Here is a 144,179-nt window from a genome sequence, read left to right on the forward strand (position 1 = left end):
TTTTTGACGTTTAAAAATGATATCATTAGATATAATAAATTTAGTTAAATTTAACTTATAATGTAGACCACTAAGCATGAATTTGTTATTGTTTATACGTTGAGATGTTCAAGACCGGATGGACTGTATAAATTTTCTCATTTATTTGGAGAAAAGAGGAATGCAAATACATAGTTTAATTACAATATTAAAAAAAAATACTCAATTTAATTTTAATGTAAGATTCCATTAAAGTTTACTCTCCCTTTTGTTGAGAAAAAAGGGTAAAATAAATTAATATTATTATTTAATGTGAGATACCAGAATTATTTAGCCGACTTAAATACCCTTTTAGTCTTTTATCTTAATTTCAAAGTCCATATTGGTCCCTTAAAAAAAATTATATTGATCCCTTGATTAATTATGTTGGTGCAAGTTAATCGTTTATGCTAGTTTTACTTTAACAAAATCAACTTCTATTGATGTGACATCTGATGTGGAAGGGAACAAAATTTGTTGTTTTTAGATAAAATTTGAAGTAACCATATTTTTCTAAAAAGAAATTACTTTTATAATAGATGTGACTTCAAGAAAGTTGTCTTTTTAGAATTCAATGATTGACATGATTCGAACAAAGCTTTTCAAGTTGAAGATACACAAATTATTTACGGGAGGTCGTCTCATTTTTCTCAAAACTACGTTGTTTGTCTCACGGATTTACTTTCTTTCTTCAAGACGCTATAAGTACCAATATGAAAATTGAGTATCTTTTATAATCTTTTTGATGGGCGGGAGGGTGAGGTCTCATAAAATTCATTAATGGGTAAATTTGGACAATGTTTTTTTAGGCAAGAGAGTTTGGTGGGTTGAGTGTGCATATTTTGCATCTATTTAATTTTGCTTTATTAGATAACGATGTGTGGGGATAAGAACTGATGGGGGTGGGGAGAATTAAAATAAATTGCACATTGATGACAATTAATAGTGGTATAATATGCTTCTAGTAAAAAAAAAGCAATGGAAATATATAATATTGGGACTTACCACTAAAAAACAGTCTTTTTAGTGATAAATTGTTAGTAGTAAAAGAGAGTATTAACAATAGTAGTAAGAGAGAGTATTAACAATAGAAAAGAGAGTATTAACAATAGTAGTAAGAGAGAGTATTAACAATAGTAGTAAAGGAGAGTATTAACAATTTGTTGGAACATGTGTGGAAATTGAGTAAAAAAAAGACTAAACACAAATTCCCATGTCGGGTAGAACTAGTGTTGTGTGAATTGAAAAAAGTGGAAGTCCCACATCGGATGGAACACACACATTAGTAGTGTTTATATAGTGGGGGTGTACCTCTAATTAATGGGGGTACATAAGCACTATAGAAAAAAATATATATTGATATATATTTTATTATTTGGAAATGATAAATTAAATAATTAATTTAATCATTATTAGAAAGTGCTTTCTTAGTCCCCAAGTTTTGCTAAAATATTTTGGTACATAATATGATATATTTTTGTACTAAATTTAATATATTTTAGTACTCAATTAAGATATTTTTGTACTAGATCTAATATGTGAATTACTTAATCGCAAAGTAATATGTTACTTGTTCCCAAAGTTTCTCATATTACTTGTTCCCAAAGTTCCTCACTTATTAGTTGTGAATTTTCTCTATAAATAGAGAGCTCACACAGTGCATTCCACACACCGAAAAGAATTTCATTGAGTTGTCGGGAATTCTTTTCTTCTCTTCTCCCTCCGACTTGTGTTAACAAGTTTCTTCTGCTTCTACTCCTTTCTGTCCCTTTCGATTTCAAATAGAGCGGTTACGTACCGTATCGAGTGGCTTCGATCAATCGATTGAACCATATTTTAAGAGTGTTCTTAAGACCATAGTCCCTTTTTCGGTTTAATGTCCCTTCGGAATTAAGAGTGGTCTTAAGTTCATAGTCCCTTTCGATAATATATGTCCCTTCGGAATAAAGAGTACTATTAAGATCATAGTCCCTTTCGTAATAATAATGTCCCGTCGGAATTATGAATGATCTTAACAGTATATAAATTATTTAAATATTTTTCTATTTGAGGAGAAATGGTGGTATCACCATATTTTGAGTGGTCGTAGTACCATATTGAAAGTTTGGAGAACTTAAAAGTTAGAATGGTGGAAACACCATATTTGAGTGGTCTTAGCACCATATAGAATGGTAATAATACCATATTAAATTGGTTTCAGTATTAAAGAGTGGTCTTAGTACCATATTTGAAGGTGTAATTCTCGAACGGTTTTCTACGGTGCAGTAGTTAACCGCACAGTTGTAGCTGGGCTTGTTTTATCCTGGAGGCGGCGTGGTTGATAGTCTACCTTGCACAATTTTGGGTAGTGCCACGAAACGTCTTAAAGAGAGCGACCTGGTCGTGACTCAACCTAGTAACAACTTCGGTAGAAAATAGAATTTGGAAATCCAAATACAATAATTTGGAAATCCAAAAACAACAATTTTAAGACGTTTCGATCTGCTATGTCTACCGAAGAAGTTACTTATTGAGGTTAAGTTGTCCCTAAATACATTAAGGATAAATCAGGCTATAGAATTACATCTTTCGGCTGAAACAAGGAAGTGTTTGTTGTTTCAAACAATAACACTAAAATTCACTGCAAAATAATGTTGATCATATTTGACAAATAAAAGCCATGTTCGCTCTATTCAATCCGGCATGGTTGTGATGATGTTAAAGAACTTTTATGGAATTTCATAGAAGTATGAACGCTAATTTGAACATGACTTCATTCTTCACATTGAAAAGTCAACATTTGCAGGGAACCCTTCATTGGTTGTTATTAAAGATTGGATGATAATGTACTAATGATTTTTTGGATGCAATTAATTGGGATGGATTCGGTTGTTACGAATTGCTCTTGGAATAACCATGCGAAAAAAATTGTGCAAACTCTTATATTTGAGCATTGGTTAATCAGTTATTAAGAAAGAATCTAAATTTCAGATTTCTATTGAATAAGACTGAGTTGACTCAGACTTAAAGAGAGACTTGTCTACCATACATTCTTGTGCAAAAAGATTGCACCTTTGATGGTATGTTAAAAATTAAATTCTCCTTCTATTTTATTAGTTGTGTGATTTTAATATTTGACATATCAAAATTAATCACGAACAAGTGTTTAATTTTAAACTTGAGTAACTTGGACTTAATTCCAACGTTATATGACAATTTTATTTATTGCAGTCAAGATATATGAACAAAAATTCATATAAATCAGAATTTAGAGAATATGAATCTCTAAACATAATAAATTATGATATGTGTTAATTTGATGACACATAAATTAGAAATGATAAAATGATGTTTTTATCATATTGATTGATGACTGTGAACTTTGGAAAAATAAAATTGATATGCTTGAATGTTCAATTTTTTATAACGAAAATTGAAATTTATAGAGTACCCAAGTCTAAGAACAAAAATTCTAATTAAGAAATTTTTGAAGAAAAGACAATTCAACTTGTCTTATTTTTGAACTTGGGATTGTCTGAACTATATTTGGATTCTGGACCCCGAGAGTTGAACTCACTAGTAGAGCCTATGAATGTGTATTCATTGGGTATGTTATAAATAACGAAGCATATAGGTTTTATGACCTAAATGTTAAAGTGATCATAGAATTAAAAGATGTTGATTTCTATGAAGTAAGTACCCCTGTAAATTAAAGAATAGTGGGGGCACTAGTGGGGGTAAACTAAATTCCCCTTGTATATTAAGAACTAGTGGGGGCACTATATCTAATCACATTCATGTAATTAGAAATAGTTATGAAAACATCATACGAGATGTTATAGAACCTCAAGGAGGTAAGAAAGCTAAAATTGCTAAATAGTATGAACTTGGTTTATACATTGGAAGAAGATTCATTAAACCTTAAAGAAGTTATATCCTCATTGGATGCTGAATTATGGCAAAAGCAATAAACGATGAAATGAATTTTCTAGAGTCTAACAAAACATGACACTTTGTTGACTTGCCTCATAGTTGCAAAATCAATCGGTTGTATTTGGATTTTGGTAAAAGGAACTAAAACCTGATGGTACGGTTGATGAATACAAGGCTCTCCTTGTAGTCAAAGGTTTTAGACAAAGAGAAAAATATAGACTTCTTCGACATTCATTCACCAGTCACGAAAATCATATCCATAAGAGTACTAGTCCCTTTAGCCGCCGTTCATAACTCGATAGTACTTCAAATGGATGTGAAAGTTGCCTCTTTTTATGGTGAACTAGAAGAAGAAATCTATATGGAACAACCTGAAAAATTTTGTGATCCATGGACAAGAAAACAAGGTATGTAAGTTAGATAATTATTTGTATGGTCTAAAATAAACTCTTAAGGAATGACATGAAAAATTTGGCATTCTAATGCTATCGAATGAGTATAAAGTGAATGAAAGTGACAAATAATATTTGCACAATCATATGTCTCTATGAAGACGATTTGCTCATATTTGATTTAAAGATTCATGTTATGAATTATGTGAAATCATTGTTTATCAATAACATTGATAAGAAAGACCTAGACAAAGTTGAAGTAATTCTTGGTTTCAAGATTACTAGATCAGAAAAAAGAATTTTTTTTGATAAATCTCACAAAGTTGAGAAGTTCTTAAGGAAATATTATTATTTCGCCGTAAACTTGCAATCATATATTATGATCCAAGTGTAAGAACACTTGAGATGGAGTTAGAAAAACAGAATATGTGAGCATCATTGACAGTACTTAGGTATGTCACTGAATGTATTAGACCCGACATTGTCGATGTCGTAAAACTCTTGTGCAAGTTTACTAGTAGACGGATGAGAAGCATTGTCATGCTATAGAAAGAGTCATGAGGTGCCTTAAGAAGATTATGACTCTAAGATTACTTCACTAGGAGTAACCTATTGTACTTAAATGGTACAAGATATAAAATAGAACATCTTTCAGATGAATATTTAGCGACTAGTGTTTGCATATTGAGCATCACTAGAGGAGTTGTTTGTTGAAACAAATGATATTGACTCAGTCCACTATGGAATGAATCTGAGATGAGAACACTAGAGAAAACTAGTGAAGAAGCAAGTTGATAAGATACTTGCTAGTTGAAATCCCTTAGTGGATAAAATCGGTTCCAGAAGTGTTAATTTATTGTGATAGTCTGCAGCTATTACAAAAATTGAGAATCGTTAGAGACGATAATTAAGGCATGAACACATAAAGGATTAGAGAGCTAGCTACTCTCAAAAGGAACGGTTAAAAGTAGATCATGTACGTACTGATAAATAATTAGTTAATCCTTTGACGAAAGGAATTACTAGAAAGAAAGTCCTAAACACATACAATAGGATGGGACTAATGCCCAAAGGTCACAAGTGATGGTAACCCGACCTACATGACTGGAGATCCCAAGAAATAGGTTCAATGGGTAATAACAAGTCACAAGTGATAGAACATGCTATGATAAAAGTAAGAAAGCATGATTCTTGCAGCGATAGAAGAATGAGATAATAGAAACTCTTAATGAGATCTATACTCTATTTGGAGTGGAGTACATAGCTACAGGAGTACTCTTGATAGACTCACCTATATGAATGTGGAACTAAGGGCCGGTTCCTATGGGATTCGGGGCAGAATACCTAGAGCGTTCGTTAAACCGGGATACACGTGCAAGGCCATAAACGCACGGGCTTTTAGAATACACCTTATGAAAAGGTTTGTGTGTGGGTTCTATGTCTGAGATAGAGTTCAATGCTGTAAGCAACTCTTGCTAATCAGAATTTTACTCGCTATGCAAAGGTTCAAGTTGTAGGCGACACCTTTGTTTACTAGCAAATCTTATGGAGACGTTTTTGACGTTATTTATGAAACCATTTTTTAAATTCAAGTGGGGGATTGTTGGAACATGTGTGGAAATTGAGTAAAAAAAAAGACTAAACACAAATTCCCATGTCGGGTAGAACTAGTGTTGTGTGAATTGAAAAAAGTGGAAGTCCCACATCGGATGGAACACACACATTAGTAGTGTTTATATAGTGGGGGTGTACCTCTAATTAATGGGGGTACATAAGCACTATAGAAAAAAATATATATTGATATATATTTTATTATTTGGAAATGATAAATTAAATAATTAATTTAATCATTATTAGAAAGTGCTTTCTTAGTCCCCAAGTTTTGCTAAAATATTTTGGTACATAATATGATATATTTTTGTACTAAATTTAATATATTTTAGTACTCAATTAAGATATTTTTGTACTAGATCTAATATGTGAATTACTTAATCGCAAAGTAATATGTTACTTGTTCCCAAAGTTTCTCATATTATTTGTTCCCAAAGTTTGTCACTTATTAGTTGTGAATTTTCTCTATAAATAGAGAGCTCACACAGTGCATTCCACACACCGAAAAGAATTTCATTGAGTTGTCGGGAATTCTTTTCTTCTCTTCTCCCTCCGACTTGTGTTAACAAGTTTCTTCTGCTTCTACTCCTTTCTGTCCCTTTCGATTTCAAATAGAGCGGTTACGTACCGTATCGAGTGGCTTCGATCAATCGATTGAACCATATTTTAAGAGTGTTCTTAAGACCATAGTCCCTTTTTCGGTTTAATGTCCCTTCGGAATTAAGAGTGGTCTTAAGTTCATAGTCCCTTTCGATAATATATGTCCCTTCGGAATAAAGAGTACTATTAAGATCATAGTCCCTTTCGTAATAATAATGTCCCGTCGGAATTATGAATGATCTTAACAGTATATAAATTATTTAAATATTTTTCTATTTGAGGAGAAATGGTGGTATCACCATAGTTTGAGTGGTCGTAGTACCATATTGAAAGTTTGGAGAACTTAAAAGTTAGAATGGTGGAAACACCATATTTGAGTGGTCTTAGCACCATATAGAATGGTAATAATACCATATTAAATTGGTTTCAGTATTAAAGAGTGGTCTTAGTACCATATTTGAAGGTGTAATTCTCGAACGGTTTTCTACGGTGCAGTAGTTAACCGCACAGTTGTAGCTGGGCTTGTTTTATCCTGGAGGTGGCGTGGTTGATAGTCTACCTTGCACAATTTTGGGTAGTGCCACGAAACGTCTTAAAGAGAGCGACCTGGTCGTGACTCAACCTAGTAACAACTTCGATAGAAAATAGAATTTGGAAATCCAAATACAATAATTTGGAAATCCAAAAACAACACAATTGCCTCAAATGCGTGGACGTAGGTCTGTCTCTGTTATTGTGTATTATGTACCATCATACTTATAGAAAAATATACAATATTTGAAACTATGAAATGCAATGGGAGGTGAAAAATTAACAATTTATACATTTTCATCACTTCAAACTTAATGAGAAAAAAAAAGTATTTTCTTCACAAATGCACACGGTCACGGAAATGAAGATAAAATGTTAGCAAAATGATGGATTATGAACAAAGGTTAAATCACATAATCGTTCTATGTATTTTACAATTTCAAATGTTATGCATTCCTTTTGTATGTGACATGGGTGGCCAACAATACACTTACTCAACACATTGTCACAATTCATGACACTTAATAATGGACGTTCTCAAATGCATGAATCTGAAAAACTTTTAACAAAGTCTAAAACTAAATTGAAATTAAAATCTCCGGCAACCAAACCGATAACATGCTATAAAGTCGATGGCCATTTTTTTTTCTACTAACTTAGCGGCTTGAGCTCACACATTTAAATGTGGAGAAGTGGGGCGTTCGGGGTTCGAACCTCTACCCTTGCATAAATTATGCAACGTCCCTACCAATTGAGTTAAGTTTACGGAGACAGTCGATGACCATTTTAATTGTCAACAATAAACTTAACCATCACTATTAACAACGTTTAATAACGAACATCGACAGAAAGATGACCTTAAGAAACTGCAGGATAAATATAGTGATTTGCTTATAAGATAAGATAAACTTCCCTCTTTCTTTTAACAAGATAAGATGTGCTTGTCTTAATAAGGCAAATGTATTTTAACTAAAAAATGAGGTATATTCTTTCTCATATCCCCTTTTCCGTTTTTACTCCTCTAAGATGCCAACCAATAAAGCAACAAAAAAAACCTAAACTTATCACCCAAGCCATTATCAATAGGGATAGTTTCGTCACTTCACTTTACCAACAACCTTTTATATTGTCACCACCCAATGAAATTTCCTTGTCTTTTCATTTCTAAACCAAAATCACTTTTTCTTTTCCCATTCGTTCTTCAGATTCTAAATTCTTCTTATACACATACATGAAAAATCTATGATAAACCTCATAACATAATTCACATTAATAATCAAACACAAATAACAAAACAAATTTAATTAAATCATTTCATTTTTTTTTCATTGTTCAATTCATAATTCATATTTTTTGAAATTTTGATCCTTTTGACCGAATTGGATTTCGTCTCCAATTGGGTTATCAAATTTCATACAAACAAATCGTGGGTATGCAACAAAATTTGATTTTGTAGCTGTATCGTTGATTTTTTTTTGAAATTTTCATTCTAAAGAAACCTTTTTTTTTTTGGTTGAAATTTTGATTCTTTTTGAGCGAATTGGATTGTTTCTTCAATTGGGTCATCGAATTTCACACAGAAAAATCGTGGGTACACGTCAAAATTTGATTTTGTAGCTTGTGGTGTTGAATTTTGTGTGAAAATGGGGACATGGGGTGGTGAAAACGACGGTTTTGAGGTTGAAGGGATTGATATAAACGTTTGTGTCGCCGCCGACGGTGATTTGTGGGTCAGTGTTGGCTCCGCCGGCGGTCCAATCGGACAATTCAGCGTTGAAAGTGAACATGATTTGGCTAATATGGTTAGTGATTTCTTAGAGAATGCTGGAAGTTTTGGTGCTGAGTCTTGGTGTAGCAGTGATAGTGATTCTGGTTTCAATGATTTTGCTCACCTTGCTGAAAAAATTCAGGTAATTATCATTATAATTATGATTATGATGTGATGATTACCAAGCATTAAATTAATTATTTGTTAAGGAAATTATGTCAGAATTTAAAATGATAAGTTTGAAAAGCTTTTATGTGTGAAGCTAGAAGTTGCTATATAGGTTGTGTGGAGGAGTATCTCTATGGATTACTCTTGTTTAGGCACTGTCATAATTTTTGGTTTTACCTTATGTTTTAATTTTCTGGTTTCATATGTTAGCTTTATTTTGTATTCATATGGATACATATGTATATAACACAAATAGACATTGTTTGGTTCCTCATTCTCTTCTGTTTTGAATAAAGGAATTGGTTGCAAAACTTAAAGATTGTAGTTTTGTATAATAATTTTGGCTGTTCTTAATATTACATGTTATTTGAGTCATTCCTGTTTTCTTTTTATAGTGTAAATTTTCTTTATGATTTCATTTTGTAGCTGAAAATTGAAATGATATATTTTCAATCATCTGTTTTCTATTAGTTTGGTTACTTTCTATGCATTCCAACATGTTTAGTAAATATTGTCAAATATCAGCTTTATAGCGCAATAGCATAGCAGAATTTGAACGAATCATTATTGGTCTACAATACGCGATTTTTATGAAGTGTTGTCAAATAGTAGCTATATCTGTGTTATAGCCTTGTAGAGTAGCGGAATTTGAACAAACTGCTATTTTTCACAGCCCGCAATTGACAACATTAACACATGTTGGATTTATGTTCATGGTCCTATGGTCATGTTTCATGTAGACTGAGTCCTGTTGTGATAATCTTAAGCAAGGGAGGTAGTTGGGAAAATGTTCGAAAAAATCAAAAGAAATGATAAATTTTATTGAATGTTGAGTATGGAAGAAATAATTCTCATATAATGGACCCCTCTTACAGTAGTCTTTGATCCATTTATCAATGCTAACAAGTTTGATGGTCCCCTAAACTTACATTCCCTTATTGATTTATCTAACTAATATCCTCTAACTAACTAATTTCTCTCACTTCACAAATTAATTGATCTAACTTTCCTAACTACTTTTCTTTCAACTCGGCCTAACACCAATGGTGTGCTTTCCCGAGGTTTGAACCAACTATCAAGTGAGGGAGTACATACATGTCTTTAACTACCTGGCTAATCCCCTAGGGCTATGTGCTTGTTTGTATGTTGCTCACTTTTTCACTTAGTTGGCTGTGAATTTTTGTTAAGTCTACATAATTATAAGCTGAATGCATGTTCATTTTGGGGCCCTGTTTGGATTGACTTATTTTGGAGCTTATCTACTGATATAAGCACCTGCGGTACTGGTTGAGAAAAATTGTGAAAACAACATATGACATGTCAAAAATTGTGAAAACAACTTATGACATGTCCATAAGCTGTTTTTAGCTTTTTACACAAGGACTCCAAGATAGCTTATATGAAAGCATTTGACTTTATTTTATCTTTTGTTATCGAAATAGCTTATACAAAAGCATTTATAAAATAGGCACTTATGAATAAGCGCTCAACTAAGTTACATATTCAAACATGACCTTGGTCAATTGACTATTGTCTTAATTTGTATTGAAATAAATGTTGATGTTGATGGTTTGGTCCAGTAGTGGTTGTCTGTATACGATATTTCAGATTGTGAATATTGTTCGCTTCAATTCCTTTTCCGTATTTTGATTTTAGTTTTGGGTGTTCTTGAGAATTTCAACATGGGATCTCCTATTTCTAGGAGCATGATTGGAAGCATTTTCTACTCCTTTGTCAATTATTTGAATTCAAGACTTGGATTTTTACAGTAAATAAGATACAAAAAGTAGAAGGAGATTTGCCTTTCTATCGATAACTGTACAAATAAATGATTTCCTACTAATTTGTACCTTTTTATAACTTTCCTGATTATCTTTGATGTTCCATGATGCAGATCTGTAAGCGATCAATGACTCAACATGAGAGTGACTTGCTCCCAGTTGTTCATTCTCTCATACGATCGATGCAAGAGACCAACCTTGAAATGATGAATTCTGGTCCATGTTATGCAAACTGTATCAGGTTTTATTTGGCGAAGTTGATGAGACTTTCTGGCTATGATGCCGGTGTTTGTACATCTAAATGGCAGCCTACTGGCAAGATCCCTGGAGGTATGCCATATTATATTTATCTGACTTTACTGCAGATTCTACTTGGTTTACTTGCAGTTCTAAATAAAAAATTGTTTTGTCTGCATTGATTTTTTTCTTACCATGGTAAGAGAGTGAAATGGCATACTCTGGATATAGGTCTGGTTTGGATTAAATTTTTTATGAGAGCTTCTCAGTTAAATACTTAAATTAAGTTTATGATTCTTCACTTGCAAAGAAGTTCTTATGAGCTTATTATAATGTTTATGGAGATGTTAAAAGAGAGAGTGTCAAACAAATCTGAGATGCAGAATTTAATTTAAACTTGTATGAGAAATTTTGTTTAATGCATCTTTGAATTTCAATTTAAACTGTGCCGTGTGATGCTGTTATATATAGTTCATAAATTCAATACTGTGCACCAAAATTATTGCAATATATTTTTTAAATAATTATCTTGTCACAAGTGCTTGGCACAATATTAAGCTGAGTGTCAAATCAACTGCTTGTTTTATGTTCATATTATCTGCTTTTGTTTTTCAGCTAATGTTTGTGTGTAAACTTGTGCAGGTGATCACGAATATATTGATGTGCTGGTTGAGAACAACTCTGGGAAATCCGAGCGATTGATTATTGATATCGATTTTCGAAGTCACTTTGAAATAGCTAGAGCTGTTGATTCATACAACAGGATACTGAATTCGATTCCAATTGTTTACGTGGGTTCCCCCACTAGGCTGAAACAGTTACTTGGAATAATGGTAGAAGCTACTAGAACTTCTTTGCAACAAAATTCTATGCCTCTGCCTCCATGGCGATCTTTAACATACTTACAGGCCAAGTGGCTATCACCCTATGAAAGAATCACACATTCAGACAGCAACATTAATTTTGGCAACGACGACAAGTGCTTCGACCACAAGCAATGCCAGGGACATTTGAAGAAGTTGCAATCTTGTCTTCAGACTGGAATGGAAGTTGAGCGAATGTTGAAGGCTCGAAACATGGAAAGTAACCGGAGGATAAAACCTGACAGATGGAGACACTCGTTGCTTCGGCCTATTTGACATATGTACATATTTTGGCTCTAAAGTTTCAATCGAGTGAGTGAATAAATATAAAATACAAAATTTTGCGGCTTTTTTCCTTTCAATGGAAGCTTCTCATACTAATAAGAAGCCTTAGCAGCAGAATAAGGCAATTTTGATTATACATCAGTTCTTTGTTTCTTATCGATGTTTGAGGTGTCACACTTGCGGAATCTTTAGTTTTTTTGGTACCCAGAGAGTTGAGTTTATGAACTTTATGTAGCGGCGGCGTCACACGGTTTAGTATGGGTATCTGTACTACATATGATAACTTCCTTGCCTCGTATATTTATTGGGACTTGGAAATTTTGTTATATGTTATGTTATATTATTTTTTTTTTATGTATGTTATCATTAATTTTGAGTTATGAGCTGTAGTATTTTTTATTTCTTTGCTGTTTTTATATTTGGAACTGTGGTTGATGATTGTTTTGGTACATTACCTGCTGAAAAAATAATCGCAGAACTTTGAAACTTGTTTATTCAGTTACATGTTCTAGATTTCGAATTTTTATTTTTAGAATGTTGATTTTTGAACTTCCTTTCAAGGCAATGTCTAGTCTGCACAAGTTCAATAGGTTTTTCATGGTGCAAGACCTTTTTCAACCATTTCATTACAAAGTTTCATCACATTAATATACGCTCTTCAGACCAAATCTTTTCCATTTTTCTCTGTTTTCCTCGCTGACCAGCCACCTTCACTTCACGGCTTCCCACCGTAGTTGTTTACTCGCCTTTGACCATGAAAATACCACCTTTGAACTTCACTCTTCCTCCTTCAGAGGGATGGGGGGCGACCAAAGCTTGTTCAAATCTGCTTCAACTTTCCATTCACATGGGTTTATTATGATGTCAACACAAACACAATAAGCACTTTTTACTGAGTAAAAACCTTTATTTTTTTTGTCAATCTTTAAATAATCGTGTCCTTACTTGCAAGATTAAATAGACGAGCTTTAGAATTTCATTTGCATCTCTCTCATGAAATATATTATGAATAAGGTTGGTATTCTAATTTCTAGAGTTTGTATCAATGAGTCTACTAACATTGGCATTAGCGAAAGAATTGATGCATGCAATAGACACAACAAGTTTATGATCATTCTTAAGCCAAGGAGTGCTCCAAATAGATATTTCCTACCCATCACCAATTCTCCACCGATAACCTTCCTTCAAAACAATTCAAGAGGATAGGATGTCACACCAAACATAGCTAGTATTATTCTACTTTTTATGTCATAACTATAGGGAAATAGTTTAGGGTTAATTATGTTTTTGGTCCCTACAAAATTGCGACCTTGTAAGTTTAGTCCTTACTTAATTTTAATAGCATTTTTAGTCCCTACAAAAAAAAATTTACTTATAATTTTAGTCCCTGCTAAAATAAATTTTGTTTAATTATCCTTAAACTCTTAAATTTTTTAACTATTCTTTTTATACAAGTTTAGAACACTATGAAAGGTTCATTTACTAAAATCTATAATATTTTAACATGAAATAAATTAAATATGAATTTTTTAAAACGACAAAAGTTTAAGATATAAGTAACAAAAATATGGACGTAGAAATCAAATTTTTGCGATATTTTTTTCGGAGGACCTTTTAATAATGTACTTAACACGCCTGTAAAAAATTGTTGAAAAACTTAAGAGTTTAAGCATAAATTAAACAAATTTGAATTGAGTAAGGACTAATATTGAGTGCAGAAATTTTTTGTAGGGATTAAAAATGCTATTAAAATTAAGTAAGGACTAAACTTACAAGGTCGCAATTTTGTAGGGACCAAAAACATAATTAACCCAATAGTTTATTCTCATCTCTCTTAATCTCTTAATCTTACTAATTAGCATATACAAAAATAGAAATACTACATTAATGTTGATATTTTTAAAATAAATATTAGTTTTCAAAATTTAAGCACATAATGTTGATATTTTATCATATCGGTATGCATAAAATAAGATTTTTGAGATACAAACACATAAAATCTGCAACTAATGAGGTGTAAATATTTAACGATATTTTACACAAACAATACATTAATGTTGATATTTTTTCTTCAAAAAAATTAATGTTGATATTTTAAAAATAGTCACAGGTTTTCAAAATTTTATCGTATCGACTATCACATATCGTTACATAAATTTTTTATTCTGCAATGCAAATATTTAACAGTGTTTTAAATATAAAATAAAAAGTTATTCGATAAAAATACTACATTAAAATAAAAACACTGTACGTGGAATGATTCTCTACATACAATGTTTCTTTTTATAAAATATTTATTAAATGTTGTATTTACCTAGACCAGATTTCATGAATATAGCATATAATATTATTTAAAAAAATAATAACATAACATATAATATGAATTTAAATTTTTGCTATATGTTTTCTATATATAATAGTCACCATTTCTACTTTATTACTCCCTCCGACTAAATATAAAAGAAGATTTTTTTTTTCTTTAGGTTTATTAAATAAATGATGTATTTAGTTTATGTTATAGTCTAAATACATTAATTATTTAATGAAACTAAAAAAATATTATTCTCTATATTTAGGACCGGAGGGAGTATTATTCTATATATGAATATGAATTGTATTTTGTACATTAACACTATATTAATATCATTCCACATACAATATGTTTCTTATTTATTTTTTTGTTTTAAATATAAAATAAAAAGTTATATATTTTTTTTACATTAATCAATATTAATATAAAATAAAAAGTTATTCAATAAAAACACTACATGAAGTTTAATTTGAAAAGTTCTTGTCAATTTTTTTATTTTTTTTTTATTTTAAAAAGTTAAAGATTGATAAAGAGCATCTCATATTTGTAAGCAGAAGAAAAAAAGCAACATACACTTCAGAATATCATTGTTGTGCTATACAAAAGTATCACAATGTAAAAAACATCCTTTCAATAATAGAAATTAAAGAGCACAAATTGAAGAAGTTCATAACCAAATAAAATCAAAACCAACATGTTAAGAGTTTATTACACTCACTATCATTATCCCCCGCAATGATTTCAAAACTTATTAAACACCCTAAGTTTCTTTGACATAACAACAATATCCATATATCCATCAACAAGATGGAATGACTTCACGAACAAAAACAAAATATTCGGGATCATTAAGCCAAAGCTTAGCAAGATGAATAGGTGAAGTGCAAAGCCTATGAATCTCTTCAACTTTCCAAAGAGTGGCTTCAACACTGCTCCATTTTAATATAGTATCTATTGTCTTATCTCCATCTTCACTTCCACATCTTGATTGATCCCATTGCTTACAAAGCATGTAAGTAAGATAATGCAAAATGGTTGTCCATACAATAGTGTCAAGGTTTTGGCCAAGCATTGCCAGCTAACAATCACACCATATGGTATACGACTTTTTGGAATTGGAACTTTCTTCATGAAATTTTGTTGCAAGCTCCACTAAAGCATCTGTATTACAATATAAACTTAATTTCTTGCACATGAAAATAAACTATTTGTTTTCATCATACCCATGCTTGCGAGTGAAGTGAAGATAGAGGTTAATTAAATATTATATCGCAATAAGATAAATAGGTGATTCACCACAGGTAAGATATTTGTAAGAACAAATTATGAAAAATTGTTTCTTTCTTTAATTTTTTAGGGTAGTAAAATGGATTTAAGGTTATAATATTTGTGAGAACAAATTATGTGACAAATATTAAATGTGTACAATTTTTGTTAAGTATTAAAATGGACGTTATAAAACTACTGATTTTTTTTAATGAAAGGTGACATTTTTCGTTAGGTATCAAATATACCATACCTTAAAACTAGTGGACTATGTAGTGAACTTATTGTTGTAGGTATGGAGAGCTAGAGTAACGGCTTGAGTGACCTCTTCTTAGTCTATTTGATTATAAATTCTATCAAAATTAAGATATTTTACTAGATTTACAAACCCAAAACTATACTTTAGAAAACATTCTTTAGATCTAAAGAATGTTTTCTAAATTATGAGATTAAAATTCTTACTCCCTAAAACTCTTTTGTTATTGCACTTATATCTATCTATCAGACAATCTATCAATTGGATAAACTAATATATTTATACTTGAATTGCATATATAAATACACTTATCTGAATCAATATCTTTAACTGTTTTAAAATTGAAAAATAATCACCAGTAAATATTTAATAAAAACACGATATTTGGACACTGGCATGGTTATGACTCAACCTAAAGCAAGGGCTTTCTACCATTTTTATTAAAGGTTAAAATGAACTAAATTAAAACAACTTATACAATCTATTTTGTTTCGTCTTAAGGCAAGGACTTTCTATCAATTTGAAGAAGAAAAAAATTAATGTTACTTGGTCTAAAGCTTTGTGGGCTCCCCATCCTATGTAATTGAATTCTTCTCTACTTTTCAGAAATCAAAATCATTAGAAAAATATGATAGTTAAAGTGGATATAATTGTTTTGGTAACCTTGATCTGCATGTGCTTTGGGCTTCAAGTGTTCTGAAATTTCCCGAGCTGGTGAAAAGTAACCTCTTCCCCTCTCTCTTTTCCATGCGTCGAAGATTTTCCGTATTGATCATTGGTTGTTTCCCATTTCTTTTTCTTGGTTCGACGACAACAAAATTGTTAATGTCATCATCAGATTCAGTTTCAGAATCAGACATCAACATATGTCTGATGCTCAAAATGCATCGGTGTCGTAACATTTTGTATTTGCTAGCATATTAAGTTTTAGTAAAGAGTGTTGTGATTATATAATTGTTCAATTTTGATCTAGGTATAGTCTCTCTCTCAAATGTATTTGGTCTATATTTAACTAAAGTACACTTGACTTTGTTACTTATATTTAAAACCAGGGAAAATATATTAAAGCACGTCCTATAGATACATGCACAAACTTATATATATATATATATATATATATATATATATATATATATATATATATATATTCATTTATTCATACATACATACACTCCATCTGTTCCATAATAACTATTGGATTTGACAATTTCATACAAATTCAGCAAAATGACAAACGAAAGAAAAATATTTGTGATTTTACTAAATTATTCTTATTAACTATTTTTGTAGTATTTATCATTATAAATGCAAAGTGGAAATAATAACTTAAGCGTAGTGAACATAATATTAATTAGATGATACAATTATGTCCGTAAAAAATGATGATACAATCGTGAAAAGTTAATTAAAGGTACATTGAAAATTGAAAGGGAGGCTCTTTTAAAGATAATTTGTTTTGCAAATATGACAATTATTATGAGACAAAGAGTACGTTATAAAATAGGTTGTATGAAATATTGCATAAGCTCAAGATAAATATTATTAATTATAGTTTTCTTGATTAATTATTTTATTATTAGGTCCAAATTTTCATTAATATAATCTTGAAAATTTGGCTTTTAGAAAAATTCATATTTAATTCATTACATGTTTAAAAACTAAAAGATTTTATAAAAGAGTGTCTTACGATATTATGAACATGTCTGTAAAAAAACTTTCAAAAATTTAGAAGTTTAAGCATAATTAAATAAATTTTAATTTAATAGGGACTAAAAACACTAACGGAAAATTTTGTAGGGACTAAAAAATGTGAGTTGTTTTTATAGGGACTAAAAACAAAACTGCAGGTATTTATAGGGACCAAAAACTTAATTAACCCATTATTTTATGCATTTACTTTTCGATAATATTTTTCTTTTTTAAAGTGTCTAGTGATGAAAATTATACACACTAAATGTTGATAAATGAGGAATTACAAGTTCAAATTTGAGCCTCTGTGTATCAAATATCCTTAAACATTTTACATATTAGATGTACTTATCGGACCAGTATTGTCTCTTCTTACCAAACATTAAAATATAATTAACGGAAAAAAAAAAGTTGGTGATGTTTATCAAATAGTCCTTCCGTCTCGCAATAGATGACCCATTTGAAAACTTGCAATTTTGACTTAACTTACTTTGGCCATATTTTTCTACTAATATACAAAGATAAATAATATCATATAAGATGTCTTTAGATTCATATTGATGAGTATTTTCAAAATATCAAATTTTAATAATTTTTTCTAACATATTATTCAAGATATTTAAGCTCAAAATTATGCATTGGCATGCGTAATAGGGTCAACTGTGTCATGTATTATGGGACGGAGGGAGTATCACGTACAATACAATATTATTTTAAAAAATGGTATGTTATTTTGGAAAGTAATTAAATTGAACATTATTTTTAACCTTTGATGATAAGGACTCATAGAGAATTAGAGTACATAAAATAACAACAGTATTTTAATATAAATTTATAAAAAAATATTATTTAGTATAAAAAAATAAATCAATATAACTACTTTTATGTGAATTTTCAAATATTTTAGAAATTGACTTTTTTTTTTGACCAATTGAAATTGACTTTTTTAAATCTTATACAATATCATTTAAATAATAGATACATAACGGAAATTGTAGGACTTTACCCAAAATGGAAGTCCTTCTAAAAATTCTCAGAGAATTGGTCTAGAATAGGTTTAAAAATATTTTTCAACTAGGAATAACCGATCCTCAAACTCAAAGATTTATGTCATCATTACGGAGTATGGGGAATGATTTTAATATTGAATGATGAATAAGAAACGTGAAAATATAATTTAATTGATATACATTTTTTTTTTAAGGAATTTAATTGATATACATGTATACCATCAATATAGAAAATATGTTCACATATACATTCAATCATATCCTATTATTATATTAATTTTTGTTTTAGTTTTAAAAATTGGAAAAGGTGGAAATGTTATAAATATATTGACACTAATAATCACTTTATAATTGTACCAAAGAAATTTGAAGACTTAATTAATGCTTTGGTCCCTTAACTTATTTTTGGATTTAAATTTGGTCCCCTAACTTTAAGCTGTCTCAAATTGGTCCCTTAAATCTTACACCGTTTACCATTATGGTCCCCTCCGTTAGTTTTTTTCAAAATCTGTTAACCCTTTGTCCACATGTCATTTAAGATTGGTGATTAATGGCTGGATTTAGAGAGCACACAAATATACAATGGACTCACAACATATGATTATTTCTATTGAATTTCCTAAAAATTAAAATTAAAATATAAAAAAAAAAAAAAATCTTCTCTTCCCCGTGTTCCTTTCCTCCTCTTCTTTCTTTCTCCCTCTTCTCTTGTTCATTCTCTTCCCTCTTTGTTCCTTTTCTCTTCTTCCAATCTTTCATAAAAAACTCATTTTCGAATTACAATCCTTCATCATCAACATCAATCCTTTCAAATCCCAATATAAACCCATTGTTTTATGAACATTAACCCATTTTACTGTTGTTGTGTTGTTGTTGGGGAGCAGATTTGGGCCAGATTTATTGTGTTGTGTTATTGTTGTTACTGGATTTTGTTTTGATTTTTTTCTTCTGTAGAATGAGCCATAGGTTTCCCTCGTGAAACAGCTCTCAAAGAACCATGGCTTCTTTCCTCATATACCCACAATTCAATTCTTCCAATTTTGAAATTTTGCTATCCAAAGGCTTCAGCTTCTTAAATCGCGCGTTTGTTAAAGGTGAGCTTGAGAATTACAGAGTAGTTTGGAGAATAGAATAATTCTCTTTTCCTGTGGAGTTGAAACAAACTCATTTTGAACCTAAAAAATTGGGTTTAATAAATGGGTGTTAGTTTTGATTGTGAGTTAGATGATAGTGGTGATGTTAATTCTAAATTTAAGGGGATGAAGATTGACAATCTTAGATTCAAGGATGAAGATGAAGTAGAGTTTTTGTTTTGATATTTTTTTTTTACAGATTGAATGTTTTGATTTTGTTTTGCAATATTTTCTGGAATTTGCTTTGGAGTTTCTCAAAAATAGCTATGAAATTTTGTAATTTTCTGGATTTTGTTTAAGATGGATATGAATAAAGATGCAGATGAAGAAGATTGAAATGGGAAGAAGATGAAGAAAAAATTAGGTGGTTGTGGTTCATTATAAGCTACAAATGATCCAACCATTGATCATCAATCAAAACTGACATGTGGCAAATGGTTACCAGATTTTAAAAAAACTAACGGAGGGGACCAAAATGGTAAACGGTGTAAGATTTAAGGGACCAATTTGAGACAGTTTAAAGTTAGGGGACCAAATTTAAATCCAAAAATAAGTTAAGGGACCAAAGTATTAATTAAGCCAAATTTGAACTTTGTACATTGAGGTTATAAGACTAAACTCTTAGCATTGAACCAACACCCCAAGTGTTATCAATGATACATATATACATATTTTTTACACTAACCGTCTAAGGAATAAAGCATTGAAATACTCAAAGGTTAATGGTCAAATTAAAACATATTTGACCCATTTCTTTCAAAGGAGTGTGTTCAAACTCTAGTTGATGTGAGAGTATTGTTGATGCAAGTATTTATGTTAGACGGTAGCAGTACTTAAACCATCAAGCTTAGCCTTAGAGAGCTCCCGACACCCAATTTATCTAAATTTTATTTCATTAAAAAAAATGTATCAAAACACAAAATCACATGATTTTAAACAATTTTAAACCATGTCCCTCTATAGTCATAAGATTTTATAATACGAAATACAATTCAAATATAGAATAAAAATATATTATAAATGATAACACTCATAAAAACCTATTGCAGTAAATTAAATTCATATAATTTGTTATATCCATGGGAGAATGAAGGCTCAAAACCATTCCAAGTTCTTAATGGATGTATTTAGTTTGATTTGAATTGTTATATAACGATTACCTCTAAATTATTTTTCCTTTATACGTGGTGATGTTATTTTGATGGCGTTAACTTGACATTTTGAAGGGTTAGTTCATACCAATCTTTGTTATGATTTTAAATGAGACTCCGGTAAGTGAACAATGAAATTAAAGCCATCAAAATACTCATTTTTTAGGTAGGGTATCGAATTAAAATAATATTAAAAAAATGACATTTATGATAAATGATAATACATGGTTATGGAATGATTACATCCATGCATGTTATAAAGTTGAGAAAAAATATTCTTCGGTATAAAGGTTTATGGAAATGAAGTAACTTCTCATAACTTTCCTTATTCCCATGAATTTATTCTAATGTGAGAAGATGGAAATGTGCATTCCCATGAAATCCTACATAGATCTTTAAAAAAATTGTAACTTCCAAATTTTCAAGAATGTCAACTTATTTGCCAAACATTTTTTTTTTTTTTAAAAAATACCTAGGAATCAAATTTTCATATTTTTATTTCCGGGTAAATTATTCCTAGATATAATTTGTGTATCGCCGAAACAAACACCCCTTTAGTATATTAACCACCAAAATATAAGATATTAACCACTTATTTTACATAAATTTATATACTTATGTTATTTAGTAACTATGTAAAATAAATGGTTAATGACATTCATTTTTGCGGTTAATAATGTTTTGTAAGTGGTTAATGACGGGAGGAGACTATCTCTGTTTTTTTTCCTCTCATGTGTAATCCAGACCCTCCATTAAATAGATGAAATAGTGTGTTTGTAATGTTAAAAAGGGAGAGAGAGTGTAATTAAAAGTGAATAGTTAGGCATTGCAAAAAACTGGAGAGAACTCCACCGGAGAGGAACCACTCACGTTAATGACTCGTATGTGAAATAAGTGGCTAATAACATAATTTTTTTTTTTGGTCAAGTAGCCTAGTGGCTAGAGAAATTTTTTTTTTTTTTGGTCAAGTAGCCTAGTGGCTAGAGAAATAAGGTACCTTAAAGGTGAATAAGTGGGGTGTCCGGGGTTCGAACCCCGGCCCCTGCATACAAATGCATTATCCCTTACCAAATGAGCTAAGCTCATGGGGACCTAATAACATAAATTTTTGTAGTGAATACAGTAGTCAAAGTGGTTAATGACATAATCTTATGTTTGCATTAAAATAACGAGTAGTATTCACAACCAACACACACCTTATCTCTCATTCTCTTGCATTGAGCAATTAAGGTTGACATGCATCCCAAAATAATAAAAAAATGATTAATTTCATTTTTTTTTTTTTTTTAATTTGTAGTTGCACACTTAACCGGACTAGAATTTGGTGTGGACTAAAATGTGGTTAATAGTGTTCACCGTGTAAATACGGTGCTGGATCATATTTTGATGCGAAAGGTGTAACATATCTGTGCAAAATATAGAGTTGAGTGCTAATCCTCCACTAAGGTTCTTGTGGAAACCATTGAAGATTCTTATATATCAAGATCTTCTTCCTTTTAATGTGAATCAACTTTGATTTTGTCAATAGGATGTAGAAATCAACTTTTTGTAATCTTAATTGTAACTCACGCCATTTCTATGTTTCTTTTTATTTATCATCATTTGTTACTCTTGGATCTTTTATGAGTACTTCACATCATGTATTTGGAAGAATTTATATAAACAATTAATGACTTGTCATATTCACAAGTTGTTATCATCTAATTTTGATAATCATTTGTTTATGATAATAACTTACAATTTATATGAAAACAGTTTGATCGTATGACTATAAAAATAACTTAAATACAAGGTCTTATGTTTTAATCGCTTATTCTATAAGCATTTAATTTTATTTTAATCTAAATAGACCCCTGTAGGTTTTGTTTGAATAACAATTTAACTAAGTTTTTATAACATAATCACTAATCAAAAGAATCTTAATTTGATTTGTCACATTTTGGTTCTGGAGATGGAGGATTCTAATGAACATTTTACACCATACTTAGGTAAAAATCTTGCACCCTTAGACTGGGTTTTGTAGGCAACTCGATAAGGGTGCAAGATTTTTACCTATTTTTCTTAGGCAAGATTTTTACCGGGACAAACATGGTCTTCTGAATTTTAGATTCCCTTAGATCCCTCTTCTGTTGTCATTTTTTAGGGTTTTGGCTTAGTCTCCCTCTTGTATAGTTTTCCCTTTTTAATAAAATTTCAGAGCAGATGACAGAAAATGGGAGCAGCTATGGAGTGCCAACCTAGTTGGGATGTCTAACTTCTCCTTGATGTCTTCTTTACTCCCTTAATTCTTTAAAAAAAAATCATTTATCATAAAAGTATTTATGTATAAGCTATTTTTATAACAAAAAATAAAAGAAATTCAAACTTTTTATATAAACTACGAGTTGTTTTCATGAACTATCATTGAAAGTCTATAAAAATGTCATAAATTGTTTCCATAGGCATAAGCTATATCAGACAACTTCACAAGTGATAATTCTAGTAGACAAGTTGAAATAAATACAAACAAGCAGACCATGCTATTGACTTCTTGAATGCATGCATGTTCTCTTATATGAACACATGAAAATACATTATTTTCAACAAAATCTAGTCCAATGCACATCCTTCAAGTAAAGATTAAGCATTTCCTAAAAAAAAAAACAAAATAGAAGAACTGAACGTGCTTCTTTCAACTTAGCTGAGAGTTCTACGCCATGTCCATGTGATTTATGTCTCGTTTCTTGAGCTTCAGATTCATTAGTCAGATACATAGTACAATATATATATATATATATATATATATATATATATATATATATATATATATATATATATATATATATATATATATATATCCCTTCTTCTGTCTTCCTCTCTGTATCCAGTGAGTTATTCCAAACTATGTCTTTCTTTTATTATTATTCCTTTTATTCTCAACTTGTATGTGCATGTGTGAGTATTTATTTTTATTTTTAATATTGATAAATCAGCTACATTTGAATCTACCAGTAATAACTATCCTTTCTGTCACATACACACACATTTGCAACTGTTTTTTCTATAAATGAATAAAGTATTATAACATGATCTTTCCTCATATGCTAATTATTCATGTACATAAGTTGTGACAATGGATGGTGAATTTATATAGGATGTTATGCTTGATAAGATTCATCATTAGCCAAAAAAATGGGGTGCACTTATTCTGTGTATAAGAAGAAGAAATCAAGCTTTCCTGAAGTAGTTGTGTTAACTCCATCAATCAGAATTCCAGTGCAATCTGATCTTCAAAGAGCACTTAAAGGATTAGTTCCAAAGGATCTTGCTGATAAATTGTCGTCTCTTCGGAACCAGATTGTGTTGGTAGCAGAAGATACCGGTTTGTTCACTTGAAATTCTATTATTTTTAGAGTTAATAGTGTTTTTGGTCTTGTAATATGAACCAGATTGTGCTTGTAGCAGAAGATACCGGTTTGTTCATCTGAAACTCTACTACTTTTAGAGCTAATAGTGTTTTTGGTCTTGTAATATGATTCCTCCACTTTTAGTCCTCGATAGAATTTATCGATCGAAAAATGATGATGTGGCAAACTGAGTCATAATTTCTCAATGATGCATAGCAAAATTAATTGAAGATATTTTGATGGTTTAAAAATTTGAGTTCTTTGGTGGTGCAGATGGATCAGCTATAGCTGAATTGCGGCGAGCTTTGAATGAGTACTTGTCTTTTCTAATTGGACTTACTACGAAAGGTTCATAAATTTCTCCAGATAAATATGATTTATTTTCTCTATGCTTTCTTCATTTGTTAAATGAGTTATAATTTATGTATGATATGCAGAATATGGTCTTGAGGGGCTAATAGAATTCAAGTGGAAAAACTTTGAAGTTGGAAAACAAGTACGGTTACTTGCAATATCATTCTTAACTTTTTTTATTTTTCATCATTGATTTTGGAATTTTTTTTAACCATGGTAAAGTGTAATTTGGCAGGATAGTAGTATATCAAATGTGTGGTTTGAGGTGCTATCATGTGTTCACTTTATGGCTATGCTGACACTGTTTGAGGCTGATTCACTGATGATTCCAAGGGACCATTCAGACTCTGGATTCAGGGTTGTGTCTGCAGGTTTTGTGCCGATATATAAGCTTTTTAAGCATTTAAATACTCTGCTAATACTGCATATTTTGGAAAAATTCAAGTTCCACGTTGAAAAGAAATAAGGTCTTAAAATAGTTTATAAAGAGCAATGATGCACTGACATGGACACCAGACACGAAATTGACACGCTGACACCGATAATAATTTTAGAAAATAGAACAATTGAATATAATCACATGTGTCATAGAATCGGATCACTGCTTATCGCTTTCAATTGGAAGTGCGGTGTTACATAGAATCGGATCCTATTGAAGGATCCACAATATAAACAGTCAATAATCATGGTTAAACATTTTTGTACTATCAGATAGCAAGAGGGAAGCAATTGATTTGTTACTCAAAGCATCAGGATACCTAGAGTTCTGTGTTAGGCAAATTCTTCCTCAAATACCAGCTGAAACCAAGTATGTTTATATAAAATTTTATGTTTGAATTACCAACATTAAGCACCTTATTAAGGAACTAACTTTAAACAATATACAGGAAAATTTTGCCACATGACTTGCAGGAGGGTGTATTGGAAGCTATAGCTATTCAAGCACTAGGCCAGGTACTTGTTGATCAATCACTAGGCCAGGTTTTGTCAAATAATAGCATTTTATAAATGTTTTGGATTTCATATTATTGGATTATGAGGTTTATTTTCATTTCTTTTGCCTTTTTATTGAAATGTATGGAACAAAGATCCTTTTATTTAGCTTTAATTATATAGACCAAGTCCTACATTAGGTATAAGACCTCATCTTGATGACTTTTAGGGAACTGAGATTCAGCTTGGTCTAGCCGTGGACAGTCAAAAGGCAACTTTGTCTGTGAAGAGGAGGATGGCATGTGAACAGCTGATTTACTTTAGTCAGGTCTTTATTTCTTCATCCTTTCAGCTTCTACTCATCACTACTAATTTAAAGACTAAGTGCATGTTTGGAATCATGACCAGTTTTACAAAATCTCAATGGCACCATGATTATGTTGAAGCTCAAAAGTGTAGCTTTTGCCAAAATCACGTTTACACATTGATTCTGCCAAACTTAACGTCAATCAAAACATACACTTATTGCAAGATTTGATGAACAATTTATAGCTTTTATATTAAGAAAACTTGATTTTGAGTGCGGAATTCACAGTTATTTACATTTGCATATCAAAATCGATTCTACTTGACCGTCCAAACGAAATCATTTGTTCTATTTGCAAATATCATAATCTGCAAATTGATTTTTAACGTTAATTTTATTAGAACAAATTCTTTCAAAATCAATTGGATCAAAATCCAAAATAGATGGTCTTTATACCTCCAATCAATATCTTTTTTTCATTTAGTACTTAAGACTAAGAGCTGAAGAGTTTCTCACTTTTATGAGCAGGCGTATCACTGCTTATCGGAATGTGACTTCAACCAAGGGCATGGAAAGAAGCATCTCAGGTTCATCAAATGGAAATTCCTTGAATCCAAGGTTAGTAGTTATGCTATCAATATTGACTAAATACTTACCACCAAAAGATAAACCTTGAAGATATCCAATAATATGAGTGATCCAATCCTAATCACTTTCTTTTATAATATTGGCAGGCTACAGCTTACTACTACCATGGTCTGATCCTCGACAAGGGTAACGAACCGACCAGTCACATTCTTGCGGTGTCTTGTTTTCTTGCTGCAGAAGAACTTCTTCAGGAAAGCAAAAAGGCCTGCTTGAGCTTTTGTCTTGCAGCTCCAGTGACAAGGTATGTTTCCTTGCACATTCTTTTATTACAACTAGTAAGTTATCCATGCATTCTCACAAGTTGCATTGGTTTCTACACATTTTCTAAAACAACTAAGTGTATGTTTGGAATCACGGTGAATTTCACAGAATCACATGGACGCCGTGATTTTGTAGTGCTTTCAAAGTGTAGCATTTACCAAAATCACGGCAAAATGTCATGATTTAGTCAAACTCACACCGAATTCAAACATGCACGTATATATAACTAAACACGCCATGATTTAAACATATATATGGCTAAAGCAACTATTATACTAATGTCTATAATTACTTTGTTTATTTTGTTTAGGGCTCCTCCACTTTGGGGTGTCATGAAACTTCTAAATCAAAAAATTCCTGAAGTTGCATCAAAGAAGTACCAGATGTATGGATACCTTTTGGAGCAAGAAAAGTAAGGAGATCTCTCTCTCTCTCTTTTTTTTTTTAATGTTCTAAATAAATTCCTTAATTATTTCATTGAAATATAATGAGTATGTAAAATTGGAATTTTGCTAATGATGCAGAGGTCTCCATCAAGCATTGCCAGACCTACCTGAATTTCAATTATCATTACATCCAGATGAGTATGAATTGCCTGAAATTGATGCAGCATGGGATAGTAAAAATTGGGAAACATTAGGACAACCATTGAAAGAACACCTTAGAGATAGTGATGAAAATCCAACTGATTGATACACTTTATATGGTTTTCTAGTTTCTTTTCTATGTGTAGTTAAATACATGCTTGATCATTAGACTATTGTACAATTTAACATTACCATATAATTAATTCGGTTATTATTCATTCACTTTATGACTCTCAAGTTTTAATACAATAGTAAGAGACATATATTTATTTATTTAAATTAGATGATGCTTTTTAAAGGGTCTTTAATTTGGCTTTTTGATGTCTGATATAATGTAGGATAGATATTGGACAACTTATATCATAACTTTGACAAATTGAAAATCAAAAGTTTAAATGTCTAATCTTAATCAATTGTCAAGATCATTAATAAATTTGAGTTCTTACAACAAGGAATCTCTTTGAATCAAACAACTATTTGATTGAAAATATTTTTGTGGTAAATAACATATGATTGGTTCTAGCAATGTCAAAAGTTCAGTTAGTTATTTTTTGGCAGTATTTACTTTGTCATTAATCAAACATTTTCAATGCCTCAAGCTAACAATGAGTTTGTTAAAGGATTTACTTTGGTCCAAGAAAATAATTGAATTTAACTTCACTAAAGTGAATTAAGTGTATAATGAAAAAAAAAAAAATTAAAGTCGTTATTTTAACAAATTTATAATTTAATTATGTATTTGTAGTGTAAAAATAAAAAAAATCTATGATTACCCACATGCCACTCTATCCATTTAGCCATATATTATAGTCCCTCTGTGATGGCATTGAACCTCTATTTACAGAGTTCACATGTAAAATCATTACTCTTGTGGGCTACAATTAGTTATGGCTCTCTCGATTTGTTAAAACTAGGTTATAATGTTATGGACCATTTTGATGGTGCATCTGATGATTCTCAGAACATTTGATGAAGACAGAAAATTTTGAGTTCTTGATATACCCCAGAAGAAAATAAAAGCAATTCAAAGTATATTTGGTGCATTTCCTAAAAAAGAAAAATTGGTGCATGTTTGATATCTTATCATGGTGGGCAGCGACGGATCCAGAATTTTATACAGTGGGGCAATAATAATTTATGCATGTTTAGATTTTTTTCTTGAAGAGGATGATTTTTTATGCATGTTTAGATTGACCGTGAGAGTGTCAAAATTACGTCGAATGAGTAAGATTTTTGATAAAAATTATACTTTTGAACTTAAACAACGTGATTCTGACGAACTAACACTCATCCAAACATACACCGTAAAATATATATATTTATTTTAATGAACATATATAATTTCTTTCAAAGAATAAACATGTGTCATCGTAAGTTTAGCTCAGTTGGTTTGGACAATGCATAATATATGCAAGGTCCGGAGTTCAAACCCCTGCCACTATCAAATAAAAAAGAATAAACATGTAATTAGGAACGCCACTAATAAACATGATAAACATGTAATTAGGAACGCCACTATCAAATAAAAAAGAACATGTATGTAACGAATTAATACAATAAAAAAGAACATGTATGTAATTAGGAACATAAGGTCAAAATAAGAAACCCAGGTCAAAAATAAAAAAGTAATTAGGAACGCCACTATCAAATAAAAAAGAACATGTATGTAATTAGGAACATAAGGTCAAAATAAGAAACCCAGGTCAAAATAAGAAACCCTTCTATATAGTAATTTGTAATTTTAGATTGCTGAAGTATGCCCTCAATCGTAAGAGTATATGGTTGCCAAAATTTTAAAATTTAGTGAAGGCACATGCCTACATTCTCTTGCCTGTGCATCTGTCCCTGTGGTGGGTTTGTCAAAATCATGTTGAACCATCGTGATTTTGCGTTAGTGAAGGCACATGCCTACATTCTCTTGCCTGTGCATCTGTCCCTGTGGTGGGTTTGTCAAAATCATGTTGAACCATCGTGATTTTGCAAATGATACACTTTATATATTTTTATAAAGTTATGGTGGTGGTTTGGGAATTTTAATAATCTGAACTGATGCACATATATCAGTTTGTCGTCAACAAATAGAATGTTTAAACATGTGTTCTTGACAAATTAAAAAGTAAGATTTTGACGTGTTCAACCAAGAAACGTGTCAATGTATGTGTTATCACGTTGCTCATATATGTCGTGGAAATTAACAACTTGAATGTTGTCTTTGAATACCCAAACAAGGACATTATGTATGCTTTAGTGCATAAATCTTGAAATGTAAAACTTGAATGTTGTCTTTGATTACCCAAACAAATGTAAAAGTAATAATTATACAACTTTTTATACATAAATGACCACTTTTGATTGTTTAAACAATGCACTAAGGACATTTGCTAATTTTTCCCGTAAGTAAAATGCATAAATCGTAAATTAGCAGGAAAATTAAAGTGCATAAATAATAAATGACTTGAAATTTAAACAAGAAAAGATGGCGTACTTAATCATGTATGGATAATCTACGATCATTTATGTGTTGAATTCGATTTCTAAGTGCATTAGCAGCACTTATTTTAGTGCCACAAACAAGACCTTATTTAAAGCAACATATGATAACTTCCACAAGAATATATGCCTGTCATATGTCCTAGGCTAATAACCGTCTTCAATATTGCATAGTTACCCAGAGCTAACTTTATTTCAACATGTGTAAATCTAGATGGTAGTTGTTCTGGTATAACTTCTTGTATTACTTTTATGCATGTTTGGTAGTGTGATGATTTTGCCACAATCATGGGAGCAATTTGAATTTCAACATGTGTAAATTTGGATAAGTATGCAAGAGATGTTATACAAGAACAACTACCATCTAGAAAAGTAATATTGCTAGTAAAAAAAAGTATGAAAGGAATATTTTTGGCAGAAAATTAGCATAAAAGTGATTAAAAATTAAAACAGAAACTAATAAAGCATACATTCCTCGTCTCTTTGATCATAACTCAATTGACAGGGACAATATGTGGAGGATGAAGTTCGAACCCCGAACATCTTATTTATTCTTCTTATAAGGTGAATTATAGTAACTAGACTACTTGACAAAAAAAGTTCATACTCTCTTGTCACTATTATAAGCAAAAATCTACATTTTAGATTTATAGACCAGTTACATCATTTATTAAATGAATGTAAAAAAATACATTTTTGCTTACAATAATAACTAAAGGGTGTATGTTGCTTGTGATCAAAATGAGCTTAGACATGTGGACTTGGATTTGTTTTTTTTTCTTCTTGACTTAATTGCAGTTTTTGTCTATTTGTCTTTTTACCATTATACGGAATTGATCTTCTATTTTTAAAATTTGAAAGTTTGGTCTCTCCATTAAATATTTACTCTAAAATATGGTGTTGCGAAATTTCAAATGAATTTTTTAAATAAATTTTCTTACAATTTCGATATTTTTCATCAACATATCATATATCATTCAAATTATCACATCACAAATTTTTTTAATTCAAAAATATGATGAAAGGACCAAAACTACAACAAAGCCCTTTTTTATTTGCAACAAATTCACATGTTCAAATAGTCCCACGTTTGAGCATACACGTCTGTAATACTCAATTTAGTAGTTTAAATGAACCACATTCAATTTTTTATATTCTTTTACCGTTTATAATTATTCAAACAATTCAACTACATTTATAATATTCATACAACCTATCAAAAACTCAAAAATAGGTTCCACCAAACCTCACACGCGCACGCACGCGCGCGCACACACACACGCGCGCACACAGTATGTATATATCCAATAATGTATTTTGTATAGGCTAATGCGCGTGTATTATACAATGTAGTATATAATTACACATATATGGACATACCTGATAGGTTTAGTAGGCTTTTCTATAAGTTTTAGCCTGACCTATTTAAATTGGTGATTCGGTTTGCACCAATCGAAACCATAAATTTTATACATAATAGAATTATATATATATATAATTCTTACTAGATTTTTATATTTTAGTCTATGATCTAAACGAGTCGCACATACACCCTAGTACATGTTCCTCGGCGCTGAGGGCATCCCCGAAGAGCGGGAGATTTTGTTACATTTCGGATTGGCTGTCTTGTGTTTCTAATAAATTGTTTTATAGTTGGCATGGTGAGTCATACATATATAATGAGCTGGTTTAGATCAATCCTAACCGGATACAGTAATGGCATAATAATAAAGTATGATGATAATGCGGCGGTTCTCATTGATAAAGAAGGAAATCCAAAAGGAACTCGAATTTTTTCCGCAATAGCCCGAGAATTGAGACAGTTAAATTTCACTAAAATAGTTTCATTAGCACCCAAGGTATTATAATACGAGATCGTGATATAGATATATTATTTAGGACTGGAATGAATAGGAAGGAAATCTATTTGAATATATATTTGAATAGAAGTGAAATAGATTCATAAATATATTGGATCTCACATATATACCTTATATAGTTGTGTAATGATTATTCTATAATTATGAATATTTATATTAAGATTATTATATCTTATAAATATGAAAAGTATGAGCTTTTTAAAAAGCTTAAGTCTAACTTATTTAATAAAGGAGTTATGCCGATCCAAGCTTTAAATAGGCCTGGTCATAGGTCCCTGATGGACGGTGTAGCCTATTCCCACCCCTGATAGCATAGCAGTTGCATCGCCGTTAGATCAAATACAAAATGATTTTAAACTTTAATCTAATGATCATGCAAACTGCTACATTAATGTGTGAGGTGCGAAGGGTCCATCTTTTAACAGTTTTAGAGTGATTATTACTTCTAATCGGTCGTGAAAAATTCATACCCATGACATAGAACCCAATAAAAAGAGCGATTATTACTCACTTATGAATTGTTGCTCTCACCTCACCTTATACTCACACTCGTTTCCTAATTTGGTTCCTCTACTACTTAACAAGTAGGATACATATAGTAGAATTTAATTTTGAGCTTTCCCATTCATAAGAAGGGGGTTCACATGCATCAAACACCAAACATACTACCAGAAATTCCACCAAAGAAAATCTAAGTAAAATGTATGATCCAGCTAAAAATCGTATAACATTGACGACAGTTAGTTATTATTATTAATTAAAGAAGGTGAGAATAGACATGGCAACAGGACGAGTCAGGGACGGGTTTCGGCATACCCGTCCCCCGCCCCCGTTTCACAGTACCCATCCCCGCGCACCAAACCCACCGGAAATATCAAATTCACACCAAAATCTGCATCCAGCGGGGACGGGTTTCCCTAGCCCCGCCCCAACCCCCACCCGCGAAATTGTAGTAAAATAAATCAATTTTTTTTCACATCAACAAAAAATATGTTTTTTTTTAAGCGGCAAAATTTTATTATGCTAAGCCAATGAGAGGGATGTAGTGCTTGCACTTTCCTTTCTTTCTTTCTCTTTAACACATACTTTCTATGTTAAGAAGAGTATAAGAGTAATATGATTATCAAATATAAGGGTATAAAAGTAATTTAAAATAAACAGGGCGGGGGTGGGGTGGGTACGGTGTGGGTTTGGCCATCCCCCGATCCTGTCCCCGTACTAATGAAACAGATTTTCCCCGCACCCACACCCACACCCAGTTAAATCGGCTTTTTCCCGTTAAATAAAGGCGGAGGGCGGCTGGGTCTGGACGGGGCGGGTTCAAATGCCATGCCTAGGTGAGAAGCAATAAATACTCCATATAGTTTTTCCTTAAAAAAAAAAAAATACTCCATATAGTTTCTCACCTAGGTTCGTTTGGTTTTTTTTCAACGATACCAATAGTAACAATTCAGTTCAGTTGCTTGTTCAAAAAACAATTCGGTTCGGTTCGAAAAAGTTCGGAATATTTCGATTCAGTTAAAAATATAAATTATTCGGTTCAGTTCAATCATTATAAATTTAGCAAACAATTCAATTCCTTTCGATTCAGTTTTCATCCTGAACCGAACTATGTCCACTTTATAGATATAAGCTACCTGTGTAGGTCAAATATCCATACTCTCAGAAAATGTAGCTAGTTTATGCGAAACCATTCACCAAAAATTAGACAATCTGAATTCAGATTTTTTAAATTATAAAATTGCTTAAAATCTAATTGCGTGACTGACGGAGGAAAATATCAACTATACGGAGTCCAATTTCCTTTTCCCACCCATCTTTAAAGTGAAAAGAAAGTAAGAAACACTACAAAATAAAGGTCTTTTACCATTATAAAATGTCATAATCTACAAAATTAAAGCTTGCTCATAATTTGAAAAACTAACAACACATCAATTCTATTGATTATATGCTTGATCTAACAATTAATAACTCAAACTTAGATCATTTGTTACTCTACACATTGTATAGCATAGCAGTTGCATCACCGTTAGATCAAATACAAAATATGATTTTAAACTTTAATCTAATGGTCATACAAACTGCTACACTAATGTGCGGGGTGCAGAGGATCCATCTTTTAATAATTTTGGAGTATTACTTTTAATCGGTGGTGAAAAATTCATTCCCCATAACATAGAACCCAATAAAAAAAGTGATTATTACTCACTTATGAATTGTACCTCACCTCATACTCGTTTCCTAATTTGGTTCCTCTACTACTTAACAAGTAAGAGACATACAGCTTTCCTATTCATAAGAAGGAGGGGGTTCACATGCATCAAATTCCAAACATACTACCAAAATTTCCACCAAAGAAAATATAAAAATGTAAGATCCAGCTAAAAATCTCGTACAACATTGCAGGCAACTAGTTATTATTATTAATTATGGTAATTATTAATTATTAATTAAAGGTGAGAAGCCATAAATAAAGTATTATGGTCCTTATTTTTATAGGACACAAGTCATTATCAAAGCATCATTATGATTTAAATTCATTCTTCCTTAAGGTAGTTGTATATTGTACTAGCAATTTGTTTGCAATTAAAACCATACACCAAACTGAAAAAATTTCCTACTAGAAATAGATTCCATATAAGAAATTTCATATAAAACGGCACAACACAACCATGTGAATGTGATAAATTGAGAGGAGAAAATAATTAAGAGGTGAACTTGTAGGCTATTAAAATTGTGAGTCCCAAATTGGCAAAGAAGGCCAAATATGAAAGCAAAAGTGAAACCAAATTGGTTTTGCAGAACTTTTGCACATGGTCACATATTGCAGTCCATCCAACGTGTTTCTCTCCATACTGTCCCACGTATCCAACGGCTGTGGCTGCTGAACATCCAGCTATCAGCAACACCGTCATCACCTGATCAAAATTCACCAATTTTCTCATAACAAACATGCTATAGTAGAAATTTGACTCTTATTCGCTCCTAATTTTGTGGATTAGAAAGAAAGGTAAATGATGGTTTTTGTTTTGACCTATGAAGCATGAATACGGATACAAGCACCAGACATAACATAGATACTGTCACACCGACACCGCTAATAATTTAAGAAAATCACATAATTCAATATAATTATACATGTCGGTGTTGCCAGAGTAAAAGACATCTGTGAATAATTTATTTCAGTCTATGTGATCAATATGCGTTTACTTTGCTTGACTTTGACATAGATAACAAAAATATAATGTCATTCCCCTATAAAAAATATAATGTCATTGTTGCCACATATTATCAATCATATTCCATGATAAACAATGACATGTATAATTTGGTTAATTACCTCAGCACTAGGCAAACGGAGATTGACTTGACTAAAACATTAAATGGGATTATTTTAAAATATCATAAATTAACAAGATTTTTTTTATTGCTCAAAGAAGTCCGACTAACCCACTAAAATTGACACTAGTAAGAATTGAAGTCGAGACTTTGAGAGGAGTATACTCCAAGGTCTAACTCAAAACTATTCAACCAAACCAACCTAAGTAGGTTACAACTCTGCGCATATGATATCCGATTTACATAAAAAAAAATATTAAAAAGAATCTATTTTTACCGACAAAACATGTCTAAGCCAATAACATTTTAACATGGACCTGCGATTTCTGTTTTCAGACATATATCTTCTTTTTTGAGCATAAAGATTAAAAATAAAAAGATTAAACTTACCAAATCAACCAAAAATAGGAAGAAATAATAGTCTTTTCGTTGAGGTGTTTGTTGCCTCATCAAAAGATTGATTATCAGTGTCAGCACAGACATGAAACAGACCACACCATTTGCAGCAACAAAAAATCTAGTGCCAAAGACAAAAATAAATACAGAAAAAATATTAAAAAATAAAAATAAAAAAATACCCTTTTTTGTTTATACATATGAAAATGGAAAATGGGTTGTGGTGAAATTGAATCTTACTTGAAAGATGATGTGTAATAAAAATGAGCTTCAAACCGGATAGAGAAGAGCATAACAGATTGGTTGTTGGTGACAGTAACTACAATTGAAACAGCAGTTAGAACAATGACCAAGATTCTGAGGATGTTTTGAGCCATGAAGAAAGTCCTATGATGTTTTTGTGAGGATGAGGTTGTTGAAGATTTGGGTTCCATCCTGAAGGAATCTTTGGCATCAGCCATAGTTTAGAGTGAGGAATTGGGGGAAGAAAATGACACAAAAAAACAGATGGAAATTGAGGTAAAGAGTTAAGAGCTTTACTAACTTTTATAGGAGGAAAGTAAAGTGAGAAGGACAAAAGGAGAGAGAGTGAAGTTTAGAAGAAACATAACATAACATAGCTAATGTTAGCGTGAGAGTGCATTTAAGAGATGAAGTGAGTAGTATGGTGAAAAAAAAGTAAACAAAGACAACTAGGTAGCGTGGAAAAATTAATAATGAAACAAAAGTGGAATTTGAAAGAAGAAAAAACATATATATAGCTTCATGTATATTTGGTCAATTTTTGTATTTTACTTAGAATATCTTGAGGATAAGTGTAAGTTCATTATAGAATCATTAACATTGTATTTGGATGGATTTAGATCAGAACTGTTAGATTAAGATCAGACAATTCATATTTTAAACACAAATTTTATTTGTTTTCAAATTTAAAATTTGGATCGTCAGATGTTAATCGGATGGTTCAGATGTGATTGGATCCAATGCAGTTACACCTTTCTATTTGCACGCAAACTTGATCTGTGTTTCGATTGGGTAATTGAAAATTATAAGAAAATTAGAATTTTAAGCAAGTTAAGTTTAAATCCCTTCTTGCTCAAAAAAAAAAAGTTTAATTCCCTTCATTTTTAAATTAGTTTTCTAAATCCCTTCATTCTTAATCTTTATTGGGCTATTTATATGAAATTTCAAAAAGATGTTAATCTTTATTGGCTATTTCTAAATCCCTTCATTTAAGAGATGAATTGAGTAGTATGGTGAAAAAAGGATAAACAAAGACAACTAGGTAGCGTGGAAAAATTATGGTTAATTAAAGTAAATGGTCCCGGTAAATATTCAAAATTTTGTTTTTAGTCCCTATAAAATAAAATCACACTTTTTAGTCCTTATAAAATTTTCCATCAGCATTTTTAGTCCCTATAAATTTTTTCCATTAGCATTTTTAGTCCCTATAAAAAATTTCCATCAACATTTTTGGTCCCTAAAATGCTTAAGGAAAATGTCACAGGGACTAAAAAGTGTGATTTTATTTTATAGGGACTTAAAACAAAACTGTGAATATTTATTGGGACTAAAAACTTAATTAACCCAAAAATTAATAATGAAACAAAAGTGGAATTTGAAAGAAGAAAAAACATATATATAGCTTCATGTATATTTGGTCAATTTTTGTATTTTACTTAGAATATCTTGAGGATAAGTGTAAGTTCATTATAGAATCATTAACATTGTATTTGGATGGATTTAGATCTGAACGGTTAGATTAAGATCAGACAATTCATATTTTAAACACAAATTTTATTTGTTTTCAAATTTAAAATTTGGATCGTCAGATGTTAATCGGATGGTTTGAATGTGATTGGATCCAATGTAGTTACACCCTTCTATTTGCACGCAAACTTGATCTGGGTTTCAATTGGGTAATTGAAAATTCTAGGAAAATTAGAATTTTAAGCAAGTTAAATGCTTTAGTTTAAATCCCTTCATTTCTGCAACATTATTCTTCATTCTTAATCTTTATTGGGCTATTTATATGAAATTTCAAAAAGTTGAGGAGCCAATTTACAAAAATAATAAAATCTAGGGATAATTTGTAAATTTTGAGAAATAAACGGACCAATCTGTAATTTTTGAAAGTTTTTTTTTGGTTACCTGTAATTTTTGAAAGTTAAAAGGACCAATTTGGTTTTGTTTAAAATTTATATAGTTAATAAAAATAAGAATCAAATCACAAAATTTGAAAGAATTGTAAGGCTCAATTTGAGATTCACATTGTATAGAATAGGAAAGAAATTTCAAATACTAAATTTTTAGATGGTATTTGAACTTCTCTAAATTTAATTTTAACAAAATATTTTATAAAGTTCTTTCAAACAAATTTGTTTGAAGAATGTAACCAAAAAAAAATATTTTTCAAGAATGTATTTCTTGAAAAAAATATTTTTCAAGAATTTATCATCCAAACAATGAAATAGAGAACATATTTTTTTTGAAGGAAAATAGAGAACATATTTATTTTCTTCTTGATTTATCCCTCATATTTGTTAATGATCATTTTATGAGTTGCCTCGTGATATATTTAGTTGCATAAAGTGATGGAGATTTGATACCGTAGGAATCAACATACATTTGATAACAAATCTTCTCTCTCAGGTGATATCTCAAAGAGGTTATCTGTCTAAATCAATTGAAGAATTTCAGATTCTCAAAGCATTCGTTCTGGACAATCTTGCTTATGCAATCCCCTGCCTTGTACGTAGATGTGTTTGCTTAGTTAGACGTCTTTCCAAGCTTCATAAGGGAAGATTATAAAATGTTGACGAAATCTTTCTACTTATATATTTTGTTAAAACTTTATAAATTCTATGGGTTTTGTTCTCTGTCTCACATGTGTTTGTTATCAATTTTTTTTTCTTTTTCATTTTCCAATTATGTATTTGTTAGCGCAACAATGGAAGCTTGAACCCTAAGCAACTGAAACAGTTTTAGGGTTTGTTAGGGTTTCAGGTTTTGTGTTGATTTGAGAGAATGAGAGAAGAGAAAGATTATGTGATTGGAGAATAGAAAAATTGTATTATTGATACTTAATGAAAATACACAAAGGATGGGTTTATATACACACTACTTGAAGCACAAGTAAGTAACAAACTATAACCCATAGTAACAAACTTTTTCAAACCATAAATGGTAGAAAACAAACCGTAAATTGCTTAAAAGCAAACTATAACAAAGTGTAACTAATACTAAAACTTGAATTATCACTAAAACTAACATCCTCCCTTAATTCAAGTTTCCACTTCCTTCATTCCAATCAAACTTCTGAGCTTCATGAATCTGTCAACCTTCAAAGCTTTTGTGAATATGTCTGCAAGCTGCAGCTCAGTGGAGCAGTGGACAATCTGCAAAGCACCTTTGTTTACTTGCTCCCTCAGAAAATGGAACTTAGCCTCTATATGCTTGCTTCTCCCATGCAGAACTGGGTTTCTTGCCAAGCTTATAGCAGATTTGTTGTCTATGAACAATGCTATATGTCTGCTAACCTCTATCTCCATCTCTTTGAGTACATTTTCAAGCCAAACTGCCTGACATGCTGCCATACACCCTGCAATGTACTCAGATTCACAGGTTGACAATGCTACAATTGGTTGCTTCTTAGCACACCATGAAATTGGAGCATTTAAAAACTTGAATAGGTACCCTGAAGTGCTCTTCCTATCCTGCTTGTCTCCACACCATTCAACATCAGAATATGCTATCAGCTCCATAGAACTTTCATTCAAACATTTAGGAAATAGAATACCATACTCCAGTGTTCCTTTGATGTATCTCATTACCCTTTTGGCTGCTAGCAGATGAGATACTCTTGGTTCACTCATGAATCTACTGACTATACCAACTGCATATGCAATATCAGGCCTACTATTGCATAGATACCTCAATGACCCTACAATTTGTTTGAACAAAGTAGGATCCACCATTTCTTCATCTTCATTCATCACCAGCTTTACATTTGTCTCAGCAGGTGATGATGATGGATTGCAGTTTATCATATTGAACCTTTTCTAAATATTAGATGCATATTTCCTTTGATGCATCACCAGACCCTCTTCAACTTCAGTAAATTCCATGCCTAGAAAATATGTCAATTTTCCTAAATCTGACATTTCAAACTCATTCATCATCTGAGTTTTGAATGCTTCTATCTTATTCACATCACTACCAGTCACAATCAAGTCATCAACATATAGACAAATGAGTAGTTGCTTACCTTCAGTTCCTTTCTTCACATAAACACCATATTCAGACTTGCATTTGACAAATTCTTACTGCACAAGAAAACTGTCAATTCTCTTGTTCCAAGCTCTTGGTGCCTGTTTCAATCCATAGAGGGCTTTGTGTAATCTATACACCATATTTTCCTTCCCTTTGATTTTGAACCCTGGTGGCTGTGTCACATACATTTCTTCATCTAAGGGACCATTTAGAAAAGCAGATTTTACATCCAAATGATGCATTGGCCAGTTCCTGCCACAAGCTATAGCAACTATCAATCTCACAGTCTCCAGTCTTGCTACTGGAGCATACACTTCAAAGTAGTCCATACCAGCCTTCTGCATGAATCCCCTAGCCACTAGTCTTGCTTTGTGCTTGGCTACTTCACCATTTGGCTTCAGTTTTAACTTGAAAATCCACTTCACATCTATTGGTTTCTTGCTTGCAGGCAGTTCAGTCAGTTCCCATGTGTTGTTTCTGTTGATTGAATTCAACTTTTCAATCATTGCATTCTTCCACACATCTTCATTTAATGCTACTTCATAATTGATTGGTTCTGCATCTGCTAGCAGTGCAAAATGCACAAATTCCCCATCTTCATTAACTAAATTATCTAGAGTGACTTCATGTCCAGCTAATCTAGTTGAAGCAAAATCTCTGTCTAATTGAAGTTCTAATGACTGGATTTTCTTCAACTTGCACTTCAGGTTGAACTTCAGTATCAAGTTGAATTTGTTCAACTTGATCATCTTCTACAATTACTGTGGGAACTGTGTGACTGGAACTCTTCTCTTTCTTATTCCAATCCCATGCTTCATTTTCACAGATTTTAACATCTCTGCTAATCACTATTGAATGATTTAGAGGATGATATAACCTGTATGCACCTGTTTCATGATAACCAACCAATATCATAGGCTCACTCTTGTCCCCCAGCTTTCTTCTCTTTGCATCAGGGGTATGCATATAGCATAATGAACCAAACACTCTTAAGTGTTTTGCTGACTGCTTGCAACCAGTCCAGATTTCCTCAGGAATTTGATCAATTTTCTTAATGGGGCATCTGTTCAAGATGTAAGTTGCAGTTCTTACTGCTTCACCCCAAAAAGTGTTAGGCATCTTCTTCAACTTGAGCATACTTATAGTCATGTCAAGCATGCTTCTATTCCTTCTCTCAGCCAAACCATTATGTTGTGGGGTGTATGGAGTAGTGACTTCATGCACAATACCATTGTCTTCACAAAACTTCTCAAACACTTTTGAGGTATACTCTCCACCACCATCAGTTCTTAAAATCTTAATAGACTTTCCACTTTGCTTTTCTACCAAGATTTTAAACTTCTAAAACATTTCAAATGCTTCACTTTTGGCCTTGATCAGATATAACCAGAGCTTTCTGCTGAACTCATCAACAAAACTGATGAAGTATTTGTTGCCCCCTAATGAAGGAACCTCTAAAGGACCACACACATCTGAATACACAACATTGAGCATCTCCTTTGATCTACTAGCAATACTTGAACTGAATGCATTTTTAGGTTGCTTGCCCAACAAGCAAGTATCACACACTGTGTTTGGTATTTCAATTTTAGGTACACCAAGTATCATTTCTTTATCAACCAATTGATTAAGACTTCTAAAATTGAGATGACCATACCTATAATGCCAGAGCCAGCTATCTTCATATTTCACCATAGCTGATAAGCAATTCAGTTCCACAGCTTTCATATTGGTCTGAAAAGTTCTATTCTTTGCAAGAGGAGTCTTCAATACTAGCCTTTGATTTTTATCAAACAACTTAAAGATGTTGTCCTTCATAACTACTGAGTATCCTTTCTGAATGAATTGACCAACACTCAGTAAATTGCACTGCATTCCAGGGACATAAAGAACTTCTTCAATTATTGCCATTTTTCCATTCTTTCCTTCAATGGCAATATTCCCCATTCCTTCTGCAACCAAGACTCTATGATCTGCAAGCTTCACTTTTGTATTCCTTCCAGGATCCACTTGTCTTAACCATGTCTTATTACCAGTCATGTGATTAGAACAACCAGTATCTAAGAACCAACTTTCTGAATTGCAGCTCTCATTACTGGTTGTTGTAACCATCATGAATAATGACTCTGAATCTGAATCATCTTGTGCAATTTTTGCTTCCTCTTCATCATTCTTTGATTGCTTTCCTTTACCAGACCAACACTCTGAAGGATAGTGCCCAAATTTCTCACATTTGAAGCATTGAATCTTCCTCTTATCAGTTTTCTTCTTCTGATTAGAATTTCCTTCCTTTGAAGATTCACCTTTTTCAGATCCATTGTTCTTGCCTTTAGATCCATTTCCTCCCTTTGGGTTTTTCCTCCCTTTCTTGGAATTCTTTCTATCATTTTCATCCTTCTTGATAGTTTGAACTTGCAAGGCTTGTTGAATTGATCTTTCACTGTTCCTTTCTGAAACCATCAATTCATGAGCTTCTAAACAACTCTGCAACTCCTCAATCTTCAATGTCTTAACATCCTTTGATTCCTGAATTGCCACCACAATGAAATCAAATCTTGGAGATAAAGTCCTCATGATCTTCTCAACAATCTATTGATCTGTCATGGCTTCTCCACAAGCCTTCATCTGATTCACAAGATTGATGAGTTTGGAGATGTATTCAGAAATTTTCTGATCATCATCCATCTGCATCAACTCAAACTTTCTCCTCAGTGATTGAAGCTTAATCAACTTCACCTTTTCATCGCCTTCATGGTACTTTGAAAGAATATCCCATGCTTCCTTGGAACTAACCGTCTTTGAGATTCTTTCAAAGTTGGCTTCATCAAGACTTTGTTGAATCAAGAACAGAGCCTTGCAATCTTTCTTCTTCAGATCTTTGTGTGTGTTCCTTTGCACTTCTATTCCATTCGCTGCTAAATCAACTACACCATTCTGCACAATTTCAAGCAAATCTTGTGCTCCAAACAGGTTCTTCATCACTGCACTCCATCGTTCCCAATTACGTGCTTCAAGAATTGGAAGATGGGTATTGAAACTGCTGCTACCGTTCATGGCGATTCCTTCAGAGTTTCTTCCTACAAATTGCGTGATTGAAGATCTTGTTTAACCCTTAGAACGAAACCAAAAGCTCCTGATACCAATTTGTTAGCGCAACAATGGAAGCTTGAACCCTAAGCAACTGAAACAGTTTTAGGGTTTGTTAGGGTTTCAGGTTTTGTGTTGATTTGAGAGAATGAGAGAAGAGAAAGATTATGTGATTGGAGAATAGAAAAATTGTATTATTGATACTTAATGAAAATACACAAAGGATGGGTTTATATACACACTACTTGAAGCACAAGTAAGTAACAAACTATAACCCATAGTAACAAACTTTTTCAAACCATAAATGGTAGAAAACAAACCGTAAATTGCTTAAAAGCAAACTATAACAAAGTGTAACTAACACTAAAACTTGAATTATCACTAAAACTAACAGTATTTGGGGTTGATACAAACTTCATATTATTAAAAAGGAATACACTTTAAGGTTCCAAGCCAACACCATAGACTAACCCAAGTGGATTAAATTTATTTTTACCATAGATTTTTTTTGCAATATTTTTAATAATTTGAAAATAATGATAAAATTATAACAACAATTAATTCTTCTTGGATATTGTATCCAAAACTTTTCCAAATATGGTCCAATATTAGATGCTATTGAAGTAGAAGATGAGTTCATCTACCCTAAATTTGGCTTCTTCTTTATATGTATGAGACAAGATTTAGATGAGAAAATTGTGTACGTCACTCCATCTTTCACCTTGATTTTATTGCTTATGAATTGTATGTTCTTATTGTTCAATCCTCATCGAGCATAATATTATTCAGCTTGACTTGTACGGAAAACAGTGGAGTTTGATCCTCTAGCAAGGAATTTGATTTTGTTTTGGTATACTTCATACGATGATAAGAGATATTGTTCAAGAAGGATGTTTGTTTTGTTTTCACATGTTAGTTGTTGGTCTCTAAACTTTGTGAGTAATTTCTAAAACAATGGAATCAATTTGAACACATTGGATAACTTGAAGATCAAGTATACTAATCACAAAAAACGCAGAAAAATGGACGTTGGGCAATGGCTAGGCCTGCACGCAGAAGTTGGGCACTAGGTGATAGACCTGGATTTGATTAAGATGTGTTGTTTCATGATTATTACTTGACGGTAAGTGAACTCTTAATTAGGGATTGATTTGAGGTAAAGAAAGATTCTGCATTCAAACTCAAACAAAAAAAAATGTAATAATTAATTACTAGCATTTGTGATTTATCATTAAAAAAAAACAACTCTTAATTCAAAAACTTGATCATGTATGGATATAACTTTTGACGAAATGTGTTTTTCATTAAAGCGTTGTCTCTTTCTTTGTAAATAGTTTATCATAATTTTCAACTTTTTTTTTCTACCATTTTATCCTCAAAATCATAATTTCCTTTCCAAATGTACTAGTAGAGTGTTGAAAACGTATTTATGTAAACTACTATTTAAATATGTTTTTCTTGTTGTGTAAATCACATATTTTACGAAACACTCTGAAGTAGAACAACAATTATCTACTTGTACCCGATATTCATAGATTGGTGGAGGCAATCGCGTCTAAAGGTTAGTGTGGTGTGTGGATAGACACACTTCAAATTTTTACATGCAACACTAACAATTATTATCTTCATCGTGATCATTTGCTTTCAATTCTAGTTTGGTGCAGCATCCCCAAAACATACATTATAACAATATTTAGGTTTGATTATTGTTTTATTTGTGTGCAATGGTTGCGTCATTGAAGAAGATGACTTTAACTGTGTAAAGAGTGGAGCAGATCTGAACTCAAGGGAAACTATCAGAAGATTATTTTCCTTATGCTTCACATAAAGAGTGGACTCATATAATCTTTTCGCAAAGCTTATACTCAATAGAGTGGACTCATTTATCCTTCCTTATGGCCATAAAGGGCCTTTTAGAGTAGATAAACTTTACCTTGTACCACAAATCCTTGTGGCTTCTCAACATATATTTTTTTTCTTGTAAAACTCCATTTAAAAATGTTGATTTGACATCTAACTGGAATACTTTCCATCCATTATGACTAACAACCACCAACACCAATCTAATTGTATCTAATCTTGAAAGATGTAAAAGCGTCAGAATGATCAACACCAAAAATTTGTGCATACCCTTTATCTATAAGCCTGGCCTTGTATTTATTGACTGAGCAATCTACATTTAGTTTTGTTCTAAAACCCCATTTAACTACAATGATTTTCCTATCTTCAGGCTTGTCAACTAGTTCCCATGTTTTTTTTTAATCATTGACATCTCCTTCTCCATTGCATTTTTCCACTTTCGATCTTTTAATGCTTCCTCACAACAAGCAGGTTCACATATTGCTACATTGCACCTTTTATAGATGTCGGATAACAACCTTGTGTCTCTAATGGGAGGATCATCTTCTAATTCATTCTCACATAGCTCTGTTGTTTGCTTTCCAAGATGATCACTTTCAATATTGTTGAAAGATCCAATTGTTCTTTGAGGATTCTTCCGGTCTCATTGTTGATCTTCATTCAAACGCACATCTCTAGAGACTATCATCTTTCCACTTTGAGGGTGATACACTTTATAGGCTTTTGAAACTGAAATGTAGCCACAAAGATGCCCGAAATTGCTTGCTCGTCAAGTTTGTCACGCTTAACCTGTGGAACATGTGCAAAACAAACACAACCAAAAACTTTAAGAAAGGATAGTGAAGGTTTATACCCATACCAAGCTTCAAAAGGAGTTTTATCTTTCAAAGCCTTCGAAGGAAGTCAGTTTTTAAGAAAGACTGCAGTGTTTTCGACTTCTATCAAAAAATGTTTAGGCATATCCTTCTCATGTAGCATACATCTAGTCATCTCCATTACATATCTATTTCTCTTTTCACTAACTCCATTTTGTTATGGAGTTGTGAGTTGATGTTCAATTTCAGGTTCTTCACATGACAAATTAAATTATGTTGTTGTATACTCCTTGCCATTATCAGACCTCAGAAATTGGATCTTGCAGCCACTTTGATTTTCCATCATTTTCTTGAACTTTACAAATACTCCAGCCACTTCATGATTGAATTTCAAGAAGAAAAAAAAATCCAGCACATTCTTGTAAAATCATATATGAAAAGAATAAAGTATTTGTCAAAAAAAAAAATGACAAGAATAAAGTAGAGATTACCTTGTAATGATGGTGTTCTTTGAGGTCCTTCCACATCAGTGTGAATCAGTTGCAACTTTTGAGAGGCTCTCCAAGTTGTTTTGGGAAATGGCAATCTATTTTGTTTACCAAATTGACAAGCATTACAAGTTGGCAAATGATTGGACAGTACAAATAGACCTATCGTCATGTCTTTCTTGTTCATGTTCAACATTCTCTAAATATGACACTGACTAAGTCGCTCGTGCCAAAGTTTTGTCGAACTAACTTGGGTGAAATAAGCTGTTTGCTCCTCCGTGGTTTGATCAAATGAGAATATTTTAAGCCTCGTTTTAACCTTTAAAATCTACTGACTAGTTGTGTCAAAAATAGCACAATGTTGATCTTCAAAAGACACTTTAAATCCTTTTTCTATCAACTAACCCACATTAAGCAAGTTTTGGTCAATATCAGGTACATAAAGAACATCTAAAATTGCTTTTATACTTGAAGTTGTTGAAATTAGGATGGTTCCTTTTCCTTTTGCAGCAATATAATTACCATTCCCAATTCTGACCTTTGAAACTTTAGTAGGCTTGATATCCTTGAAAAGAGTTTTATCATATGTCATATGCTTTGTACAACCACTATCAATCAACCAACCTTTTGAGATGCTCCTCATTGGATAACAAGATGTTGTAAACATTTGATCTTCTTCATCTGCTCTACAACTTTGATATTGACTTCATTTTGTTGAGACTTGCCTTTGCATATCACCGCTTTGTGTCCAGTTTGATTGCACTTGTTGCAATTTGAATCTAGTCTTTTCCAACATCTGAATAGCAAATGACCCAATTTTCCACAGTGCTCACAAGGTGGACTATTTTTTTCCTTTTTCTCTTTATCATTGCTTTGGTTGCTTGTAGTCTTCGAACTACATGATGCTTAGCTGTTAAAACACCTTTAACCACATGATCTTGCCTACGAGCCTTTGTTGCTCTCGAGCCTGCAAGGCAAGTAACACTGCTGCTAAGGTGATCTTAGACAAATTTTTTGTGTTCTTCAAGGTGGTTATTTATGCTTCATATCTCTCAAGCAATGTACCAATTTTGTTTTCAACAATTATGGAATCAACGAACCGAGTGTCGAGTAACCTAACCTTGTTTGCAATTGAAATCAATCTACTAGAGTAATATTTGATTGTCCTAGACTCTTTCATTTCCAGCATCTCAAATTCCCTCATCAAATCCAGCACTTGCATGCCTTGAATCCTCTCCCACCCCCCCCCCCCCCCCCCCCCCCCCCCCCCCCCCCCCCAATTTGGAGAGTCATAATTATGGTGAAAATTGTTTGTGAAAAACAAAAAGAAAAAAAGAACTTATTTTGCCTTTGTTTTCCAAGTTTTTAGCTCCTTGTGATATTTTAAGCGAGCCATGGTAGGATTATTCGCCTGTGGAGGAACATCATAATCCTTTTCAATGGCTTCCCAAACATCCAAAACCTCAGGGTAAGACTCCATTCTTACTATCCAAATGTCATTGTTCTCCCCATCAAAGATTGGAGGAGCAATGTGTGAGAAACTTGTTTCAGTTTCCATTTTCAGAGGTCCCGTAAAATGATAACTCTATACCAATTTGTTGGTTTTATGACTGAATGATAAAATTGTAGAAGTATAGTAAAGGAATACTTTGCAGGTTGAGAAGGAATATAAAATTCAGTTTTTCATTCAAGCAATACACTTAAGTAATTTAAAAAATAAAAATAGAAAATCACACGTCCCAACACTTCAGCAAATAACACCTACTTGCTCCTAAAATGAAGGAACCACTAATTGAGTAAAACACTTAACTTAAACAAAATAAAATAAGGATAAATAGAAGTTCCGGTAATGCAATTCAAAAACAGAAACATTATAAAATCTTACCCTATATAGACACTAAAGCTACTAGAACTTTTACCCGTGCTACCGCTCGGGTCATAAAAAATGGAGAAGCTAATATATTGTGATATGATCCATTACATAGATAATAAAAGAATTAAGAACATACAATGGTTGTTCACACATTTTGGAAAATTTCCTTATACACTACATTTGAAGTGGTGTTAATACAGTCCTCATTGTCATCTGTTAATAATATTTTTAGGACAATATAAATGTAGTAGACAAAAGCAAAATTTTATAGTATAATCCCAGCTTATAATTTTAATGTCATAATTTTAAATAGAACTATAAAAGCAGATTGTGCAATTGATTCAAAATATTTTTAGCGACATTGAGCAGCAATCCATAATTTTTTAACGAAAGAGATTTTGGCAAAAACACCACACAAATTATAAATTACTGAAACAAAACAAATGTATTTTGATTCCTATCAGTTCTATATGTAAGTTTAAAATATCTGTCATGATTCTATATTTATGTCATTTATATTGTGCACTTAGTTTTAATGATAATTTTCCATGTAAATTATCATACGTCAACTATCCTACTGTAAATCATCCTACCACTGCTTGTTATAGTAATATGTTTAACTCCCAAAACAACTAACATAATTATGGCCGAATAAATTAGATTGATGCTAAGTTGAATAACTTATACATAAACTATATAAGAATAGAAGAACGAAAACATCCAAAACAATTAGATATGACAGAAACAAATTTGCATAAATTGTAAATCCCTTCCTAGTAGTAAAATTTGTTGCTTGTTAAAATATTTGAGGGATGTAACAAAACGTAAAAATAACAAAACCTAAAAAAATTAGGGTTAGTATTAGGAGGGAAAATATTAGGTTTAGTTGTTGCAGACTTAACAAAACTAGATAGCCGACCCGTGCGCCGCACGGGTCTTATACGCTATTATATTTCATACATTGATGCCCATGAGGTAAACTGAAGGTTGAAAAAATAAATATAATTGACAATGCAGTGTATCAGTTATGAAATAAAATAGTACATACGACACTAATTGGTTTTTGAGAATTTTATAACAACAATAATGATATGCATCCATATTAAATATTTCGAAATACTTCTTCATAGACTATGTTAGATGTCTCATTCGTATCTTCACCGTCTTCGTCGGTTATAAGTATCTTAAGCGCTTCTCTTGATGTAACTCTCGACACAACCACATACAATTGTCCATGTGAAAAGACGGGCGTTGGTAGATATACACCGACGTGTGCCAGTGATTGCCCTTGGCTTTTGTTGATAGTCATCGCAAATGAGACGGCTATAGGAAATTGCCTTCTCTGAAACTTGAAAGGAATACGAATATCTGAAGGTGATATCGATAATCGGGGTATAAATACTTTGTCTCCAACATTACTTCCAGATATAACCTTACCCTCCAACACAATTTTACCCATCCTAGTTATAATCAATATGGTTCGGTTACATAACCCATACTGTTGGTCTAAATTCCTTAATAGCATAACCGGCACGCCAACTTTTAATCTTAACTCGTGATTTGGAAGTCCTGAAGCAACAATAGTGTTTAAAAATTTAGGTGTATAGACGTCCTCAATCGCATCTCCGTTGTTGTCTTGCTTGATTGTTGAATCATAACTGAGATAAACCTTCTCTTCACCTGGAATCATATTCAACATGTGTTCGTTGATCTTCTCAACGATAGTTTTTAGTTGTTAATATAGCTCTATTTTGGAAGTAGGTGATGTCATCCAAGTTTTCCAAAATATTGGGATAAGTGCTATCTACAATAGAAGCAAGAGGGTCACCTAAGCTAGGAAGGAGAAAAAAAATTGAAGGATTACTAATATTCTTTATCATTATATTTCTACAATCAGTTATCAATTAACACTGTAAATGTGTATGTTAGATTTTGGTGCTGCCAACTTTTATTCCCATGCATAGAGTGTATACACTAAATTATTTTAACAGTGTTGTTTAAAATAAATAGAATTATTTTTTTTGAGCAAACAATAAATAGAATTATCAAAGTTTAGACGTGCCAATATAACAACTTTGAATTAGTCACTTTATTCACATTGTTATTAATCACGTAAAATGCAGGAATCTTAATATCCATTATCATTGTATTAAGGCAAATAAGTTAGCCTTAGTTTCTTTTGGTTTTAAATGAGAACTGTATGTTCTTTCTAAAAATACAAACTTAAACAAATAGTGGAAAAATCTGACTATTTTGGATACACTAAATAGAAGATCACTTTCTTATTAATCAAGTGTAAGCTAGGGCTTATTGTTAACTCTTTAAAAATTCTGACAATTAAATTTTGCTATATCATGCATAAGTTTTATTTTATTTTAACTGATGTAAAATTCTGCTTATTAAGTCTCAACGCAAATGCGTATGATTGCTCAATCAAGGGCTGATGGTTATATTATGCTTGTTTGCAGAAAATCACAAAAGCAATTTAGACAATAGTGTATAAATAAAGCACGTACTCATTGAATACTTAAAAAACTGAAACGTCACTTATTGATAAAGGATTTTTCTTCCCCATCATACAACAAAACAAACTGCAGAGACTAAACAAAATTTTTGCCAAACGCTACCATTGTTGATTGATTACACCGATAATAGTTGCTAACATTGAAGCATTAAGGCAAAGACATCACAAAAGGACATCATAAAACGATGCCATGACTCTAAAAACGACAACATCAATAAAAAAAAAACAAAAAGACACTTGAAAACCAAAATACTAAAAAGCATAATCCATGACTCCAACTTCTGCCTAATTCACGATTACTTTAACATAGAGAGTGCTGTTGTTTCCAACCACCGGAGCACAAAACATCATCCTCACACCTTCAAAAATCCTTCGAGCATCAACGAAACGCTTCCACATCCCACCAATCTTGCAGTGCTCATACGGAGCTGACCCCAAACATCAAAACACAGTCCCAAGCATTTCCACAGTCATCCACCAGTTTCACGGTTGTGGCAGCCCTGTCAATAATCTGTCTCACAGCGTCCTTCATATTTCAGCATCTATGAAAAGAAAAAAACAACAAAACAACGCGGATTAGTCACTTAACACACCAATATTTGTATGCTGAAACAATTAAGATAAAAATATTCATACCAAAAACCCTTTATGAACATCATCTTCAGTCAATTTTTTCACAAAATCAATTTGCAAGTTGTTCGCAACGTGGCAATAAGCAAGAGCAGCGGTCAGGGGAGGTAGAGCATCAAAGTTGGCTGAACAGAAGTCTTGTCGATAGTAAACTTCATAGGAGGTTCAAATAGGGGGCACCTTACGTTCTTTCCAAACCTATCCAAAATATTGATAGCAAATTGTCCTGGTCCAACAAAAACCAATGTGATCCATGCACCTAAGCCAATCCGTAAAAATCTTTCAGCGCCTTCCATCCTTTGGAGAAAAAAAACGAACCATTGGTTCTCTCAACACAAACTTCAAACTGATTGTTCTTTGGGTCCGTAATCTGCTCCAAACATGTTGGGCAACATCACAACACCCTACAATAACAAATATTGGACGGTAAGTACAAATGTTCAACATAACAGACATGAATGGAACATAAATGGAAAGACAACCCACATCCTCCGAGTCATACTCCACAGTGTAGGTTCTGTACTTCAGTTTCATCCTATTGATGACTTTGTCAATCTCAGAAACAGGATTAATTATCAAAGGACTTGTAAAATGAAAGAAGCAAAACATGTCACGCACAAATTAACAGTCTACAAATAAACTAACATGGAATAGTTATGTTATACACCAGTCGATAATTTGTGAAACTTGGTTTGTCCTTTTTGGCATAAAGCTGAAGAGGTACTCAAGAAGTTTTGCAAAACAGTTCATAGAATTTTTTTCCTGACATGCACTAAATCACAACCAAAATAGAACCTAGAAATAATTCACTAAATCTTACTAAAAACCCAAAAACGAAATTGAAATTATGAACAAAAATCAGAAATCAGAAATGAAAAGCACCCAAAATCTATGTAAATTACATATACCATGATGGGTTGAAGGGACTCTCCTGAGTACACCGCAGAACACCAGCCACCGTAAAAACTCCATCAAAACTTCAATCCTTCTGATTGCATCTGTTTTAGTGTACTCTCTAGCACGAGCACAACCACCAGGATAACAATTAGAAGCCGATAGAGCTTGGAGTCCAGCAGAAGGAAGCTTCGTTTATAAACCCAGCAAAGAAGTGATGGTAGAGATTATATGACTACTTATTTGAGATCAGCTTTGAAGAACCGAAAGAGAAGATTGAAGATGGTTTATGGGAAAATTTGAGAGAGACATTGATTTTGTTTTGCTTGGAAAGAAACTAAACCATCTGATTTTGATACTATAATCTGATTTTTAAATAGCCTTGCGTTGGAAACTGATATATTTAATCAGATGGCCACTTATTTTTGCATGGGGTATACCAAAGTTTTAAATTGATAGCAGCCATATGGATTTTTTGGTATTGAAATAGACTTGCATTAATTCTGCAACGCATTAGAGCATGTGCAGGAAATACAACCATCAAAAGTTTGAAATTCAAATTGGGTGTTGGAAATATTGGAAAGAGGCAGATAAAATTTGGGCATTGGAAAGAGGAAGATAAAATTTTCGAAATTCAAATAGGTTAGTAGAAGAGGAGGGAAAAAAATTAGGGTTGCTTCTTTTAGTAATTAATGCAGGATTAGTGAGGGAAATATTAGGTTAAGTGATAAGCTAGACCTAATAAGCTTTAAGAGTAAGTGATAGGATATTGTCTCCTTATCCATTAACCGGCCCTACGTTTATCTTCGATTCGATCTATGCCCACATATCATTACTCAATAGAGGCACTAATTTTGTCATTAACTCCCAAAAAACACTTTAAACATTTTTTTTATTATCAAAAACAAAAAATCAAAGAAAGAAAACAGCACATTACGACACAAACAGTAGTTGTAGTCACCGGAGACTCGTACACAACTCAAACACACAAGCGCAGCCATAAGAAGTAGTACATACGTTTTTTCATGTCGGCATAATTTATTTATTACGTACTATTTCGTTCACCTTCATATAATTGAGATTCATTGTCCTTATGTTAATTATTTTCACAACCATGGTTGCCGCTGGAGCTTGTTTCTTCCCCAGCGTTTTCTCCCTGCTCGCCCACCGTGAGCCAACATCTCAGGTCTTGAAACTAAAGTCACGTAGGAATATACGTAGGAATATGAGCATAGCCCCACTGTTTGCCATGTCCGTTGAACATGTACCGGCGAGGGAGGAGGAGAAGCAGAGACAGAGCGGTTGGAAGGAATACTTTAAGCAAGCGAAAGAGTTGATTGAAGCAGACGGTGGACCTCCACGGTGGTTTTCGCCGTTGGAGTGCAGTTCACAGTGGGATAATTCTCCTCTCATGCTCTTCTTGCCTGGTTAGTCCTTCTTTCTTACTAGCGGTTAAACAAATTTAAACAAAATATTATGTTTAAACACATGTGGATAATAATTACTCAACAACTTATTAAAATTTACTAAATGAAATTTAAAGAGGTAAATTTTCAGCAACAAGCAAGAATATTTACTAAATGAGCAGCCTCACCCACCCTCCAAAAAGAAAAATGTAAATGGATAAATTTCAATTAGAGTAAAAATTAGTTTATAATATCACTTGCAAATTTATGTAATTAATATTTTCTCCTTCAAAAAAATGTAATTAATATTTTCTGGTTTTTGACAAAAATATAATCGTTAAAAGACTCACATAAAATATATTACGTGTCAGAACAATGTGGAACTGTCGGATTTGTTTGGTCCAAACTTAGCCAAATTTAGCGACTATGATGTGAAGGACGTGGCAATATTTTTCTATTTTTGGTAAGAAACATATTTTATGTAGATGGTACTTCAAAAAACAAAAAAGGTTATGTGGATGGAAATTCCGAAAAATTGCAATACTTTATGGAATGACGACCCTTCAAATTATACAAGGAGATTTTATATATCATTTATTATATGACTATAAATTTAGAGCAATGATATTTGTACAACTATTTTTTACAACTTTTAAAACAATATTTTTGTTCTCTTTTTATTAGTCAAAAACAATAGAGAGAAAAAAAATTAAAGAGAAAAATAATACAATGTGAATATGAGAGAAAAAATTGTTCAAAAGTTGTACTAAACTGATTGTACAAATATCATTTCTCATAAATGTAAGATAACATGTCTCGGTAAACATATTCTTCTTCTTCTTCTTCTTAAAAAAAAATGTCTCGGTAAACATAATCAATTAGTATGACATTACAATATATTAAGACCGTGTTTCGAAATTAGAATTTCTCACTTACTATCTATTTTAAAAGTGAAATTATGACCATTAAGTTTCTTAACAAAAAAATATAATTAACAAAACATTGGTTAAACTTCCCCAAAAAAAGCATTGAATCAACTTGTATGAAGTTAGGTTGGTAGGAGGAGCTAGGTTGGGAGAGTAATCTTTGACTAGGAGTGTGATTGTAAAAAAGCTTAATGATGTGTTTCGTCCTTGCAATTAGACGTCATTTAAAAATTCGTCCATGTAATAGTTAATCTTGGCAATTTACCCTTACATTGTTTAATCATTTAAAAATTCGTCCTTGACCCATTTAATTACTGCCACATCACTAATCTGATGAGGTGGCACTGCTGATTGATTCATATGCACGTGAATGGACAAAAATACCCCTAAAAGACCAAAATACCCCTGGCTTTATCTCCTTCGTTTCACAGATCATGCATTCCATTCAATCCTTCTTCGTTTCACTTCTTCTTCTTCTTCAGTTTTTGTTTGTTTTAATTAAATATAAATAATCATTTTTTAATTAAAATTTCAAACAACATTCATCTTCATCCAACAGCTTCGTCGTCGTCAACAAATCCAACAGCTTCGTCGCTGTCGTGATGCTATTAACCACCAAATCAAACGAACGAACCCGGAAACACGCTGTGGCCGGAAAACCCAACGAACCCAGAAATGAAAACGATTGAGAACGGCAGCGTTGTTGCCGTCGCCGGTGATGGCCGTCCCCACCACACCATATCGCAAACCCAGAATCAACAACCTTCTTCATGCACGCCAGAAAACGAACCGGTGAGTTTATTGAAGCTCAAATCGATTATGTGAAGGTTTGTGAGAGAATTCAAAGAGTTTGGGAGAGAAGGTATAAGAAGGTATTCAAATCAGAGTTTGAGTGTGGTTATGGATGGAGGGATTGAACCAGAGAAGGTATTGGATCAGAGAGTTAAGGTTGAAAAGCAACGTACATACAAAACCAACCAATACCGAATCGTGAATTGAACTTTGATTAGCTTTGATTTGTGTTCAATGTTTTGCTGTCTCACCTGAACAACCATAACTCACCAAACCCAAAACGAAAGTTTGAAAAGAAGCTTTGAAGGAGTGAAGAAGATGAATTTGAGGGTATTTTTGTCCATTTCCATGACATTTTGCTAATTTGATGATGCGGCAGTCATTAAGTGAGTCAAGTGACGAAATTTTAAATGATTAAACATTGTAAGGGAAAATTGCCAGGATTAGCGATTACAGGGACGAATTTTTAAATAACGCCTAATTGCAAGGACGAAACACATCATTAAGCCTTGTAAAAATGAAGGTGTGAGCCACCATCGTAAAGATAGCATAGATTCAATGTGAAACTCTAGCGTACTTGTTTTAATATGTTCTGTAAGATGTTTCAATGTTTGTAATGTTCCGTTCAATGTTCCAACATCACGAAATAAACAGAAATAAAAATAAGAAAATAAACGACAAGAAAGTAAAGAACACAGTGAGTTTGTTGACCCAGTTCGGTGACAAACACATCTACTATAGGGGCTACCAAGTCAGGAAGGAAATCCACTAGTGTAGTCCTTATTCTATAGCTCTCAGCAATCTCCTCGTTTACACTAAAGACCTAGGACCTACCCGTATAGACTTCAACCTAGGAACTCCTAGATCTGAGATCCCATCTCACTATCCTATGGTCAGTCACAGCCCTTGTGACCTATCAGACCTAAGCACAAACTCAAACGATGAAGTTACCTTCAAACACAACAACTAACACCTTGCTTACAAACTTTGGTGTAGTACACAAGAGTATCAAACTTAACACACAATCCTAAACAAGTATCACAAACGATACAAGGAAGGCTCACAATAAAGGTTCAAAACTTGCATCAACATGATACAAGAGTAGAGCACATGTAGACTCAAAACCCTAAAAATCTAAACTTTTTAGAATGACGGCTTGAATGATCAATTAGGTCTTGAAGTCTTGTTTATATACTGAAGCAGCTTGGGCCAAATACTTTAGTTGGGCTTCTGAACAAAGCAGATCCTAATATGCAAAACAGAAATCAGAAACTAATATGGAAAGTCCTAAAATGTCGGAACATATCATCCAAAACAAATACAAATATTTCCTAAAATATAAATACTACTTTAGGAATATTCCACAACTGATTCTGTAAAGATATGCGAGTTGCTTAGTCAATAAGAGAAGGAAATATTGTTTCCTTAAACAATAAAGGGAGCGCGTACAAATAGGCATGAACCCAGGCACACTGAACCGTGCCAGGATGTTGGAACATCGTATCCAACGTCTTACAGAGATGCCTAAACTCATGTTGGAACATTGGTTCCAACAACACAAACAAGCATATTTGTTTTAGCAGCAATGCAGCTAATACAAATACCCAACACAATGTTTTTTTTTTTTGACATGATATATTCAATGTTTGTTGTTTAATTGATACTAAATTCTATATTGTTTTAAAAAGAAAAAATTATATCAATAAAACTAGTCTACAAGATACTCTAAATGGAAAATGATTCTTAGATAAGTAAACTTCCTTCAATCTTGCACTAAAGAGAGAAAATAAAAAGATTGAATGGATAGATGTAAGAGCATTGCTATTTAAAGGGAAAGAAATTGTCCCGAATCATCAAGAATAAAGTATAGACTAATTAAAATGCTTCATTTTCCACAATACACAGAGGTGAGAGAAATTGAGAGATTGGAATACACGCTCGGGACAAATTCGTGATACTCCTATTTGTGAGATCTAGCATTACGTTAGATGTAATAGGAAGAGAGATAAACAAAATAAATTATTAATTGAGTATAGAAAAAAAATAAGGATGTGGTATAGAAAAAATAAGGATGTGCATAATGCTCAAATAATGCATCCATACAATGCATGTTCCATCCAAAACCAGGATTGTGATTTCTGATAAACCCCTATTCTCAAATAGCAAAGAGACACACATCTGTGTTACTGCCTCGCCAACAAAATCAGACAATTGCACCGTCACATTCCTTTTTTTCTGAGAGGTATACCGACACATTTGTTAACAACATAATTCCATAATTATATTAGATTGTATTAGCATATAGATATGTTTGATTTATATTTTTTAAAAGTTGGCAGGGGCCAAGGCACTAGAGCCAACAAAGTGGCTTAGCTGCTGAGTTCAACTTTTGCTGTTGATGATGACGGATTTTGAGTTGTTTTTTTTGGTGTCAAAATTTTATGGAATATATTAAACTATTTCAAAAAATAGTCAAAAATATTAAGTGGTCTGATGGTTTGATTTGTTTAATGAAAATGCTAAAGAGTGTCCTAGGGCATTGGTTAAGAAGATACAATTGGAAATATTGCATTGGAAAATAGTGAAAATTGATGAATTTGACTTTTTAAAAGGTAAATATTGTTGAATCTCATCCAAACTTGCTACTTTTGGTTTCTTTAACAAGTGTTCTTAGGCCACTTGCTACCAGGGACTGATGCATGATGTAGAGTTTGTGGGCTTGAGCCCACACAAAGTTTTTAGAAACAATTTTTTTGGTAGTATAATGTATCAATAGTTGACATTTTGATCACATAAACTACACTTATCACCAATTATTTTTCTTTTGGCCCACACTTATCATCATATATCTCAAACTATATTAAGAATTGGATACGAAATCAAGTTGGGGATGACTGGTTAAATGATTGTTTAGTTATTTATACAGAGAAATGTTTTTTATTGATATTGAAAATGAGAAAATCATTCAAAGTTTCCATAATATGAATAATCGTAGAGGACAATTACTAATGTTACAAATTTTTATATATAGTGCCCCCACTATTCAAAAATCCTGGATCCGTCACTGCTTGCTACCATAACCCTCCATGAGACTAATGAACTGATATACCGATATTAAGTCTCATTTTGATATATACACATACACACACACACACATATATATACACACACACACACATATATATATATATATATATATATATATATATATATATATATATATATATATATATATATATATATATATATAACATAACATTTTAGGGAAATTGACTGTACTTATATCACATTTCGATTGAAGTTCTTAAAAAATAATAATTCAATTGAAGTTTATAGGAGAAATTACATATCTTAACTTATTTCGTGGTTTTCCTTTGATTTCATAATTGTTAACAGTTACTCGCAAAAAAAAGTTCAATTGAAGTTTATAGGATAAACAACAGTATTTGTTTATTGATATAATGTAATGCTATGCTATCATCAATCAACAAGCTTACTATTTACTAATAAATTTATTATTACTTGTATTCCAAACTTTACAGGGATTGATGGAGTGGGACTGGCACTTATTTCTCATCATCACAAACTTGGAAGGTTTGTCTTCATTTCACTGCTTTGTCATATATATGAGTAATATTGCACCTTCTATTTGACATGTTTCTTCTAACTAGATGATTCTATTTGCACCTTACATAATCATTAACTCATATATGTAATTAAGAAATACTCTTTTTGTTCTTTTTTCTTCATTCAAGGATTTTTGATTTGTGGTGCTTGCATATTCCTGTCGCGGATCGAACACCATTTACAGGTTTTTTTTTTCCCGTACCTCATTTTATTACGGTAAATTCTTAAATATCTTGGAGTTTGGTTGGATACCGGCGGTAAGGTGCCTGTAGATAAAATTTATTTCAAAATAAGTTAATGTAAAAATATGACATGACATGAATGATTGGATAAAGGATACACACCCTACCAAACTCCGAGGTATCAGAGTGTTCACCATTTATCATTTACTGCTCATGTTGAACTCTGACAAATCCATTTTTGCTAAGGGTCCCACATTGAGTAGATAAAAGCGTCCTTGAGACTGTTACACCGAATATACTAGTCTTTTGAGTTGGCCTCTATGCATGCATGTGCTTTAAGTCCTAATAATTGATGCTTTAGTTGAAAGTTGGGCCACAAAAATGGCTATCTATAGACTGGATTGAAGTGCTCCACCGAATACTGATAGGTGAACGCGCCCGAAAAAAAAGAAATGGCTATCATCGGGTTATTGCCAGTAGAGCGAAAGCCACCATGAGTGTCGACTCTTAAAGGGCGTGGCAATGTTAGAAGTCTCATATTGAGTAGATAAAAGTACTCAAGGTGGTAGTTGGCCATGAGACTCTCCCACCTAATGAACTAGTATATCGGGTTCAACTCTCCTATGTGCTTAAGTCCTGACGATGTCTTTTCGCTCCACTTACAGATACCTGTTTTATTTACAGAATTTATAGATATAATGTGTATTCGAGCATAATTTACTGTTCTGTTTATTTCGCTGTTGCAGATCTTGTGAAATTAGTTGAGAAAACAGTTAGGTCAGAATATGAACGTTCACCAAATAGGCCCATATATCTTGTTGGAGAATCTTTAGGAGGGTGCCTCGCGCTGGCAGTTGCGGCTCGTAACCGTGATATTGATCTTGTACTAATCTTGGCAAACCCAGGTACCTTTATTGTGATGTATATACATGATTTAATAGCTCTCATTTTACTGTTAAGATTAGCTAAATAAAGGAAATTCAGCACCATAAGCATTGCTAAAGTGAGAGATTAATTTTACAGAATCTGCACTAGCCTAGCCATATTGAGTTACTTATTTAGTGTTGTACTTGTATGCGTACACCCTGATCGGTAAAATTCCGCAATCACTATTCTAACAAAGCGGTGTTGTGAATCCGTGAGTGTTACAACAAAAATTTGGGGTTAACTTATCGATATGTTAATGACAAGTTTGATAATTAACACAGCCAAGCTTGAGCCTAGACAAAGATGTCTGTTGTTGCCTATGAACATGGTTGAGGTTAGTGTTTTCAGAATGATGTCATTCATTAGAAATGGTGCAGCGAACATATGTTTCTTACCTAGAGCTTTGAGTGAAAATTCCTGAATGATATTGAAGTTGATTTTGCTGTAACAGCAATTCAGTTAAAGAATCGCATATGCCTGGTCTGATCATGCCCATCCTATTATGCAGCTACTTCTTTCAGCAGGTCCCAGATGCAACTTCTAACACCATTGTTGGACGCTTTGCCCGGCTCACTCTCTCCTGCCCTGCCTAGCATTCTCAGTTTGACAGCAGGTTTGTTCATCCTGCTTTGCCGTCTTTTTAGTACGAACTATTTTCTCAGGATCCATGTCTGGTATGTTTAGTCCAATCCAATTTCCATCTTTATATCTTGAAAATTTTGAATGTCATGCAGAGAACAAGAAATGCATTAGGTCGTTTGCCTTAAAACTTGAATCGTGATAATTTGTTTAGAAACGGGACTATTCTTGAAACAGTGAAAGGTTCCATTTGTTCGTTGTTCACATTACCAGATAGTTGTCTCAATAATTATCAACTTGAACTTAGTCAATGGATTATATTTTATTTAATATAATTGTCATATTATATCTATGCATTCATAGTTTCATAGGATTTACTCATCATAGTTTACGTTGTATGGAATTGTTGTGGATGTTTTCTCCCTTTACCCTATAAATGTTTCATGCCTTTGCTCGTTCTTGTCTTTGATTCTTTTTCGTCATTTTTCCCTTCTGCATTCCTTTCAATTCAATGTTTAAATTGGAACCAGTATATATGTTTCCCTACGTCACTAGGAACTTATGCTAAATTTCCACTCCGATATCCTTAAGGACATAATTTTTAGGTCCATTTTATTTATCATAGTGGAGAACTTGTATTTTGTCTTTATCTTTCACTAAAGAAAATGATACCTTCCGCCATTTATGCTTTCGTCTTTTCTTTTAACATTAGGCAACTCTCTGAGGATGGTGTTGGATAACACTGTGAAAGGACTTCCTCTACTCAATGCAGCAAAAGAGCCAATAGAGGATTTTACTACTTTGTCATCATCTCTTCCCGTAAGGTTCTATTATTGTTTTTATTCTAAAAATAAAGAATTTCGATTAGAAGAGCATTGTGTGACTTTATTTATGCATTGAATATGTGAAACATGTTGTGTAGGAATAATGAGTTAATGACATTGACAGTGTTTGAAACATATTTCAAAAGAAATCTTAAGTGAAAATTGAATAGCTTATTCTCTTTCCTTTCTTGTAACTAAAACTTAGTTAAAGTGGAATATGCTAGAATTTTGAAGAATATGGTTGCATATATCACTGCATTTTCTTTGCTCTGGCTTGTTGCCGCTCATTTCAGCTTTCACTTCATTTACTATCAATATTGAAAATCTATTATTGATTGCATTCTCAGGTGCTTGCAGACATATTACCGAAAGAAACACTTCTGTGGAAACTAAAGATGTTTAAGTCAGCTTCTGAATATGCCAATTCACGTCTTTATGCTATCAAAGCTCAGACTTTGATACTTTGCAGGTTCATTCTCCTTGGGATTGTACATCTTAATTTAGTCATTATATGGAGGCATATGTACTTGGTTAAATTTTTCATCACTATTGCCTTCACTTAGCTGAAATAGTGAAATGCTAGTAAAAAAAGAAATTGATAAAACAAGTGCCAAGTGTGAACAACCAATTTAATGAAAATTTATTACCTCTAAACCTTTATGTCAGTATGCATACCATGTTTTCCTTTTCACATACACAGGATGCTTTCTTTTTCAAGTATATGACTCTTTCTGGAAGATGAAACTGAGTTATTTCATTTGTACTTTTAGTGGAAATGATCGGTTACTACCTAGCCAACAGGAAGGTGAAAGACTACGTCAGTTACTGCCTAACTGTGAGCTCCGTAAATTTGATGACAGTGGCCATTTCCTATTCCTGGTATCATTTTCTCCCTTTCTATTTTTCTTCTCGCATGTTTCTCCTTGTGTTTCCATTCAAGAATGCATCGTGATATTATTCATCTGATAGAAATGGTATCAAACCAGTGGAAGGTATCTGACCCTACGTTTGCGGCATTTGCAGGAAGGCAGCATTGATCTGGTAACGGTAATCAAAGGAACTTCTTACTACCGGCGTGGCAAGTATCATGACTACGCTTTGGATTTCATACCTCCTACACCATATGAAGTCAAAAAAATAATTGAATCATTCAGGTAAAATTAACTGAATAAATTTGACCATTTAAGACATTAAAACTAATTGAATTGATATGTACTCAAACTGATACCATTTAACACCTTTCAATTATGATACTTCCAGTTTGTTTAACATCATCACTGGCTCTGTAATGCTTTCAACTTTGGAGGATGGCAATATTGTAAAGGGCCTTGCTGGAATTCCTTCAGAGGGACCAGTTTTGTTAGTTGGGAACCACATGCTGCTAGCATTGGACGTAGCTCCCTTTCTTATTAGATTTTTTACAGAACGAGATATTGTTGTTCGAGGAACGGCACATCCCTTGTTTTTTAAGAGACAGAAAAGTGGAAGATTTCCAGAAGTATCTTCTTTTGACTCATTAAGAGTTATGGGTGGTTATCTTGTAGGAGCATCTAATCTCTTCAATCTGTTAGCTTCGAAGTCACATGTCCTATTATATCCTGGAGGATTACGCGAGGCTTTTCATAGGAAGGTAAATCCAATAAGTTGGATCTTTGTTATGAATTTATCTTTTCTCATGGAATCCAGATTTACTCATAGGAAGGTTTTTGACTTGTCTTGGACAGTTGGAACTAAAGGCAGTCAACTGGTTAGGAATTTTAGAAAGAGCTTGTGATTTATATGAAGGAAAAAAGAAAATACTTGAATTGTCATAGGATTTTGGATATTACTTTCCAGCATAATCATAAAATTGCATCAGATGCTTGGTATTTAATACCACATGTTACATCTGAAAAAAATAAATAATTAATACCACATGTTGGAAGTTAATGCTCCATTTTCTTGCTTGCGTACTGTCTGGTGCCCGTAGCACGTGCATCTGACTTATGACAAATATGTAATCTGGGGTAGAACACCGACTGCGGACATGTAAATGTGTATTATTTAATTATCACATTTAATTAATGTTGGAATTCCAGCGCTTATTTTTCCGGATGCGCTATGTCTCTGTCTATATATTCATGATTTAAATGTACTAAGATTCTTCATCATTGTGTGATAATCATCAGGGTGAAGAGTATAAGTTATTCTGGCCTGAACAATCTGAGTTTGTCAGGATGGCTGCCAGATTTGGAGCCAAAATCATACCTTTTGGTGTTGTTGGAGAAGATGATCTTGGCCAAGTAAGTTTCAGTCATTACTCAGCCAATGGATTTCCTTTACGAAGTAATTCTTTTTCTCAAAATGTTGGCATTGAAGGCATACCGTTACCAACTTGTATGGAAAGCATAATTCTACTAGAGTTTATAGTTTGATGTTCTTGTAAATGTAGACTATCGTCCAGAATTTTCAATTGCGTTATGACACCATCTTTTATCAATCACAGTTTTCCCTCTATCTTGCGTGAATCTATCTGGCATTATGAACATTTTGTGTACTGTAGCATTCACCTTTTCTACCATCCATATTTGAATTTATGTGGATGCCTTGAACCTAGATTTGAATATCACATCGTTCTTTTCAGGTTGTGATTGATTATGATGACTTGGTGAAGATTCCTTACTTTAGGTCTGAAATAGAAAGCCTTACAAATGAGGCTCCAAAGTTGAGGTATCTAAATTTGCATTTTGTTGATTCATACTAAACATATGTATTTTTTGAATATTTTTCCTTCTTTTCCATCATTTCTGTTGATTCATACTGAACATAAGTTATACATTGTGAAACTAGGGCTGGTGTTGACGGTGAGGTGGCAAATCAACAAGTGTATCTGCCTGGTATTTTGCCCAAAGTTCCGGGCCGGTTCTACTATTATTTTGGAAAACCAATTGAAACGGAAGGTATGTCCAATGCATATTTCTCAACATGAAATAGCTGTGAAATGCAACGGTAAAATTTGAGCTATTGTTTGACAGGAAGGAAACAGGAACTTAAGGACAAGAAGAAGTCTCAAGAATTATATTTTGAAGTGAAAGCCGAGGTTGAGAGATGTATTGCTTATTTGAAGGAGAAACGAGAAAGCGACCCCTACAGAAGCATATTGTCTCGGTTATTATACCAAGCTACACATGGTCCTACGTCCGACATTCCAACATTTGAATTATGATTGTTCTGTACATAACATGACAAGTTCTAATTTATCCAGAAAATTTAGATAATAGAGGCAAACCATGTAAATTTTCAATAGTTTCAGGCATTGTTTTCTGGCCAGAAGAAATGATAGCTCATAGAAGGTTGGACCATTGTGCAATTCTTCCTATATTTTAAATAAAAGATGCGTTTGATGATTTGAACAACTTGGTTTATAATTGAAAGTTAAACTTGCAAATCGAAACTGAAATAGAGAAGATGTGTGTGATAATTGTACAACTTGATTTATATAAAGGCAAGTTTGTTCAAAAGCTCACAACAGAATCTAATAACAAACTTATGCCAGCTATGCCTTGTAGAAGCAGTTCACTAATAAAAATGTAGAATTAACTCAAACTATCAATTATTTACTTACGGGTCATGCTACAAGATAAAGAGCTAAAAAAAGGAATTATAACATAAATTTTGTTTTGTAAATATAAATTTTTAAACTTTTAAGACATTGAATGCACGATTTCTAAGATTGTTTTTCTATATTCGGATTCTTAACTTGTGCCCTTATGGGCACAAGTGTAGGACTGGTGCCCCGTCAAGATTAGGACACAACTTCAGCTGAGAGACATGAAACTCGTTATGAATTTCCACAGAGGGGGGAAACTCCAATTGATGTGCAACCTTCCTAATCTTATCCATAACCTTGAAAGGTCCATAAAACTTAGGCATTAACTTGTGAAATTCTTGGCTACGTACGCTGAGAAAATTGTCGATAAGGCTGGCAGTTTGAGGTAAACAAAGTCCTGGTTGAGTATCATCAAGCATGTTGATGTTTTTAAAACCAGGATCCACAAACAAAATCTACCTATGGGGTTATTCGTTATAACTTTTAAAAAAATATAACTTTAAAAACATTATTCTCTTTGTTATTGTTATTTTTAAAACCAGGATCCACAAACAAAATCTAAAAACAATTTCAAATATAAAGATATTAAGATTATGTTTTCAATGGGAGGGGGGAGAAAATAGGTATCAAAATATGAAAGTAATTTTGTAACGAAAAATCATTTTTTTTGAGGAAAAAAATCAATTTTATATAGTTGTATCAAATTAAACTAATTTTTTTTTAAAGAAGTGATTGTTATTCTGATAAATAAACACAAATCATTTTGACCTTCTTTTGTTGAAAAATGATTGTCCACTAACCTCCATCATCTACGGAGTGGAAGCTATACAAGAGCGAAGAGGCGGGAACATGGGAGGATGAATTTTTGAATCAACACAATCGTTTCCGAACACTCTTGGAGATTGAGAAAGGAGAGAGACCGGTTTCACCCAAAAAAGATTCAAATCAACACAATCCTATTTTTTGTGACACTCCGGTTAAAGCAAATGAAGAATTTGAAGATATTGAGGAACGTTTAGATGATTTAATTTCATTAGATGAAATATGACACTTTGTTCGTCCTTTTTTTGATCGATATGCACCGACATATTTTTTGGGATATATAATGTAATGACCATTTTTTTGTGGCCAAGATGTAACTAACCTTTCATGAATTATATATATATATTTGAGTTCCGCTTTTATTATAAATTAATGTACTTTTAGTGTAATGTGTTGCATAATGTGGACAATTTGACGAATTTCAAAAAATTGTGTAACGTTAACGTATTATCGTATTTGTGTAATGTTACCAAATCATTGATCAATTATGAAATGTTGTTGCTTGTAATTGCTGGATGTTGTTGTATCGGTTTGATTTCATGAGGAATTGTCGTTTGAAATTACAGGTAAAACATGCTGAAAATGGCTGGAAATTGAAGTGCAGTAAGCACAGGTTTTTTTCACTGGTGTGAACGGTAGTTAACTACCGCTGGGCTCAACGGTAGTTAACTGTTGCCGGTTTGACCAACGGTAGTTAAGTACCGCTGAGGGTATTTTGGAATTTTCCATATGTTATTAGGATATTTTTGAAGTCAGAACAACAATTTCCTTCAACTGAACCCCCTCAATTTTGTAAACTCTACCCATATTTCTATACTACTCATATGTTGAATCCCCTCAAGTTTAATACTTGCACCTCCTATAAACCAATTAGCTCTTCATAATTAAACAACCTGCACTATCTCCTCTCTCCAAATCACACTATCTCCAAATTTAATGCACATCCACTCTTCTCTAGAAGAATTTAAAATGCACGTCCACTCTTCTCTGGAAGAATTTAAAGCCAACGTGAATTAAATAAAACTAAAATAATACTCCCTACGTTCCGGATTAACTGAGTCATTTGCTCATTTCACACATATTAAGAAAAATGTATAAATAAAGGAGAGAGAAAAATGGTTTTAAGTGCTCTTGTTAAGTATTGGTGCATTTTCCACTATCATAAATGCAAAGTGGAATATATTGAATTGGGAGTGATGAAAGTAGTATTAATCATATTTATAAAAGGAAAAAAGTAATTAATATTGTATTGAAAAATGAAATGACTCAATTATTTTGGGACATTTTTTTGTGTGCAAATGACTCAGTTATTATGGTACAGAGGGAGTACAAAACATTCAACGAAAATGGATATTGTGGGAATCGAGCTTAAGCTTAAGAAAGTAATTTAATTATATGATTAAGTTTTGTTCAGATATACATATTTAATAGTGAAAAACATATACTCCCTCCGTTTCAAAATACATGTGGCAGTTGTACACATGTCAATATAAAACTTTGACTATTAATATCTTTAATTATATATAATAAAAAATATAAAAATTTGATATTTTGAAAATATTCATCAAGACAAATCAAACATCTTACATGCTAACATTTGTATTTATATATTAGTTAAAACATATAGTCAAAATAAGTATATGAATAGTGCACATTGTAAAATTGCAACATGTATTTTGAAACGGATGAAGTAGTATATAGTTAACATGATTTTCACAAGTTATAATAAATACCGTAAGATAAGTAAATTATAACTAATATATTTAAATTATACTTCATCTTGTCATTGCTATAAGTAAAAAAAAAAAATCATTTTTTAGGTTCATTGAATAACTTAAGTGTCTGATCGATAATATATAAATTTTTTTATACATATAATAATAATAATAATAATAATAATAATAATAATAATAATAATAATAATAATAATAATAATAATAATAATAATAATAATAATAATAATAATAATAATAAGCAAAAGTATTATAAGCAAAAAATCACTTTTTATGTTCATTGAATAACTTATGTATCTGATCTATGATATTAAAAATTTGTATAATTTTTTCAATATGCATATAAAATAATAATAAATATTAGAGATTTTTTTTCAAAATGACAACATTAACAATGAGCCGATTATTCAACGATTTCAAGAAATGAAACCACACACACACACACACACACACACACACACACATATATATATATATATATATATATATATATATATATATCACCTTAATATTGAGATTCATTGTCATTCATTATGTGAATTATTATCATTGAATTACAAAACATTTTCACAACCATTGAATTCCAGTCTGCTTCAGCTTCAAATCTGACTTACCAACAACCATGGTTGCCGCTGGAGCTTGTTTCTTCCCCACCGTTTCCTCCCATCTCTTCCACCACGTGAAACCGTATAAAGTCTTGAAAATGAAGTCCGGTGGAATTATGAGCATAGTTCCGTCGTTCGCCATGTCCACTGAACGAGTTCCAATGATGGAGGAGAAGCAGAGACGGAGCGGTTGGAAGGAATACTTTGAGCAAGCAAAAGAGTTGATCGAAGCAGACGGTGGACCTCCGCGGTGGTTTTCGCCGTTGGAGTGCAGTTCACAGTGGGATAATTCTCCTCTCATGCTCTTCTTGCCTGGTCAGTCCTTCTTTTGTTAATAGCGGTTAAACAAATTCAAACAAAATATTATGTTTAAACACATGTGGATACTCAACAACTAATAAAAATTTACTAAATGAAATTTAAAGAGATGAATTTTTAACCATCAGACTACTTTGATTAAATAAATAGCCTCATCCACCCTTCAAAAAGAAAAAACTAAATAGATAAATTTCAATTAAAGTAAAAATTAGCTTGTGAATATCACTAGAAAACTTATGTAACTATTATTTTTTAGTATTTATTGTTTGACAAAAATATAATCGTTAAATGATTCAAATAAAAAGTATTACGTGTCAAAATAAGTGTGGAACTATCGGATTTGTTTGGTCCAAACTTAGCCGGTACATGCGACTATGACTTGAAGGACGTGGCAATATATTTCCTTTTTGGTAAGAAACATAGTTTATGTTGTTGATGGTATTTCGAAAAAGGAAAAAGTTTATGTAGATAGAAATTCCAAAAAGTTGCAATACTTTATCGAATGGTGGTGACCCTTCAAATTATACAAGAAAATTTAACACAATATGTCACAATGAGCATAATTCAATTAATATAACAACATTACAATATATTAAGATTGTGATTCAAATTCAATTTTTTTTACTTATTTATCTTAATTTATATTAACAATAAAGTTATGATTCTTAAATACTCAAACTCCAATCTAACACTAAAGAGTGAATGGATAGATGTGATAGGAGAAAGATAAAGAGAAAATAAAATATCTATGTGTGTAGGAAAAATAAGGATGTACATAATGGTCAAATTGAATGCATCCATATAATGCATGTACCATCCAAAACCAAGATTGTGATTTATGGTAAACCCTAAACTTCAATTGCAAATAAACAGATATGTTACTCCTCGCCAACCGAATCAGACAATTGCACCGACACATATTTTTTTTGTTGAGAGGTGCACCAACACATTTTGTTGACAATATAATTCCATAATTATATTAGCATATAGGTATGTATGATTTTTTTTAAAAGTCGGTAGGGCCAATGCACTAGACTCTGTCCCAGAATTCAATTTTTGTATGATATATATATATATATATATATATATATATATATATATATATATATATATATATATATATAGATCCGAATTGAATCAAGAACTTGGCTCTATGGAAGGTCGAACAACGCTTGATCATGCATTGATGAGGGTGGTATATGCAAACATTTTAATGCTCAAATAAGTACAAAAAGTGAAAGTGAGATTAAAATAGTGTACCTATACGGTTTCCCAATGCGATTTGCGATTTGCGATTCAAGATTTGCTCCAAGATTGCGATTCAAGATTCAGATTAGATTGTTCCAAGTTTACGGTTCATGAGTCATCATGATTCACTTTCATCCTCTTTTGGATTGTCGGTTGTTTGTAGTTGTTATCTCCCTTAGTGGATGTCACCAATCTCCTTTCTGATTATCCTGGGTCCGTTTTGTTCTAGCGTTCCTCCTCCTCCATTCTCTATCCAGTATTTTTCATAAATTCATCTCCTTTACCTTCCCTTTCTTTTTGTCTTCTGCAATTTCTTCCTGTGCATCTGCCTTATTCCCCCCTCTACTCTCTCCTCCACTGGTTTCTTTCCACCATCAATTTTAACTTTTCTTTCTCTATTCCATGGCAAACCCCAATATGACTCACAATCAAATCTTTGTGATTGATCCATCACCCAGTAACCATAGCCAACAGAACCATTCTTCCGCTCTGAATCTTGGCTTTTCTCCAGTTCGTTTAGCCCTCCCTGCACAGAATCATGAAACACAAGATCAGAATCACACAACATCATCATACTCTACGCAACAAACTACACCTCACCCCAAAACAGGCTTCTTTGTCTACCCTGATGCCATAATTCATGAGGGAATAAAAGCTTGCTCTAGAAGCATCCTAGGGAAATTCATTACAGATAAACCTATCCATATCAATTCCATCCAAACTGGTTTAAGCAATATATGGGGAAATCCCCCTGGCCTACAAATTCAAGAAATTGAAGGCAAGATCCTTCAATTTTTCATGGATAGCAAGTTTGACCAGGACCGGATACTACTGAGCAATCCATGGATCTTCAGAAATTCCTGGCTTGTTATCAAACCGTGGGACAGGGAAACAGCTGTCCAAAGTCTTGACTTTGACCATGTTCCTATCTGGGTCCAACTATGGGGTCTACCTAATCATTGTAAAACTAAGCAAATGGGAGAAAGCCTTGGGGCCCTGCTGGGTAACGTGGAAGCAGTGGAATTCTATGAGTATCCTGGGAAGAACAGAATCCTGAAGATCAAAGTTGCTATCAATGTTCATCACCCTATTCAAACGGGCATTCATGTGGGAAACCCTACTGATGGCACCACATGGATAGACTTTAGATATGAAAAACTACCTCAGATATGCTATAACTGTGGACATATTGGTCATGCTGAAAATCTATGTCACAACCCTACCTTGGAGCCAGGAAATGCTATACCTTTGGGACCCTGGATCAGATCAACACAGTATGGAAGAAGAGTTCTAGAAGCCAAGGATAAACAATACTACAGTAACCCCTCTCAAGCTAGGAACTATGGTAGAAACAGCCCTCCTGCGCCTGAGGCTCTCATTCAACAACTGGCTGACATGAGGATCAACCAGGCTACTCATATGGATGCTACTAAGGGTCACCAACAAACTGTGTTTCAAACAAACAGTAGGAATCACTTTATTCCAAAAGCTATCCAAGGGGTGTCCATGCAAATAACCACAGTTCAGACTAATTTCCAAGGAAGTTCCAGCTCATCATCTAAAAGACAAAGGACAGAGGACTCAGCTCCACTCCAATCTGAAAAGGCAGGCCCTGCCCAGCAGGCCAGCCAACAATCATGAAGCTCCTTTCTTGGAACTGTCAAGGGCTTGGTAACCCCTTGACAGTCAGAGCTTTCAGAAAGCTTATCTCCCTTCACCATCCTGATTTTATCTTCCTTATGGAAACTAAGAAATTACGTAATAAATGTTCCTTTTTGAATTACTTAGGTGATCAGTATGAGTCTTTTATTGTTGATTGTTCCACTTCTGGTGGAGGTAAATCTGGTGGTCTTATTTTTCTTTGGAACCCTGTTTTCAATGTGGAAATAAAGATGTATGATTTGTTCTATATTGATGCTGTTATTTCCTCTTCCACTGATAAATCTTGTTGGAGATGCACTGGCATTTATGGTTACCCCCAACACCATAACAAGTTCCTTACTTGTGATACCATAACTAATCTATCTTCTAATAATTGGAATCCTAATTGGCTTATTTTTGGTGATTTTAATATGATTCTTAATAGTAATGAAAAACTGGGAGGTAACCCCCCTGATTTAAATATGCTTCAGATGTTCCGTGATACTATTAATGTTTGTAACTTAGATGATCTGGGCTTTACTGGTGACATTTTTACTTGGGCTAATAACCATGATCATGATAATTCCCATATTAAGTGTAGACTTGATAGATTTCTGGCCACTCAAGAGTGGATTTCTTTATTTCCTAGCTATTCTAACACCCACTTGATTAAATTTGGATCTGACCATAACCCTTTATTACTTGAGTTTTCCAAGTTTAACCATGACAGATCTAAATACCACAAGGTTCAGAGGTTTGAACAAATTTGGCTCAGCAATGAGGGGCATACAGGAGTTGTTCAACAGGCTTGGGCAAACTCTCATATTCCTATAGCTCAACGTCTCTCTCTTACCTTAACCAACCTGTCCAAATGGGGAAAGGAGACTTTTGGCAATATTCAGAAAAGAATTGGAACCACTCAGGTGGCTCTCCAGGATCTCTACAACATTAGTGAACAACAAGGCATAATGACCCAGATCAAGAACAAAGAGAAGGAGCTTGATGAGCTCTTAATCCAAGATGAAGCCTGGTGGCAACAAAGGTCCAGAGCCCTTTGGTTACAAAAGGGGGACAGAAATACTAAATTCTTCCATATGAAAGCCAACCAACGCAGCAGAAGAAATAATATTGCCAGGATTCAAGACAATGCAGGACATACTCATTATGATCCTAATAGAATTGAAGATGTGTTTGTGGACTACTTCAAGCATCTGTTCTCTAGTCAGAAACCCACTAATGTGGAGTCCACCACCCAAATTGTCAAGGATAAACTTAATGAGGATATGAAAAGGGCCCTCAGCACCCCCTTCACTAGTGAGGACATCCTTAATACTGTTCATGGCATGAAAAGCTTGGCTGCCCCTGGCCCTGATGGCCTCCCTGCTAAATTCTACCAACAATACTGGCCTACTATAGGATCTGACATTACAGCCATATGCCTCGACATCCTCAATAATGGTGGTGACCCTAGTCAATATAACCACACCAACATTTGCCTTATCCCCAAAAACAAAACTCCTACCTCTCCTAAAGACTTTAGACCCATCTCTCTCTGCAATGTCATTCTCAAACTCATCACTAAAACCATAGCAAACAAGATCAAACCCCTACTACCTAATATCATTTCTGATAACCAAAGTGCCTTTATACCAGGAAGACTCATTACAGATAATACTCTCATTGCTTTTGACATATTCCACTATCTCAAACATACTAATAGGAAGAATGGCTTTGTGGCCATTAAAACGGATATGGCTAAGGCATATGACAGATTGGAATGGCCCTTCATTAAGTCTACCATGCTCAATATGGGATTCCCTCAGCATCTGGTATCTCTTATTATGAGATGTGTCTCTACGGTGTCCTACAGCATTCTTATTAATGGCAGACCCTCTGCTAGATTCAGACCTCAGAGAGGAATTAGACAGGGAGATCCCTTGTCACCCTACCTCTTTATAATCTGTGCTAATGTTTTTTCCAATCTCATTTCAAAAGCTCAGCTGAATAATAAGATTCATGGAGTCAAAATAGCTCCAGAAGCTCCTGAAATAAGTCACCTATTTTTTGCTGATGATAGCTTAATTTTTTGTAGAGCAAACAAATCTGAAGCCACTCAGCTGAAACAGATTATAACTACTTACCAGGAGGCATCTGGCCAACTTGTCAACTTAGATAAATCTGAGATCCTCTTCAGCAAGAAGGTTGATATTCACAACAAAAATGAGGTGCTTAACTGCCTCCCTATGCAGCTGGTTACAACTTTCTCAAAATACCTGGGCATGCCAACCAACATTGGAAGGTCAAAGAGACAAATATTTGACTATGTGCAAGAAAGAATTTGGAAAAAGCTGAAGGGGTGGAAGGAGAAGCACCTGTCTTTTGCAGGCAGAAGCACTCTCATTCAGGCTGTTGCTCAAGCAATCCCCACCTACGTCATGAGCTGCTTCCATCTTCCAAAAACCTTCTGTCAATATATTGAAAAGATGATTTGTAGATTCTGGTGGGGTAGTTCTATGGACAAAAGGAAAATTCACTGGATTAAGTGGAGTACTCTTTGTAAAAACAAAAAACAAGGAGGACTAGGCTTCAGAGATCTCAGCCACTTTAATGAAGCCCTGCTGGCCAAACAGGGCTGGAGACTTATAACCAATAGCAACTCCCTTCTGGCCAGAATGTATAAAGCTAAGTACCACCCTAATTGCTCCTTCCTAGAAGCTAAACAAATTCACAACACCAGTTTCACATGGAGAAGTCTTCTAAAAGCCAAAAGCCTTATTCAGAAAGGCAGTTATTGGGTAGTGGGAAATGGCAGCAAAATTAACATCTGGAAGGATCCTTGGTTGCCTAACCAGAATGGCTTCAAAGTCTGGACCCCAAAACCGTCCACATCCCATCTCAACCTAGTTCAGGATCTTATTGACCAAAATAGTCTGACTTGGAAAGCTGACATCATAAAGGGTCTCTTTCATCCGTTTGAAGCTGATCAAATCCTCCAATTGCCTCTAACCCATCAGGCACAAGAGGATGAACTAGTTTGGTTGGGAACTAATGATGGAAATTACTCTGTGCGCTCTGGATATTACACTAGTATCCTCTGGGACCAAAGTCACACAAATGAACCAAACAATTCTCAGTCTAAGGACAATAAGCAATGGGACACATTATGGAGAATGAAGATTCCCCCCAAGTACACTCACCTAATCTGGCGTATTCTACATAAAGGGTTACCTGTTAAAAACAATCTTTTCAACAAAGGAGTGCTCAGTGATCCACTCTGTCCTAGATGTGCAGACTCTATAGAAGACATTAATCACACTTTCATGGGCTGTATATGGGTCAAACAGGTTTGGTTTGCGTCCCAATTCACCATCAATATGGACAACATCAACTTAAACTTCACAGATTGGTTAGAACAGATTATACAGGCTATGGACAAAGAGAGTTTATGCAACATTTTTACCATTATCTACCAGATTTGGCAAGCTAGAAATAATCTTATCTTCCATAACAAAAGTGTACCTGTCTTTGAAATCATCTCCAAAGCTGCAAATCTCGCTGAAGAGCTCAAATTCCTTCATCAACAATCTTCATCTATAGCTCCATCTGGCAACCTTAGTGCGCAGCGCTGCAACATCAGCTGGAGTCCTCCTTCAAAGGGTTACCTCAAAATCAACGTGGATGCTCACCGTATAGGTGATGGCCGTTGGGGTTTGGGGTTAATTCTGCGACGGGAGGATGGGGGCACGGTTGTGGTGGCCACTAGGGAAGCTTGGAGCGGCGAAGATGTGAAGCTGGCAGAAGCGCTTGGAGTTCTCGAAGCTCTTCAGTTTATCAAGCAAAACGGGTTGAGCTCAGTTATTGTTGAAACGGATTCTCAGGTTTGTGTCAAAGCAATTGCCTCTAGATGTTGGTCTAGATCTTACTGGGGAAAAACGATAGAGGCTTGTGTTTTGTTATGTGATTCTCTGGATAAGATAGAGATCAAGTGGACCAATAGGAATAGTAATCATGTTGCACATGAGATAGCTTGTTGGGCTGCAAAAGAGCCAGATAGGTATTGGACTTCTAGATTTCCTAAGCCCATCTTTGCTCATATCCAAAAAGATATGAGTTTGTAATCTCTTCTTTTTTAATGCAAGTTTATATTCAAAAAAAAAAAAAAAAAATATGCTTGAAGATGGGTATTTATAGCAAGCTTAGACCCAATCTAAAACATACCTCTTTAAGCCTTGCCTTAATCCCGATGAGCTTGAAAACGAACTCATCTAAATTTAGTGATGAAAAAAATTATGATTATAACCATTAGGATAATCGGCAATGCTTCAAATTTCGTAAAGGAAAAAAAAAATACTAGAGCAGTAAAAAACATCCTAAAAAAAAATATAAATAAAGAAAACACAATAAACAATGTATCGATTAAAGTGGCAAGAGATTAGTACCTCTTAAACAAGTGGTAAGAGATTCGATCTCCAACTTTTGTGTATAATGAAAATTTTGATGGGAGAGGAGAATCTACTTGTATGTTAGCATATTTTTGTCACTTTACAAGATCTAAACCTAGACCTTTTGCTCCTTAACTCATTTAATCCCTTAACTCAACCAAATGAGCTATCCATTACTTATTTTGAACTAATATATGTCGTGAAACATAATACATTGTTGATTTTTAAAAGTTATGGTTCAAGCTAAAAATAAGTCAATGAGACTAATGATCGTTTTTTTTTTTTTTTGTGGTGGCCGGGGTTTGAACCCCGAATCTTGCATATATTATGAATCGTCCCTACCAATTGAGCTAAGTTCACGAAGACAATGAGACTAATGATCTAATATACCAAGATTAAGTCCCATTTTGATATATAACATAATATTTTAGGAAAACTGACTATATTTAATATCATTTTTCGATTGAAGTTCTTAAAAAAAAATCAATTAAAGTTTATAGGCTAAATTACATACATATATGATCTTTTAACTTTTTTTGAGGAAAATACGATATTTTAACTTATTTCGTGGTTTCACTTTGATTTCATAATTGTCGGGTGCAGATCCTCTCCATTTCCTTAGAAACTTGAGATCTCAAGTTTGTTGCATATGAGTTTGACATGTGGCACATTAAAAAAAGAAATGGCTGAGATTTATTTTAAGCCAAAATCATTTAAAAATTAAAAAAATAAAAGCTCTGAAAATTAGAAAGAGAATAAGAAACCGTTTCACTTCCTTGGCTTCCTTCATCGTTTCAGTATCCGCTCGAAGTTCCACTTCACTTTCTTTCTGAAGTGTTTGTCCTACCTTTATCATGGAAAAGCAACATAAATGGAGAGGATCTGCACCCGTTTTCGTTCCTTCATTTTACTTTGGTCGGTCGTATTAGTTCTTTTCATTTGTTTTTAGGCTAAATGGTAACTCTAGCCTAACTGTCATAAACAACAACAATAACACACAATTCATGTTAAATGATAAACAACAACGCATAACTCATGTTAACTCATTTTAAGTCATAACAACATCATAGTTCATTCAAATTGGATTGATTCATAAACATTATGTTGATTAATTCAAATTATTAGCTTGTTGACATGAATTGTGTTGTTGTTGATTTTAACATGTTGGTTGGAGTCAATGTTTCGGCTTAAATACAAATCAAAATGATTAATAAAGCATAACTGAAGTAAATTTAAATACAAAAAATAGATATGAGACTAAAGTGAAGCCAAAAAATAAGTTAAGGCACCAAATGTTTAATTTAGTATAGTTTATAGTAATATATTCAAATATGAAAAAATAATGTAGATTAATAAACTTGAATTAGTGAAAATATTGTGTGTAGCAGTGTAGGAGTTAGCTACCTCATTTGCAATTACATTGCTAGTTCTTCTCTATATTAGTTGTGTACCATAGAGACCACATTATTTGTTTATTGATGTAATATAATGCTATCATCAAGCAACAAGCTTACTATTTACTAATAAATTTATTATTATTTGTATTCCAAACTTTACAGGGATTGATGGAGTGGGACTGACACTTATTTCTCATCATCACAAACTTGGAAGGTTTGTCTTCATTTCACTGCTTTCTTTCTCATATGAGTAATATTGCACCTTCTATTTGACATGTTTCTTCTAGCTAGATGATTCTATTTGCACCTTACATAATCATTAACTCATATATGTAATTAAGAAATACTCTTTTTGTTCTTTTTTCTTCATTCAAGGATTTTTGATTTGTGGTGCTTGCATATTCCTGTTGCGGATCGAACACCATTTACAGGTTTTTTCCCTGCACCTCATTTTATTACGGTAAATTCTTAAATGCCTTAGAGTTCGGTTGAATACCGGCGGTACGGTACCTATAGATATAAAATTTATTTTAAAATAAGTTAATGTAAGAATATGACATGACATGGATGATTGAATGATATATACCCCACCAAACTATGGGGTAGCAGAGTGTTCACCATATGAAAATGCTAACTAGTGTCCTCGAGGCACTAATTAAGAAAACCAATATAGAATGATTGTATTGGAAATTGTGGAAAAATGAGTATTTAACTTTTTGAAAGTAAAAAACTTGTTGTTTTCAATGAAATATTTCTATTTTTAACTTTCTTAAATAGTGTCCAGGGGCACAAGTTAGCACGACCCTTTATTATTTAGTGCTCACGTTGAAATCTCTTTAACAATCCATTTCTGTTAGGGGTACCATATTGAGTAGATAAAAGTGTCCATGAGACCGTCACACATAATAGACTAGTCTTTTGGATTGGCCTTTCTGCATGCATGTGCTTAAGTCCTAACAATTGATGCTTTCATTGAGAGCTGGGTCACAGAAAGGACTATCTATAGGTTGGATTGAGGTGCTCAACCGATACTGATAGGTGAATGCACCCTCAAAAAAGAAAACGGCTATCATCGGGTCAGTGCCGGTAGAGCGAAAGCCACCGTGAGCGTCAACTATTAAAGGGCGTGACAATGTTAGAAATCTCATATTGTGTAGATAAAAATGCTCATGGTGGTAGTTGGCCATGAGACTCTCCCACCTAATGAACTAGTAGTATCTCGGGTTCGACTCTCCTATGTGCTCAAGTCTGACAATTTCTTTTCGCTCCACTTACATATACCTGTTTTATTTACAGAATTTATAGATATGATGCGTATTCCAGCATAATTTATTCTTCTGTTTATTTCCCTGTTGCAGACCTTGTGAAATTAGTTGAGAAAACAGTTAGGTCAGAATATGAACGTTCACCAAATAGGCCCATATATCTTGTTGGAGAATCTTTAGGAGGGTGTCTCGCGCTGGCTGTCGCGGCTCGTAATCGTGATATTGATCTTGTACTAATCTTGGCAAACCCAGGTACCTTTGTTGTGATGTATATACATGATTTAATAGCTCTCATTTTACTGTTAACTTAAGATTAGCTGAATAAAGAAAATTCAGCACCATAAGCATTGCTAAAATGAGAGATTAATTTTATAGAATCTGCAGTAGCCTAGCCATATTGAATTACTTGTTTAGCATTGTACTTGTATGCGTACACCCTGATCGGTAAAACTCCGCAATCACTATTCTAACAAAGCAGAGTTGTGAATCCGTGAGTGACAAGTTAGATAATTAACACAGCCAAGCTTGAGCCTAGACAAAGATGTCTGTTGTTGCCTATGAACATGGGGGAGGTTAGTCTTTTCAGAATGATGTCATTCATTAGAAATGGTGTAGTGAATATATGTTTCATAGCTAGAGCTTTGAGTGAAAATTCCTGAATGATATTCAAGATGATTTTTCTGTAACAGAACATCAGTTAAAGATGCACAAAGCACCTGAACTGACCATGACTATCTAATTTGGCAGCTACGTCATTCAGCAGGTCCCAGGTGCAACTTCTAACACCATTGTTGGACGCTTTGCCTGACTCACTCTCTCCTGCCCTGCCTAATATTCTCAGTTTGTCAGCAGGTTTGTTCATCTTTCTTTGCCGTATTTTTAATAGGAACTATTTTCTCAATATTCATGTCTGGTGTGTTTTGTACTATCTATCCAATTTTCATCTTTATTGCTCTTTATATCTTGAAAATGTTGAATGTTACGCAGCAAACAAGAAAAGCATTAGCTCGTTTACCTAAAAACTGAATGGTTGTAATTTGTTTAGAAATGGGACTATTCCTGAAACATGTAACTTGATGCCGGGGACCTAGTGAAAGGCTCCATTTGTTGGTTGTTCGCATTACCAGATAGTTGTGTCAATAATTAGCGACTTAAACTACGTCAGTTGTAGGTTTCTGGTTCTTTTTTATGCTTCAAATGAGGGACATAATCCCCCGTGTTCTTTACTTCATTCTGTTAACAGGAAACGTGAATGGATTATATGTTATTCAATATAAATGTCATATTATACCCGTGTGTTCATACTTTCATAGGATTTACTCATCATGGTTTACGCCGTTTGGGATTGTTGCAGATGTTTTCTTCCTTCACCATATAAATGTTTCATTCCTGTGCTCGTTCTTCTCTTTGATTCTTTTCGTCATATTTTTCCCTTCTGCATTCCTTTCAATACAATGTTTTAATTTGAACTAGTTAAACAATATTTTCCTGCGACTAAAAAAAAAAATGTTTCCCTACTTTTGTTGCTTCCGCTAATATTTAATTCATTCATGAATCATAGTTTTCTAGTTAATTAAATTCGCAAGTACTTAACTTCTACGTCACTAGGAACTTATGCTAAATATCCACTCCAATATCCTTAAGGACCTAACTTTGAGGTCAAGTTCATTTATCATAATGGAGAACTTGTACTCTGTCTTTATCTTTTACTAAAGAAAATGATACCTTCCTCCATTTATGCCTTCAACTTTTCTTTTAACATTAGGCGACCCTCTGAGAATGGTGTTGGATAACGCTGTGAAAGGACTTCCTTTACTAAATGCAGCAGGAGAACCGATAGAGGATTTTACTACTTTCTCATCATCTCTTCCTGTAAGGTTCTATTATTGTTTTTATTCAAAAAGTAACGAATTTCATTTAGAAGAGCATTGTGTGACTTTTTCTTTATGCTTTGAATATGTGAAGCATGTTGTGTGAGTAATAATGAGTTAATGACATTGACAGTGGTTAAAGCATATTTCAGAATAAATTTAAGCACATATGACTGCATTTTCTTTGCTCTGGCTTGTTGTTGCTCATTTGAGCTTTCACTTCATTTACTTTCAATATTGAAAATCTATTGCTGATTGAATTCTCAGGTTCTTGCAGACATATTACCAAAAGAAACACTGTTGTGGAAACTAAAGATGGTTAAATCTGCTTCAGCGTATGCTAACTCACGCCTATATGCTATCAAAGCTCAGACTTTGATACTTTGCAGGTTCTTTCTTCTTGGGATTGTACATCTTACATTAGTCATTATATTGAATCATATGTACTTCGTTAACTTTTTTATCACAATTGCCTTCACTTAGCAGAAATACTATTAAAAAAAGAAATTGATAAAAAAGACTGTTAAGTGTGAACAACCAATTGTTTATACTTCATATAAGTACCATATGTCCATTTCATATACACAGGATGCTTTCCTTCTCAAGTGTATGACTTTTTCTGGAAGATGAAACTGAGTTATTTCATTTTTCCTTTTAGTGGAAATGATCAGTTACTACCTAGCCAACAGGAAGGTGAACGACTACGTCAGTTAATTCCTAACTGTGAACTCCGTAAATTTGATAACAGTGGCCATCTCTTATTCCTGGTATCATTTTCTCCATCTCTATTTTTTTGCTGGCTTGCTTCTCTATTCATCTGAGAAAAATGATATCAAACCAGTTGGAATCTAACTGAACCTAACTTTGGGACATTCACAGGAAGGAAGTATTGACCTAGTAACGGTAATCAAGGGAACTTCTTACTACCGGCGTGGCAAGTATCATGATTATGCTTTGGATTTCATACCGCCGACACCAGATGAAGCCAAGAAAATAATAGAATCATACTGGTAAAATTAATCGAATAAATTAGATCATTTAAGCCATTAACACAAAGCACGAGAATTCACATTCGTATTATATATGCATTGAAGATAGCTAGGAAAGCTTAACCTACCGCTACCAAGATGATGTTATATGACTGTCAATTCATCTTTGTACATTCTTGTTAATTGATGTAATCTTTAATCAACTAATAATATTTAACATCTTTCAATTATAATGCTTTCAGTTTATTTAACTTCGTCACTGGCTCTGTAATGCTTTCAACTTTGGAGGATGGCCAGATTGTAAAGGGCCTTAGTGGAATTCCCTCAGAGGGGCCAGTTTTGTTAGTTGGGAACCACATGCTTCTAGCATTGGATGTAGCTCCCTTTCTTATTAGATTGTTTACAGAACGAGATATCATTGTTCGAGGAACGGCACATCCCTTGTTTTTCAAGAGACAGAAAAGTGGAAGATTGCCAGAAGTATCTTCTTTTGACTCATTAAGAATTATGGGTGCTTATCCTGTAGGAGCATCTAACCTCTTCAATCTTTTAGCTTCGAAGTCACATGTCCTACTATATCCTGGAGGATTACGCGAGGGTTTTCATAGGAAGGTAAATCCAATAAGTGGGCTCTTTGTTATGAGTTTTATCTTTTCAGCGCTATATTTTTTCAGATGCACTATGTCTCTGTCTTTATATTCATGATTTAAATGTACTAAGATTGTTTGAATTCTTCATCATTGTGTAATAATCATCAGGGTGAAGAGTACAAGTTATTCTGGCCTGAACAATCTGAGTTTGTCAGGATGGCTGCCAGATTTGGAGCCAAAATCGTACCTTTTGGTTCTGTTGGAGAAGATGATCTTGGCCAAGTAAGATTCAGTTATTATTCAGTCAATGGATTTCCATTACGAAGAAATTCGTTTTCTCAAAATGCTGGTATTAAAGGCAAACCGTTACCAACTTGTATGGAAAGTATAATTCTACTAGAGTTTCTTAGTTTGATGTTCTTGTATATGTAGAATGTCGTCCAGAATTTTCAATTGCGTTATGATACCATCTTTTATCAACTCTTAAAAAAAAATCACAGTTTTCCCTCTATCTTGTGAGAATCTATCTGGCATTATGAATATTTTGTGTACTGTAACATTCACCTTTTCTACCAATGTAAGAGATTAGCTATGACTGTAATAGAAACAGATAACACAATATATGCAAATTTCATATTTGAATTTATGACCTAGATTTGAATATAACATCGTTCTTTTCAGGTTGTGATTGATTATGATGACTTGGTGAAGATTCCTTACTTTAGGTCTGAAATAGAAAGCCTTACAAATGAGGCTCCACAGTTGAGGTATCTAAATTTGCTTTTTGTTGATTCATACTAAACATAAGTATATTTTGAATATTTTTCCTTCTTTTCCATAATTTTTGCTGATTCATACTAACATAAGTTATACATCGTGAAACTAGGGCTGGTGTTGACGGTGAGGTGGCAAATCAACAAGTGTATCTGCCTGGTATTTTGCCCAAAGTTCCGGGCCGGTTCTACTATTATTTTGGAAAACCAATTGAAACGGAAGGTATGTCCAATGCATATTTCTCAACATGAAATAGCTGTGAAATGCAACGGTAAAATTTGAACTATTGTTTGACAGGAAGGAAACAGGAACTTAAGGACAAGAAGAAGTCTCAAGAATTATATTTTGAAGTGAAAGCCGAGGTTGAGAGATGTATTGCTTATTTGAAGGAGAAACGAGAAAATGACCCCTACAGAAGCATATTGTCTCGGTTATTATACCAAGCTACACATGGTCCTACGTCCGACATTCCAACATTTGAATTATGATTGTTCTGTACATAACATGGCAAGTTCTAATTTTTCCAGAAAATTTAGATAATAGAGGCAAACCATGTAAATTTTCAATAGTTTCAGGCATTGTTTTCTGGCCAGAAGGCATGATTTCTCTTAGAATGTTGGAACACTGTGCAATTTTGTCTGGTTTAAATCAATAAAGTGGCAAAAGCATATAAAAGTGATTAGGAAAAAACAAAACTACCCTACTTGTATGTATATTGTCATCTGTGACTCTAGGATCATGGCATCTTGAACAATGTACAATGGGAGGGAGGTATCAATGTATCATTCTAAATAGCACTTTGCCTCCTCATGTGTTGAGGCATAAAATAATAGATTCAAGATTGAGCACTGTTGATTCTTGTCTAATTTTACATGGTTGGAATAGTTTCATTTTTTTTCTTTCTTTCTATTTTTCCTTCTTTGAGAGATTCTTTCTTGTATATATAAATTTGCACAATCTCATTGATATATAAAAAGATTTTGTAATAAAACACAAATCATTCATTCTAAATTATTCAAGTTGATTCCAGAGAAAGGTTCCAATATTTCAGCTTGACCTAGAACAATCCTCAGAGCTAATGCCGGAGAAACCATCAGTCACACAAGTACAACCATCGGAAAAAGACATTGCCGATCTGCCACCTGCAAGAGCGTTGCTGATCTGCCACCTCTGTCAGTTGCAATCACTTGAGAAAGCAGTAATTGTTATATTAGTATTTTTTTTCATTTGCCAGGATTCAAATCCTGTACATTAAACTCCTTTAATCTTTTAACTCAACTAAGTGAGTTGTTGATCCTTGAAATATACTATGGTCTATGTAAGTTATAATCTATGCATAATATTTTTGCTAATGAAATTTTGCATTTAGATATTTAGACAATATCAACTTTTCAAAAAAATTGGACTTAACATGACTTGAATCCCTTGATGATAGTTTCACTTATTAATAACCATTCTCGTGATCACAATTAATTAGCATTGACTGCCTGATTTTGCAAAACTTGTGGAGAAGTTGATGGAACTCACTATAGAACCAATTTTACTCCAAGAAAAATAGCAATAGGTAGCAGTCAAATTCATTAAAAAAAAAAAAAAAAGAAGAAAATCATAGTAGAATCAGACGGTAATTATGTATTTTTAATTTTTTAATCAAGTCAATTTGTATCAATAGTAAACATGAGGGTTTTTTTATCAATTTTTTTTGGCCAGGCCGGCCCTGAGAATACATAAAAAAATAAAAATAGAATGATGTATGTTTATCTACACATTTATATTTCTAAAAACAACTGTAGACTTATTATTTTTAATTGTTCTACAGATCTCCGAACTATTTGAAAGTTTTTAAATATGTCTCTAAACTTAACAAAAAGTTATTGTTGTCGAATTATAAATTTAATCGAGATATCATGACTGATAAACTTCAATTGTGATTTCCTTTCTTCAAGCGATTATGTTGAGGAAAGAACTATGTCCCTCAACTATGGTTTAATTAAATGCTTTAGTAGAGCGTTAAATACAATGTTTTTGGGGTTTTAGCTATTGAACTATGCAACACATATAATAAAGATAAAAGCAGAAAAGTAAAGAGATACAATTGCGTAGATAGTTTGAGTTTGATTGACTATGTATGTAATGCATTGTACAAGATGAACATTTACAGGCAAAACTATTCATACTTACCAATAGACATGGTCTACAATGTTAGGCTTGTTCGACTATTTGCACAGGTAGTGCGTAAGTATTCCTTCGTTGAGGGGGGTGCATGATGCTCCACGTTCGACTGACATATTTCCACTTAACGACATGATCCGTTGACAAAGGTCAATGTGCGCAATAACCCTTGAAATGGCGTTCTTGCCCATCGCTCCTTACGATTATTGGCGCTTTAAACATGGAACGGATTCAGTGCCTCATTGTCCAGTTCTACTAAGTTTTGACTAATTAGTCTAATGTCTTCAAAACTCGTGTACTTTTCAGTAGACTTGTGAAAGAATCAAATGATGCTTGCCCGACTAGAATATTTTTCGCCTAACCTTCTATCGATCGAGGGAAAACTCGTCTATTCTTAAATCACCTGTTTGCCAATTTTGACAAACAATATAATTATTTCTAGATGTAAACTGTTATAATCAGTCATTATACTACTATGTTTTTGGTAATTACATCATTATGTTACAATGTTGCTAGTCAACTTCAACGAAAAAACGTACTTAGAAATAAATAAATAAATAAATAAATAAAGACCTTTTTTTTTTGAAGAGGCTAAAATGAAATTGTATTACCACATCAAAAAGGCCTTCCTAGCACAAGATGTGCCAAGGAAGAAACACCAGAGTTCAAACAAAGTCCAAAAAATATTTACAAGGCAAAGCCAAACCGCTAAACGGACAAAAACATAAAAAAACAACAACTAGCCAATGCCTAAAATGGTTAACGGACTAAGCCACCAACAATGGTAATTGAGGGGAAGATTAGCATGTTTCCCCTTCAACCACCTGAACGTTAACGACTTAATCTTGTCAACCACCTGAGGAATAGAGCATTTTTTATCATTGAAGACCCTGTTATTTCTTTCTTTCCAAATTTCCCACACTGTCGCAAACCAAATCACCTGTAAAGAACTCTTTGACTTGGCAGCACCACCAAGAAAGCTGAAATGGATAAAGTGACTTGATACATCATAAGGCATAACATAGTAAATGCCGAGCCACCTAAAAACAGAGCACCAAACAGACCCAAAAAAATCACAATGTAATAACAAATGAGAGGATGTTTCTATTTCCCCACAGTCACCAACGCAAAGCTGAGAATCAACGTCAACAACCTGACGACGGAAAAGGTTGTCCTTGGTAGGAAGCCTATCACGAAACAGACGCCAAGCAAATAACACCACCTTCAAAGGAACATCCTTATGCCACAAAAAAGATGCGGGCACCGTAATATCAACAGAAGAATTATTATTCAGAAAATTATAAGCACTTCTAACTGTATACACGGAAGATGTTTCCAACCTCCATAGCATCTTATCAGTTCTATCAACCTGCAAAGAGACATTTTGAAGTAAAATCCTAAACTCCCCCACTAACTCCTCTTCCCACGCAAATAACCTCCGCCTCCACCTCCAAGCATCTCCCTCAACACCCCACCCTAACGCATGCATGCCAAAAATAGACTCCCCCTTAAGTAATGACAACTCAAAAAGTCTAGGAAATCTATCTCTAAAAGACTTTCCTCCTAACCACGTATCTGTCCAAAAAAGAGTATTTTTACCATCTCCAACAAACCGACTGACATTATCATGAAACCACGGCTGTGATCGTAAGTCGGTTATATCCCTCCACCAACTAGAAGTCGCACGACGACCCTCACAAACCTGACCGTCCTCCACCCCGTAACGAGCCGCCAACACCCTAAACCACAAACTATCCCTCTCCACCAACAATCTCCAACACCACTTCCCTAATAAAGCACTATTAAAATCCCTAATTCTCCTTACCCCCAAGCCACCAACCTCCTGACTCCGGCAAATAGATTGCCAATCTATCCAAGTTATCTTCCTATGGTATGCACTCCCCCCCCAAAAAAAAATTATTAAAAATAGATTCAATAGAGGAAACGATACCTGACGGAGCTTTGAAAAAAGAAAGAGCATAAACAGGCACCGATGACAGGACAGACTTCAGCAAAATCAACCGACCCGCCAAAGACAAGTATCTCGAACTCCAACCCGACAGTCTAGAGTGTATACGACGAACAAGAGGATCCCAAAAAGCCAACCGACGAGCGTTTCCACCAATAGGCAACCCAAGATACATAAACGGAATTGAGCCAACCTTACAATTTAAAACCATAGCTGCCTCGGCCAGCCACGAACCAGGGACATTCACCCCAACTAAAAGACTCTTTATAAAATTCACCTTTAGTCCAGACATCTGTTGAAATAAAATAAGAACAGCTCGCAAAGCACGGATATTGGCCCACGATTTTTCACCCAAAATTAACGTATCATCCGCAAATTGAAGATGAGAAACCATAACTGGATCACTGTTGCCTACTTTGTAACCAGTAAATAAACTGTTTACAGACAAAGCATTCATCAACACATCAAAACCCTCGGCGGCCAAAAGAAACAAAAAAGGCGAAAGGGGATCACCTTGCCTCAAACCCCTTCCTAGAGAGAACTCTTCTGTAGGAGACCCGTTCACCAATACCGAGGCTGTAGCTGTCCCAATACACTCTTTAATCCACTTACGCCAGAGAGTGGGGAAACCCATTTTCAACATAACCTCATCTAAGTAGCTCCAATCAACTGAGTCGTATGCTTTTTCAAAATCAACCTTAAAAAGAATCAATTCCTTCTTACTCTTTCTGGCTTCATCTACTATCTCATTAGCCACCAAAATCCCATCAAGAATTTGACGACCTTTAATAAAAGCCGACTGATTACCGGAAATTACCGAACCAATCACCTGTCGAAGCCTATTTGCAAGAACCTTTGCCAAAATTTTGTACATACTCCCCACTAAAGAAATAGGGCGAAAATCATTAAGGCGTTGCGGGCTATCAACCTTAGGAATAAGCGCAATGAACGTGCTATTTATTCCTTTAGTCAATTTTCCGTTCCTATGAAATTCCGACAAGAACCGCATGACGTCATCCTTCAACACATCCCAGAAATCCTTCACAAAACCAAAAGTAATACCATCAGGCCCTGGACATTTGAAACTATCACAATCCCACACTGCCGCCTTAACTTCCTCGATCGAAAAAGGCTTAATTAGACCCACCTCTTCACGACAAGATAAAGACCGAAATTGCAAGGCTTCCATACTAGGACGACTAGACCTTAGAGCTTGGAAATGTGATGAAAAATGTGAAAACACCACTGATCTGACATTATCCACCCCTTCAGCTAACACACCATCCACCATAAAAAACTGAATAGAATTCCTGCGCCTCCTGCTTGACATGATACTATGAAAAAACTTAGTGTTTGCATCTCCGTCACGTAACCAATGCATCCGCGCCTGTTGCCAACAAATACTAGAATTAATCCGAGATAATGAAAATAACTCTTCAGAATGGCCATGAAGTTCGAGCATTTCCTCTTCAGACAAGGACACTGATTCAGCCTTCACCTCAATATCTGTAATACGATCCTTCAAATCTACAATCTTAGCTGGTAAATTCTGAGAGTGACGTTGATGCCAATCTTTTAAAGCTAATTTAATTAACTTTAGTTTTTCTTTCAAAACAAAACCACCCCAACCATCTATTTGAAAACTCTTCCACTTGTCACGGACAAAATCATTGTAACCTGAAAAGTTTTCCCAACATTTTAACATACGTAAAGGTTTAGGACCCCAATTCTCTACATCTATACTCAACTGAATAGGACAATGATCTGAAAGGCCACGAGCTGACGCCAATTGAAAACAATTCGGCCACGTCAAGCACCATTTTCCGGATAGCAAAAAACGATCAATCCGACTCATAGACTTCCCATCTCCCCGATACCACGTAAAATTTCGACCCCGGAGTGGTAAGTCAATCAAACAATTACCATCAATAAACTGATTGAGATAGGCGCTTCCTGTATGACAACCTGAATTTCCCACGCTTCTCCGTTCCTCAATACACCGAACAGCATTAAAATCCCCACACACACATACATTAGCGTCAGAAAAAGATGCAATCCTCAGAGAAAGATTATGCCAGAGAGTTTGTTGACGAATAATATCACAAGGAGCATAAATATTCAACAGAAAAAATTCTTCCCCAGACTTCACAAACCGACCATGAATCCCTAACACATGTTCAAGCTGAAAAGATGACCAAACCTCAACCTCTGTAACATCCCACAGCGTAATCAAACCACCAGATGCTCCCCTCGAAGATTGAAAAGAAAAATCAACATTTACATCACCCCATATAGATTGACAAGTTGATCCATCGAAACTAGATAATTTTGATTCTTGTATACAAAGAATAAAAGGTTTCTTCTCCCTCACCAATTGACTCACCTCCCTTCTTTTTTCAAAACCTCCTAACCCCCTAACATTCCATGAAATAATCTTCATCACAAAAAAACACACACCCACCACCACCACACACCACCCACTACTCCTATCCCTCCTTCCCAGTTCCATCTGATTTTTTTCGACCCACCCCTGACAACACATCATACTTATTATTTTTATCCCCCGTAAAGTTCAACCCCACCTTCTTTCCAATCCCCTTAACATCATCCGCCCTCTCCTTATCATTACTATGCAATGCCAACCAATGCGTCCAATCATTATTATTAACTGAAGCCTGAGAGCCACTAAGTGAAGAGTTATCATTACCTGTTAACTTATCATTAGTTGCCACAGATATCCCTTTCCGACGCCTTTGAGTCCTTTGTAAAGCACGAAGCACCTCCTTACGATCTTTAACGGAAAGTCTCGCAATTCGCTTCAAATTAGATGCACAATGTCGGAGATACCCATTTCCTCTCTTTTTTGATACTCTAGGCACCCCGGTAGAATTAGCTTTGCTGCGGTTGTGATGTTGTGACTTGTCTGTTTCGTTGATGTTTCTCTTGCACCTATTAACCCATTCGACACTCCAAGGGCCCGCTGTTACAGAATGGACACGTCCAGGAGGACATGAAGCTGTGCGGTTTGCTGGTCGCCGATCTGCACTTGTAACAAACTGCTGAACACCAGCGCTAACAGCCTGCTGTTTGGAAGTTTGAAAACCAACCTGCTTGCTCCCTGCACCCACTTCTGGCCTACCTTCTTGTATGTTTGCTGAACCAGTTTTTTGTAACGCAGAAGTAGCGTTTGAAATTGTTCTATCCTCTAAAGAAGCATCCTGCTTCACTACTGATGGTGGATTCACCGATTCCATCTCTAGGCAATCAGCTGACTTACTATTACAATCAACCGACCCTTCTTTTTGCCAATCCTCAGAAAGATGATTCAACAATGCTTCCACATCTCCACTTGCTGCCATATCTTCCTGTGCACCTTCCGAATTGACTTCCGCATCTGCTTGTGTTTCAACATTGTCATCTAAGCAAGCATCCTCACCTAATGCAAACCCCCATTCCTCTATAATTTTAAATTCAAAGATTTCGCCGTCCACCAAAACTTTTGCACCCTTGTTTACTACTTCCAATGAAGAAGTTGAGATAAGAACGCGTGCATAATCAAACCGAGCCTTTTCTAACGTCAAATCATCCACTCTCAAAAGTCGACCACAATCATAAACACATAATTTAAAAAATTCTTGGTTCCATGCATGCAACGGAACCCCATAGATTCTAACCCAAGCGCCTCTTTCTCGAACCACCAACTCCTTCTTCCAATTGACAGGATTAACAAAGAAATTATTAAAAAATTCTGCTGCTCCCGTGAAAACACTACGGACATCACTATCATCTTCCATCCGTAACAACACCTTATCCGCCCCCAAAGGAATAATATCTAGCTTCTCAAAACCGGCATCGTAAATTCTGCGTTGTAACACCGGTATAGCTTCACCATTTATAACAGTTACCACCAAACCCCTACGAGCCCATAACACATCATGTTCCTTTGCTGTATACTTAGGAACCATCACGTTACCCGCAATCTCCTTCTCCGACATCACATTTCCACTACCACCACCACTAACCACTTGAGCATATCCTACATCTTTTCTTTTTTCTCCCTCTATGACAGTAATTTTATCTCCCTCCGAACTTCTCCCACCAACATCCTTTCTTTTTGCTCCCTCAATAAATAAAGACCTATTTAAAAATCTTTAAATAATTTTGGGATCTACATAGTATTTATACTTTTTTTTTTGTAAAGCAGTAATTAAACTCACTAAGAATATTATAGAGAATTAGTTTTTTTGTAAAGCAGTAATTAAACTCACTAAGAATATTATAGAGAATTAGTTCGTGTGATCCTACAAATTAAAAAAGGACGAAATCTATGTGTACCTTAGGTATTTTTCGTAATTTTTTTACTTGAAATATTTATAATCACATTTTCAGGTTTTTTGTTCAAGAGGTGTCGGCTTAATGATAAGAGTTTAAATTGATATTCTTAATTTAAGGAAGAAAATTCAAATTTCATATGAGACTCCTCTCTAATTTTATATATTTTTTTTTTTTAAAAAAAAACTACCGATAATTTTCATAGAGTTTATTAAACCGAAAACAAATACATTTTAAGTAAAAATTAACACAAAAAACACCTAGAAATATACTAGTGCGTATGCTTTGTCCTTTTAAAAATTGTATTTGTACATTTTAAAAAAAAATGTATATTTTACGTCATTCTCACACTCTGAAATAAAAATAAGCAAAAAAAGAAGGAATTTGTCTAATATGAACATCTTAAAAAGGATTTAAAGGTGAATCCTTAGCTTTTTTAGTAAAAAATTGAATTTAATAATAATAATGGAAGATGAAGAAATATAATATTTTATTAAAATTTATTAAAAATAGTCAAGGTTAAGACCTTTTTTTAGTGGTTCATAATATTAGATGAATCAATAAAACAATATTTATACAGTGTACAGAAAAACAACATATATAAAGAAAGTTGGAAATAATTTCAAAAATGTCATTGCATCATTTGTTAAGTTAGGTGGGATGTTAAGGACTTAAAAACCTCTATTAAAATTAAATGTGTTTTTTATACTAATGAAAAGAAAGAAAGAATACAACATGAGCGTACGACACGTCTTAGAAGAAAAAAAAACATGAGCACGACAATTTGGTACTAGTTCCGTAGTTCATCGAATAGTACTCACATCCTCCAGACTCCTCCTACATTACTCAAACAGGCAATACAAACGCATTCATCATGTGTGTGTAAAATAAGTTACTTAAATTATAGGAATATCCCTCCATTCCTTTTCTTTTGATGTTTTAGGTGATTGCATAAATATTAAGGAATCATTAAATTATAGGAATAATTGTATGGTTTATACTAAAATACCCTTACTTACTCCTTAATTTTTTTTTCTCAAAATTCTAATCTCCTTAATTATTGAAACTCACCACACAAATTGCATTTATTATTTAAACTTCCAATTTTCAAAGTGTGTTTTTCAACAAGGGTAAAATTGGATAACAAGTAGTATTAAAAATTCTAAAACATCAAAAGTTTTGGAATAAAGTTTAAGCTCTAAAACATCTAAAGAAAAGGAATGGAGGAAATACTATATACAAACACATTCATTGAATAGTACCGACATGAAAACACATTATTAAAAATGTATGTGTAAAATAATTATATATTGATAGAGTATATTAACTTAACTCTTTATTTGTTACGTACATGTTATTGCATAATACTATATTTATATATATATATATATATATATGAGTTAGGATCCGTTGACACCAGGTGTCAACGGATTCGTTGACACCAAATCTTAACCGTTGATTTCTTTTGATCCAAAGACTTATATTTATTCATTTAGAATATCATGTGAATCACTCTCACCTGATTATCCTTCTATTGTTTTCTGTCTCTTCACAAAATATGAAGGCAGTGCTTAATTATGTGCCTTTCTGATCCATGAATGCCATGAATATATGCAATTCCATTTTCTGGCCATTTACAAAAAATATAACGGCCTTGTTATGCAAAATTGATTTTCGCTCGCAAAGCTTATCTCCCTTCCAAAAGTAACAATCCGTCGTTGGAATGGAACATCAAATCCGGCACATATTCGACGGATCCATTATCTGTTTCATTCAATTTCACGTTTTCCAAATAGCAATAATCCTATTTTCTCTCATTGCATTGCAGTTTTTTTTACGCCTAGGAATACAAAGTTGGAACTTGGCACCACAATAACATTAGATTGAATTTATATTACAAAATTTGAACCATGAATTTTAGGTCAGATGGTATCGTTTCAGAGAAGAAGGGGTAGAATGAAAGAACAAAAAATTTGAGATCTCGTTTCGAGAAAGACAGAAGAATAATCCTGTGATAGTGCTTCATATGATATTCTAAACGAACAAATATAAGCCTTCAGATAAAAAAAATCAACGGTTAAGATTTGGTGTCAACGAATTCGTTGACACCCGGTGTCAACGGATCCTAACTCTATATATATATATATATATATATATATATATATATATATATTGTGGTTATAATTCTGTTAATTAATCATTAAATTCCAAAACATTTTCACAACCATTAATTATATCCGGTTTGTGTCTTGGATCTTGCACTAATAGCTAGCTAGTGATAACTAAGAACGCAAGTTACGCAACACTTCAGAGTTTCCAACAGCCATGGTTGCCGCTAGAACTTGTTTCTTCCCTACTGTATTCTCTCCACTATTCCGCCGTGAGCCCCCGTCTCAGGTGTTGAAACTGAAGTCTAGCAGTATCATGAGCATTTCCCCTGCTCGCTTCGCCATGTTTGTTGATCGAGTTTCGGTAAAGGGTGAAAATAAGGAGGTGGAGAAGGAGGAGGAGGAGAAGGAGAGATGGAGCGGTTGGAAGAAATACTTTGAGCAAGCGAAAGAGTTGATCGAAGCAGACGATGAACCTCCGCGATGGTTTTCGCCGTTGGAGTGTGGTTCATATTCACGGTTAAAAAACTCTCCTCTCATGCTCTTCTTGCCGGGTCTGTCCTTCTTTCATTATTATAGAAATGTTCACTTACATTTTTTTTTTTTAAAGAAGCTTAATTCAAATGCTAAAATATTGGAACATTCTTCATTCACATTTTAAGATGGTCATCGATGAATATTCAAAACCAACAAATAATAAATTAATGCAGTACCTCGTACTAATAAAACAAAATTATATATGTTATTTGTCAAAAAAAAAAAAATTATATATGTTATTTTTTCAGTTGAACCAAGACATGCAATCAAAAAAATGAATTGACCAACTCAGCTATGTTGACGCCACCAACTCTTTCATATATCCCTAAAAAAAATGTTAAATTTGTTAGGTCAGACGCTTAATCGGAATTTAAACACCAACCTTTACATTTATTTATGTAAAAAGAAACAAACAAATAAATTGGGCCATGGACCCTCTTTTGCACAGAAAAACAAAAATCGGAAGTAGGAACAAACAAATAAAAAAAAAATCAGACGTGTTTGTATTTTTCCTTCAAATTTTGCAAGGATATTCCAGTTTTAATTGTTATTATATTTTAATTTTAATAATTGAATTTTGGGAATATCAAAGGTTTACAGGATTCACATGTGTTTCTTCATTTTATTTGATCAATTTCTCAACTGTGCAAAGCATATAAAAATAATTGTACCAAAAAAAAAACATATAAAAATAAATGGTTGGTTGTGGCTTCTGTAATATACGTAATATACATGAGGCCAAAAAAATGATTATGTAAAATAAACACCATCACTTATTTTATCTGTATTTGTGAGTCTTCTTATTTTTTGATCTTCTATTTTTTTAGACATAAATTCTATAAAAGTAACCTAAAGAATGAATGTTTTCACATCTTTTTATGGACATGTTTAAGATGTTAAAATATGATTTTTTCACAAAAAATTAAAATTTTCTAACAAAAAACAAATTAATTATAAATTTTTAAAACGCAAAAAAAATCAAAAAAACAAAACAATGGAAATCTCGATCTAAAATTTCCTCTATAAAAATACATAAAGAGGATATGTAAAGTTTCTTAGCATTCTAACTAAACTCTATCTATTTTGATTTTTGAACCAAAATGTGCAAAATTGCAATTTTGTCGCATGTCATATTTCGTTCCCTAGTTTTGCTATAACATCAAAGAACCTTCACCACAAATTTGAAGTTTTTACAAGGGATAAGTTAACTATGAATTATTTAATAATTTCATAATTATGGGACAAAAATTCATAATTAATTTTTTAGGAAAAGCTAACTTGTGCCCTTAAAGCATAAGTTAATAAATCAAATATAATAACTTTTTATTGTAATCTCTGCATTAAATTTAAGTTTTAAATTTGTAATAAATTGAATGTACAAAACTTGAGATAATATTTCTACTTTTGATTTTCTTAACATTTGCCTTAAAGAACAAGTTAGCATGACCCTTAACCATAGAGTTTCATTTGACCAGAGTATTTTTTGATGCAATGCAATGATATCAAGCAAGAAGCTTACTAATAATTTAATTTGCATGATAAATTATTATATCTAATCTAAATTTTACAGGGATTGATGGTGTTGGATTGGGACTTATTTCACATCATCACAAACTGGGAAGGTTTGTATTCATTTCATTTCACCAAATGTCTTCTATTTGACAAGTTTCTTCTAGCTAGATGATTCTCTTATATAAACATTAACTACTCATAGATATATGTAATTATGAAATCCTCTTTTTCTTCATTGAAGGATTTTTGATTTGTGGTGCTTGCATATTCCAGTCGCGGATCGAACACCATTTACAGGTTCTTTTTATCTGTACATGTTTATATTATTTAGTGCTCATTAACTCGTTATGTTTCTGTTTTGTTAGTGTATGCCAGCATGATTTATTGTTCTGTTTATTTCCCTATTGCAGACCTTGTGAAATTAGTTGAGAAAACAGTTAGGTCAGAATATGAACGTTCACCAAATAGGCCCATATATCTTGTTGGAGAATCTTTAGGAGGGTGTCTCGCGCTGGCTGTCGCGGCTCGTAATCGTGATATTGATCTTGTACTAATCTTGGCAAACCCAGGTAACATTTTAGTTTTTAGTGATGTAATTGAGATAAGATTTTATAGCTTTTACCTTTTTGTTGAAGAATAAATAAATTAAGGAAATTCAGCACCATGGAAATGGAGTAGTAAACATGTGTTTCATAGCTACAGCTTCCAGTTAAAATTCCTAAACAGTATTCAAGTTGATCTTTCTGTAACAATAAATCAGTTAAAGAATCACGAAGTACCTGATCTGACTTCTGACCATGACCGTCCCATTTGGCAGCTACTTCTTACAGCGGGTCCCAGGTGCAACTTCTAACACCATTGTTGGACGCTTTGCCTGGCTCACTCTCTCCTGCCCTGCCTAACATTCTCAGTTTAACAGCAGGTTTGTTCATCTTGCTCTGTCGTTATTTTTTAATATGAACTATATTCTCAAGATCCATGTCAGGTGTGCTTAGTCCAATTTCCATCTTTATAACTCTTTATATCTTTAAAATGTTGAATATTACGCAAACAAGGTATGCCGTTTACTAAAACTGAAAGGTGGTAATTTGTTTAGAAAAGGGACTACTCTTGAAACATGTAACTTGATGCTGCCTGAGTTCCAAGGGAAAGGTTTTATTTGTATTGCCAGAGATTTTTCTTGAAACATGTTCGTTACTTCAGTATGTTAATGGGAAACATCAATGGATTATATCTTGTTAAATATAAATTTCATATTATGTCTTGATCTGTTACAAAGAAAACACTTGTGCCTTCAACTTTTCTTTTAACATTAGGTGGCCCTCTGAGGATCGTGTTGGATAACGCTGTGAAAGGACTTCCTCTACTAAATGCAGCAAGAGAGACAATAGAGGTCAGAGGATTTTACTACTTTCTCATCATCTCTTCCTGTAAAGTTTTATTATTATTTTTATTCAAAAAACAAAATTTCAATTGGAAGAGCTGTGTGTGACTTTTTTCTTTATGCATTGAATATGTGAAGCATGTTGTGTGCACAATAATGAGTTAATGCAACATATTTCAGAAGATATCTTAAGCGAAAGTTGGCTAGCTTATTTTCTTTCCGTTATTGTAACTAAAACTTGGTAAGAGTTGAATATGCTGGACTTTTGAAGAACATGGTTGGACATGATTGCATTTTCTTTCTATAGCTTGTTGTAGCTCAGTTGAGCTTTTGCTTCTTTTACTTTAAATATTGAAATATCTATTTTTTATTGAATTCTCAGGTTCTTGCAGACATATTACCGAAAGAAACACTTCTCTGGAAACTAAAGATGCTCAAGTCTGCTTCAGCATATGCTAATTCACGCCTATATGCTATCAAAGCTCAGACTTTGATACTTTGCAGGTTCTTTCTCCTTGGGATTGTACACCTTACATCAGTCATTATATGGAATCATGTGTACATTGCTAACTTTTCGATGCCTATTCCTTTCACTTTACAGAAGTGCTATTAAAAAATGAAATTGATAGAAAGAAGGCTAAGTGCGAACAACCAATTTCATGAAAATTTATTACTTCTAAGCCTTTATCTTCATATACATACCATGTTTTCCTTTTCAAGTGTATGACTCTTTCTGGAAGATGAAACTGAGTTATTTAATTTTTCTTTTAGTGGAAATGATCAGTTACTACCTAGCCGACAGGAAGGAGAAAACATCAGTTACTGCCTAACTTTGAGCTCCGTAAATTTGATGACAGCGGCCATTTCCTATTCCTGGTATTATTTTCTCCCTTTCTATTCTTCTTCCGGCATGATTTTTCTTGTGTTTCCATTCAAGAGTGCATCGTGATCATATTCATCTGATATAAATGATATCAAACCAGTTGGAAGTTAACTGAACCTAACATTGGGGCCTTTGCAGGAAGACAGCATTGACCTGGTAATGGTAATCAAGGGAACTTCTTACTATCGCCGTGGCAATTATCATGACTATGCTTCAGATTTCATACCACCTACACCAGATGAAGCCAAGAAAGTAATAGAATCATACAGGTAAAATTAACTCAATAAATTTGATCATTTAAGCCATTAACACAAAGCAAGAAGATTGTGAAAAATATGGAGAAGAAATTTTCTGAATGTGGTTGAGTGAGTACAGCACTCAGCAACCATGATAGTTGTATACATTCCATAATTAATTACATGTTAAGTTTATAAGGAGAAATAATACAAATCCAACTCCCTAAATACATGAATCTAAACATACATGAACCGAAGACCTAAGTGCTCCTATGAATCATACTATTTCAAACAAGAGTTCATATTATATAAACAATGAAGAGTGCAGGGAAAGCATAACCTACAGCTACCATGATGAGTTGAGTGATATTGATGTCTTGATTGCATTATATATACTTGTTAATTGAGTGGATTTGTAATCAGACTAATAACATTTAACACCTCTCAAATATAATGCTTCCAGTTTGATTAACATCATCGCTAGCTCGATAATGCTTTCAACTTTGGAGGATGGAAAGATTGTAAGGGGCCTTGCTGGAATTCCTTCCGAGGGGCCTGTTCTGTTAGTTGGGAACCACATGCTGCTAGCATTGGACTCAGTTCCTTTCGTTTCTCGGTTTTTTAATGAACAAGATATCCTTGTTCGAGCAATGGGACATCCCTTGTTTTTTAAGAGACAGAAAATTGGAAGACTGCCAGAAATATCTTCTTTTGACTCATTTAGAATGATGGGTGTTTTTCCTGTAGCTGCATCTAACCTATTCAAGCTTTTATCTTCCAAATCACATGTGCTATTATTTCCTGGAGGGTTACGCGAGGCTTTTCATAGGAAGGTAAGTCCTATGAGTAGGCTCTTTATTATGAATTTTATCTTTCTAATGGAATCCTGATTTGCTCCTTTGATTCCTTATAAGGTCTTTGACTGGTTCTTGGACATTTGAAACTAAAATCATAAAGCTGGTTAGGATTTTTGAAAGAGTTTTTTTTATTTTAATTATCACATTTAATGTGGCGCTTATTTTTATGAGGTGCTGTCTCTGTCTTCATATTTATGATTTAAAATGTACTAGGTTTGTTTGAATTCTTCATCATTGTGTGATAATTATCAGGGTGAAGAATACAAGTTATTCTGGCCTGAACAGTCAGAGTTTGTCAGGATGGCTGCCAGATTTGGAGCCAAAATCGTACCTTTTGGTGCTGTTGGAGAAGATGATCTTGGCCAAGTAAGTTTCACCCTTTACTCAGCCAATCCTTTTCCTCTACTTAGTTATTCTTTCTGAAAATACTTCCATTGAAGGCAAAATGTGAAAATGTTTATCTTTGAATTTCATTTTCACAAGATATGCGGATGCCTTGAACCTGGATTTGAATACCATAATAACAGCATATCACATTGATTTTTCAGGTTGTGATTGATTATGATGACTTGGTGAAGATTCCTTACTTTAGGTCTGAAATAGAAAGCCTTACAGATGAGGCTGTGCAGTTGAGGTATGTAAATTTGCTTTTTGTTGTTTCATACTAAACAGAACATTTTGTATAACATTATTTTCCCATCTTTTATATATGTGATATATACATATGCATCATTTTTGTCTCTTATACATTGCGAAACTAGGGCTGGTGTTGACGGTGAGGTAGCAAATCAACAAGTGTATTTGCCTGGAATTTTGCCTAAAGTTCCAGGGCGGCTCTACTATTATTTTGGGAAACCAATTGAAACGGAAGGTATGACCAATGCATATTTCTCAACTTGAAATAGCCATGAAATCTGACGGTAAAATTTGAGATATTGTTTGACAGGAAGGAAACGGGAACTTAAGGATAGGGAGAAGTCTCGAGTTATATTTTGAAGTGAAAGCTGAGGTTGAAAGATGTATCGCTTATTTGAAGGAGAAACGAGAAAGTGACCCCTACAGAAGTATACTGTCTCGGTTATTATACCAAGCTACACATGGTCCTGCATCTGACATTCCAACATTTGAAATATGATTGCACAGAAAATGGTAATTCTAATTCATCCTGAAAATTGTGGTTAGAGAGGCAAACCATGTTAATTGTCAATAGAGTTTCAGTCACAAGCATTTTTTTTTTTTGCTAGAAGGCATGATTTCTCTAAGAATGCTGGACCATTATGCAATTTTTCCAAGTTAAATCAATAAGTTGAAAAAGAAAATAAAAGTGATTAGGAAAAAACAAAACTACCCTAGTTGTATGTATATTATCATTTGTGACTCATGGATCATGCCATCTTGAATGTACAGTGGGAGGAGGGACGTATCAGTGTATCATTCAAAATGACATGTTGCTTCATCATGTGTTAAGGCATTACATAAGAGATTCAAGATTGAGCGTCATTAATTTTTGTCTATTTATTATGGTTGATGGTTGATATAGTATACGTTTTTTCTATTTTTCTTTTTTGTGAGATTCTCTCTTGTATAACCTCATTGTGAAGTACAAATCATTCATTCTAAATTATCTAAGTTGTTACCGGTGCAGGATTCTGATATTCTATAGCTCTAAGTCTTTAGGGTTAACAGAATCAAGGCTAGCAATAATATTTTAGATTTGGTTACTGTTCGACCTAGAACAATCACAAGAGCAGTAGCCGGAGCTACTGCCAGAGCAACCATCAGTTATCCGATCGCGACCATTGGAGACAGACCAGTGGCAGATCTTGAGTAAAAATTTAGGGGGAGCCAAAACTTTGTAACATATATATATAATTTGTTTCATTGAATAAGCAAAGGTTCTTATATGGTGCAACGGTTTGCAAGGCTTGTCGAACCAATGACCTATTGTTTCAAAACACGGTCACTTTCCACTGCGACGCTTGCAAAATACTTGAAACATAATGCCTAATATAGTATTTATACTAAATCTGGGGGGAGCCATGGCTCCCATGGGCTCTTGAGAAGATTCGCCACTGAAACAGACACCGCTGATCTGCCACCTTTGTCGGTCACAATCACTTGACGAATAAGCTCTTTGTAATAAATAAATCCCATAACTTCTATAATTCACAATCAAAAGCTATCTTGTCCCTCATATTCCAAACAAGTAAATGACGCATGATATGTCAACTCTGTTGAGTTAACATCAATAACTTCAAGCAGTGGTTGCTTGTATCTATTGATTTTGTATGAACTATCCATGATCAATACAATATGAAACACATTCAACAACTTGATCTAATATGGTCATCAATATGGATGAGTCCAAAATATCGCTCACATCAAAGTCTTCATTCTTCTATTCTAAGACAATGTACTTCTCACTTTCTATTAACATCATTAGATGTTGCATCTCGTTTCTAGGGCCTCTCAAAGTTGGTCGACGCATACTTAATTACTTTTAAATTTGGGTGAGAGTGGTCAGGTTGATCTCGTTTTGATTTTGCAACGAGAGTATTGTGTCTCTAGGTGTAACGTGGTGCGTTGTCATGTCGCGATCATGTTAACGATCTTCTGCACTTAATCATTCCAGAAATGAACAACCCTTCAAAGTATCAGCTAACACATAGTTATGAAGTTCAAAACTTACTTTAACTATCCATCCCTGACTATGCTTCAATGATCATGCCCTAAGTTTGAACCGTTAACCACTCTTTTTAGTAACAGTTATTGTTGAACTATTAGCTATATCTTATACCATAGTGAAATTATACGTCTCTTGTTTCAACACATATACACCAGAAGTGTTTGGAATTCATTCTTATAAGACTTCCTATGGTTGGTTTAAAGTATGGATGATTGCCATCTAACTGATATAGAAAATCATCGTGGAATCTATTGGACTACTGAAGGCTGAGGAGACACCTTAGGAACTAATTTGTGTGGGAGTTTCAATATTAAAAATTGAATCACCTACAAAATTTTATTACCAGTGTTTTCCACAATTCTAATTTTAATTATTAAGAAGCACTCAATCATTTGATCTCAAAATGTTTATAAAAAACAAATCACTAACAAATGGATTAAGTAAATTATATTATGCCGCAAGCATAATTATTAATTAAGTTGCTGACTTATTGAAAATTGATTGGGAGATTATGAAGAGTGCGTAGCATATTCAAGAAGTAAGTCGCAACTTCAATTGATAATATATGTAATAGCATTACCATTAAATTTTTTTAATAATTCAAATTCGAATAGAAGAAATGTCTAATGGACAGTATATAACACGTCTCTACAGGAAAAAAGTGGCAACGCATAGACATTGGGCAACGCACAACATAACAGCGGTAGATACTGGATACACGCATCCCGAATACTCTCCTCCACCAACCACATTTTTCTACATTTTTATGTTTGGGTTTTGATAGAAGACACTTCTATGAAGGTGTCTTTTATCAAGTTATTCTATGAATATTTGTTAAAAGACACCAACTATTTTTTATGAAGGTGTCTTTTAGCAAAGTTATAACTAAAAAAAGAAAATCACACCTTGAGGTGTGACTTGATAAAAGACACCTTCAAAGGGTGGCTTGTAACAAAACTCTTTATGTTTCATCATTCAAAATTATCATCATCTCCTATAATACTTTATTTTTTTGGTACAATATTTTTCTTCTTAAGAACATTCTTTACTAGCACACATTTTCTCACTCAAAAAGTATACACATTTTCATTTTATTAATCATTAAACCAAAGTCCAAAACATTTACTACATTTACACTTCATTTATTGCTAGCTATTGGGACGATACGATCACTTTTCAGTTCAGATTCGAATCTTTGTCACCCGCCATGGCGTCCGCCGGCGCTTCTTTTTTCACCGGCGTTTCCTCCCCTCTCTTCCGCCGCGAGCCGCCACAGCTGCTCAGGAAATCAAATTCACCTCGGATTCAGAGAATGGCCCCACGCTTCGCCATATCCGTCGACCGAGTTCCGGCATCAATCGTAACGGAGGAGAAAAGAAGTACGACGGAGGCAAAACGAGAAGAAGAGGATAGAAGAAATACGGTGGAGACAGAGAAGCGTTGGGAAGAGAAGGAGGAGAGAGAGAGACGGAGCGGTTGGAAGGAATATTTGGAGCAAGCGAAGGAGTTGATCGGAGCTGCTGACGGTGGACCTCCGCGGTGGTTTTCGCCGTTGGAGTGTGGTTCGCGGTTGGATAATTCTCCTCTTATGCTCTTCTTACCGGGTTAGTTCTGTTTTACTACCAATGGAAGTTTTTATTGCACCCATTTCGTTTTCATTATTTACATTTTGTTGTTGAATGTTGACCGTTATTCACACACGCGTTTTGTATTATAAACATTTACATTTTATTTTATTTTATTTTATGTTCTTGTAAAAATTATTGTTATTTGACCTTGAAATAAAAATGGTAGTTTAAAATTTTATTAAAAACAAATAACAAACGTTCTCATTTTAATGAAATGTGAAGTTTTTTTTTGATAGAAATTTAAATACATTCATATTATTGGTACACAATTCTCATCTTCGTTTACTGTAATCAAACTCTTAACCACTTAATTAAAGAGTGAAAATTTCTTACCACTTGAATCAATGAAACATTTTGAAAAACTGGATCAATATAAATTGATCACGCTGATTAAAGTCAAATACCAAAATTGATATAATATAATTCAGATTTACAGTAAGGCTTTTTTGAATTATTGAATTAACCTAGTTCGGTAAATATATCACTGACAATATGCAAAGTGACACCGCGTATGTGGCCCGTAAGTTATGAACTGGAGAAATTTAAGCTGAACTGCCACTTTATTTGTTTTTTTTCCTTTAAAACTACTTCCCTTTAAAACCACTTTATTGCACATGATTAAGACGACTACAAAAAGAGATGATGAAGAAAACACATCAAGGACCAACACATATAATATGGGATTTCATAAAAATAAATTCTATTGTATTATTTGTCCCCTTTAAAATATAGTAAAGGTTACCCTTTGTCTTTGTAGAAATGTGGAAAGGTTACTTTGATCATCATTATTTTGATTTTAACTCTTGTATTTTGTTTCATGGAGTTAATCCGTGTATTACTAATCTGTGTTGAAATTAGTCCTTATATAATCCTTGTTCAAAGTACTAAAATCAACAATGTTTCAAAAACTATTTCCAGGGTTCAAAATAAAGACAACGAATATCAAAACTTTTGATATGTATTAGGGACTAAAATGGCTAATGAACTAAGAACTTAAATCATAGAAGATATATATTCTTATGACTAAAAAATAAGTGAAATATATGGTTATCAGCTTTGAAATATTGCTCTGTAAAGAAAAATAAACTTTGAAATATTGCTCCAAATTCCTTTTAAAGTTTATGAAAGAAAATCGGTGTTTTTCAGTAACCCATAGGTTCCTCCACAATAGGTAATCCTATTCGAGACGGGTCGGGCCTTTAGAAAATCAGTTTTAATCTAAAGTGTAAATGTTACAAAAGTAGTTTGATTCTTTATATATATATATTTGTTTTCCGCTGCAGAGTTATGCTCCAGCTGAGTCGTTGCCATCTTGATATTATGCAACGCTAAAAATTATGTTCTAAGACCTTCCTTTACTGATAGGAGCCAAATCTAAAAAATAGAGTATCTATTGGTGTCATGGTATAAAGCAACAAGATTACTAATATTATTTTTTTTTTTGTATGAATTGCTTGCATTCCAAACTTTACAGGGATTGATGGCTTGGGACTGGGACTTATTTCACATCATCAGAAACTGGGAAGGTTTGTGTTTATTTCATTTTATTTTAAGGCCTAACTGCACTCACCAATTTGACATTTGATTTGACGAATATTGAACCTTCTATTTGACAAGTTTCTTCTAGCTAGACCATTCTCTTATTTGATCATTATTAACTCATGTAATTAAGAATGACTTTTTTGTTCCCTTTTCTTGATTGTAGGATTTTTGATTTGTGGTGCTTGCATATTCCAGTTGCGGATCGAACATCATTTACAGGTCCTTTTTTTTTTTTTTTTCCATTAGCTCAATATAATATTTAGTGCTCATGTTGAACTCCTTCACACAGGAGCGGATTCTCTCCAGCCAAATCCTAGCCTTCAAAATAAAAAAAATAAAAAACAGAGAAGAATTTTAATGGTTGTGATTAAAACTGGATGAAAAACCAGTGAAAAGTACACTGGAAGGAATCCATTTCCCCTTCACACTATCTTCCTTGCATTTTCAAAAATTTGATTTCCTGTTTCAGTTGTGTATTCCAGCATAATTTATTGTTCTGTCTATTTCCCTGTTGCAGACCTTGTGAAATTAGTTGAGAAAACAGTTAGGTCAGAATATGAACGTTCACCAAATAGGCCCATATATCTTGTTGGAGAATCTTTAGGAGGGTGCCTCGCACTGGCTGTTGCAGCTCGTAACCGTGATATTGATCTTGTACTAATTTTGGCAAACCCAGGTAACTTTTTAGTTTTTAGTGATGTAGATAAGATTGACTGGTTCCGAAACTGATTATATTGTACAAGGTTTTTAAACAAAGGAAATTCACCACCATAAAAATGAATGAAGTTAGTTGAACTTCAATGAATCGGCTGCAGCCATATTGTATTACTTATTCACTGCTGTATCTTGTATGTAGAGACACTGATTTATGAAATTCAGCAATGACAGGTTAAAGTAATAGAGTTTTGTTGTCCACGTGTGAGTGAGTATATGTTGAAGAAATAAGTAGCAGCATATTGAATACAAATTAAATATTAATAATATCTTCGTATTTTGTTTGTCACTGACTTGGGAGTTTAAAGTTTAGAGTTTTTATCATGTTGGTAACACCCAACTGTATCATCCTTCTCACACTTTCCAACGATGAAAAAAATGTGTTAACTTATTGATATGTTAATAATAACAAATCTTGTAATTAATTAAACCAAAGCTTTAGCCTGCACAAAGATGCCTGTTGTTGCTTAAGAATATGGTGGAGTTTAGTGTTTTCAGAATGATACTGTTCATTGGAAATGGTGTAGTGAACAAGTGTTCCTTCACTAGAGCTTTTTGAGTGGAAGTTCCTAAATAGTATTCAAGTTAATTTGCTATAACAGCGCTTCATTTGAAGTCTTAAAAGATGCACAAAGTACGTGATCTGACCATGACTATCTAATTTGGCAGCTACTTCATTCAGCAGGTCCCAGTTACAACTCGTAACACCATTGTTGGAAACTTTGCCTGACTCGCTCTCTCCTGCTTTGCCTAACATTCTCAGTCTGACAGCAGGTTTGTTTATATTGCTTTTCAGTTTTTATTTATTTATATGAACTATTTTTCATGATCTGTGTCATGTGTGTTTGGGTGTAGTTTCCATCTTAAAAAAATGTTTAGTATTATTTAGAAAACAACAAATGCATTAGATCGTTTACGTAAAACGGAAAAGTAGCAATTAGTTTAGAAAAGGGACTGCTCTTGAAACAAACAAGCTGATGCTGGGGACCTTGTGAAACGCTCCATTTGTAGGTTGTTTCTATGACCAGACAGTTGTCTTAATAGTGAGCAACTTTTGCTTAGTCAATTGTAGGTTTCTGGTTGTTTTCAATGCTTGAAATGATAGGCATAACCTCTTGAGCTCTTTACTTCTCTGTTAATAAGACATGTCAATGGATTATATGTTATTTACATATAGTTCTATTACTATGTGCATGCATCCCTACTTTCATGGAATTCATCCATCATGGTTTAAGTCTTATGAGATTGTTTTGGATCTAATTTTCTTCCGTTACCAATATATGTTTCACGCCTTTTGCCTGTCTCTGGTTCTTTTTTGTCATTTTCCCTTTCTGCATTCTTTCCTATACAATATTTAAGTGACCACTAGTGAAACAAAACTTCCTTACTTTTGTTGCTTCTGCTAATATTTAATTTGTTCATGAAACATAGTTTTTAAGTTCATTAAATTAGCAAGTATTTCATTTTCTTTAGGGACTTATGCTAAACTTTCCACTCCAGTATCCTCAAGCACTTGATAATATTCAGTTAGAGTTTATTTATCATATTCGAGAGCATGCATTCTGTCCTTTCTCATTTATGCCTTCAACTATTCTTGTTACATTAGGAGGGCCTCTGAGGCTGGTTTTGGATAACTTCGTGAAAGGACTTCCTCTACAAAATACAGCAAGAGAGCTAATTGGAGACTTTACTACTATCTCATCATCTCTTCCTGTAAGTTTCAGAGTGGTGTGTGACTGTTAACTGTTTTTTATGCTTTGCGTATGTGAATCATGTTAACTGGACTTTTGAAGAACATGGTTGGACATGACTGCATTTGCTTTTCTCTGGCTTATTGGTGCTTATTTGAACTTTCACTTCATTTATTTTCAATATTGAAAATCAGTTGATTGAATTCACAGGTTCTTGCAGACATATTACCAAAAGAAACACTTTTGTGGAAACTAAAGATGTCTAAGTCAGCTTCTGAATATGCCAATTCACGTCTTTATGCTATCAAAGCTCAAACTTTGATACTCAGCAGGTTCATTCTCTTTGAAATTGTACATGTTACATCAGTCATAATATGCATTCATATGTATTTTGTTAACTTTTTGATGTCTATGCTTAGTTAGCAGAAATGCTTGTAGATGAAATGGAAAGAAAGATTGCTAAGTGCCAACAAACAATTTATTATAACTGCATTACTTCTATGCCATGATCTTTATGATGGAAACCATTTAATCATAAGTAAGGAATGGGAAATTCTACTTGGTTTGTCATAATCTTGAAAGTGGCGGAATCAGTTTGCTGAAGAAACAAAACTACATTATGATGAACCAAGTAGAATTTCCCATTCCTTACTGCAATTGCTTTTACGCAGTGTTTTAAAAACTGGACTGACCGGTCCAACCGGGAACCGGACCTATTACTGGTTCGGTCAGTATATTAGACCCTCCATGCATTTAAACCGACCAATATCTGGTTAGACCGGCCAGAATCATGCCAGTTTGGTTCAACTTATTATTTGCACTATATTGTAAATATGGTGGGTGCATGGTTCAAACCCGCATCCCACAGATTCTGTGAATAGGCTTTCGCCACTAGGCTACGGTTTTTTTTGTGATTTGCATGCCTTTAAATAAATATATTTGTTCAAGTTTTGATTTTTGAACACAACTTCACAGTTTTTTTTAATAATAACCAATCACGTCTGTTTTTTTCTTTCCTGTAAACCCTCGTGTCATTTTGGATGTAATAAACCTTGAACTCGTATATATACAAATTGAATATTGAATAGTAGGATGAATTTAAGAAGAAAAAACCTTCTGTTAGTTTTTTTTTTTTGTTTTTGTGTTCTTTTAATTGATGAATGATGAAGTCATAAATAATATTTTTTCCTAAAATTTTGTCTTACACAAACTTTTTATTTCTTTTATATCTAATTTGTTTCTTTTGTCGTACTATTTTATTTTGTGTTGACTATATTTAGAATTTGAAGAATGAACTTGCGAATTATAATGATTTGAATAATACTTTTGACATTTTTTAGGTGTCATAATTTTTTTAGAATTTTTTAAAGACTGGGTCATCCAGTTCAACCCAGTTTAATACATATACAATTTTGTTATACAGACCGGGTTATGAGACCGAGTCATCCTGTTCAACCAGTGATCCCGTAGTTCGACCAATGACCCCATGACCTTCCCGGGTCAATGACCGGTCCGGTTTTTAAAACATTGCTTTTACGTAACCTAAATTTATTCATTAACTTAATTTGAATGATGGAACTCCGTGATGGATAGTCTATTAGTCTTGCCTACTATCACATGTACACAACATGTTTTCTTTTTCAATTGTATGATTCCTGAAAAATAAATTTGTCTTATCATATGTCTTTCAGTGGAAATGACCAATTACTACCTAGCCAACAGGAAGGTGAAAGACTACATACATTACTGCCTAATTGCGAGCTCCGTAAATTTGATGACAGTGGACATTTCCTACTACTGGTATTGTTTTCTCCATTTCTATTTAAATGCAGGCACGTTTGTCTGTGTTAGCGTTCCGGCATGAATCACCATCTGATGAAAAATTGATATCAAATATCAGTTGCACGTTTTAACAGACCCTAACATGACGCCTTGCTCACTGCTTGCAGGAAGGCAGCATTGACCTGGTAACCATCCTCAAGGGAGCTTCTTACTACCGCCGTGGCAAGTATCATGACTATGTTTCTGATTTCATACCGCCTACACCTTATGAAGCCAAAGAAGTAATAGAATCAAACAGGTAGAAAAATAAGCTAAACCTTATCATGATGAGTTGCATGATATATTGATGACATAAAATATCTTTCAATTCATCTTTGTTTATTCTAAGTTAATTGAATTGTACTCTAATCAAACTAATAATTTACATTTTCCACCTTTAACTTGAAATACTCCAGATTGATTAATGCGGTCACAAGCGCTGTAATGCTTTCAACCTTGGAGGATGGAACGATTGTAAAGGGACTTGCTGGAATTCCTTCAGAGGGTCCTGTTTTGTTTGTTGGGTACCACATGTTGCTAGGATTGGAATTAGTTCCCTTGGTTTCTCGAATTTATAATGAAAGAAATATCCTTGTTAGAGGAATAGCACATCCTATGATGTTCAAGAGACAGAAAAATGGGAGTTTGCCAGAAATATCTTCTTTTGACACATTCAGAATTATGGGTGCTGTTCCTGTAGCACCAACTAACCTCTTTAAGCTTTTATCTTCCAAGTCACATGTCCTGTTATATCCTGGAGGGATGCGTGAGGCTCTTCATAGGAAGGTAAATTCCAATAAGTATGCTCTTTATTATGATTTTCGTATTTCTCATGGAACCCAAATTCGCTCAGTTGACTTCTATATTCTGAGACTTGTCTTGGACATATGCACCTAAATGTAGTCAGCTGGGTAAGGAATTTTTGAATGATCGTGTGAAATTTATATGAATTTGGCGGGTTATCAGTTATAACTATTGATTTTATAATTCATTTAGGACAAAATAAGAAATGGCATAAAATGTCAAAGGTCTTGGAAATGCTGGAGAGCAAGAATATTCTTTCCAGCATAATCGTAAAACTAAACAAATTAGTTGACTGAGAAGGTATTTAGTATATTGGAATTATCATGCTGAGTCTTTTAAGATTTCTGCATCAAAGGCTTGGAATTTAATAGCATAATGTTGGAAGTTAGAGCACTTTTTTCGGGCAGTGTCTGATGGATCTGGATTATGACATATCTGTGGTTTGGGGTGACATATAAGATACCGGGAATATCTCTGGTTTTAAAAAAGAAAGTGAGGCATAAAAAATGAAAGCAGATGACATTGTTTAGTTAACACATTTAGTGTGGGCATTTTAATACTTGGTTATTTTTAAGGTGCACATTATCTTTATCTATATTTTAAATGTACTACCAGGGTCATTTAACATCTCGACCGTCATAATAATTTTCAGGGTGAAGAATACAAATTATTCTGGCCTGAACAATCTGAGTTTATCAGGATGGCAGCAAGATTTGGAGCCAAAATCGTACCTTTTGGTGCTGTTGGAGAAGATGATCTTGGCCAAGTAATTTTCACCCTTTACTCAGCCAATCCTTTTCCTCTACTTAGTTATTCTTTCTGAAAATACTTCCATTGAAGGCAAAATGTTAAAATGTTCATCTTTGAATTTCATTTTCACAAGATCTGCGGATGCCTTGAACCTGGATTTGAATACCATAATAACAGCATATCACATTGATTTTTCAGGTTGTGATTGATTATGATGACTTGGTGAAGATTCCTTACTTTAAGTCTGAAATAGAAAAACTTACAAACGAGGCTATGCAGTTGAGGTATCTAAATTTTCTTTTGTTGATTCATACCATTTATTTTTATAACTTGTTAATTCATACAAAATTGTCAATGCAACCAAAATTACCAAATCATGAAACAATTGTTTCGTATATATTTTTTTTGAAATGGCATAACGTTTTGTATATACGTTTCTACTTTTCTTGTTTTCCATTTTGTTAATGTGTCATGCTCCATACACATGCTTTATTTTTTTCCCGTGTATATTGTGAAATCTAGGGCTGGTGCTAGTGGTGAGGTGGCAAATCAACAAGTGCATATGCCTGGAATTTTGCCTAAAGTTCCAGGGCGATTCTACTATTATTTTGGAAAACCAATTGAAACAACAGGTATGTCCTTGTCCGTGCTTATATATTTCACTGCTAGGAATACTCATGAAATGTGGTTGTAAAGTTTGTTTTGCCAACAACAATTTATTGGGATATTGTTTAACAGGAAGGAAACAGGAACTTAAAGACAGAGAGAACTCTCAAGAATTATATCTTGAAGTGCAATCTGAGGTTGAGAGATGTATTGCTTATTTAAAAGAGAAACGAGAAAGCGATCCTTACAGAAGTATAGTGTCTCGGTTATTCTACCAAGCTACACATGGTTTTACATCTGATATTCCAACATTTGAAATTTGATTGGTTTGTACAAAAATTGGTAATTTCATAATTTTGACAAAGAAAATTACCTAGGTTAGAAAGGCAGACTTTGTAATTTGCCTGTAGTTTTTAGGCATTGGTTTTGCCCTGAAGGCATGATAGCTCATAGAAGGTTGGATCATTGTGCAGTTCTTCCTATAGGTTAAATTAAAAAGCAGCAAATGCAAAAAAATTAACGATTGGAAAGGAACATAACTACTGAAGTTGTATGTAAATTTGTCATTTTTTATTCTTGGACCATGGAATCTTGAAGCGTGTAAAGTTGGAGGGAGGTATCGGTGTATCATTCCCTAATACTATAGTGAAACTATATATGTCTCTAGTCTCTTAATACATATACACCAGAAGTATTTGGAAATAATTCAAGACTTCCTATGATTGGTTTTTAGTCTGGATGATTAATGTTTAAGTTGAAAAGCTTGAAACTCTCAAAGGAACCTATATGGAAACTAGTCTTCTTAAGCTTCATTTAAATTCAATTCTCGTTTGAATTCATGGATTTTTTTAATTTTTAAGAAATCGTTGAAAACTCAGTCCATAATGATTTTGCAAAACTTTTGGTCACTCTTTCTAGTATTATTTATCTTTGTATAAAATTAGTTCCAGACTGCTAGATGATTCTGAAAGCAGACATCTGGGGAATCATTTTGCTAAAATAATTGGCTAAACAATAAAATTCAAACTTTACCTGCATGTGATGCTTTGTGATTCTGTTGTAAACTAATCATTGCTTGTATGAAACATAATTTATGACCTAAAACTAGAATGAGACAACTGTTTCTGAAAGCAGACAAACATAGCTTGTTGAGTGATCATTTAGATCATTTGGATTTCATTTGGTCATTCAACATAGTAGAATGAGACAACCATTGTAACGTACATTCATTTAGAGTATAATTGCAACATACATTATATGTATTTGGGTTTGAGTAACCAATGTATTTTTAAATAAATAAATTGGACATTGTACTAAAATGGCACATCTTTTTTACTGTTAATAGGATGTACTTTTTTCAAAAAAAGCCAAAGAAAATATTACTATCAACAACGATATTTCTATTGTCAAAAAAAACGATCTTCAAAGCACATGGTGTGTTGGAAAAAACATATATAATTACAACAAAAAAATTGTCAAAACTAAGAAAAATCAAAATACCAACCAACATCAAACTATGTAAAAGCAAAACTGGCGTAGATGTCCTCAAAAAACACAACCACTAAAAAGAGACAAAGCCTTAAACCTTCAAGTGTATGATATCACCACTGATTCAAATTATAATGACAATCTTTATCGTGATTCTTTAATCACCACCATGATAAAAAATTGAATTGTTCAAACAAATGAGTATCATTACCATCCTAAACATCAAGTTATTATGAGCCTTTTAAATGGACCAACACATGAATAAGGGCTCAAATTTAAAATTCCTCACAGGACGAGATTACTCCATGAATAGTTTGCTTAAGTTTTAATTTTTGTACTAAGATAAATAATACTACTAGAAAGAGTGACCAATTTTAATAACCATATGAATTTTAAATTTTCTATTTGATATATATTTTTTTAAATCGTGCTTAAGTTTTTTTTTTTTTTTTAGTCTTAACAATTCGATTCTTGGGAGAAGGGCATAATTCAATTTATTAATGAAATAATTTGTTTCGACAGAACAAAATTTCTTTTCATATCACTGGTTTATTGGTTTTCTTTTTTTTTTTTTGAGAGACGGTTTATTGGTTTTCTATAGATGCATTATAGTGCATTTTCTTTCGCGTGTGTGCACATGAATTATATTTTTTTTTTTTTTTGAAAGGATATATCAATGAATGTTAAAAACCACTTATATTAAAAACGTTTAGTAATTAGTAAAATTAACTGGCAAGTGTATTAAAAGTTATATATCATAGAAGTGTTATTCTTCTTTATATGAAGAAGTTGTAGAGATTAAATATTTTTAGGATATTGAGGTTTGTACATATAACATGTAACTTGTTTGATAGCAAGGATCAAGCTGGAATAAAGTCGAGTCCTAAAGAAAAGCCAGAATATGTCGTTTCGAAATGTATTCATAACATTGTTATCTAGCTATTTATAGTATCTTCCCCATTGCACAAAAATGATATACGTTGAGAAGGTCCTTCTTTAGGCTTCAACAATAACAAAACTAAAATAAATATAGCATAAAGATCAAAACACCAAAGGTCTCATCACATTCACTTTCTGAGTAGGAAACCACTTGAATATGATTTGAAACCGTGGGCTTCATCTTGTCATCATTTCATCATGTGTTTTATATTAAAACTAAAATAAATATGATTTGAATATGATTTTAATTTTATATTAAAATTAAAATTTGATTACCAATTTAAATTTTTATGCCAAAATGGAAATTAATTACTATAGGTTGAGTGAATATTCATTGATTAACTCAACTTGAGTCTATCCCATCAAAATCAATCAACCAAAAAAATGGATGGACGTTCAACATTTGTTTTTATGATTACAGTGATTGATGGTTCATGTGAAATGAGAATAATTGACACTATAGTACGATTCCATATCAAATGGAGTACATGTAATAAATGCAAAATTTCTTTTAACTACTAACAAAATGGTCACACAAAAAGTTATTTACCTCTTTACCATTAACAAAACAGTACCAACAAAATTTCTCATAATGAATACTAGAGATAAAATTATTCAAGAAAATGGTATGTTAACAAGGTTCTTGTGTTTAAATGCATCAACATAACTAATAATTAACTTAACGTGGTGGAAGTAAACAAACATGAACAACAAAGAAAGATAAAACAAAATGACGTTAACATGAACAGAAAATTAAGGTTAAAACAAAATCTAGTAACATATAGGATAAGGTTTGAACCAAACAGCTTAAAACTTAAAGAACAAAATTAAACCCTAAGATTCACTTCATCGTAATCCATAACAGAAAAGAGAGAGAGAGAGAGAGAGAGAAAACCCTCTCTATTACCAACAAGTTTCTCATAGTACTAACCACTAAAAATTTCAAAATTATACCCCAAAACCTAAAATTAATAAAGACCCATAAAACCAACATAACAGAAAAGGATAATGTTTTTTTTTTGTAACAAAAAAAAAAAACCAAAAGACAAAAACCTTAAAAAAAAATGAAAACTTTCTTCAGAGATGAAGAGTGAGGTCAAGATTGACATGGTCAGAAGCATCAACAAACTGAGGAGTAGTAGAAGCAGAAGCAGAAGCAGCATTGTTGGTGAAAACATAGTGAGGAGTTGAAGATGAAGCACCAAAACCAGAAGCATAACCATAACCATTGCAAGGAAGCATAGGATGAAAAGTGTTTGTTGCTTCAACATGTTGATGTTGTGGTGTTTGAAACTGTATAGGTTCCATTTGTTGCCAATAAGGGTAATGATGATGAAAGAAACCACCTTGTTCATGTTGTTCAGAAACATGTGACTGTGGTGGTGGTGATGAAAAAGGAACAACATTGTTGGTGGTTGTGTTGAGGTTGATTGTTTTTGATCTAGCAGCAGCTCTTTCAAGTTTGTGAGCATTTTGGTGACCACCAAGAGCTTGAGAAGTGTAGAACTTACGGTGACAATATTGACACTGAAAAGTTCTTGTTGTTGAAGCTGCAGGTTGTTGCTGTGATGATCTTCTGCTAGTTGTTCTTGGTGGTGATGATGAAGTTTGTTGTTGTTTCATGAGGAACTCGTAGATGGCTGAAGGGTCTGCCATGTTCAGAGAATGGAGAGAGTGTTTCTGTTTCTGAGTTTGTGTAGTGTAAAGAAAGAAACAAAGGGTTTTTTTTCTCTGAGCAAATACAGAAGAATGAGCAGAGAGTAGTGGTAACGTTTTGTTTGTTATATAGTACTTCATGTGATATATGATTAGGTTTTATGGAAAATTACCGATTTGCCTACCCTTTTTGGATATACATCAATTCTTAATATTGTCCCTTTTTTCTCGGACAGAATCTTTTTTGAAATGGTGATAACACAATTCTTTTGTTTTATTGTGGGAAAATAACTTCATTAATTGCAACATGTACTATTACTACACTATATAGAGCTTAATTGGTTGATTTATTAAGTTGAGATATAGGAATATAATATAAAGCTATTGAAATAATAAAATGAGGTCTTTACTTTGCCCTTTTTGTTTTGTTTTGTTTTGTTTGTAGAAAGATATATCATGATTAATAAAAAAATGGGAAAAATATTTTAGCCCCAAAAATTCGTTTAGTGGAAAAGTTGTTAACATTGTTAAATTTATTACTCTCAAGGTTAATGGACAAAGGCTTAAAATTTCCATTTTGACATTTATAGTTAAGAATCTATTCACAAAGAGAAAAAAAAACTACATGAAACTAATTAATTATTTTAAGAGGATTGGTTTTGCACTTTTGCTATGTAGAAAATGTTAACGCGTAACTTGTTGTTTGTTCGTGTTTTATTCATGTGTAATTTTCTATGATTAAATCCTTTCATGTTAAAAAAATAATTGATGTCACCACTATATTTGCTAAGACCATTAACCAAAGTTTCCAACTAACTACATTTCGTTCATTCTTGATGTTAAAGACAAGAAATGTTGGCGAATTAATGTTCAAATTTAAATACCAATTATTATGTAGTTGCCAACATAAAAAATAGATACTGAAAAGTAAAAAAATGTTTGAAGTAGCTATAGCTTTAGTGAAGTGGTAGTACATTACTGAACAACACAGATGAAGTGTTCGTTTAAAGAACAAGTGAAACTAATTAATGTATAGTTCAAAATATAAATTGATGAGTTGAATGAATTAAACAATCTGAAGCTACAAACTATGTTGTATGAACTAAACTAGAACTAAAGTATGGATTATGTGGGAAGTGAAACATAGTATAGGTGGAGGGCAGAATGGGAATAATAATAATAAAATAGAAAAGGAATAGAAGTACGTGACGTGAGTGAAAATGTGAAATGAAGAATGAATAGGACAAGAAGAAGTGGGAGCACTCACACTCAATGGCATAGTACAACAACAAACACTCTCCCTACCCTAATACTACGTTGCATTTGCATATTGTGCCTCTCTGAATCTGCACCACAAATGAGCACACACAACACTGCCAACTCATATTTTCTTTAGTTTTTTTTTTTTTTTATCTTTTGTCTTATTCTCTCATTGTGTGACAACAAATCAAAACGGTTAAGGTTAAGGTTAAGGCATATAGATATGTACGTTACTTGCTAGTTGCTATTCTCTCTATGTAAGGTTAGGGCCCACGTAATATTATTTATCAGACACATTGTTTGTTACATATCCAATGTATGTGACGAGAAACACTTGTGTGGACCAGGACCAAGAATTTTGGTTTGGTCATATACAAAGAGAGAAGAGAGAAGAGAGAGAAGAGAGAAGAGAGAGAAAATGGAGAAGAGAGAAGAGAAGAGAGAGAAGGCAAATTTTTGTGTGTGTGACCAAATCAAAATTCTTGGTCCTGATCCACACAAGATCTTCTCTATATATGACTATCAATTATCCTCTTTGTTTTCAGCTCAAAAGGTTATGGAACCAAATGGATAAAGGGATTTTTTTTGAGTAATGATAGGTATACCACCATAGGTGGCAATACCACTCTACACCCTTCCTGTTGGCAACTTTTTATTAATAAAAAATTTGGCCAAATCCATGTCATTAAAAAAAAAGAGTAATGATAAATAAAAAAAGCAAACAACTGTAGCAAGAATCGGCTCATCTCTTTCTCACTCATGCCATTTCCTTTTCTCCCTTTTCTCATTCTTCTTCTATCTTCTTCAATCTTCATCCTTCATTATGGCTTCAAGAAAACAACAACATCAACAACAATGGAGGAGAGAAAAAAGAAGAAAACAACAACAGTGGAGGAGATAAGAACAACAATGGAGGAGAGAAGATTAAGAAGAAAGTTGAACTCATTTCACCCCTTCCCAAGAAGGATAACAACAAGAAGGAAAATGAACCAAACAAAAAATCTGATGAGAAGAAAAATGAAGACAAAAAAGAGGTTATGTTTTTTTCTCTTTTTTTGTTCTTGTATTTTTCTAATTTGTTTCATTTTTATTTTAATTTTTTGGTTTTTAATATAATTTTTGTTTAATGTAACAGTCAATTACTAATTCTGTTTTGAAATTGGTACTACACTGTCAAGGATGTATTAATAAGATTGGGAAAATTGTTATGAAAACCAAAGGTGGGTTTTTATTTTTCAATATTTAAAATAAAAATGATTTAATTTATTTTTCTATGATTTTGATATGAAGAATATGATTTTGATGTGTGTAGGAGTGCTTGAAATGAAAGTTGATAAAGAGAAAGATAATGTGATTGTGAAGGGTACAATGGATGTGAAAAAGCTAGTTGAGAATTTATCACAGAAACTTAAGAGGAAGGTTGAGGTAGTTCAACCAAAGAAAGACAAGGAAGGTGGTGGTGGTGGTGAGAAGGAAGGAAATGAAGGAGGAGGTGGGGGATCCTTTTCTGCTTGAAGGGTGTGTTGTATGTGACCCTTGCCGTGCTGGTTATGGGTGTGGAATAGAGAACATGATAACCACTCTTTTTGAGATAATGGAGTATCAGATCTGATCTGGTTTCACAAATTACTGTAATCTATGTGGATCAGGATCGCGCAAATGAAGTGTGTGATGTGAAGCTAATAAACAGTCCTGAGCGTAGTTGTAGCGAAAGAGCACCTGGGCGTGACCAAGCACTGCACGCGTTACTCTCACCCGTTACAACGGCATTGCCTCCAATGACAGGTTTGCCAATGCTATGTTGTACATGGCAGAGGAGGTTGCTTCTGGCTGTGCTGAGGTCCTCAAGCAAATGCAGGAATTGGATGAAGAGAATTAATTAATTAATTCCTAGTTTATTTACTTTGGATTTGGGTTTCCTATTGTCTATTTGATTCAATCTTGATGATGGAGTGTTAACTCAACTGTCAGTTTATATATATGCTTATATGTGTTATTGGACCATATGCTTAATTATATTGTTTATTGAGGATCATGTGTCTTGGAGTAGAAGATTAGTCTCAGTTCTGTTGTTGTGGTATAAGTACTATGTTTTTATATCAATGAATTAGCCTAAAACGAAATTATTTACATCTGGGAAATATAAACTAGCCAAATATATGGTCTGTATGACCACATTTTTACAAATATGTGACCACTATTTTTTCATAAATTAGAATTTGTCCGTCCTTAGGCGTGATAAACTTGCCGATTGTAAAACAGGTTATTTATGGTTGGAAATGCTCTTAGTGCAGTGATCAAATGAGATCATGCGTTCGATTCGCCTAAAACGATATTATTTACACCTGGTAAATATAAACTAGCCAAATATATGGTATGTGTGACCACTGTAACACCCCGTTCTCCCAACAAATTAATATTAATAAATAAAATCAGAGTAATCACACAACGGAGTGTCACACTACTTTTCAAAATTTCATAATAGAAAATTGTCTATTTATTTAAAAACCGACATTTAAATTATCTTACAAACTGCAGCGGAATAATTCTTTAAAATATAAATTCAACCAAATTCAACATCAATAAAAGTCTTGGCATAAGGTCACAACATAATTCAACTTTATTCTAATAGCAAGTCTTTTCCAAAATATGTGATACATAAAAGAAATGAGAAGACACTCGCGACGATCCCCATCCTAATATGTATCAGAGCCCTAGACACTTGAGCCAATCAACCTACAAGCCATCATTACCTGCACATTACCCACGGTCGAGGCAACATATACGCAGAAGGGGTGAGAAACTTATCCAATAATGATAATATATAATTCATCAAATTAATGAAAATAGCAATATATCACAACATGCATCATTAATAATGTATATAAAGAATACATATAACAACAACATAATCATTTTCAGCAACAAGGTACAACAACAACAACAACAACATTATCCACAACGACACCGATAACTCGACAATTCGACAACGACAACAACTCGACAATTCGACAACGACAACAACTCGACAATTCGACAACGACAACAACTCGACAATGCTACCACGACAACAACAACTAATGCATCATGCAGGTGGTACCAATCTACGCGCGTTGAATGCTAAGCATTCCAGGGCATAAGCCCCCAACAATTTGGATGGTTAAAGCATCCCAGGGCATAAGCCCCCAACAGGTGAATGATAAACATTCCAGGGCATAAGCCCCCAACGGGTTGAATGATGAACATTCCAGGGCATAAGCCCCCAACAATTGTGAGTATGCAAATGGACTCAACTTGTGTATATCAACATACAACTTCTACAGCGACTGCAACAACAACATATGTGCCTAAAACAATTATGACACACTCCCCAACTTCGACATCAGATGATACAACGACATCAACAACGGAAATCAACAACATAACATATATATAAATCAATTACATTCATCTCAAAGTCTAAAACATCCCCCAAAAGCAATTAAGTTTTGATCAATAGAACATAAGTCAAATATCCATAAACACCTCAACTAAATCCCTAACACTTAAGTTTGAAGTTGGGAAACCAACCATAAGTTTTTGGACTAACTAGAGATTAATTATGCTAAGTTTTCTTAAAATTTTCTGAAGACCCACTTGGACTATTTTCATCATAACTCTAAATCTACAAATAATTTTCTAGTCACTCCAAAGCCATTAGAAAGCTAACTCAATTATCTACAACTTTTATGTTTACACCTAAAGCTAATTCAAAATAGAAACGGGTGAAAAAGACACAAGAACGCGAAACAGAAAATGCTGTCACTGGACAATTTCGCTAATAGCGAAAATTGAGCTAATAGCGTACTTGTTCCAGAGGGTTACGCTAATAGCGAATTTCTGGCGAGTTTTTCATCTACTGTTACGATTTTAACACCATTTTCACCCCAAAAACCCATTTTCTGATCCCCTAATCACCCAAAATGAATTAGAACAATGTTTACAGGTTCTATATGCAACATAGTAACTAAAACAACATAGAAACATGCATCAAACAACAGCATTCATCATATTTTCTTCAATTAACATAAAACTTCTAACCCTAAAACCAAGAACAACAATTCATCAAATTTCAGAATTATATACCATGATTATTGAAAGGAATCCCACCCTTACCTTAATTCAGCAACACCAAACGTCAAGCTACCGCAATCGATTCCTTCCTAGCTCTCTCTTGGCCTCTTCTAGGTTTTCTCTCCAAAACCAGTTTTCTTCTAATGTTTTTACGTGAAAATGTTTCTCTCCCTTTTTTTTCCTTTTACTTCAAAAATATCTCTCTTTTCTTTTCTCACCCAACTCCCTTAATTTCTATTAATTTCCACTTAATTCCCCTTAACCAAAAATAAATACTATTTCCATAATATTTCTATTTCTCATATTATTTCTATCCAATAATAACAACATTCATTTAAATAATACACAACCCCAATATTCATATAATAAATAGCATCATAACATATTTCATATAAAAATCATATAAAACATATATTTCACATAAAATCATATATATATAGCAATTAAAGTCATATAAAAATATTCACACATCTACTAAAATATTAGAATAAAAATGGGGCGTTACAACCACATTTTTTAATATGCGTGACCACTATTTTTTCAGAAATTAGAATTTGTCCGTCTTTAAGCGTGATAAACTCGTAAATTGTAAAATAAGTTATTTATTGTTGAAATTGCTTTTAGTGTAGTGATCAAATTAGATTATGTGTTTGATTAGCATAAAACAAGATTATTTATACATGGGAAATATAAACTAGCCAAATATATGTTTTGTGTGACCACATATTTTAAGGTGCGTGACCACTATTTTTTCAGAAATTAGAACTTGTCCGTCTTTAGGCGTGATAAACTTGCAGATTGTAAAAGAAGTTATTTATCGTTTGAAAGTCTTTTAATGCAGTGATCAAATGAGATTATGCGTTTGATTCGCCTAAAACGAAATTATTTACATCTGTGAAATATAAACTAGCCAAATATATGGTCTGTATGACCACATTTTTACAAATACGTGACCACTATTTTATCATAAATTAGAACTTGTCTGTCTTTAGGCGTGATCACTGCACTAAAAGCATTTTCAACCATAAATAACATGTTTTGCAATCGGCGAGTATATCACGCCTAAAGACGGATAAGTTCTAATTTCTGAAAAAATAGTGGTCACGTATTTGTAAAAATGTGGTCATACAGACCATATATTTGGCTAGTTTATATTTCCCAGATGTAAATAACTTCGTTTTAGGCGAATCGAACGCATAATCTCATTTGATCACTGCATTAAAAGCCTTTCAAACGATACCATATATTTGGCTAGTTTATATTAATCAGAGAAATATCATGAGTTTTCCCCTTTTATGTATCTTGTACTGTTATGAGGTGATATCAAAGGTGTAACCATAATGTTTCTTGGAGTCTAAAATGCGTCTTTGATTTCATCAGAGGTTTGCGTGCGTAAAGATGAACACTTTGAAAACCTGAATAGTGCTAACTTTGTATATCTCAATGACAATTTGGCTCAAATAGATATTGTTTACACATTGATAGATGTGCACATTGTAACAATTTGGCTCGAATAGATATTTTTTTTATTACCAATTTCTCTCTTTCTTTATATTTATCTACATGATTTGAATGAAAGGAATATATTATGGTCACACTTGTGATGTTTGACAGACTTCATAGAAACTAACCAAATATGTGTTCTACTTAACCAATTTTTAACAAAGGTGTAACCACATTTTTTTCATTACCAATTTGTCACTATCTAACTATTTCTCCATGTGATATAAGTGAAAAGAATATGGCAGGAGCACACTTAAGAATTTTACTGATGATAATAAAGAGAGAAGTGAATTATTTTCTGTTTCACAGGCTTTGGACACACTTGAGAGTAGACTGATGTTAATAGAGTGAGAGGTGCAATATCTTGTAAGTTTAGCGGACTTTACAAATACTAACCAAATCGAGGAAGCATTTAACCAATATTTATCAAATGTGTAACTACCTACTATTAGTTTTCAACAAAAACTTAATTTTGTGCATACAAATAGGGAATCGTAAAACTTATGGGCCCTTAATGTTTCTTGGAGTCTAACATTACAAGACACACCCTTCAAAAAAAAAACATTACAAGACACATAAAGGGGCACAATCATGGTATTTCTCTCATAAGTTTTGAGAAATTTGACATGAACTTGTGACAATCATGGTATTTCTCTGTCCCGACACTGTAAATGTGCAAATCTAATATTTAAACGTTGCTCTCCTATCCACCAATCCTTCCAAAATAATGTATTATTTCTGCTACCAAGCGCTCTTTGAATTACCAGTGAAATCCAATTTGATTCCACATCAAATTCCCTTCCAATCGAACACAAATCACTCCACCATACCAAATCCAGTCTTCCACCTATCATTCCTTCCGGCCTTCCACCTATTTCATTGATAAGTTGAACAATTTATATAATGGAGACATTAGACAACTTTACAATTATAATACCTATCAGTCAAATTCATGGAAATATTAGTAAAATCACATATACATTAAATGATAAGCAAAATAAACTGAGAGAAACACTAACCTGCAATGGATAAAGTATTAGCAAAACTTATACTATAGTATTGGAAAGCTCAGGGACATAGACCATTTTCAATGAGTTGAGCCACCTTCATTAAAAATGCTTTTTCAATCTAAAAATATCACTTTTTTTCACCATTTATATACAAATAGATGAAACTAAAAATGGGGCATGATATTGTGTTCCCTCTGATACCTACCCATACCAAACACAAATTCAATGACCATGAATGTTTTGATATAAAGCATAAATATGTTCCAAGACATCCCTTATACACTTCACCATTTCAAAGAATAACATTACCATAATTATGACTACTCGCTCGCCTATAAGATCAACACACCTTAACTGCTCCCAGAGCTGCAGTCTTACTGCCATTATAGTATAGCAGATACGGGTAGGTTATTCACATCGTAACCATGATAGAGGTCGGTACATCTAGCCTCCCTTTATATTAGCTCCTTCCACAACTCCAAATAAATAATGAGCACACAAATTTAAACACTCAAGACATTAACAGTAACAACATCCATCATCCAAGAAACTCTAAAAAGAACAACAAATAAATTAAGATAATAACACGCTATTATTCTAGAGAATTCAAATTCACGAAATCATTTATGTTATACTCGACATCATCAGCAAAACTCAAAACATTATATATCATTATGATCATGGTCATCATTCCATATAATGATATAACAACTACAATCTAAACTTTAAACAAACAAAAAGAATATTTTTTCAACTCCTATCAATATCCTTATCAATCATCATCCAGAATTAAAAGTCGAGTTGACATAGCAAGAAGTCAAGATTAACAATGTTGGTGAAAAGGGAAAATGCTAGCCACAGGCTGAAATGCTACAAAGGAATAGCAAAAAGCTTACCTTGACGATTTTAACAAATAAACGAAATTCAACAATTAACAAAAAGGTTAAAAAACCAAAGGCACTTCATACACCCTTTGAAAGAAAGAAAAATTATTATGCAAGGAGGTCTTTGCAAGGATAGAAGACAAATCTTGAAAAGTCAATCAACATTGAGTTAAATAATTACTAATAATGCTTCAAAGCTTTCTAGAGTTAAAAATGAAAGAATGGGTGCAAGTGATATATAATAACTAAGTTAACAACACGTGAACAACCCCATGGTCAATAATCGTGGTCACACATATCATGAATCGTAGTATGTACATCAAAACTTATTTTTGAAATACTACTGAATATGGTTATGTTTCATAATTTTAGACTGACTCAACTTTAAATATTACACATATATTTGTCGGTCATGAGCATAAGTTGAATCGATAACAATTTGCATCTGAGAACGAAGCCAAATAAATCTTTGTAAATAAAATCTCTATGTAATTCAGAATAATCATGCAATGTGTATACCAAAACTTAAATCATGTTTTGCATCTGAGAACGAAGCCAAATAAATCTTTGTAACAATTTTTCGCGCAAGACTTTAGAGGAAAAAGGCTTATCCCCTCGAGTCAACACTAATCTACCATGGAGGTAATTACTACATTTACCAAGAACAATCTGATAAACATCTTCAGAGATTTTAATTGAAAGAGAATTACCTTTCAAACAAGGTTTAGGGAGTTGATTCAACGAAACATCAACTTTGTAGAGGAGAGCCTGCGCAAAACTGCGGTTTTTGACCGAGGTAGAAGGAGCCACAACAGGTTTTGGAGGATCCGAGACCAAGCAAGGCCAAGGACAGACGAAGGGAGTAGACATGGCTGTAGATCTTAGAAACCAAAATAACAGTCTGAGAGCAAACCTAAAACTGGGAACCCACAAGACTGGCAGCGGCAACAGCAAAGATTCAAAATTAGGCAAATCTGAACTCGAAAATCAAACCCAAAGCAGCTCAATCTTGAATCTACAGAAGCACACAACCGCAAACAGAAAAACACTCTTAAACCAGATGGTGAACAGTGCACACGAACTGAGAATCAGGAACGCGCGGATGATCCGGACGATAACAACAAAAAGGATAATCAAGGGAGACTATGGTGCTACCGTGAAGAGGTGTAAGTCACTTTAACAACCTGCGACGAACAAACCCATTACGGGTTACTGTTCATAGGAATCGCCAGAGCAATTTTGGTCGGTTCGTCTTTCAAGTGAGAGAGAGAGGCTGTGTGAGGTTTGATCTGTATTTTGTTTTTTAAATAAAAAATAATTTAATTTCCACCCAGGCAAAGGATGCCACATCACCGGTGGTACCAAAGGGTGTACAGACTAAAGGGTGTACATGAATCTTTTTCCATTTTTTTTTTTGTTACAATATATTATATTTACTTTTTTGAAAGAAAACATCATGAACTTAAACTAACTATTAAAATAGTCATGAATCAAGATAAACCCTAGCTTGAAAATGTAATGTTGACATGAAGTAAAATAAGATTTTCTCTATAGATGAAATCAAAAGAAGGAATGATGAACAAAACAATGAAGATGTAGGTAGAACAAAAATTTGATTAAATAAAAATTCAAAATGTTTAGCTTACCTTTATCTGCCAACTGGCTGCTCTCTCTTACACAGTACACACATAGGAATGGAAAGTTCCATTTTCAAAAAACCATGTCACAGGTTGGGAATTAAGGAATGGGTTGTTGTGAATTATTGTAGTACAAAAAATGGGCAAAATTTATGTTAATCCCTACAAAAATTTATTCATATATTTAGTCTCTTATAAGAATATTTTTAATGGAAGAACTCATTTTTATTTTTAGGTGTTTGAATGGATTTTATGTGTGCAGATACCACTCATTTATATAGAAAAAATATATGTTAAGAGTCATGCTAACAAGCGTCGACATTTTTCCTTAAAAAAAAAGTGTCAACATTTTGTTAGCATCTTCCAAAATATAATTATAGTATGTAATAAACATTTAATCGTTCTAAACCTCGACACTTTCAATTATGTGTGTGAGTTTATAATGACTTTGTCGTTTTGTCTATATACAAAAGAAAAACAATTGTATATTATCTATAGATAACTATATTATCATTAAATTTTAATATGGTGAAAATGTGTGGGATCTGCCGAGATAGAAAACATTTAATTTGAATAGTAAAGAATATCTTCTCTTTGCTACTTTAATTTCCTCCACAATAGAGTACTGAAAACATTTATTTGGCATCATGTCTTACCAAGTATTTTTGAACAAAATCATGTCTTACCAAGTTAAAACTCGCCTTTGGAGATGATCTAATGGTATAAGTGTTTCTGTTATAAAAAAAAAAAAAAATACAGAAATTGTGTATTCAGACACAAATTAAAAAAAAAATAATATTGTGTCCATTATATGATAATATATTGATGAGGAAATAAAAAAACACCTATTTATTTTTTTGAGCAAGAAAAAACACCTATTTATATTAAACATAACATTAGAATTGAATAAAATATTTATTGTGTCAAAATTTAATTTTACCGATTGTACAATGACTCCTCAAAAGAAAAACGTTTGTACCACTCTACATTTCCATTTATGCAAATGTGACTGTGACATGAAAAAAAGGAGAGATGAAAACTTACTAAGTAAATATGAAAAAAGGTGGCTGAGGTGAGTGTGTTGTGTTGCCTTCAATTCACTCACTCACTCACATTTTCAAGTGTCTTAGAATTTACCTCAAACTAATTGAAGTGGTTTGAGTTAGTATATAATAATATAGTGAATATATAATATGATTGAGAAGATTTTAGGGTCAAGCAAAATGAGTTTGGCGTCACATTCATTTCATTCCACAAGATTGGAAATTAGATAATAGCTCAATATGTCGTCATCAACTGGGTCCTAACTTCATGTTCTATCCTTACCTTAATGGGTTTGTTCTATGAAGTTATGCTATGCCTCCAATTTTCACTCTCTTCTTATTCTCTCTTTGCATTGCAGCCCCTCTATCAAGTCACATGATGCTAAAGGCATCACGCAGTCTTTTATGGTCATGTGATTATGTGGCCTTCACGTCATATTTAACAATTGCCAGGAGAAAAGACAGATAGGACGTAGTATTTATTATCTTACATATTTATTCAACAATGATATATTTAAACATTTATTATTTATTATTTTCATATACATTCTTTCAAAAAAATATATATTTTCATATACGTATTTAACATATCATTTTGTTTTTATCTCCTAATCACATCAACAATGTAACATCCCCGACGATTTTAAGTATTGTCGACTTACCATACAAACCAACACGAGTATTTTCAGCGTGATTTGTCCTCACTCGCACGCTCACTGGAAAGGTCTCCCATCCAAAGACTATTTCAAGTCAAGCACGCTTAACTGTGTAGTTTTTCTGGAATGAGCTAACAAAAAAAATGATACATCTTGTTGATATTGGTAGTACCAAACAATTCTTACAAGTCTTTTGTCAACCATGCAGTCTCATACCTGCACGGCCTCGGGATCCCTCTCATTCCAGTGTTATTTGGTTCATCTAGAAGCTATCGGGAGTCGTTCATTGTCGTGTCTTGTACACCGACAACCACTCCCCACCCTCATCAGCCTTGGATGTTACAAACAACATGTTACATATGTCATATCACACACGATCTATTTGTTTCTCTTTTAAGGTGTCGATTGAAAGGTGATGGATGTACATCAAACATTTTATATATTTATTTTCTAGGATAGACATGGAAGAAAAAAAAGACATATATATTGTGCATGCCTGTTGTGGAATCGATTCCTCTCGGTATCGGGAAATGAGAGATGTCCATTTCAAAGGTATTTCAAAAGGTTTTTCTAATATAAGTAACTAGTTAAAATTTTAATTTTGGTTTTACTACTTTTCAATTTTTTAACTAGTAGTAAAATTTTAATTGAAAACTACCTCTTTTTACTACTTGTGACTGCTTTTCAATTTTTCCAAATTTTTTTAATTTTGGAAAACTACCTCTTTGACTCTTTTGGGTTGGATTTTTCCTTCCAAATTGCCCTTAATTTTTAATACAAATAACACATGTAACAAATAATAAATTTAAATATTAAAAAATGTAACAAACACGATATGAATATATGTGTCTGTTTTTTTCCTTTATCTTTTAAAAAGTGTAACAAACTAGATGAGTATATTTATACTTACCTTTTTATTATTCCAATTATACCCTTAAACAAATTTTTCTATAATAAAGATCGTTCTTGGTGTCATTAAAAAAAAATTAGATTATATTTTTTTTGTTATAGTGTTGGTGTCATTGAAATAAATAATCGTGATTAGTTTGGTTTGTTATAGCTTGAAAGCAACAATAATTTTAATCCAAATCAAAATTTCATAAAAAAAACACGGTTAATGATTTTCAAACGTTAACGCAATAAAAAGAACAGAATGACAGGCATGTGAGTGCCCGTCTTTTCGCTAGTTTACATAAGGTAAATGATGCTAAAAAAAATTATTATAAAGGTCAATGTTATTGCAACAAAAAAAAATAACACCTGTACACGCTTCAATAAGTCAAACATCATCAGACTTATAGTTCTTATTTTGGTACCTAAAATATTGTTGTAAAGGGTCTAAATATATTCCTAAACCAAAAAATACAAATATATAGACATAAAATCACAAAGTAAGAAATAGTAAAACACACATCACATAAAAGTTAAAAGCCAAAAAAAAAGTTAAAAGCCAAATACAAATACGTTAAATAAAAGTTAAAACTTTATACATATGATGCATGGGATGCAACTACACCATTATTCGATATCGTTTCAATTAGAATAATAATTTTTGTCGCCCTATTTGATACCAACAAAAAATCATCTCATTTAGGACTTAATAATAAATTACTCAATAACCCTAGTTCACACAAAAATAAATCACCGTGTGTAAATTGTCTATTGTCTCATTTAACATCGATGACACTATTATATGTCGGGCTATGTACGTTATGTACTCTCCTTTTTTTTTTTTTTTCCCCCTAAATCGTCACTATTTTAACTAAATCGGTTAAAAATTCAATATTTCTTTCAGAATTTTCATAAAAACCTATTTTTCTTAAATAACAGGCTAATTAAAACTAATATCATGATATGCCACAAAATATGAGATTTTTTCACACATCACATGAAATGTAATAGAAATTATTTCCTCTTTTCTTATTTGTTCTAAAGTTTTCATCTTTTAATAGGACAAGGACTCTACTACAAACATATACTATGATGTTATGACCTTATATGAATGCTTTTGATGCTTGCAGGAATTGAAGATGATGTGTAGAGTGGTTTACGAGACTTTCAAGATGATGAATATGCTTCAAGAAAGTGTGGAAGGAAAGGCAATGAAATAGTCCTTACCTCAAGACTTGCACTAGGAGTCTGATAAGTAATTCAAGTGAGTTGTTTCATTTTTTAGGAGGGAGGGAGAAGTACCATATTCAAGTATTTTACATATTTATTCAAATATAAATATCAAGAAATCTTAGTATAGGAAGTTAATAAGAATAATGGTTCTCGCGTTGTTTGTCAGACATGAAAATGTACGAAACACAGACATGTGAAAATATAACTGAAATAAGTGATTATATAATCGATCAAGGAAGAAAATTAGATGATTGGTTAACAAAACTTAATCCCGACAATATTATCGTTTTGTTTCTGTTTTGTTATTTAACTGCAAAGACCAATTTATGTACAGATAATTCATATACTCAAATCAATATTAGTTGTTGAAAGACTTTAGTATCACACGAGTCTATGTGGATACAATAACTTTAAATACTTATTTTTTATATCACGGAATAAGCTGAATTTTACTGTTATACAAATTTTTTGAGACCTTTTATATTATTTTAAAAAATCAATTAACAAGGGTTGGTGCGTTTAGCCTGCAGTTCGTATAAGGCCGGACTTGGGTTGTATTTTAGAGCCCGTATTTAATCAAGGATTTTTAGCTCGACTCTACGAAACCTGGAGTCGGTCATGTAGCCCATTTCTACAATTTTATTTATATGGTCTAGATTGCACTGAAACTTGTATAAATCTACGTCTTTGAGTCATTATATTTCATAAAGCTCATTTTTTTTAGGGATCACGAAGCTCATTGTTGAAATGAATTATAACTAGTTGTAGTATACTAAATTAGTGGCAAACCAAATTTATTTTTGGATCAGTGATAATGTTAGACCATTATTTCAAGAGCCACCAATTGAATGGTCTTCTCAAATGTGGTATGCCAGAAGGGATGTTTGTATTGAGTATTGTCGTCTATGAACATCTCAGAGGGACGTGTTCGATTCAACAAAATGAAACTTCTAAATGACGATGTGAGAACGATGTTTTTTTATATTCATTCAATATCATTCCAATGGACCGATCAAATTAGACATTATGTTGGTCAGATCCGTTCATGCTATTGAGTCTAGTTTGATTTATCCTAAAACAATCGATGAATTTATAGGGTGCATGATTGAACTTGGTGTAGAGACCATAAACATCTAACAAGAGTGCTACTAGCTTGATTCATCCATGAAACCATTTTTAACTTATGTCTTCAATTTTAGTCGTCCAATTTCATGTGTTCGATTACTACTGGCATAAATTATGTGGTTGTGAATCTCATGATACCTGAAATAATAATGTTTTGTTGTTTTTTATTATCGGTGCATCCAGACTGCACAATCAAGATATGATGTATTTTAACAATCTTGATCATGATATTTCAAAATATGACTTCGACCAGCAAACTCACGTCCGGATAGTACAATCCGGACAAATGCCATTCGGATTGTGCCGTATGTATCCTAATACATGATTCTCATGTCACCTCCATTTTTTTAGTCGCTCTACTTGTTTAAAAAAAATTGTGTGAACTATGTATCCTCTGTATGCAACTGCGAAGACTAATCCTTCAAACCTTGTAGAACCTAAATAGGGGACAATCTCTCCCTAAGAGTTTTAACGTTGCTACATGTCCAAGGATGAATTTGAAACACATGACCTTGATTAAGCAAGAAGAGACTCGTGTAATGTCATCTAAACGTTCTTAGGTTACTTGCTAAAATTTACTTTTACATACATATATACATTTTGAATGATTATAAGATTCAGAAGTGATTCTATTACTTAAAGACACGAGGTAAGGCTATATATGTTTTTCGATATAAATGCATTAAAATTCAAACTATAAAAGCTTGATTATAGAAACCTTTTAAAAAATCTTGCCATTACATTCTTTTAAAATCTAAAACACTTTTTTATGCCAATATAATCTTTTAAAATTATAATGCACATCTTACAATGCTGGTTCCGCCTAGAAAATAATTCAAAGGGTGCAATAATCAAGTTCCACAAAGCATTTCAACATCACTTTTCATGCTAAGTGATAAATTATTTAAGCAATTGACAATAGTTAACCCATTAAATTATTGACATTGTTGAAGTATTTACAGGAGGAAGAGGGTCAGTGCTATTTTTCAAGGACAATGGCCTCAAGTAAAGGCCAATAGCATGTAACTATATACAAGAGGGTCAGAAAAAGCATCATGCTTTTGAAGAGGGGGGGTAAAGTAGAATTTTCAGTTGATGTCGAAGTATCTTGGATCTTCAGGGAAATGGTATTCCACATTCATCTGCCAAATAGACCACAACAAAACCTTGTGAGACACTACAGGCAGACCAAACAATGCACACTAATATATTCACACAACAGACACAAAACAACAGATCAATTATCCTATCATGTCCAACATTCTGTTCAAATATAGAGAAGAAAACTTTTATCCAACAATACTAAAAAATACACTTGTTAGTCCTGATAATTTCGGCCAACATTGATTGAATAACTTTTTAGTCCCTGTAATATACACTAGTTATTTTAGCCCCTGAAATATAAAGGTTGTTTCTAGTCCTCAATCTTCGGTTCAACTACCAGTGATATTCATGTCATCTTCTAAAGACTAAAACCAATATGGTTTATGTATTACAGGGACTACCAAATGTTATATCATAAATCATATTATCCAAATCATTGACCTCAGTCTTCCTTAATAGTTTTGCCTATAGTTCCACGGCTTTCCACTGCCTCGAGCAATAGAGCTGCTCGACATCTGATCTACTCTCTATACTATGGAATCTGCATACATGCTCAAACCACTGTTCTCACTCTAATCATGGGCCCCTCAAACTATCATGGATATCCTTAACAGCTCAAATATAGGCAATCAAATCATCTTTCTTTACTAGAGCTTAACATAAAACCTATGTTGGGGCCCTATCGTATGCCTTCTCCAAATCAATGAAAGACATGTGCAAGTCTTTTTTATCCGAGTAGCAAGTAAATTGCTTCATGATCAACCTCCCAGGCATAAAACCAAATTATTTTTCAATCATTTTGGTTTATTTTCTTAGTCTCTTCTTCTCAATCACCCTTCCCCATAATTTTAGTATAGCTCCTAAGTTTAATTCTCCTATGCTCTGTACAATTGTCTATATCTCCATTGTTCTTATAAATCAGAATTGAAGTGCTTCCCCTCTATTCACTCGACATTTTATCTGACCTCATAATCTCGTTAAAACCTGTGAGCCAACTAATGTCTCTATCTCCTAGATTCTTTCATACCTCAAGAGGTACATTGTCTGGTCAACCTGTCTTGCCACAATCCATTATACTTGGTATTCATTGCTTATGAATACTACAAGAAAACGTATAATTTTGGTCATATGCAACATGCTTCGAAAATATGACTACTCATGAATAAGCAAGAGTGGTAATCAAGTAGTCGTTGATCAACAAAGAAAAAAAGAAAAAACTTATTGCTCCTTGGGACAGGAATGATCACGCGTTAAGGATAGGAATGATCACGTGTTTATACTCCTTGGGTAGCAGAAGGTTTGTTTTAGCTTTTGAGATTGCATCAAATGAAATTTCAAAGGAAGCAAGAACAAAACTAGCTTTGGTAAAAAGTACATTGAGAAACACTTTTTTCTGTTTACTTCCACTGGAATCGAAAACAAACAGTTTATAATGGAGAAAGTGTGAAACTAAGAGAACATTAAACCAAAACTGAAAAGGATCAAGTAAATTAATAGTTTCACATATGCAGAGATAAGCCATAATGCTTTCAATAGTTTTAGCAGGACAAAGAAAAATATGTAAAACTTTGGCAAAGCCACAATATAAGCATATGCATACCTTTCCCTCGTCGGCATCTGAATGACGCTGAGGAAACACAACCTTTAAATCATTACACAAGTAGAATCTCCGTTCCCCTTCCATGTCCAATCCAGCCTTTTCTGGAAGAGAACTTAATTTGCATTTTTGAGCCGATCTACTGGTCTTTTTAGGAAAAGGGCAGATAAAGCGAAGGTGGAGAGCATAACGAAGTGGGCCAACACTGTTAGAACTCTTTGAGCAGGAATTTAATGATTTCCCTGATTCATCACATGTTTTCTCCCAAGACTCCTTTCTTTCATTCCTCTCACATTCATCAGTTAAACTTCCATGATCTGGTGAGTGCTTGGAAGAATCCTCTTTGTTTAGAAAATTCTCCAAGCTAGAAACCTTTGTGTTTCTCTGATTTGTAGATTTTGTTTTAATTACAACATCAACTGCATCGGTGTGCATTACTTCCCCACTACACGGGTTGTCATGATTCTTTTGTACTGTTGGAATCCCTTTGTCATTTCCACTGTCCAAACCGGTTGAACTATTTTTTGACTGAGGGGAAGTTGAGCTGGAAGACTCGAGAGTAATTTTCTGGCGCAAGAATGTCTGCTCATTTATAATCAAAAAGTCATAAAACGATATACAACCAAGTAAATGCAATATGACTTTAAATAAGAGAAATGAACTCAGTTCCAAACAAATCTAATCGACTGGGATAACTACACTGCATCATGTGTTAAATAAGACATTAATCATAATAAGCAATACAAGAATTATTGATGATGTCCATGAAGTCTATAATCTTCATTTTCAACGGGGAAAAAAATTCTGGAAAGAAACCAGCAATTCTAAAGCCATTTTTCTTTTGTACAGCATAATTGGTAAACAGCATAATCAGATGTTCTAACACTGATAAACAGAGGGTCAATACTTTGGAGTTCAAAAATGGACATTTTCTCTCGAGAAATCTAATGTGATCTTATATCATTAATTCAGTTCAATAATTTGTAAAATGCGACATAAATGTCTACTTCAAAATAAATAAAAACATTGTATAAACCACAGACAGGTATCAATCCCCAGCTAAAAAGTAGAACTAGCATTTTCATAATCCTCTGAACCTCACTTTTTCAAGTTGTCCTCCTATCTACTAAATAATTAGTATATTCCTACATTTTTATATTATCGACAGTACATGGCAACCAGATCTACAAAAGCATTCAGAAATCTCTCAGCCCCTGGATGTGGCAGTACATGCTATGCATCTCTAAGTTGCAAGCTTTGCTTCATTACCACTCTTATCAGACCCTCATTAACACTCATATGAGAGGCCAAAGTAAAAAAAACAAAGTGGATCTTGATATCTCTCTGATCCTGACAATAATAAATAATTATAATTATAGGTGAATAAATGTTTTGCTAATAATATTGCCATTTATTTATTCTGCAAATCAAACCTGCCAAAGATATTTTTCTTTATAGGAAATGAAGCCTTAGTTTCATCCACCCTCTCACCACCAAAAGAAATAGCAGTAGAACACCCCTTGTCATTACATTTACAGTCACATTATATTTCTTTTTTCGTGAGAGGAAGTCTTATTATGTTCTGTTATGTAACTTATGTCTTGTTATTACTTTATTTTTTATGACATGATTTCCATTTGGCTGTGCAACAATACTTCATTCAAGTACGTCAATGACGCTAAGGATTGATTAAATATTAAATCTTATTATGGGGTTCTACATTTTTGGCATGTCAGAACATTTATGGCATTCTGAATTAAAATGTCCATATCAATTTAGTCAGAGATTCATCCATATTGCCAAATCTTACTTTGGTACCAATTGGCATGTCACTCAAATCATAGTTGCAAAAGAATGTGTGAAGAGGAGTCTTTTCTGGATTGCTTAGCACCTGCAGAGAGCAATCAAAGGAAAGAGTAAGGAACTCAAGAATCGAAGTTGTAAAAAATACTACAAAATGACAAGATAAGATCAAGAATAATTGAAGCACCACTAATATGTTTGGAAGACGGGATTTTGTGAAGAAAAAAAAAGAGGAGAGCATTGAGAGTGCGCATGGAAGCTTAGTCCCAATTACATCAAACCTTTCCTTTCTCTTTCCTCCCAAACTTTCTCACTAAACATAGGACAATGAAGACATGCATACATACATACATATATATAAGAAAATGAAAGCAAGCAGTGCATTCTAATCAACTGAGCTAACTAAAAGTTCATTCTCTTGGCACTGCAAATCAAAATAGTTCTTTCACCAAAAAAATATCTAAGGATAGTAGTACTCCTTACTTTGTGTAAATGTTAAGGGTACTGCATATCCATACAGATATAAGACGAAGGCTCTAACAGGTTCATTTGAAGACATTCATGTCAGATACAAGGGCTAAAATTGAAACAGTGAAACAAGTATATCAATACCAGCTGAATTCTTCCTTTCATTGGTATACGGAAACGGCTTTTGACCATTTGTGAATCATCTTTTCTAAGCCCTCGTTTCAGAAGTTGGCCTCCAAACCTGTTTGATAAAGAATTTCCCGCAAGATCTATGGATGCATAATACAATAGATAGCAATCTCCATCGACACTAGTAACAGAAAATGGAAGCTTCTGTGATTTAGGAGAGAAGTTTCCCCCAGAAATACTTAACACGGCAAGAAAACCATCGATTTTCTACAGATATACGAGAAAAGAAACAAGTATCCGTAGGTCAGATTCGGTCAAAATTATCAGTCAACCAAAGTAAAGAATCATGCACAAGATCATTTACAGTACAGTAATAGCTTGTCAGCATAGATACAAACCTTAGTATGGTTTCCAGAAACAAACCGGCCAGATAAAAGAGACTCCTCAAATGAACCAACCAAAGACCTTCTGACTGAAAGTCCACTCAAACTTCTAGTGAACCTTGCAGAATTAGAAATGGGTGTTGATTCTAGAGAACGTGGACAATTCATGTAAGAAATGTCGTCCAGAGAAGATGGACAGAAATCTTTGAAGGAGAATTCAACATCTTCAAAAGATTTACGTGAAAATTTTAAATCATCATCTTTATGACCTAAAATATCACATGAATTAGAATTCTCTAGTGATTCTTCTATACTGCTTAAAGTTATATTGCAATTCTTTATCTCTTCGGTGACACTCCTGCATCCTGTGGCCATTTTCATTCTTTCAGGAAATCTAGGACCGAGGGGTGACAACGAAAGAGGAGAGCTCACAGGTGATACAGATATTACGCCACTTTGAGGTCTGACCACAACACTTGATTCCCTTAAGTGTTCAATTTTAATAGTTGGTGAACTACCCTGGGATATGAAGCCTCTATTTTCAAGCAAAGGACCATCAGTTTGAAAAATGGATTCTCTACTCTGTGCCATGTTTTTCTGCTCAAAGCAATTTGATAAGGACCAAGAAGGCATTGTATAACTGCTTTTACATCCAATATTTGCCTTCTTATTATCTTGTGCAGTGGACTTTCTAACATTATCATTCTTAACAAGGGAGAAAGCCTCATTATTTCTGCATCCTATGTCAAGAGAATCGCCTTTGAAATGACTCGGGGAGAGCATACTGCTCAGTGGAGATAAAAGTCGCTTCCTGACCAATGAAGTGGCAGATTCGGTGTCATTGGCTGAGATACTACCAAAAGAAGAATGGAGATTTGCTACTGGAACTTCAGCGATTCCATCAGTTAAAGAACTTGTTCTGCCTGATTCAAAACCAACAACCCTGGAAGCAGGAGTAAGAACCCTCCGTTCAGTTTTGGAAGCAGAAAGATTACTTCTATCTGTTGAATTGATCTTCAAACTGTGGACATTGGAAGTGACTTCCATCGCTCCTCCATAAAATGTCTTATCAGAAACATTTGGCATTTCTAATGAGGCATTCTTGGGGAAATTTTCAAATGAGGATCCAAGGGTACATGCAGCACACCCATGAGTGTTTACACTATTCATGCTGCTTATAGAAGAGGGGTTTGCATCCGAAAACTGAGGCGAGCCGCTTGAAACCACACCCAAAAGTTCGACATTTTCATCAGCTTCACTTGATGGTATTTGTGGCAAACCCATCTCTAATACTTAAGTCACTAATACTGAAGTTGATATTCCTAAAACGATAAAAAAAGAAGAGAAAAAAACAAAAAACTTGCTTGAAACTATCAATGTGATCCCTCAGCAAGGTCATACATGTTCATTTCATTATTTTTCCTTTCACCAGATGATCACGGTAAGACCTACAACATCAGCTAACAACTAATTCTAACTGACACGCTTACTAGTTTCGGTATTCAACTATTTGTGCTACCTATTAACAACTACAATTGGAATGCTATCATACCAATCAAATGATTCCAAACCTATAAGAACTTCATACTATGTTATGTTTATATCAGAGGAATCCATGTTTGAGACATTGCAATAATCATTTCTTTTGCAGGGCATGATGATATATATCCAAGAACTGCAACTGGAACAAATCTCTCGATCTCCATACTCGCAGCAGATGAAGCCCAAACAATCCATAGTGGATGATCAGTTCATGGCCTAAAAGTGAAACAAAAGTTCAATTAATACATCAGTAATCCGAGATCACAAATTCAGAAGAAAAAAACACATCAAAACACATACATAGCTCACAGTTTTATCATAATCAACATTTCACAAATCATATATAGAATCATATTTTCAACAAACAAAAGATCATAAGATTTTTCAAAGTTCAAAAAACATTTAACTTCATATTCATTAAACTTGGAATAGAATCAAATTCAAAGCAATCAACAATCAAATTGAAGAAAATGTGGAGCAATGAAAATAATATACATCAATCAAGTACCTGAAAAAGAAATATAGAAAAACAAAAGTTGAAAAAAATGATCATCTATCTTAATTCTTAAGAGAAAGTTCTCAAGCTGAAGTAAGAACAATAAATGCCATTAAACAAAAGGTTTCTTTAGAAACAACCAAACATAAAGAAAAAATTAAAACGTTGATCATAAGAAAATGAAAACCCCTCAAACTGTAGCTATCATCTACTACAAGCAACGTTGTTAATTTATTTATTTTAATTAATTAACCAAAAAACTTATAAACCCTCTTTATGCAATAACAAGAAAAAATTAATTATAAAAAAAAAATCATTTTTTCGATGACCCTTTAAACCCTGAAAGAACAAAATCAATGAAAAATCAAACTTAGTCCATTAAGATTCAATATGATCAAAAAAACGCACCGATGAAAGGTGGAAACAGAAGAATCAGGGAGATAGATCATATAAGCAACCCTTCTGCAATTCAACCTTGGGATCAAATAATTAACGACCCAACAAAGAAAAGATCAAATTAAACAAAAGGGTGTTGGAAAAATCAATTTTTTTGTTGTGGGTTGATGAAATTGCAGAAGGTGAAGATGAAAATGAAGAAGATGAGATAAGGGTTAAGGGTGTGATTGTGAAGTTGAAGAATGAGAATGCATGTGTTTATGTGTGCCCACAACAACATTAACATCTGTCCAATGTTTATGTTTAAAAAAACTAAAATACACAAATTTTAGCATTAGCCTCATCATTCCCACCGCACACATAGCCACTTGCTTTGCCATCAATTTTTTCATTTTCATGTAATTATAATGTAATTAAAATCACTAATTACTAATGTTTATTTTTATTTTTATTTATTACTAGTATTTTATTTAAGCTTTTTATATAAGCATTATCTAAAACCTTTAACATAATCGGCATTACCGTGAGTTTGAATTCGATTGAAGATGTTTACCATAACAATAATATGTGTTCAAATCAATTCAATTGCGATATTTTGAGTTTGAATCCGATTAAAAATGTCCACTTCAACAATATTGATATTATTGAATTTATAGATTATTTTAACTCTTTTTAAAATGATAATTAAAAAAAATTTAAAGAAGCTTTTTTCCTTATCTCTATGTCATTCACTGTATGTGTGGTACATTTTGTCTATTCTTTCGTCTTTATCTTTTCTTTTAACTGATACCTTCTGCTGCCTTTTTTATTTTTTGTATTTGGGGTACCATCATGACTTAACATTCCAATGTGAGGTTATTGCTTATTCAAAGGGGAGTTTTCGTACTACTATTTGTAATTCAAGCGTTTGACATTTTATATATTGTGCAGTCCAAATATATATAATTGAATAGAATCAGACTGTTCTTTAAAAAAATATGAAGGTTAAACCAGTCTGACCCAATCCCAAACTGCTATCTAATTCTAAACTAAGTTTTAAGAGACGATATACCGGCTTTGTTAACTGAATTGGCCTACAATGCGTGTTTGAGTTGTACTTTTCTTCTGCTGCATTTGTCGCTCACAAGTTTCAAACTTTCTTTTTAGGATATTGTTGCTGGTCATGCTTTTTTTTTAATCAATAAATTGCTGGTCATGCTTTGGTATAATAAGATAAGATGCATCGCATTCTAAAGGCTAAAATATGGTATTGGTCCCTGCAAAATGGGCCAGTTTTGGTTTTAGTCCCTGCAATTTTTTTTTATAGTTTTTGGTCCCTGCAAAAATAGGCCGGTTTTGGTTTTAGTCCCTGCAAATATTTTTTATAGTTTTTGGTCCCTGCAAAAATAGGTCAGCTTTGGTTTTAGTCCCTGCAATTTTTTTTTATAGTTTTTGGTCCCTGCAAAAAATTTTGTTTTTGGAAATAGTCCCTGACCCCAATTATGTGATGATTTGTCACTTTTGTGTATATGTAGCATGTGTTTACTTAATAAAAAGAATATTATTTTTTTATAATTTATATAACAATAATTATTATTTAATTAAAAAATAATAATAAAACAGATACAATAATTATTTTTTTATTTATAAAAGTGACAAATTATCAGATAACTGGGGTCAGGGACTATTTCCAAAAACTAAATTTTTTGCAGGGACCAAAAACTATAAAATAAATTTGCAGGGACTAAAACCAAAACTGACCTATTTTTTCAGGGACCAAAAACTAAAAAAAAAAATTTGCACGGACCAAAACCAAAACTGACCTATTTTACAGGGACCAATACCATATTTTAGCCCATTCTAAATATCCAATAGAGCCCATGAAGATCTACTCTTTATCATGCTACAATAATACAACGATTATATTTAGTCAAAACAAATAATACAATTATAGTATACTCCTATATTTTTTTTTTTACAACAGACATGTTCATTAAAATTGTATAATAACAATAATGTTAATTACAATGAGATTTTCTGTAGAAAACAATATCGTTTTAATTTACACACATCAAATGATGCATTCCCACGTCATTTATTTTGAGAGAATTATCAAGTGATATAATAACACAAGATTAAATATATGGCAGGCCTAAGGTGTTTTTTTTTTTTTTTATCTATATAAATAAGCTTCTAAAATGACTTAACCTTGATAATTTTAAAACAAGTATGGCATGACTTAAACCTAACAAAGGCCATGTCCTGACAAATTTTCATCCATACGTAAAATGTTAGTTAGACAGCCATAGCATAAATCGAAGGATCGTCCCTACTCAAATATTTGTTCACATGTCTCCACCAAACAATGCAGTTAAAAAATGGCAAGAAAATCCATTATATTACTGGGAAACAATACAAGGGAAATGGATAAAGTTTGTAGAAACTATTTCCCACTGTTGGGCGTTTCTCTATTAAAAATACAACAGTACCCACATCAAGGGCTGATGAGTTGATCAATGTGAAAATTCAAGTGTTACCTGCCACCCATCGACTGTCGAAGGAGAGAGAAGCAATCTATAGGGGGGAGTGTTACCTGCCACCCATTGACTATCAAAGACGAGAGAAGCAATCGATACAGGGAGGGGTATCTGGTTCTAGATTTAGTTTCATCCTCAAAAAAGTTGAAGGGGTTTAAGGTGGTTTTACTGGGGGATGTGAACAAAACTTTCCATCCGGAATATATACACAAACACATCATAAAGACAATCATGTAGAGTTTAGTTCCCACCAAGACTAGTTATTACAGTAAAAATAATAGATACAAATTGAGATGAGAAGCTAAACAATACATAACATATTTACATATACTTCCCAGAACCTTCTGTTGGGGAAAACCGTAGAACTCCATGCGAGTGATTTAGCTTGGACAAGCATAGAATAAAAATGCTTAAAATCATTCACCAGAACTCGGCATCGTGCATGAAATTTAGTTCCCACCTGCATCCACTGAAAAACCTCATACTCACGATTCCCACCAACATGAAGGTGACAAAGTAAAACAGGATGAGAGTAACTAAGAAAAATATTGATGCTGAACTCAAATTGGTCTAGATCACATGATTGTCAAAGTAAACATTTAAATTCAATGGAAACCCTATTCCTCAATTACGTAAACTTTTCAGAAACGAAGGAGCAATCAGAAAGAACCTTGACTACATGAAAATCAATGACAACTACAACATAATTTAAAACAGTTCACAAGATTATCAATTTACAGAATGAGGAAACAGTCGAAAATATCCAGCACCATGATATTCCAATGCAATCATTTCCCAAGAATGGCAATAAAATCGTGATAACCAACTTGGATCCTTACTCCAATGCATTACTACTATTTTAAAATGTATATATATAGATTTCACGATTTCATTGTGTCACTTGTGAGATTCATGTTTAACTGGATCTAGAGAGCACGGTGAGAATTAAGCTATTTAACAGGTCATATTCAACGGCGCTAATACCACAGGAAGCTATTAACAGCATCTTTTCGAACATCACTAAGTGCTCTCGACAATGTAACCATAGAGTGGAAGAAATACAATGCATCACTTTGGCAGGATTCACAAGACTTTAGTCCAGAGGAAGGTGCAACACTAAATACATGAAATAAACATAATTTCTTCTTCAACATTCAACTACGGCTATAAACATGAGTTTGATGAAGGGTTACGAATTGCTCACCACTATTTTCTAATGAAACTTTTTTTTAGGACATGAGTTTATTGAACTGATTTTTGATGCCACAAATGCACTAATGTGAGTTGCAGCTTTATATTGCATTAAGATGTTATTGCATTAAGATGTTCCCTGACATGTCCTAATCCATATTTCTCAGAATAATAATGTTATGCTAACAAACTAAGGCAATTTGCATTACTTCATAAGTTGATTCTGGCACTCAATATATATGAAAACAAGTAGCTAAATTTCGGATAGTCCCAATTTTATACAAAATTCAAGATAAATAAATAGTACTTTACCTTGGATTTCACTAGAGCGAGACGCTAAATCAGATAGAGCTGATGCTCTCTGGGATAAAGGTGTTAGTGGAGGTGATGCAGCTTCTTCAACCTTTTCTGGAATTTGGTGAGTATGCAAATACTTATTAGCAACATTTATTACCACAGCTCTCTGACTACTTGAGGGTATGGAAAAACTCCGAGAGACGGTGATGGGTGGAGTTGGAAGTGGAGATGCTGAACTTGATACAACCGGAGGAAATTTATTAGTTGTAGGATGCTCTGGATTCCTTAATCCTAAAGGAGCAGAGTGACCTACTCGAGAAGATTTTGTTGCCTTGCTGGTTTGATTAGCAGGGGGTCTAGGAAGCTCATGTAGTTCACTTATCCTAGGTGAAGAAACAAGGGGAGGAGAAGCACCAGGAGATGCTTTTGGAGAGGAAGGTTGGGGTATCGGCAACCGTGAAAAACCCCCAGAGACAGGTTTTACAGACAATGGCTTATTAGTCAATGGACCTGAAAATGCATGCCTTTTTATTTTCTTAGGATCAGAAGCATTAAAAATATCAACGTGTGGAAGTGAGTGTCCCTCTGTCGACGGACGTGGTAACTGGGCTGATGAAGTGTCACTGTTGCTTTCTTTGAGAATAGAGACTCTAGGGATGGCTGGTTCTGACAGTTTACCATCAGCAAAATCTTTCCCGTTCTTTTTTTCATCCAAAGGAGATGAATGCCACAAATCATGTGAAGATGCACTTGCACTTAAGCGTGGTGCAGTTTTTGTTTCTTTGATGTTGACAGGTAAAGGAAGTACATAAGCATTAGGCTTTGCTGCAGATGATGACAACAGTTGTCTTACTTTCTCGGCTGGGTCAAATTTCTTTTCTGCAAATATTGGAGCTGAATAGCTGCTGACTCTTGGTGGATCTCTATTTGATACTTTAAAATCTACATGGCTCTTGTCTAAACTTGTCTACCAAAAGGCAAATTAATAAAAGTATTAGAGGATGACCCAAGTCAAATTAGAGATACTTTTTCAGTTGATGACCAGCTAGACCAAGCCAATTATGAGAATTACATAGTCATTATTATAATGCTAGACCAATATCCATAAATTAGGTGTCAAATAATCTCAGTACTTTGTCAAAAAAAAAAAAAAATTCAGTACTTATCCTAAATATAGAGATTTTGTTTTGAAATATTGTAGTCCTAAGGGAGTTGAGGAGCTTATTTACCTGGATTTTACTTTACAATTAATTTAAGATTTAAATGGGAGTTTCAAATTGGATAATCAAAACTTTAAAGAATACCTCTGCAGTTTCTGTGGTTGAAGCTCGAATGTTTGAACGGTCTGATTCTTCCACCTGCTAATACATAAGCAATGATCATAACAAGTTGAATCATTAACTCGGTTTTTGAAGAAAGAAAAAGTGATAGTAAGCTTTTGTGTTGGAGTAAGATAGCATCTATAGTTGTAAACAGGTCTAAAATAACCACAGTGAAATGCTTCTGTGAAATTCCTTTTTAAAAGGTAAGCAATAAGCATTAAACAAATTCAATATGCACCTGGGCATTAAAAACCATACAATTATGAGTAATATTGAGTTTCTACCTCTGCTGAGTTTGGCGATGTGGGGACATCCTTGTTTGATCTGTAGTTAAAACTCAACTCGCCGCCTTCGGTGGCCTCGTACTCATACTCATTCCCATCATATTCAAAACTGCCTTCACCATCATCATCTTCAAGGCCACTGAATTGGTAATCAATATGTTGCAACTCGGCAACCATCCTAACATGTGGCTCAACAGCCTCCAGTGATTTAAGTCCCTTCCGGAAGAAATTCAACTATATTTGACGTAAAACAAGATGAAAAGAAGTACATCAAGACTAGACCGAAAAAAGGATCTCAAAGATTTGAATGAGAAAGTTCAAAAGTTTAACAAAACCTGAGCAGCATGGTGGCGAGCGGCTTGTGTTAGGAGACTACGTGACTGGCCTTGTTTCAGGGATTTTAACCGAAAAGCACAGAGTGTTGCTTC

At 33.3% G+C, this 144,179-nt stretch overlaps 11 protein-coding genes, 3 long non-coding RNA genes and 1 pseudogene across 28 annotated transcripts in view; 7 read left to right on the forward strand and 8 right to left on the reverse strand.

Annotated features, from left to right (window-relative positions):
* Positions 1-8,216: 8,216 nt before the first annotated feature.
* On the forward strand, positions 8,217-12,563 carry LOC146909124 (cruciferin (DUF506)). The gene is made up of 3 exons (XM_085726925.1): positions 8,217-8,974; positions 10,895-11,111; positions 11,661-12,563. Exons 1-3 carry the CDS (start codon positions 8,708-8,710, stop codon positions 12,155-12,157), a joined length of 981 nt encoding a protein of 326 aa, XP_085583051.1. The 5' UTR covers positions 8,217-8,707; the 3' UTR covers positions 12,158-12,563.
* Positions 12,564-23,838: 11,275 nt separating this feature from the next.
* Positions 23,839-27,680, forward strand: LOC146909125 (Endosomal targeting BRO1-like domain-containing protein). 2 transcript variants are annotated; one of them, XM_085725799.1, is made up of 12 exons: positions 23,839-23,916; positions 24,116-24,343; positions 24,642-24,716; positions 24,806-24,864; positions 24,958-25,093; positions 25,434-25,530; positions 25,610-25,676; positions 25,885-25,983; positions 26,491-26,580; positions 26,697-26,851; positions 27,182-27,283; positions 27,396-27,680. In XM_085725799.1, exons 2-12 carry the CDS (start codon positions 24,154-24,156, stop codon positions 27,562-27,564), a joined length of 1,239 nt encoding a protein of 412 aa, XP_085581925.1. In that variant the 5' UTR covers positions 23,839-23,916; positions 24,116-24,153; the 3' UTR covers positions 27,565-27,680. The 2 variants fall into 2 exon arrangements, with proteins under 2 accessions (XP_085581925.1, XP_085581926.1); XM_085725800.1 differs by lacking the exons at positions 23,839-23,916; positions 24,116-24,343 and adding an exon at positions 24,387-24,435.
* A 6,658-nt stretch (positions 27,681-34,338) lies between these two features.
* Positions 34,339-36,292, reverse strand: LOC146909126 (CASP-like protein 1F2). Its single transcript, XM_085726926.1, has 3 exons — positions 35,804-36,292; positions 35,558-35,684; positions 34,339-34,746 (listed from the first exon to the last, which is right to left on the reverse strand). The coding sequence occupies exons 1-3, from the start codon at positions 36,022-36,024 to the stop codon at positions 34,534-34,536; spliced, it is 561 nt and encodes a 186-aa protein (XP_085583052.1). The 5' UTR covers positions 36,025-36,292; the 3' UTR covers positions 34,339-34,533.
* A 12,768-nt stretch (positions 36,293-49,060) lies between these two features.
* On the reverse strand, positions 49,061-49,657 carry LOC146909127 (uncharacterized). Its single transcript, XM_085729327.1, has one exon. The coding sequence runs from the start codon at positions 49,655-49,657 to the stop codon at positions 49,061-49,063; it is 597 nt and encodes a 198-aa protein (XP_085585453.1).
* Positions 49,658-50,454: 797 nt separating this feature from the next.
* LOC146909128 (uncharacterized) lies at positions 50,455-52,354 on the reverse strand. Its single transcript, XR_015019234.1, has 3 exons — positions 52,021-52,354; positions 51,119-51,516; positions 50,455-51,024 (listed from the first exon to the last, which is right to left on the reverse strand). It is a non-coding gene; the product is annotated as an uncharacterized LOC146909128 (long non-coding RNA).
* Positions 52,355-52,933: 579 nt separating this feature from the next.
* LOC146909129 (phytyl ester synthase 2, chloroplastic-like) lies at positions 52,934-64,664 on the forward strand. Of its 3 annotated transcripts, XM_085726928.1 has the most exons (14): positions 52,934-53,433; positions 58,673-58,724; positions 58,886-58,941; positions 59,686-59,844; positions 60,375-60,479; positions 61,158-61,264; positions 61,617-61,738; positions 62,040-62,148; positions 62,293-62,423; positions 62,530-62,899; positions 63,438-63,551; positions 63,893-63,978; positions 64,099-64,208; positions 64,284-64,664. In XM_085726928.1, the coding sequence occupies exons 1-14, from the start codon at positions 53,100-53,102 to the stop codon at positions 64,472-64,474; spliced, it is 2,046 nt and encodes a 681-aa protein (XP_085583054.1). In that variant the 5' UTR covers positions 52,934-53,099; the 3' UTR covers positions 64,475-64,664. The 3 variants fall into 3 exon arrangements, with proteins under 3 accessions (XP_085583054.1, XP_085583055.1, XP_085583056.1); XM_085726929.1 differs by lacking the exon at positions 58,886-58,941; XM_085726930.1 differs by lacking the exons at positions 52,934-53,433; positions 58,886-58,941 and adding an exon at positions 55,479-57,742.
* Positions 64,665-67,940: 3,276 nt separating this feature from the next.
* Positions 67,941-83,402, forward strand: LOC146909130 (phytyl ester synthase 2, chloroplastic-like). Its single transcript, XM_085726932.1, has 14 exons — positions 67,941-68,333; positions 77,227-77,278; positions 77,440-77,495; positions 78,423-78,581; positions 79,077-79,181; positions 80,095-80,201; positions 80,468-80,589; positions 80,859-80,967; positions 81,080-81,210; positions 81,432-81,801; positions 81,948-82,061; positions 82,461-82,546; positions 82,666-82,775; positions 82,851-83,402. Exons 1-14 carry the CDS (start codon positions 68,036-68,038, stop codon positions 83,039-83,041), a joined length of 2,010 nt encoding a protein of 669 aa, XP_085583058.1. The 5' UTR covers positions 67,941-68,035; the 3' UTR covers positions 83,042-83,402.
* A 5,778-nt stretch (positions 83,403-89,180) lies between these two features.
* On the reverse strand, positions 89,181-90,689 carry LOC146909131 (uncharacterized). Its single transcript, XM_085729329.1, has one exon. The coding sequence runs from the start codon at positions 90,687-90,689 to the stop codon at positions 89,181-89,183; it is 1,509 nt and encodes a 502-aa protein (XP_085585455.1).
* A 2,538-nt stretch (positions 90,690-93,227) lies between these two features.
* Positions 93,228-100,043, forward strand: LOC146909132 (phytyl ester synthase 2, chloroplastic-like; annotated as a pseudogene). Its single transcript, XR_015019233.1, has 15 exons — positions 93,228-93,688; positions 95,242-95,293; positions 95,425-95,480; positions 95,594-95,752; positions 96,001-96,105; positions 96,500-96,576; positions 96,950-97,071; positions 97,339-97,443; positions 97,589-97,719; positions 98,150-98,519; positions 98,796-98,909; positions 99,092-99,177; positions 99,305-99,414; positions 99,490-99,692; positions 99,951-100,043. The product of XR_015019233.1 is annotated as a phytyl ester synthase 2, chloroplastic-like (transcript).
* A 2,286-nt stretch (positions 100,044-102,329) lies between these two features.
* LOC146909133 (phytyl ester synthase 2, chloroplastic-like) lies at positions 102,330-111,490 on the forward strand. Its single transcript, XM_085726927.1, has 14 exons — positions 102,330-102,833; positions 104,332-104,383; positions 104,563-104,618; positions 104,917-105,075; positions 105,783-105,887; positions 106,720-106,826; positions 107,015-107,136; positions 108,496-108,604; positions 108,754-108,884; positions 109,042-109,411; positions 110,082-110,195; positions 110,378-110,463; positions 110,702-110,811; positions 110,918-111,490. Exons 1-14 carry the CDS (start codon positions 102,437-102,439, stop codon positions 111,106-111,108), a joined length of 2,109 nt encoding a protein of 702 aa, XP_085583053.1. The 5' UTR covers positions 102,330-102,436; the 3' UTR covers positions 111,109-111,490.
* Positions 111,491-114,234: 2,744 nt separating this feature from the next.
* On the reverse strand, positions 114,235-114,947 carry LOC146909134 (uncharacterized). Its single transcript, XM_085726933.1, has one exon. It carries the CDS (start codon positions 114,866-114,868, stop codon positions 114,290-114,292), a length of 579 nt encoding a protein of 192 aa, XP_085583059.1. The 5' UTR covers positions 114,869-114,947; the 3' UTR covers positions 114,235-114,289.
* Positions 114,948-116,713: 1,766 nt separating this feature from the next.
* LOC146909135 (uncharacterized) lies at positions 116,714-118,163 on the forward strand. Of its 2 annotated transcripts, XR_015019582.1 has the most exons (3): positions 116,714-117,162; positions 117,264-117,348; positions 117,441-118,163. It is a non-coding gene; the product is annotated as an uncharacterized LOC146909135 (long non-coding RNA). The 2 variants fall into 2 exon arrangements; XR_015019581.1 differs by having other exon boundaries at positions 116,714-117,348.
* A 406-nt stretch (positions 118,164-118,569) lies between these two features.
* Positions 118,570-120,412, reverse strand: LOC146909136 (uncharacterized). Its single transcript, XR_015019583.1, has 2 exons — positions 120,284-120,412; positions 118,570-118,881 (listed from the first exon to the last, which is right to left on the reverse strand). It is a non-coding gene; the product is annotated as an uncharacterized LOC146909136 (long non-coding RNA).
* A 10,461-nt stretch (positions 120,413-130,873) lies between these two features.
* On the reverse strand, positions 130,874-138,429 carry LOC146909137 (uncharacterized). Of its 2 annotated transcripts, none has more exons than XM_085726934.1 (6): positions 138,154-138,429; positions 135,723-137,465; positions 135,340-135,591; positions 134,735-134,815; positions 132,928-133,506; positions 130,874-131,365 (listed from the first exon to the last, which is right to left on the reverse strand). In XM_085726934.1, the coding sequence occupies exons 2-6, from the start codon at positions 136,989-136,991 to the stop codon at positions 131,312-131,314; spliced, it is 2,235 nt and encodes a 744-aa protein (XP_085583060.1). In that variant the 5' UTR covers positions 136,992-137,465; positions 138,154-138,429; the 3' UTR covers positions 130,874-131,311. The 2 variants fall into 2 exon arrangements, with proteins under 2 accessions (XP_085583060.1, XP_085583061.1); XM_085726935.1 differs by lacking the exon at positions 138,154-138,429 and adding an exon at positions 137,758-137,991.
* A 2,062-nt stretch (positions 138,430-140,491) lies between these two features.
* LOC146909138 (uncharacterized protein At2g33490-like) overlaps positions 140,492-144,179 on the reverse strand; it is an 8,008-nt gene continuing 4,320 nt past the window's right edge. For 3 of the 9 annotated variants that reach the window (XM_085730249.1, XM_085730248.1, XM_085730254.1), the window contains 5 exons: positions 144,087-144,179; positions 143,752-143,985; positions 143,450-143,506; positions 142,161-143,112; positions 140,492-141,126 (listed from right to left, as the gene is read on the reverse strand). The exon at positions 144,087-144,179 is cut by the window's right edge and continues 115 nt beyond it. In XM_085730249.1, the coding sequence (XP_085586375.1) occupies positions 141,107-141,126; positions 142,161-143,112; positions 143,450-143,506; positions 143,752-143,985; positions 144,087-144,179 (1,356 nt within the window). In that variant the 3' untranslated portion in view covers positions 140,492-141,106. The remainder of the gene's footprint in view (positions 141,127-142,160; positions 143,113-143,449; positions 143,507-143,751; positions 143,986-144,086) is intronic. The other 6 variants (XM_085730253.1, XM_085730257.1, XM_085730250.1 and 3 more) reach the window with 3 other exon arrangements.

Source organism: Medicago sativa, chromosome 7, assembly GCF_051527215.1.
Source record: "Medicago sativa cultivar Bolivia chromosome 7, Bolivia_mono, whole genome shotgun sequence".
Lineage (NCBI taxonomy): Eukaryota > Viridiplantae > Streptophyta > Magnoliopsida > Fabales > Fabaceae > Medicago > Medicago sativa.

What these genes read in the sequence shown, in the direction of transcription:
- LOC146909124 (XM_085726925.1), top strand. Translation starts at nt 8,708, where the DNA reads ATGGGGACATGGGGTGGTGAAAACGACGGTTTTGAGGTTGAAGGGATT. An exon ending in ACCTTGCTGAAAAAATTCAG is followed by an intron (nt 8,975 to 10,894) that starts GTAATTATCATT and finishes TCCATGATGCAG; the next exon opens with ATCTGTAAGCGATCAATGAC. An exon ending in TACTGGCAAGATCCCTGGAG is followed by an intron (nt 11,112 to 11,660) that starts GTATGCCATATT and finishes AAACTTGTGCAG; the next exon opens with GTGATCACGAATATATTGAT.
- LOC146909125 (XM_085725799.1), top strand. Translation starts at nt 24,154, where the DNA reads ATGGGGTGCACTTATTCTGTGTATAAGAAGAAGAAATCAAGCTTTCCT. An exon ending in ATTCAGGGTTGTGTCTGCAG is followed by an intron (nt 25,094 to 25,433) that starts GTTTTGTGCCGA and finishes TTGTACTATCAG; the next exon opens with ATAGCAAGAGGGAAGCAATT. An exon ending in GGAAATTCCTTGAATCCAAG is followed by an intron (nt 26,581 to 26,696) that starts GTTAGTAGTTAT and finishes TAATATTGGCAG; the next exon opens with GCTACAGCTTACTACTACCA.
- LOC146909126 (XM_085726926.1), bottom strand. Translation starts at nt 36,024, where the DNA reads ATGGCTGATGCCAAAGATTCCTTCAGGATGGAACCCAAATCTTCAACA. An exon ending in TATTACACATCATCTTTCAA is followed by an intron (nt 35,685 to 35,803) that starts GTAAGATTCAAT and finishes CTTTGGCACTAG; the next exon opens with ATTTTTTGTTGCTGCAAATG. An exon ending in TCCTATTTTTGGTTGATTTG is followed by an intron (nt 34,747 to 35,557) that starts GTAAGTTTAATC and finishes AATTTTGATCAG; the next exon opens with GTGATGACGGTGTTGCTGAT.
- LOC146909127 (XM_085729327.1), bottom strand. Translation starts at nt 49,657, where the DNA reads ATGTTGAATATGATTCCAGGTGAAGAGAAGGTTTATCTCAGTTATGAT.
- LOC146909129 (XM_085726928.1), top strand. Translation starts at nt 53,100, where the DNA reads ATGTTAATTATTTTCACAACCATGGTTGCCGCTGGAGCTTGTTTCTTC. An exon ending in CATTCTCAGTTTGACAGCAG is followed by an intron (nt 60,480 to 61,157) that starts GTTTGTTCATCC and finishes TTTTAACATTAG; the next exon opens with GCAACTCTCTGAGGATGGTG. An exon ending in GAGAAGATGATCTTGGCCAA is followed by an intron (nt 63,552 to 63,892) that starts GTAAGTTTCAGT and finishes CGTTCTTTTCAG; the next exon opens with GTTGTGATTGATTATGATGA.
- LOC146909130 (XM_085726932.1), top strand. Translation starts at nt 68,036, where the DNA reads ATGGTTGCCGCTGGAGCTTGTTTCTTCCCCACCGTTTCCTCCCATCTC. An exon ending in TCTCATGCTCTTCTTGCCTG is followed by an intron (nt 68,334 to 77,226) that starts GTCAGTCCTTCT and finishes CAAACTTTACAG; the next exon opens with GGATTGATGGAGTGGGACTG. An exon ending in CATCATCACAAACTTGGAAG is followed by an intron (nt 77,279 to 77,439) that starts GTTTGTCTTCAT and finishes TCTTCATTCAAG; the next exon opens with GATTTTTGATTTGTGGTGCT.
- LOC146909131 (XM_085729329.1), bottom strand. Translation starts at nt 90,689, where the DNA reads ATGTCGGAGAAGGAGATTGCGGGTAACGTGATGGTTCCTAAGTATACA.
- LOC146909133 (XM_085726927.1), top strand. Translation starts at nt 102,437, where the DNA reads ATGGCGTCCGCCGGCGCTTCTTTTTTCACCGGCGTTTCCTCCCCTCTC. An exon ending in GTGAGGCTCTTCATAGGAAG is followed by an intron (nt 109,412 to 110,081) that starts GTAAATTCCAAT and finishes AATAATTTTCAG; the next exon opens with GGTGAAGAATACAAATTATT. An exon ending in AAAACCAATTGAAACAACAG is followed by an intron (nt 110,812 to 110,917) that starts GTATGTCCTTGT and finishes ATTGTTTAACAG; the next exon opens with GAAGGAAACAGGAACTTAAA.
- LOC146909134 (XM_085726933.1), bottom strand. Translation starts at nt 114,868, where the DNA reads ATGGCAGACCCTTCAGCCATCTACGAGTTCCTCATGAAACAACAACAA.
- LOC146909137 (XM_085726934.1), bottom strand. Translation starts at nt 136,991, where the DNA reads ATGGGTTTGCCACAAATACCATCAAGTGAAGCTGATGAAAATGTCGAA. An exon ending in TTTCTGGAAACCATACTAAG is followed by an intron (nt 135,592 to 135,722) that starts GTTTGTATCTAT and finishes GTATATCTGTAG; the next exon opens with AAAATCGATGGTTTTCTTGC. An exon ending in CAGATGCCGACGAGGGAAAG is followed by an intron (nt 131,366 to 132,927) that starts GTATGCATATGC and finishes TCTATTTGGCAG; the next exon opens with ATGAATGTGGAATACCATTT.